At 37.1% G+C, this 138892-nt stretch overlaps 1 long non-coding RNA gene across 1 annotated transcript; it reads right to left on the reverse strand.

Moving 5' to 3' along the window:
• Positions 1-22472: 22472 nt before the first annotated feature.
• LOC148007686 (uncharacterized) lies at positions 22473-72867 on the reverse strand. Its single transcript, XR_015646674.1, has 7 exons — positions 72833-72867; positions 58639-58718; positions 54321-54417; positions 40409-40505; positions 31905-32091; positions 31643-31759; positions 22473-23273 (listed from the first exon to the last, which is right to left on the reverse strand). It is a non-coding gene; the product is annotated as an uncharacterized LOC148007686 (long non-coding RNA).
• Positions 72868-138892: the final 66025 nt, after the last annotated feature.

Genomic DNA, 138892 nt, shown 5'->3' on the forward strand with positions numbered 1-138892 from the left:
AGAGCAATTTGGTACCTGGCACACAAAGGTTTGCTGTGATAGGCCTAACCATGATTTTGTTTGGACGAATGTGGATTTTGGGGTCTTTGTATTTGGAAAGTGGTGGACTGTTCAAATTTGGCTTAATGAGGCATCCTAGTAGGAATGTGGAAGAATTTCTTGCTGAGAGTAATTTCAAATGTGCCAACCTGGCTGAAGAGTTTTGATATGAGAATTTCAGTATCTGGAATAGAAGCTGTTTTGTGGTATTTTGGTGAAGAATAAGGATGCTTTTTGCCTTTGACTGAAGAATCAACCTGAGTAAACATAAAGAGGTTTACATTAATTGCACTGACAGAGGAGGTCTTAAAAAAGTCAAAAAGGGACGTTGTTCTCCAGTTAAGAATCATGAAAGATTTTTTTAAAAAAGTGAAGCCAACTTAGAAAGGAAAAATTCAAAATATGTGGTTTGAGTATTAAAGGGGCATCAGGAAATAAAATGTAACTTGATTGTGTACCCAAGGATAATAAATTAAATTAAGGGAATGGTGACCGTTGGGCAATGTCTTACCCAGAAAATTCAGGTCCAGGCTTGGGAGAATATGCCTTTAATCCCATGAGATAAAGCCAAATACATCAGTAAATTCTAGGCTAGTCTGGGACAAAGCAGATTCTAGCTGAAGAAAAGGGTAAATCCAGGCAAGGTGGTATATGCCTTTCATATCAGCATTACTGGAGACAGAGCCATACAGATCTCTGGGCTTAAGGTAAAAGCACAGAGCAAGGTCCAGGAGAGCCAAGCTTAAGCAGTGAAGTAGATGGAGAAGAGGAAGATAGTGATAATGAAATAGAACACGAGGGCAAAGTCCAGCTCCTGCCAGCAGCAGAACTCAGCAGCTTTGGCCATGAGTCTCTGCTTTATACTCAAGAAGAGAAGGTAACTACCTGGACAATAGAGGCTGGTCAGCTGGAGCTAAGAAAATAGTGTTGATTAAGATGACACATCATCACTGAGGTGAATTCTTCTGGCAACTGTTTTCTGAGAGCAAAAAGAAGCTGTGTTCAAGAAATAACCATGTTTGTACCTCATGCTGCAGCTGTAATAGTTAATGTGTAGGAGTCACCCAGGTAATACTGGTATTGAAGGCAAGAAGGAGTCATGAAGAGCATCTGAGGCTAAGCATTGGCCATGAGAGGACATTAGGGAAAGTGCAGCCTCAGTTGCAATTGATGGCCAAGGACTGAAGGGGTCATGCAAAGGAGTTGAGGCCTGGCACCATGAGGAGACCCTATGAGAAGATATTGGTGAAACATTGTAGCAGTCGAAGACAGCAGTGTTTTGGAGATGATACTACCATAAGATGACCACCACAAACAATAGCAGCAGTGGAGTAGAGGCATCTGGAACCTAAAAGAAAAGGTGTGTACTCTAATGGACAGACCTGAGGAAGTGGACCAAGCCCTTGGTGTAGCCCAGAAGATCTTGAGTGGATCCCAGACACTGAAACAAGAAGCTGTTACATTGAACTTGCCTTGGAAACCCCAATATGTTTAAGATGCCAGAGCCATGGATTATCTGCTAAGCAAAGCAGATAACAGGGAGTGGAATCAGCCCAGGAGAAGGACGTTTGCTGCAGTCAACAAAGATTAAAAGGGAGTTGGAGATTTGAAGAGTACTTTGATATCAGCCATTGAGATGCAGAGTTTGGACTTTGCCCAATTGGTTTTCTGTCTTGCTTTGAGGTTTACAGTTAAGTGATTAGATGAAACTCAGAAGAGATTTTGGAATTTGTACTTTTAACATTGTTGAGTCTGCTATAGGCTGCTGAAAGTTTTAAAGTGAAGCAGGAACTGAGGGAAAGGATATTCAGTAGCTGCCCAACGTAGGGATTCATCCCATATGCAGCCACCAAATCCAGTCACTATTGCTGATGCCAAGAAGTGCTTGCTGATATGAAACTGATATGGTTGTCTATTGAAAGGTTCTGCCAGAGCCTTACTGATACAGATGGGGACTCTTGCAGCTAACCATTTGAATGAGCATGGGGACCCCAACGGAGTAGTTAGAGAAAGAACTGAAGGAGCAGAATGGGTTTGCAACTTTGTAGAAAGAACAATAATATCAAGCAACCAGACCAGCACAGCTCCCAGACACTAAACCACCAGCCAAAGTCTACATATGGAGGCTCCAGCCATATATGTAGCAGAAAATGGCATTTAGTTGTATCAATAGGAGGAGAAACCCTTGGTGCTGTTATGACTGTGTCTCCAGTGTAGGGGAATGCCAAGGTGTTGAGGTAGCAGTGAATGGGTGGGAATGGGAGCATTGAAGCTGGGTAAGACATGCTTATAACCTAAACTACAAAAGATGCAACAAGGAAAGAGAACTTCAGACCAATCTTCCTCATGAACATCAATACAAATATTTAGTAAAATACATGTAAACCGAATCCCAGTACAAATCAAAAGGATCATCCATTATGATCAAGTAGGCTTTAACCCAGCAATGCAGGGATGTTTCAGTACACAGAAATACATCAATGCAATACACTATGTAAATAAACAAACAAACAAACAAACAAACAAAAAGACCGCCTAATCATTTCATTAAATGCTGAGAAAGTATTTGACACGTTCAACACTTTGTCATGATAAAAGTCTTGGATTAATCAGGTGTTTAAGGCCCAAATTTAAATGTTGTAAAAAGCAATATATAGGAAGCCAGTAGACAACATTACTGAAGAGAAAATTGTGGCAATCCCACTACTATTGTGGAGTAGAAATGCTGCCCATTCTCTCTCTACGTATTCAATGTAGTACTTGAAGTCCTATAAAAAATAGAAATCACAGGAATACAAATTGGAAAGAAAGAAGTCAAAGTATCACTATTTGTAGAAGGTATGATCACATTCTTAAGTGAACCCAAAAATTCACCAGAGGAATTTTAATTTTGATAAGCATGTTCATGACAGTGGCTGGATATAAAGTTAGCTCAAACAGATCAGTAGTCTTCCTCTACTCAAAAGATAAAGAGTCTAAGAAGGAAATGAGGGAAACAACACCTTTCAAAATAGTCACAAACTATATAAAATACATAGGTGTGACTCTAACAAATAAGTGAAATGTCTGTATTACACAAACTTGAAGTCTCTGAAGAAAGAAACTGGAAAAGATCCCAGAAGATGGAAAGACCTCCTATGCTCATAAATTGTCAATATTAATACAGTAAAAATGGAAATTTTGCCTTAAACAATGTACAGGTTTGTCGGGCACCAGACTGTGGGACTAGTCATATTCCAGAGAAGGGCTTGACCTTTTCAAAGAAAGAACAGGTCCTGGGAAGACTATTGCCTCCTTGTATAAGGAGAATATCTTGCAGTTTAGAGATTCACCTTATGTCCTTGGGCACTTCCCAGTATTCCCCCCCCCATACTCCCCACCCTAAGCTTCAGTTCCTCTTTCAATTCCTGGTTCAGTGCTTTAAATGCTATACATTCCTCTCAATAAAAAGACCTTGACAAGGACACTGCTTGGTCTTGCTCCTTGTTCTCACCCTTTCTCCCGCAGGTATGTGTCCCCCTCCACCCCCACAAATAAGTGGGTCTCCGCTGGCCAGGGCACAGGTTCAATGCAATCTACAGCGAAATTTCAACTCAATTCCTCATAGAGATAGAAAGAGAAATTTTCAAGGTCATTTGGAAAAACAAAAAAAAAAACTTAGGTTAGTAAAAAATTTTCTCAACAATAAAAGACTTCTGCTGGAATCTCTAACCTTAAGCTATATTACAGAGCAGCAAGACAAAAGCTCTATGGTATTGGTACAGAGACAGGCAGGTACATCAATGAAATAGAATTGAAGACACAGAAATGACCCTTCCCACCACATCTATGATCACTTGATCATTGAAAAATGAGCTAAAACTCTCCAGGGGAAAAAGACAGCATTTTCAACAAATGGGGCTGGTTCATCTGGAGGTCAGCATGAAGAAGAAGGCAAGTTAACCCATTCTTACCCATCTGTACAAAACTCTTGTCCAAGTGGAACAATGGCCTTCACGTAAAACCAGATACATTCAAACTAATAGAAGAAAAAGAGGGGAATAGGCTTGAACCTATGAACACTGGGGGAAAATGTCCTGAAGAGAACATAAATGGCTTATGCTTTAAGATCAAGAACCAGCAAATGGGACCTCTTGAATTTGGATATCTTCTGAAAGGCGAATAATGTTGTCAACTGGACAAAATGGCAACCAACATATTGGGAAAATATCTTTACCAATCCTATATCTGACAGAAAAATTATATTCAACATACAAAAACAACTCAAGAAGCTCAACTCCAGAGACTCCAATAACTGTATTAACATTTGTGGGTCAGAGCTAAACAAAGAATTTTCAACTGAAAAATATCAAATGTCTGTGAAACACCTAAAGAAAAGTTCAACATGCTTAGTCACCAGGGAAATGCTAATAAAAACAACACTGAAATTCCACCTCACATCAGTCAGAATGGCTTAGATAAAATTTAAGGTGAAAAGTGATCCTGGATAGAATGTAGAGAAATAAGATCCCTCCTCCATTGTTGGTGAGAATGCAAGCTCATACATCTACTCTGGAAAGAAATCTCGATGTTCCTCATTAAATTGGATGTGGTATTACTGGACAACACGGATATACTACTTCTGGTCATACATCCAAATAATGCTACACAATATAACAAGAACACAAATTCCACTATGTTCATAGTAGTCTCATTTTTAATAGCCAGAAGCTGGAAAGAAATCAAACGTTCTTCAACAGATGAATGGGGATGGGAGATGGAGGAAAGGGGATAACATTTGAAATATAAATACATACAAATATCCAAGAAAAATAAAAGTTAAATATAGAAAGAGAAGAGATTATTTACTCTAGTCAAGTATGAATGGCAGCAGATGGGAAAAGAGATTTGGTGTTACTTCTTTACATGTTCTAACACTAAAGTAATTACACAAACATGTATAACCATATTGTAAAAAATCATATAGTAGTGTTTAACAATATGATTTCGAGTGAAATCAACTGAAGTGGTATGGAAAGGGTGAAAATACATACCATAGATTTTATATAACTCTTGATGATAATCTTAATTTTTATGTTTCTTTCATTCAGCTAGTGATCTGGTAATACATTCCCAAAGCTTTACCATCTAATTGAAAGTTTGTTAAGTGAGACAGAATTGAGTGTTAAGTTGCTTATAAGTGTACTAAAAGTCCAAGGTATTTTGGTTCTAGATTTTTAACATCCCAAATATCAATAATTGCAAAGTTCTTATAAGTTACCAATTCTTTCAAACATTTAGATAATTTTTTTTTATTTTTCTTTTGTCAAAAGCTTTAGTTAAATGTTTCCACTGTTGACAAAAAGTCACATTTTGTGCTTTGAAAAATTTAATATTGTTATATGTCCCATGACTCCTCTAGGCCAGCTTTCTTAGAAAGTGATAATATGTCAGAATTCAGGGTACATACAGTTGGAAAAGGCATTAGGTAAAAAAATTCAGGATCATATAGATATTAATTAGTCTCCTGACCCAGGTGTGATATCATTCTCTTCTGCTGTACTTGACATTATAACTATATGCAATAAAGAACAGGATTCTGATAAATGAATGAATAACATTAAGACCATAATAGGAATTACAGAAGTAACAATAGCAATTGAGTGAAGCAAATTTCTATTATCCCACAGATTTCTCTGGCTGTGCCATCACGTATCTCATCAAAATTGAATATGTTATTTCTGTTTATATTGTATAAATATTGGAGGTATAGAGAAAGCAAAACCATTCATCACTTTTTAAATGTAGTATTTTTCCTTTGCATAGTTTATTTCATTTCGATATTTAACAAATATTGTTCTTAAGTAAAATAATTTTGTACCTGTTATTTGAAACTAATAATTTTATTGGACCCATTAATTTGTCTTAGTTACCTTCAGTATGGAGATGTTAGAGAATTGTGTTGGGGTCCAGAAGAGAATGCTCTGAGGGAGCAAGTTTGGAACAAGAGTGAAGTCAAGACTTGTACAAACCCTGAAAATCATCAGGAGTAGGACAGCTTTCAATCTTCCCGTGGGACTACATGTATGAGAGCACATAGACCTATGCACCCACCTTCATCATCCTTGCGGTAGTTACTTAGTCTGGTGGCCAAATTACTCATCAGACTTCCCCTCGCACCATGAGGATGTAGAAGCACTCAGAATTCTTCATTCAACTAAAGCTTTCCAAACACTTCAGGCACAGCCACTGAGGTATATTCACCTTAGAAACATCTGTCTCCTCAGTTTATCTAACTCTTCTTACCCCAAATAAACAAGAGTTATTTCACTGAAAATGATCTCTGGATAAGGCCACTTATCCAACACTCATGCAGACCATCTTCCTCTCTAACTACCAGGCCCTGCTAAGCTTCATTCTTTCTATTCCAGCTTGAAAATCAAGGGAACCTGGATTCTCACAGGGCAGAAGGGATAATATCCACTGATAAATGGATATTAGCTGAAAATCTTGGAATACCCGACACAATTCAGAGTCCACATGACATTCAAGAAGAAGAAAGACCAAATTTCCGATGTGCCAGTCCTGCTTGGAGCATGAAATATGGAGAAAAAAATGTTGAGCAGAGACTGAAGCAAAGGCCATGAACAGATTGTCCCACCTGGAATTCCTTCCCATATAGAGCCACCTAAACCAGACGATATTTAATTTTGCAAAAAGCACAGTCTGACAAGGGTCTGATATGGATGTCTCCTGAAAGTCTCTGCTAAAGCCTGAGAAATACAGAGACAGACATTTGCTTACAACCAATGAAGTGAGAATGGAGTCCCAGTGGAAGAATTAGAGGAAAGACTGAAGTAGTTGAAAGTTTTGCCACCCAAAAAGAAGAACTACGATATTAATCAAATAGTACCGCTCCAGACTTCTCAGGTACGAAAGAACCATCCCAAGATTAACCAGGTATAGACCTATGGCTCCAGCAGTATATGTAGCAGAGGACATCCTTGTCAGGCACCAATGGGAAGAGAACCCATTCATCCTGTAAAACCTTGATTTCCCAGTGTCAGGTTATGTCAGGTAAGTGAGGGAGGAAAGAGTGGCTGGTAGGCAGGGGAGAACCCTCTTAGAAACAGGAGGAAATAGTAGGCTTTTGGAAGGGAAACCAGGAAAGGGGATAATATTTGAAATGTAAATGAAAAATGCCAATAAAAGAAATAATAGGCTTTTTTATAGCTAAATCTGGAATATCTCCTGGATTAGTATATATTAATAAAACAGAAGGCTCTAGTTTATTGTCCTTTTTCAACATTATTCTTATTCCTTAAATCCCAGCCTCATACATGTTGTCCAGACCTCTCTTTCAAAAATTAAGAAATACGTTACTTTTATATAGAGAATAATATTCTTCATGAGTGAAACCTGGTAACCTCATATATACATATGTATACATGAGGTTAGAGGAATTACAGTCTTTCATTAGTACATAAACAAGAATTGCTTGTCAGGGAACATCCCTAGGTCCTTCTTCACTGAATTATTTAGGCATTTTCTTCAGGGAACCTCAATGCTGTTTCCAAATACAGAGCAGATTAATTTTCTCAGGGAATATTTTAGATACCCATATAGCAAGGTGAAATGTATAGTCAAGGATTCTATTGTCACATAAACATAGTATTAATATCAGAGATAGATATAATTGGGGTATTGTCCACCATCTGAAGTTATGGAAAGATATCCTAAAATCATCATCAGTTTTATTTGAAAGAATTTTTCAAGGAGATGCTCTTTTCTTTAAAAGTATACCAATTTCAATATTAAATAGATATTTAAAATGACTATTTTATTCGTTCTTACTGTGTATTATTGTTTGAGTATGTCTATGAACACATGACTACAGGGACTCAAGAGTCCATGAGTGTGAATGCCTCAGCTACTCTGTGATTGGCCTCACAGATCATGGTAAAGAAACATATAGGTGATTCTAATTGAACCCTGTGTCTCTGGAATACTATGCAGTACTCTTAAATGTTGAGAAATCCCATAGGGAAAAGAGGGGCTCTCATGAAAATAGAATAAACTAATAATAAATCTCAGTGTTCTTAACATATAAGATAATGTTTTGGAAGTTACTATCTCCTTCAGAGAATATTAGCGTCTAAACAGTTATGTCCACAGGTTAAGGTTTGACTGCAAGAGCCCAAGGATATGCAAACTTTTACTTAGATAAGAGAATGTACCTTATTCATCAGATGTCAATAGATTCTATAACTGTGCTGTACAATATTTGGCTCTGGGAGGGAATTGCTTAAAGGAACAAAAAAGAATGACACATTATTAAGACAAATATTAGAATGAAATACAGAACATTTTACAAAAGGTGTGTTACCGCACGTTTTGAGGACTAGGACATTCCTCTTTTCCCCGGTCTCCAGAATTTCCCTGGCTCTTAAGACCGGCCACAGATTTCAGCCTACCTCCCCACCAAGATCACAAATTCCCATTAAAGGAAATTTTCAAGAAGTCTGACATTTGGATTTGTGATGCTGAGAATCAGAGTACATTCATCATTTTAGGCAAAATTCATATTTGATGGTAGAATTCATAAAAAATACTAGGGTTGTTTATTGGGAAGAAGAGATCTGTTTGAAAAGGGAAGATCTTTCTGGAAAAGAAACTTGAATTATTGGATTGACACACACATAGAGCATTTTTTAAACATGTACAAAGCTTTAGAGCTACATCTATGAATGGGAAAACAATCACAGAATAAACAAGAACAGCAGTAACAACAGAACACTTAAATGCTTTAAAAATACAGTTCTTTCCCAATCAAATTTCTTTCAGGGTGCAGAACCTTCTATTAATGGTATATGTACATTTCACACATAATTCTTTTTTAATTGGAACCATTTATCTATAAGCATGAATCCACCTGTCTGCATATCTGAGTGTTTCTCATCTTTCCTCCTTTCTAGGTGATTTCATACCACTCTGGCGCCATCTTTGACCCATTCTTCCTCAGAGCTCCAGTCAGTCACTGGCTCTACTGCTATAAATGAATAAACAAAATGAGCCTATGTAGCATGTAGTATAAATGTCCTATAATGAATTATCTAATAAATCAATTTCTCTATTAAATTTGCATGCTGTATGTGCTGATGGCAAATATTTCTCTCAATCCATTTTTTCATCTTTATTAAATTAGTTTGTTTTTTTTTTTTTTTTTGGTTCTTTTTTTTCGGAGCTGGGGACCGAACCCAGGGCCTTGCGCTTCCTAGGCAAGCGCTCTACCACTGAGCTAAACCCCCAACCCTAAATTAGGTATTTCTTATTCACAGTTCAAATGTTATTCCATTTTCCGGTTTCCATGCCAACATCCCCCATACCCTCCCCCTTCCAATCTGTATGCGTGTTCCCCTTCCAAAACTCCCCCCGTTATCGCCCTACCTCCAAGAGTCCAATTGACTGGGGGTGTCCAGCCTTGGCAGGACCAAGGGCTTCCACATCCACTGGTGCTCTTAGAAGGCTATTTATTGCTACCTATGCAGTTGGAGCCCAGGGTCAGTTCATGTATAGTCTTTGGTTAGTAGCTTAGACCCTGGAAGCTCTGGTTGGTTGGCATTATTGTTAATATGGGTCTCGAGCCCCTTCAGATCTTTCAGTCCTTTCTCTGATTTCTTCAAGGGGGTCCAGTTCTCAGTTCAGTGGTTTGCTGCTGGCATTCACCTATGTATTTGCCATATTCTGGCTGTATCTCTCAGGAGAGATCTACATCCGGTTCCTGTCAGCCTTAACTTCTTTCCTTCTTCCATCTTATCTAGTTTGGTGGCTGTATATGTATGGGCCACATGTGGGGCAGGCTCAGAATGGGTGTTCCTTTAGGCTCTGTTCTTAACATGTGTTGCTATCCCCTCCCAAGTGTATTCCTGTTCCCCTTTTAAAGAAAGAATGAAGCATCCACATTTGGTCATCCTCTTGAGTTTCATGTGTCTGTGCATCTAGGGTAATTCGAGCATTTCTGCTAATAACCACTTATCAATGAGTGCATAGCATATGTGTTTTTCTGTGATAGGGTTACCTCAATCAGACTGATATTTTTACAGTTCCACTCATTTGCCTATGAATTTCATAAAGTCATTATTTTTTATAGCTGAGTCATATTGGATTGTGTAGTTGTACAACATTTCCTGTATCTATTCCTCTGTTGAGGGGCATCTGGGTTCTTTCCGGCTTCTGGCTATTATAAATAAGGCTGCTATGAACATAGTGGAGCATGTGACTTTGTAATATGTTGTAGCATAGTTTGGGTATGTGCCCAAGAGAGGTATAGATGGGTCATCAGTTAGTACAATGTCCAATTTTTTGAGGAACCCCAGACTGATTTCAGGAATGGTTGTAGCAGTCTGTAATCCCACCAACAGTGGAAGAGTGTTCCTCGTTCTCCACATCCTGATCAGCATCTGCTGTCGCTGGAGTTTTTAATCTTAGCCATTCTGACAGGTGTGAGGTGGAATCTCAGTTTGTTTTGATTTACATTCCCCTACTGACTAAAGGTCTTGAACATTTCTTTAGGTGTTTCTCAACCATAAGGCATTCCTCAGCTGTGAATTCTTTGTTTAGATCTGAACCCCATTATTAATAGGTTTATTTTTCTCCTTCCAGTCTATCTTCATGAGTTCTTTGATTATTTGGAATATAAGACCTCTATCAGTTGTAGGTTTGATAAAAATATTTTCCTAATTTGTTGCTTTTTGTTTTGTCCTAACAACAGTGTCCTTTGCCTTACAGAAGTTTTGTAGTTTTATGAGATCCCATTTGTCAATTCTTGATCTTAGAAATAAGCCATTGGTGTTTTGTTCAGGAAATTTTCTCCAGTGTCCATGTGTTCAAGATTCTTCCCCTCTTTTTCTTCTATTAGTTTGAGTGTATCTGGATCTCATTGTTCTTTAAACTGTGTGTTAATTTGTCTATAATGTGATATGCCAGTGAACAGGGTCCTGTATTATGTTTCCTATGACTCTGAGGGAGAACATTTCTTAGATGGCCCATGTGAAAATTAGGGATAGGAATTAGCTTTGAGATAACTGTTAACATCATTTGAAAACAGCGGTTATTTCATACACGCAATCCCTCTGCATTCTACTACAAACTTTTTGTACGTGTTCCATTAGTCTTCCTGTTTTGCCAAAATCTACATGGCTCTGTCAGCACAGAGGCAATCACTACTTCAAGCAACACTTGGCTTGTGCTTTAAAGGCCTAGAATGAAATGTGTGACTGAGATCTAGGAGGACTAAAGAGTTTCAGTCCTGAGAATACATTTTGTTAAAGGCAATTTACTTTGCTGTAAGTTCTTTGATTTCCCCATCACAATTTTTTTTTAATTTTTCCTATCAAATATCTGCCAAAGAAGCTTGTATTTATGAGGTTGCTGTCCTATCTTAGATGATTAAAGAACAAAATTGAACACACACATACACAGAGACACACACAAACACACACACAAACGCATACACACACACACACATACACACACACACACACAAAAGGGAATTACTCAATATCTTCGTCTGAAGAGTGTATGTCTCAAAAGTTTGGGTCTCTTACTTGCTGTGGTTTACTCTAAATCATAAGCCTTACATTGGATTCTGTACCTCCAATTTCAAAGTCTTACCCATACTTATCATTTTGGAATTCAAATATAAGTTCTTTCATCTAGTGACCCATAATTGGTCACTGACATGCTTGTTTTACTGGTTCCAGGACTAGCTCAGAGTTCTATCTCTTCATCTGTAGCATAATTATTCCTTCCATGAAGCCTGGCATACAAAACCATAACATTTCACCCAGTGGTCCCATCAGAATATTCAAACACGTGTGTCTCTGTGGATGATACCTAAGTATAGCATAATGAAAAATATATTTAGTCCAACTTCAAAAATCCCCTAGTCAATAGCAGTCTCAATAATGTTGAAAGTCTAATTTTAAGATTTCTTCTGCAATTCATCCAATCACGTAAGTGTAATCCCCAAAGCTAGACAGGCAACCAGGTGGACAACATTCAAACTCTGCATATTCATCTGTGATGTCAAAGTGGTCTTCAGACCTTCAAATCAAATTTTACCCTTGTTGTCTGCAGCAAACTTCTTTCTCCTGGGCTGATGCAATAACCTGTTCCTCATGAGATATCCTATGACTCTGGCATCTCAAAATCTTATAGTGTCCAAGGAAGCTTTCATGTTACAGATTTTGTTACAATGTCTGGGATCCACCCAAAATCATCTAGGCTTCTCCTACTGCTGGCCTTCTTTCTGTATATTTGCACACTCTAGTACTCTAAACTCAGATTAATCCACTCCACTGCCACTGTTCTTGGTGAACAGCCCTTGGTACTGGTATCTTCAATATTCAGGGGTCTACTAATGCAACTAGTCTTTACCAACAGTCTCTCATAGGCTCTCTTAATGGTGCTAAGCCTCAAATTCTTTTCATGACGCCTTCATTCCTGGGCTGTCAACTACAATTGAGGCTGTACATTCACCAATGACCTTTCATGAGTTCTTAGAGTACCAAGGTTCAGCTGTTCTCCATGACCTCTTTATGACATCAAAACCAATACAACCCGGGTGACTCTTTCATAATACCAAGTACAGCTGCAGCACTACATACATCCTTGGCTATCTCTGGAATACAGTTTCTTTGTGGCTACAGAAAACACTTCCCAGGAGATTTCACCTCAGCGATGCTGGTCTATTCTTAATCACTGCTAATGTGTTATCCGCAGCTACACAGCATCAATTTTTGCATTAGTTCATTGTATTTTTCACTCTAAAACCAGAGCCACATGGCTGAAGCTGCCATGTCCTGCTGCTTTAGTGGGCTGCAACATGGCCTCCCTTACTCTATTCCCAGCTTTCTGTTTTCACAACTCCTTCTCTGTGTAAGATTGGCTTTCCTGGAACTTACTTTGTAGATGGACCTTGAACTCAAGATTTTCATGGCACTGTCTCATATAATGCTGAAATTACAGGCATATACCACCATGCCTTTATTCAGGCTTTTCTTCAGGTAGAAACTGGTTTGCCCCAGCCTGGCCTTACATTTAGAGATACTTTTGGATTTGGCTTCTGGGATGAAAGTGTGTACCACCATTCTTGGATCTAAACTGAACTATGTATGATCTTGACTCTAGATTCCTTAGTCTGTTATTTCTTAGAATATAGGGTTTAGGTTCATTTCACTTTTTGGTGCCCCCGTAAAACTTGAACCGTCTATTTCATTTTTTTTCTTTCTAAGCTTGCTACATTTGTTCAAAATGCTGTTCATGAGACTTAATTGAAGAGCAATGTGCTGGGCTTTTTGGAGACTTCCTCTCTCAAAGCAATTAATATAAATCCCTTTACCTTAGCCTCAAGTTGACTACTCAGAAATGGGTAAAAACCAGACACATTCTTCACTCATCAAAATGTCACAAAAAATTCATTCAAGGCAACATTGTAAAATTCTACTACACTAAAAACTCTTGGAACACGTTGGTACACTTCAAGTCATATTCAGGAATGAAGGCTCTGTATTTCTACTAGGATATTCCATTAAGTCCAACTTAAAGCATCCCACTGCTTTTTAAAGTCCCTAAATCTAGATTACTCCACAAAAAAGCATATCCAGGCCTATCACATCAATACCCCAGTTCCTGGTACCAACTTTTATCTTAGGCTTTTACTACTATTTCAATCTCCATGATTAATGTAAATCTTTTTTAAATTCCTTATATTTTTAATATTTAAGTCTTTATCCCCTTCCAGTCTGTCCTCTGACTGTTCCTCATCCCATACCTCATTCACCCCACTTTCTTCAGGAGGATGTCTCTGCTCGACCACACTATCAAACCTTCCCTTTCCCTAGGCATCAGGTCACTTGAAAGTTAGTTGCATCTTTTCTCACTGAGTCCAGACCAGGCAGGCCTCTGCAGTATATCTGTTGTAGGCCTCATATCAGCACGGTTTTTGCTTCCTGGTTAGTGGAAGAGTTTCTGAGAAACCTCAGGGTTCCAGGTTAGTTCAGACTTCTAGTCTTCCAATAGTGTCACCAACCTCTTCATCTTCTTCCAGCTTTTCCCTAAACAACCTATGGGTTTTACCAGTTTCTGTCCATTCGTTGGGTATAAATATCTGCATTTCACTCAGCTGCTTGTTGGGCCTTTTGGAGGGCAGTCACGTTAAGCTCATTTTTAAGTATGGTATAGCCTAGCTACAGAAATAGACAGACCTCGGAGTCTACCCTTGAGCTGTATTCAATTTGGGCCTGTCACTAGACCATCTTTGACTCAGGCTCTTTTCCATTTTTGTCCCTGCAATTCTTTCAGTCAGGAACAATGCTGGGTCAGCTTTTTTGACTGTGGGATGGCAACCCCATCTGTCAACATGTACCCACGTTTTCTACTGAATGTGTACTCTAGAAGTACCCTCCCCTGACTATAGGAAATCTCATCTAAGGCTGTTGCCTTTGAGTCCTGTGAGTCTCTCACTTCCGTGGTCTCTGGTATGTTCTAGAATGTTCCCCCACCTCCAATTTCTTGAAGTTGCCTGTTTCCATTCTTCGTTTTGGCAATCAAGACTTCAGTCTGGTCGCCCACATACCTCATCATTTTGCCATCTTTCCTTCCATGTTCCCTTCCACACCCAGGACCTTCCCTCCATCCCCCTATAATTGTTTCCTGCTCTGCCTTAAGTAGGATTGAGTCATCCTAACTTGGACCTTTTGGCTTGTTAACCTTCTTGAGTTTTGTGGGTTGTATCCTGGGTATATGGTACTTTTTTTTTTTGCTAGTATCTACTAAAACCAGGTACACTAAGTGTAATAGAAGAGGAACTGGGAAATAACCTGGAATATACTGGGACAGGGTGAAATTTCCTAAGTAAAACACCAGTGGCTCTGCCTCTAAGATAAATAATTGATAAATGGCATGTCATGAAACTGTAAGTCAAAGATCATAGTAGGGAAAATCAGCAACCAATAGATTGGGAAAATTTTTAAACTAATCCACATCTGATAGAGGGCTAATATCCAAAGTATGTAAAGAACACAAGAAGCTAACCACAAAGAAACAATCAACCCAATAAAAACTGGGTATGTACAGTGAACTAGACAGGTGGGGGGAGGGCGGCAATGGGGGGAGGGTTGGGAGGGGAACACCCATAAGGAAGAGGAGGGGGGAGGGGGATGTTTGCCTGGATACCGGGAAAGGGAATAACACTTGAAATGTATATAAGAAATACTCAAGTTAATAAAATATATATATATATATATATATATATATATAGAAAAAAAAGAAAAAGGAAAAAAAATGGGGTATGTAATACAATACAGAATTCAAAGTAGAGGCTTCTTAAATGGATGAGAAGCACTTAGAACAATCTGAAAAGTCCATATTGATCAAGGAAATGAAAATCAAAACCACCTTGAGATCCTACTTCACATCAATCTGAATGGTCAATGAAAAAACTCAGGTGACAGCACATGTTGGGTTGCATTTGTAGGAAGGGGAATATTATTACATTTCTGGTAGGCTTGCAAGATGCTACAATCTGCAACCAATAAACTAACATATTAAGAACAAGAATTCCATGGAATTTGCAGGCAAAGAGAGGCAACTAGAGAATATCAATATGAGTGAAGTAACTCAGACTGAAAAGGATGTACATGGTATGTACTGAGTAACAAGTGGATATTAGCCAAGGCAAGTTTTATAATGGACAACATTTAATCAGGGCTGGCATATAGGTTCCGATGTTCTGTCCATTATCACAAAGGCAAGAGCGTGGCAGCATCCAGACAGGTATTGTGTAGGCAGAGGTGATAGTTCTCTATCTTCATGTAAAGTCTGCCAGCAGAATTCTGGCTTCCAGGCACCTAGGAAAAGGGTGTTAAAGCCCATATCCACAGTTACACACCTACTTCAAGATCGTGATACATTCTAATGTGAAGGTTCCTGGGTTGAGCATATATAAACCATCACAGAAAGCTTTCTTAAAAGGTAATCGATAATAGGAGACTGAATTCAGGATATGCAAAGTGTTGGTAAAGGTATGAAGGAACACCCATTCATAGCCTGTCCCACATGTGTCCCATACATATACAGCTACCAAATTAGACAAGATGGATGAAGCAAAGGAGTGCAGGCCGACAGGAACCGGATGTAGATCTGTGAGACATAGCCAGAATATAGCATATACATAGGTGAATGACATCATTAAACCACTGAACTGAGAACAGGACCCTCATTGAAGGAATCAGAGAAAGGACTGTAAGAGCTTGAAGGGACTTGAGACCCCATATGAACAACACTGCCAACCATCCAGAGCTTCTAGTTACTAAGCCACTACTCAAAGACTATACATGGACTGACCCTGTGTTCCAACCTCATAGGTAGCAATGAATAGCCTAGTAAGAGCACCAGTTGAAGAGGAAATCCTTGGTCCTGCCAAAACTGAACCCGCAATGAACTTGATCGTTGGGGAGAGGGCAGTAATGGAGGGAGGATGGGGAGGGGAACACCCATATAGAACGGGAGGGGGAGGGGCTAGGGAGATGTTGGCATGGAAACCAGAAAAGGGGAATAACATTTGAAATGTAAATAAGAAATACCCAAGTTAATAAAGATGAAAAAAAAAGAAAAAAAAAGAAATTCCAGGGTCAAATCATATCAATATTAATTACTCTCCTGCCAAGTGTGATTATCACTCTCTTCAGCTGTTTTTGACATTATACTTATATGCAAGTAGATCTAGATTATTATATATGAAGTTTTAACAGTGAAGGCAATAGTATGAATAACAGAAGTAGCAGTAGTAATTTTGAGAAGCAAATCTAACCACAGAGTCTTCAGCTTGTGCCATGCATATATCCTAATCGTTGACTATGTTATTTCTTTTGTATGTACAGTTCTGGACATTTTTTAAGTATTGGGTGTGTAGGTAATAATAATTTATCCTTGTTTTGGATTAACTATTTTTCTTATTCATAGTTTATTTCCATTCTAAATTTACTAAAGATTGATCTTAAGTAACAATATTTTTAAATGGGTATTTGCAACTAATAATTTTATTTGAAACATTATTTTGTCTTTGTCAGTTTCAGTACGCAGATGTTAGAGCATAATTTTGAAGCTAAAAGTAGTTCACTGACAGAGCCTGTCTGTAGCAAGAGTGAGATTATCACCTGTCCAAACAAGGAAAATTTCATTCTGAGATCAACAGGATTAGGACTGTTTTCCATCTTGCTCTGGGCCTGAATGTGCCAGAGCACATAGAAATTACAATCTTATCTACATCACCCTTTAGGTAGTTACTTTGTCTGGTGACTAAATTAGTGCTCAAACTTTCTTTCTCAGTATGAGAATATAGAAGCACCTAGATCTCCTTGTTCAAATAAAGCATTCCTAGAAGTTCACCCACAGCTAATAGGTATACTCACTCTACAAACACCTATCATCTACCCAAGTTGATATAACTCTTCTTAACCCCATTAAAAAAGTTATCTTTCTGAAAACTTCTCTGGTGATGGTTTCTTATCCAATACTCATGAAGACCATGTTGCTCTCTAAAGAACCTGGCTGAGCACAGCTTAATTCTTTGCATTCAAGGTTGTTATACAAGGGTGCCTGGATTGCCCAAGGACAGAAGCACACCGAGCTCAAGATAATTAAATTACAGAAGAGATAAGAATATGTTATAATTTAAATTCCTCTCTTCAGAGGAATGGAGGCTGAATGGCTAATTCCAGTTTCCAGGCAGGATTGTAAGTGGAGGGACAAAGAGACCACCCAATATTGAAAAGTTTCTACACAAATATGTCCTATCTGTAAGAAATGCAGGGACAAAGATGGAGCAGATATCCAGGAAATGGTAAAACAATAATCTAAAACTTAAGATGTATCCCATGGACAAGCACCAATTCCTCACTACAGTAATAATACTCTGCTATGCTTCCAGACAGAAACATAAGATGAGTATCCTCTGAGAGGGTCCCTACAGCAAGACACAGAAAGAGATGCAGGGACCCACGGCCTACCATTAATTGAAGCTTTGAGAATATTTTGGAAGATTTGCAGGGACGATTGGGAGCCAATTTAGGGATAGTGAATTCACAAAAACTTTAGGGGCTTTAGTTAATGGACAAAATTGATGGACTGGGTGTTAAGTTTATCATTTGTTTATAAGTTGAAGAATGGTAATAATTTTACTCAATTTATATTTAAGTGAAAAGGCCTTTTAACTGGACAAAATGGGAGAAATGTGGTTTGCCCTGGAGTTATCTGTATTTTGATGCTAATTCCACTGCCCCAAGGAAAGCTGCCTAGTCACATAGTCAGGAATCATGTGACTTCACCAGAAACTTATCCACATAGAATTTGTGAAATACAGGTGAAGGGCAGGTACAGGATAAAGGGAGGCCTGTCATTGGATGAGAAGGAAGGATGGGCGGATAGAAGTTTGAAGGAAGCAGAGGAGACTGGAACAGAAAGGAGGAAGAGACAGGAGGGAGAGGGAGAGAAGCCATGGCAGGACAATAGGGAAGGTGACATTAAGATTCTGCTCTGTGTATTTACAATTGTTATTAATGTTCTTAAGGTATGGCTAGTATTGGGCTTTGTACGTTTACATGGGCAATCATATCTTATCAATTGGATCAAAGGTTATTGTGTTTGTGTTTTTTTCATGTCTACTGATTTAAGTGTAAGAAAGTGTGAGGTGGCTGGTCTGGTCTGCCACAGAGTTGGGATGTGTGTTTTTGTCATGGAATCCTGCTTTGTGAACGAGCTAGGTAGAGAAATTGCTGTCAGCCTAAGAGAGAGGCCTTTAGCAGTGTGATATGGGATGGGGCTCAGCAGATGAGACGCTTTGCTGACTGAGACTTGCTGATGTCTTGTAGACATCTTGGGGGCACTATACTTTAGACCTAGTGGGTGAAAAAAGACAGCATACTTTTTTTTATTTTTTATATTTTTACAACAATAGTTGCCGATTTGTCTTAATGAATATGTCCTTTGCCTTACATTAGCTTTCCATTTACATGAGGTCCCATTTACTAGTTCTTGATCTTGAAGCATGAGCCATTGGCATTCTGTTTAGGGAATTTACCCCTGAGCCAATGAGTCCCATGCTATTTCACACATTCTCTTCTATTAGATTCAGTATATCTGGTTTTATATTGAGGTCCCTGATCCACTCGGGTTTTAGTTTTGTGCAAATTTACAATTATGGATTTATTTTAATTTTTCTATGCACAGAGAAACAGTTATAAGAGCACTATTTATTGAAGGTGCTTTCTTATTTCCATTGTATATTTTTGGATTCTTTGTCAAAGATCCATTTTCCCTAAGTTTGTGATTTTATATTTGCATCGGCAATTCTATTACATTGATCAATGTACTTGTCTCTGTACCAATACTATGCAGTTATGATCAATATCCCTTTGTAGTTGAGCGTGATGTCAAAGATGGTGATCTCCCTATCCATTCTCTTATTGGTAAGAATTGTTTTGGTATTCTTGGTTTTTTTGTTTGTTCTTTTTTTGTTTTTGGTTTTGGTTTTTTTTTGTTTGTTTGTTTGTTTGTTTTTGTTTTTGTTTTTATTTTTGGTGTTTGGTTTTTTTGTTTTTTTGGGTTTTTTTTTTTTTTGCCTTTCCAGATGAATTTGACAATTACTCTTTCCTTGTTTTTGAAGAACTTTGCTCAGATTTGCGCTAGATTGCTTTGAATCTGTAAATTGCCTTTAGTAGGATGGCCATTTTTACTCTGTTATTTCTGCCAATTCATGAGCATGGGAGATCTGTCCATTTTTTGAGAACTTCTTCAATTTCTTCTGGAAGTCTTGAAGTTATTTGTTTGGTTAGAGTTACCCTAAGATATTTTATATTATTTGTGGCTATTGTGAAGGGAGTTATTTCCCTAATTTCTTCCTCAGCCAATTTATGATTTGTATAAAGGAAGGCTACTGATTTATTTGAGTTAATTTTATATCTGGTCACAGTACTGAAATTGTTTATCTGCTGGAGAAGTTCTCTGGTAGAAATTTTGTAGTCGCTTATGTATAGTATCATATCCTATGCAAATAATGATACCTTTATTTCTCATTTGCCAATTTATATCCCTTTGATCTCTTTATGTTGCCTTTTTGTTCTTGATAGCACTATGAGTACTGTATTGCATATACATCAGCATAGGGAGCATCTTTGTCTTGTGACCCATCACAGTGGGGTTGCTTCAGATGTCGCTCCATTTAAGTTGACATAAGCTGTTTGTTTGCAATAAATTGTTTTTATTATGTTTAGGTATGGCCTTGGATTCCTGATTTCTCCAATACTTTAAACAAGAGTTGTTGTTGTATTTTTTACAAATGCTTTTTGTTCATCTAAGGAGCTGATCCTGTGATTTTTTTTTTCTTTGAGCTTGTGTATATGGATTTTTATGAGTTTCTTAAGTGGATTACTTTAACAGATTTTTATGTACTGAACATTTCAAATGTCATCTCTCTTTCTGGTTTCTTCCACAACCCACCCCCATCTCATTCTCTTCACCCCTGCTTCTATGATAGTGATTTCTTCATGTCCTCAACTCTAGACTCACTTCCCTAGCATTGAACCTTCACAGAAAAAATGCCTCCATGCCCATTAATGTGAGATAAGGCCATCCTCTGGTACATATGCATGTGGAGTCATAGGTTCCTCTATGTAGATTTTTTGGTTTATGCCTTTTCCTTGAGAGCTTGGTGCCTCTGATTTGTTGATATTGTGGTTCTACCAATGGGGTTGCAAAACACAATAGCTTCTTCAGGACTTCCCCTAAGTCTTCAAATCTTGTCCCAGTGTTCAGTATGACGTTTGGCTGCAAGTATCTGCATCTGTATTGATAAGACTCTGGCAGATCCTCTCAGCAGACAGTTATATCAGGCTCTGGTCAGGAAGCACTTCTATGCCTCAGAAATTGTATCTGTGTTTGGTACCTTTAAGGGATGGAACCCTAGGTGAAGCAGTCTCTGGATGTTCTTTCCTTCAGTCTCTGCTGTGCTTTTTGTTCCTGCCTTTTCTTTAGACAGGAGAAATTTCAGGTTAATATTGGTGAGTTTGATGAGTAGTCCTATCCCTCAGTTGCAGACTGTGCCTAACCTCTTCATATGTTTCCCCTTATTCTCTCACCCCATTTTTGGGTATTTCAGCTAAAGTCATCCCTAGTGGGTCCCCACTTTCCTGGCACTTGAGATTTACTGGAGGCTACACCTGTTCACCATCCTACATTGCTACACTCCTCTGTTCAATTTCCTGACCATCTGTACATCTACCCATTCTCCTCCCATACCTGATTGTGCCCCCCCTTTTCTTCTCCTTCTCCTATTTTTCTTCCAATTCCTTCTTTTCCTCTATCTTTTATGATAATTTTGTTCCACATTTTTAGTAAGAGTGAAATATCCATACATTGGTCTTCCACATTGTTGTACTTCATATGGTCTTTCAGTTGTATCGTGGATATTCTGGACTTGTCTAATGTCCACTTGTCTGTGAGTATGTACCATATGTGTTCAGTTCTGACTGGGTCAGTTCACTCAGAATGATATTATCTAGTTCCATCCATTTGCCTAAGAGTTTCATGAAGTCATTTTTTTAAAGCTGGTTAGTACTCTTTTGTGTAAATGTACCACATTTCTGTATCCATTCCTCTGTTTAATGGCATCTGAGTTTTTTCCAGCTTCTCCTTATTATAAAAAAGGGTGCTATGAATGTAAAGGAGCATGTGATGTCGTTATATGTTGGATCATCTTATTGGTATGTGCTCAGAATTGGTATAGCTGGCTATTCAGGTTGTATCTCCAAATTTCTGAGTGATTATCTGAGTATTCTGTATTCTCATCAACATCTTCTGTCTCATGAGTTTTTGATGTAAGCCATTCTGACTGGTGCGAGGTTTCAGAATCTCAATGTCCTTTTGATTTTCATTTCCCTGAAGATTGAGACATCCTTTTGGGCAAAGGGACAATACAAAATAATAATACTTGGCTTCCTTAAACTGCAATACAAAATGTTTGAAAGCTACTACGATCTTCAGAGGATATTAGACACTAAGCAATTGTGTCTACAGTTTGAGGGTTGACTACAAGAGTTCAAAGATATGTAATATTTCTACCTATGTAAAAGAAAGTCCATGATTCCTTAAATGTCTTTAGTTCAAATAACTATGTCCTACAATAGTTGGCTACTAGAGATAATACTGGAAGCAAAAACAATGACATAATGTTTAGACAGAAATGTTTGATTGAATTGCAGGTCATTTTCACACAATTTCTATCACCCCATGTTGTGAGATCTTGGGTATAATTCTTTCCCCTGGCTCCAGAATTCCCCTGGCTCTTAAGACTGGGAACATACCTCCACAGCTATATCAGAAATACCAGGCAGAGGGAATTTACAAGGAATATGACATTCACTTTTATTTTGTTATGATGATGTTGAGAATTAGTGTAAAAATCAATTTAGACAAAGTTCATATTTGATGGTAGAATTCATGAAAACTATTATGGTTCTTTATTGGAAAGGGGAAATGTGTTTAAAAAGGGAAGATTTTATTTAAAAAATATTAACTATTAGAATGCCACTGTAAATACAACTAGAGCTTTTGAAAAACATCTTGAAATTCTATAGACGAATCCCTCTAAGTATAAGGGAGAATATTTTCAGCAGAAACGAGAACAGCGACAGCAACAAAACACTTAAATGTCCTAAAAATGAGAGTGTTAGGTTCCTCACTCAAATTTCATCCAGGATATAGAATCTACTATTTAGCATATATGTATATTTTAATATATAACTCTATTTTAATAAGAAACATTTTTGGACAATGTAATAATCTATCTCCTGTAATATATTTATCCTCAGATAATATCTACAACTGCCTCGGTTTCCTCACTTGATCTGGGCACATCTCATTGGTCTTTCACTATTGGACTGGGTGATAGACCACATCAGTTCTTCCATAAAGACGATTTTGTGACATATTTTGCAAAGTACTAGATAGAGTTGCTTTACCTTTTGTTTTGCAAGAACTATTTTTCTATAAGCAAGAAACCACTTATCTGCATATCTGAGTATGTTTCTCATTCCTCCTGTTTTCAAGATGGCATCTTATCACACTGATCCTTCTTCAGCCAGCCTTCCTCAGTATTTAGTCATTTTCCATCCACTGGCCCTTCATTTGCTCTTTGGCTATAAATTAATTACAAAAGGACTATATTGTATTTTTTTTTGCTTTCATAACGAACTGCTTTACTGACCGTCTAAAATGAGTAATAAATATTAAAAGGAAAAAAGGCAAATAATTGCTTAAAGTCAGTGAAACCCCCCAAATATATTGTAATTAGCATAATTCTTGAGTACAAATTATGTGGCTGTGAAGCAAGTATCTCCTATAAAAAATGTGTTCCGGCTTTCTGTGTTTATATACATATTGGCAGGTACATTAAAGAACTGCAGAATTCAAAACATATCCTAGCCTTACTGTAACTTTGTATGGTAAAGTTAGGTGTTCTCTTAAAATATCCTCTATGATAACGACTCTTTTGTTTGTTTTGTTTTGCTTTGTTTTTGGAAGGAATGGGAGGAAAAATGGATCTCGGGTGATAGGAGAGATACTGGGGAGAGTTTCATAGAGTGGTTGAAGGGAAATGATGTGTAATGAATGAGAGAAAAATAAACATAATAGTAATAGTAATAAATAATAATAATAATTATTATTAATCTTAAATGTAACACGATGAAATTGAACAAGATTAGTAGTGAAGGGTAATAACTAAAAAATTTTGCTCAAGGCTATGTTTATATAAGTATATATGAGAGGAAAAGACACTTTAGAAACAGAATTATGTTTATTCTACTAAACGCTTATCTATCACCTGTTGGTAGAAGCAGAGTTCCATCTCTACTAGAAAGGTAAACAGATCTTTATTAAGTGGTTTGTTACAATGCTATCCCCAAATTGCAGGGACCCCAAAAAGCCCTGTTGGAGCCAATTCTGATATAAATATGTAGGGGTTTTAATTATGACTTCCAGTTTCAGTTATATCAATGTCTCCATTACATCATGTCAGTGTGATACCCCCAGTTTAGGGGTTCAATGTTTTTATTATGGTTACAACAAACATGGGAATTTTCATAAGGGCCAACAAGTTAATATTTTAGATACTGCATTCTTTCTTCTCTGTTGAAATGGAAGACAGTAACAAACCCAACTCATGAACAGGATGGTTAGCTATGCTCTGCAGGATGTCTTAAGATATCTATATGTATCTTGACTCTGTTATTGTAGTCTGACTGACTGTTTGCTAGTGGGATGGGTCTCCATATGATGTTTGTGTAGGTGAACTTTGTGACTTTCTTCCTAGAGTTGGAGTTTAGCCCTTGGTCTCACAAAATGGTGTTTCTTCAGAAACAGATTTGATTGGGATTTACAAAACGTTAAATGTTATCAATTTTGATAAGCAATTATTCTAAGAAGAATGATTGAAGAGTAGTTGATTTGAGGATCAAAATTTTGTTCCATATGCAGAATAAACCTCGGGTGGGATGGGCTTGTCTTCATGCTGACTTCTGAGCGCTACCTGCATTTAGAAGCAAACAGGATCCACCTGTAGGTCAACTGATTTAGATCATTCAGAAAAATACCCACCTTTCCTCCACCCAACCTCTTTACAGAACTTAATGCTCAATCCTAATGAAAAATAGCATATATGCTGGGTCAATCCAGAAGTGCTAATGACCATCACTGAAGAAAGTATATGCAATTAGTGTTGCCAAAATAGTGCCCCCTCCATGGTGGCTGAAGAAAGTAAATGTGCCAACTCTCACAATAATGGGATATTCTAAAGAACAACCAGCTTCAACACCTCAACTAATAAAGCTCTGTTATATAAATTGTAATGAAATTGAAATGAAAAGTATATAGCAGAATATGCACCTATATAGAATGAAGTATAAGTATAATCTAAACAATGGTTAAATAAATCAGTTTCACTTTTAAATCTGCATTTTGTATGTGCTCAGGGCAATTAATTCTGTCCATCTCCTTTTAAACTCAGTAAGCCTCAAGGGATTCACCCTGATCTGTAATTATTCTGTCAATTTGTATGTAATAGGATATGTCACCTAACAATGCCCTGCATTATCCTTATTCTTCCTATGTCTCTGAAGGTGAACATACCTTAAATAGTTCATGTAAAAGTCAGATATAGGATTTGACTTTGAGATGACTGTTTAAATTCTTTGAAAACAGCAATGTTATTTCATATTCGTTATCTCTCTGCATTCTACTAAGATTGTTTTGTAGAGGTTTCCATCTGTTTTTCTGTTTTCAAATAGTGTATGACACAGTGAGCCATATGAGGGAATCACTCGTTTAAGAATACTTTGGCTTGTGGATGTAAGTGCACGAATGAATTCTATGTCATAGATATATGAGAACCAAAAGTAATTTATGCCTAGAGAATTCATTTCTCATGAACATTTCCTTTGCTGTAGGCTCTTTGCTTTTCCTGTCATCATATTTTTCCCCTATCACAAATCTGCCCATGAAGCTAAGTGCTTCCTACTTTATCTTCACCTACATACGGTCTACAAGATTTTAAAATTCATATAAAAGTTGTATTCAGCAATTTGCTGGCCTCTTTTGTACTGATGAAACCACAAATTTGTGAGTATGTGTATATACATACTTGTGTATATACACTCATATATGATACGTTATATATATCCATATATATATGTATATACATATATATATATGAAATTGCTTAATGCCGATATCTGAAATAAGATTCAAAGTTTGGGTGCTGTTTTTTCTATGGTCTCTTCCTGAATTCTATCCTTCCATTGTTTCCTGTAATTTTTATGTCCATAGATTTCCCATAATTATTCCTTTAGTATTCAGATACAAATCTCTTCCTGTAATGACCCATAACTGACCATTCAAATGATAGTTTCACTGAAGGAAAAGGTCAACATTCCTAGCCATCAGGAATGTGCATATTAAAACTACAATGAAATTTTGTCTTTCAATTATTTGTTTGGGCAAGGGAAAAAAAACAAGTGACTACCAAGTCTAGGGAGCATGATGAGTACTAAGAATCCTTATCCACTCTAGTGGAAGGACTGCCCTTCAAAAAGCAGTATGATTTTTACCTTGGGAACCTGGGAATGTTGTAACTCAAGATCCAGGTTACCATTATATGCATGTAGACATGTGAGTCCATATCTTATTGTAGGCACAATTCCTCATTGACGCTGTATTAGTTAAAAATTTAAAGAAAAACAGTGTAGCTCTTCATACGGAAGAAAATTGTTAATGAATATGTGGTACAATATGCAATAGAATATTACTCATGTATTGAAAAACAAATAATGGGACTCCTAATTAAAGGAAAAAGAAAAAAACTCAAGCTGATATACTGAGTACCCCAAAAACAAACTTGGTACATATTAGATTATATTTGGATATTAGCTTATAAGTCATACAAAAGACCTGCAAAATTCTTAAATCCACAGGTGAACAGTATAGAGTTAGTGAAAAGATAAAGGGAAGTATTTAATGAGGAATAGTAATAATATAAACAATTTTAGCATTTCTTTGGGTTCTCATTGGAATGGAGATGTTAAATGTAGATGGGAAGACAAGACGATAGAGGTAAGTACTAATTGGAATAACCAAAACCATTTTGAAAATCTGTAAACATTTTAGTATTTAACAGAAATGAAAGTAATTTGAATGAAATCACCAAGAATAGAGAATGCCCTACTAGGTACAGCTATCTCTTGTCATGCAATTAAATCTCCAATTAAAAATATTGTTTATATCTAATATATATTTTTGGCCAAAGTTTCTTAATTCTCTACCCCCTCCAAAGGACTCAGACCTTTTCCTAAGCTACTGAGTGTTCTGTACTAACTGATGATGGCTCTATTGTGGAAGGAATCACTTACATTTCTATTGAGCATAGAGAGGACAAGCAGGTGCCTAACCAAAGCTGTCACCTACAGAATAGTGTTGGTGCTACTTAAACTTATTCTGCATGGTTCCTGTGGGAAAATTTAAACACCAACCCAAGTTTGTACTATTTGATCACAGTCAGCTGCCTACAGGATACACTGCTAAAGTAGTGGCAGCTGTAAGGGGTTAAGCAACCACTGTCTGACTGGATTTGAGGGTTACTCAGTGAGACAGATTACATTTCTGACATTGTTATCATGGCAAAGTACTTAAGTATAGGGATGATAGCAGGTATCGTTATTTGTTTAAATATTTATCAATAAAAAAATTTGCAAGAACATTGTTATACCCGTAGATTTATTGTATTATTTTACCATCATAAAAAAGTTCACATAGGCAGTAGATGGACTAAGACACAGAGATTTCTATATGGACAGTGTGCAGAGTGAAAGACTTTGGATCTTCCTGTCATAAATCACATATTGCCATCTAAATTCCTCCTTCATGGCTCAGAAAACTTTGTAGAAGACATTCTACAAAGATACTAAGGCCAGTACATTGTTCTGGGAGAAATGGAAGCAAAGCAATATTACCTCCAGACTAAATAGGATTGATGTACATGTGAGCACAGAGAGATAATGACACACGCACATGGTCTGTGCAATACACAGTTATTCGTGGTCCATGTACTGAGAGCAGGAATGATACCTAGTTTCCCACACATCACCAAGAAGCTATCTCCATTTGATCAATTATCCAAATGGAAAAAATAGTTTACCGCCATAGTACTTTACTGGGTACAGAATCCACACTGAAGATTAGGCCTCTTTCCACGCAGTATACAGAAAACAAATGTGAATCAAAAATAATTTTGAGTTCTTAGTTTTGAGTCATAAGGTACTATTTTTAACCATACTGGTGATTTTTCATATATTATGGCAGGGGACAGCAAATTTTGTATTTTAATTGGTGCATTTGTGGGGACCTATGTCTCTGTATCTATGTGCTTCTTGTGAGGTATTATTTATTTATTTTCTGATTACTTTTGCTCTTTGTTTTGTTTTACTTTATTTATGTTTTCTGTGTATGTGTGTATGTTTTCTAAGTGGAGAGAGAACAAGGAGATTTATGTGATATGGAGGTGGCAAGAACCAGGAAGGAGAAATGGGGTGCGACACAATTAGAATATAGTGTCTGAAACAAATCCATAATAGCAAGTAACCATTCCTAAGAGAGAAACAAAACGCATGAAGATACAGAAAACATAATTTGGTAGATATAAGATGTAAGTTAAGGAATATAGAAAAAAGTACAAACTAAGAAAAATTGGGAAGATACTTTGCTTGAGGAAGTAGCAAGAGCAAGTGAATGAAATTATTAAAATCATGGAAATCTAATTCTAATGATTAAACTGTTTGCATATAATGACTTTACCTTAATTATTGGCTGTCTTTGCCACAGAGAAATGAATAATAATTTAAAAGAAATTTAAATCTATTTTGATATCCAAAAATAAAACAAATGTAGCAATTTTCTCCCCATTATACTGGAAATTTAAATACAGGCAAATTGCAAAAGGTAAGATGATAAGTTCTTGCAGTATCATACTAAAAATTTAGGTCTAATCAATTACAAATGTTTAGAAATTTAGAAGTATCTGGGTACATATTTATTGATGTATACAGAAATTTAACTGGAACGGAAAAGGAAAGATTATTTTCTCATAGCCAAATGTGGATGTCTGCATCTGGTAAGAGAGATTTAGGATTATTTCAATACAAGTTCCAACTCTGAAGTATTTATAGAAACTTGTATAGCTACATTGTAAACAAAGGTCAAATACTGGTATATTTTACAAGTATTTTTATGAGGAAAAATCAACTGAAGATGTATGGAAAGTGAGAAAATATCTAACACAGTTTTTATATAAGACTTGACAATAGATCTATCTTAGCTTTCATGTGTCTGTTCTTTAGCTAGTTATCTGATAGTAAATTTCTAATATTTTACCACATAGTTGATTGGACGTTAATTGAAATGGTTTGGTGGTAAGTTGTTATGTGGGTACTAAAAGCCCAAAATTTTTGGTTCTTGTTTTCAGCTTTCCAAATATCAACAATTGCCATGTTCTCATGAATCCTCCAAATTTCTCAGAAATCTAGCAGATGTCTTTTTTCTATGGGTTTAGTTGAAAGGTTGCCCTGTTTTCTAAAATTTACAATTTTACCTAAAATTTGCACAATTTGTCTAAAATCTAAAATTTTCCTTCTCCTCCCCAAAAGACTTTTATTATTATTATTATTATTATTATTATTATTATTATTATTATTACTATTATTATTATACATATTTCTTTACTTGCATTTCAAATGTTATTCCTTTTCCTGTTTGTCCATAAGCCCCCCATTTTCTCCCCCTCCTCATTTGGGTATTTCCCCCGATCCATTTCCCCTTACTGCCCTCTCCTCCATATTTCCCTGCACTGGAGGTCCAAACTTGGCAGGTCCAAGGGCTTCCATTGCCACTGGTGCTCCAACAAGTCTATTCTTTGCTACATATGCTGTTGTAGCACTAAGTCAGTCCATGTATACTCTTTTGGTAGTGGTTTAGTTCCTGGAAGCTCTGGTTTCTTGGCATTGCTGTTCTTATGGTGTTGAAAGCCAAAAGTCTTTTTTCTTCCTTAAGCTCAGTTTAAATACTGTTCATGATATTAACAAACTTCTCTTTTATGACTTACTTTCTGTCAAAGGTCTACTGACTGGCTCACATTGATGTGATAGGATCCTAGTTTCCATGGAGGGTACTGAAAGTGAAAGAACATATTTAGCTTTAAACTGAGTTAATATCAGTATTACCTAGAAAGCATCTTTCATGATTTGCTCTACTTTTAAATCCACTCCTCAAAGTAGTCTAGTAATGAGATTAAAAAAAAAATTGTAACAAGAAAATCTGAAGCACCCTTTCCATTAGTTCATCCAGAAGGAATTAAATCACTGATGTTTGCATCACTCAGTCTTGAAAGGAATCATTCCTACTTTTTTTGTAACATGCTATGCCATGTTTAATTGATATGTTTCAGGGAAACTTGCTTTTTTTGAGAGTTACATTGGAGAAGTGGATTTGGATCATAGGAAAGATATGGGAGAGGACTGCATTGGGTATTTAATGAATGAGAGAAAAATTTTAAAATAAATAATAGAAAATCTTAAATGTAAAACAACAGAAATTGAATAATGCTAACACTCAAGATCAAGATTTCCAAATTTTGGTTTAAGCCAATATATTTTCTAAGTATATATGCCATGAAAAAGACACTTTAGAAACAGAGTTATTTTTATCCTAGAAAGCATAATTATCTTACCAGCTACTGGGAGGAAAAGAGTAGAGGAAGGGGAAAGAAGGGACAGGATCAGGTGTAGGAGGGGACAAAATGATATGCAGACTGTCAGGAAATTGAACAGATGTGTAGAGCAATGAGGGATAGGGGACAGTCGTTAGCTTCCAGAAAGTCCCAGATGCCAGAAAAGCCAGAGGCTGCCAGGTAGCAAAGGGGATGAGTTTAGCTGAACTGTCCAACAAAGGGAGGAAGAAATTGTAGAGACAATATCCAGAGGTTAGGTAAGGCTCCCAGTTGGGGAATGGGATCTCCAAATTTTAACTCATCTCCAAATTTTAACCCAGAATTTCTCCAATCTAATGGCAATACAGGGACAAAGTGCAGAGCACAGCCTAATGGAAAGCCCATCTAGAGATTTCCCCACATGGTGATCCATCCCATGTACAGACATCCAACCCAGACAGTATTGCTGATTTCAAGAAGTGCATGCTGACAGGAGACTGAGAGAGCTGCCTCTTGAGAGGCTATGCAAGAGACTGACAAATACAGAGGCAGATGCTTGCAGCCAATTATTGAACTGATTGATACAGTACAATTGGACGCAAATTGAGGAGTTAGGGAAAGGACTCAAGGAGGTGAATAGTTTTGCAACCTGCTAGGAAGTACAACAATCTCAACCAACCATACCCCCCAGCACTCCCAGGGTCTATACCACCAACCAAAGGTAGACATTGAAGGATTCATGGCTCCAGCCACATATTTATCAGAGTGTGGCTTTATCTGGCATCAATGGGAGAAGAAACACTTTGTCTTGTAACAGTTAGATGCCCCAGTGTAAGAGAATGCCAGGACAGTGAGGTAGAAGTGGGTGGGTCAATGGGGAACACCCTCATAGAAGCAGGGGTAGGGGGAATGGGATATTGTTTTGCATAGGGTAAACCTGGAAATGATATAACATTTGAAATCCAAATAAATAAAATATCCAATTAAAATGAATAATTAAAAATATGAAATTAAAGTGTTCTTTAAGGAGGAAAAGCTTTGTCCTACATGCAAAACCAAACTAATTTTCAGAGGAATGGGAGGTCTTCATGTTGAATTCTCAGCACTTAATGCATTCAGTAGCAAAGATTACAACTGTCTTCTTTTCAGAAAGCCTCTAAGCACAATGGTACAGAGGAAATTGGTGAGCTGTAATGAAAGCTAGTATGTGTTTTGGGACAATCTAAAAGTGTTAATGTTTATTACTAAAGGAGTTACCTTCAATTACTGTTGCCAGAAATACTGCCCCAATCCTTGCTGGCTGTGTGTTGCCACTTTCACAGCTTCAAGACTTCAACTAATAAAGTCATATTAGTTATATAAATTGGAGTGCAACTGAAATGAAAAATATTTGCAAGAGTACACCAATACAAAATGAAGAATAAATGTATCACACATAATAATTGTCAATTAAATTAATCAATTAAATTAAACATTTAAATTTCTACTATGTATGTACTCCTGGCAAAATATTTCTCACCATCCATTATTTCAGTCAGGCAGCCTCAGAGGATTCTCATTGATCTTTAACAATTGTGATGACTTGTGTATATCCTGATGTGGCAGAAAACAGGGTACTGCATCATTCTTTCAACGACTCTGAAGAAGAGCATACATTAGATGTCCCAACTAGTATAGGTTTTATCTTGGAGATGACTCTGTAAATCCTGTTGAAAAAATAAAAAAAAAAGTTAAATTGTATTCTTCGATCCCTCTGTGTTCTGACAGGCCCAAAGTTGGATCCAGCTCAAGGGAGTCCCCAAGACATGACATAAATACTGAGGCTATGGGGCATTCACGAAAATAGACCAATCCTGACTGTCCTTCAATAGGATCAAAAAGCAGCTGAAAGAGTCATCTGCTGATATGTGCACCCAACCAATGAACATGACCTCTCTGATTGAATTATGGAAAATCTGGAGGAAGGTGAGGAGGAGGGGAATACTGTCAGAGGACCACCGGTCTTAGATAACCTGGACTCCTGTGATCTCTCAAACACTGGATCACCCCTCGGCTGCATGTATCAGCTGAGATGAGGCCTTCAACACATATAAAGAAACGATCTCCTGGGTCTGGGTTCAGTCAGAGAAGATGCACCTAATCATCAAGAGACTGGAGTCCCCAGGAAGTTTAGAGTTCGGTTGGGTTGGGTGGGGTTGGGGCATCCTCTATGACATTGGAAGCAGGGTCGGGAGGAAGTATGGGACGTGGAACTGTCAGGGGGTTGTGTGCACCAGGAGGGGAGTATAACCTGTGGTGAACTTTTTGTAGAGTTTTCCATCAATCTTCTTGTTTTGTTGAAAGGTATTTGTGTGAGCACAGAGGTAAACAAACTTTCAGGCATAACTTCGCTTGAGTCTTTAAGGAAAAGAATGAATAATTTGTCTATTATCTATGAGTACCAAAGGTACTTTCTTCCATGAGAATAAATTTTTAATGACAATTTCATTTGTAGTAGGCTGATCTACCTACTATCGTATTTTTATTTTATTTTTCCTATTAAATATCTACCATGAAGCGTAGAGCTTCATATCTTCATATCCCTATTCAGGAACTACATGTTTCATAAATTTATTAACAAATTTGTATTCATATTCTGGATGGTTTCTTTTATACTGATGAAACAGCAAAATTGTGTGTGTGTGTGTGTGTGTGTGTGTGTGTGTGTGTGTGTGTGTTTGTGTGAGTGTGTTGAAATTGCTTAATATCCCCAACTAAAGTGTGTTTCAATGATTTAGGTACTTTATTCGCTATGGTTTGCCTCTGAATACTAATCTTTCCATTGCCTTCTGTACCCCAATTTCCACGTCTGTTACTTATGTATCTTTTTGGTATTCAAAGACAAATTTCTTTCTCTAATTACCCATAAGTGACCATGAAATGATGGTTTCATTCACTGAAAAGTTCACCATCCTTAGTAATCACAAATATGCACATTATAACCATATCACAACTTTATTTTTCACTAATCAGTATGGTAAAGTTCATACATGCTAATTAGGATGATAAGTAATAATAAAACTCATCCACTGCTGGTGAAAAAAAAACCACTAGTACTGCCCCTTTGGAAATCAGTTTGATTTCTGGGAATGGTTGACCTAAAGTTACAGGTGTACCATTGTTGGACATACATCCATGGGAATCCATATCATATTATAGAGATGCTTACTAGTTCCTCTTCATTGCTACAATATTCACATTACTTATAATTAGGAAATACCCTTCTTTTCCATAGTGGAGAAATTGATAATGAAATATGCTTTATTACAAAAAATACTGCTAAGCTCATAAAAATGGAAATATGGGACTCATAGTTAAATGGATGGAACAAACAAACAACGAAACAACAACAATAAAAACAATAACAAAACCTCATTATGCATTATCGAGATCCTCAAAGACAAAAAGAGTCTGTATCAACTTATATATGGATGTTTTAAGACATGAAAAGGGCATATAAGAATTAGGATGGAGGGAAGGATTTTGTGAGGATTGAGAGATAATATAAATAATTATGGGGATATTTGGGAGTGACATTGGGATAAGGCAATTAAATGGAGATGGGGAATGAAGAGGATAGAGTGGAATATTAAGGAGGACAGCTAAAACTGTGTGTCATATCAGTTCTTAATATGTAACATAGATAAAATAATTAAATAAATTTTAAAAAGTAATGGGAGGGAATGACCAAACTAGACATCTCTCCCCACAAAATGAAATCTTGAACCCAATGTATTGGCTACATCTATTATATTTTTTTGGACAATGAGTCCTCGTTGTAATGCTCCAAACACTTCAAACTATTGCCTCAGCTATTGATTGCTCCAAACAACTGATGATAGCTTTATTGTTGAAGACAATACCTAAATTTCTTTTGAACATAGAGAAGACAAGCAGGTGCCTACCTAAAACCTTTATCTTTTGAATACTATTGCTGGTACTTAAATGTATTCTGCATAGTTACTGAGGGAAAACTTAAACACCAACCAATCTCTGTACTATCTGATCTAACACACTCAGGATATACTGCTTCAATAGTGGCACCTTCAAGAGAGTAAGCAAACACTATCTGACTTGATTTGAGACAATGAGACAGAACACATTTCAACCATTTTTCTCATGACAAAATGCTGGAGTTTAAGGCTTAAAGCAGGTATTATTGTCTGCTATAGAAATGAGCTACAAAATGATTCCTAATAACATTCTATTATTGCCACCTATTAATATACTGCTCTACTGTCATCACAAAAACTAGCATATACAATAGATGGGGCTAGATACTGAGATCTATATATGCCAATATACAGAGCGGAAGACCTTGGATCACCCTCTGTAAATGAGTCATTGCCATCCAATCTCTTCCTCATGCCTCAGGAAAGATTTGTAGAAGAAATAGTAGAAATATTGTAAGGCACAATGATATGGGGAGGACTCCAAGCAAGTCAGCAATAATGTCGAGATATAGCAGGACTGATACACATATGGACTCATATAAATCAGGAAACCATGAATAGTTTTTGCACAGGTTTTTCAGGTAAAAATTATGTGTGGTCTAACCACTAATAGCTGGAACTGAATGTGATCTTCCTCACTAAGAATCTCTCTCCACTTGACAAAATTTTCTAATATCAAAAATGAGTTTGGTCCTGTACAGTTTCATGGGAGTAGAATACACACTCTGGCAGAGGTTTCATTCTACCTTAATGAATCAATGGTAATTTTGAATTTTTTTGATTCATAATATATTATATTTTTAACGATTCTGGTAATTTCTCATACATTATGAATCCAAATTTAATATTTTCATGGGCTTTTCTCTAAAAGCATGTATCTCTGTATGTCTATGTGCTTCTTGTGTTTTACTTTTTCTGATTCCTTTGGTTGTTTGTTTTGTTTCAGTCTAGTTAGTTTTTTCTTTTCATGTTTTCCAAGGGGTGGTGTGAGAACATGAGGAATTAGGTCATTGTGGTGTTAGAAAGAGTCAGGGAGGACAGAAAGTTGGCATTAGAATATATTGTCTGAAAAAAATAAATTTTCAAAAATTACTAATTCAAGAGCTAATACATATTCCATATTCATTCATTCTAAGGTATTAAATTTTAAATAAAGTGTGTGTGTGTGTTTGTGTGTGTGTGTGTGTGTGTGTGTGTGTGTGTGTGTGTGTGTGTGTGTGTGTTGTGCCATGACAACATGTAATGGTCACAGGAAAAATTTGGGGATAATGTTCATTACATGCACATGTACATGTATTCTAGAGAGTAAACTCGAATTGCCAGGCTTAAACAGCAATCACCTTTCTCTGAATTGTCCGGGTGACAGGATGCCTAGGTAGCCCAAATATGTTCAGAAGAGGAGAGGGAGGATAGGGCAAGGGTTGTGGGAGGGGTGGTGATTTCAGAGAGTGACAGCAAGCCGAATGTAAAGGGAAGGAGTAAAATATAAAATTAATATTTAAAAAGTTAAAAATAATTTTCACATATGTATTTTCTATTTGGGATAAATATATAGTTCAGAAAACTAATAATATCATGGGTCTCTACTTCACTGGAGTGGAGATTTAAAAAAAAACTGGTATATAGATGAAGGGAAACTAGTGACAGACTAAGTGTCTTAGAAAGGCTTTTATTTCTGTGAACAGAAACCAGGAGCAATGTAACTCTTATAAGGATCACATTGAATTGTGGCTGACTTATAGGTTCAGAGGTTCAGTCTATTATCTTCAAGGTAGAGGCATAGCAGTTTTGAGGCTACTCCAAGAAAACTACATCTCAAAATAGTGCCACTAGCTAGGCCAAGCATATACAAACCACTGAATTAAATAGTGATGCTTGTTGAAGCTGAGATTTGCAGAGTGAATATGAGGAAGGATAAATATCCCTAAAGTCATTTTGAATAAGGCATATGGAAACAAAGTTCTGTAAAAGAGACTTCACTACACAAATATACATATAAACATTTTCAAATAGGGTTAACTAGTAATAAGACAATGATTTTCCACTGGATAGTATAGCCTAACAAATACGTCATCCAGAGCCAGTATCAGTATTGGGTTGTCTACTTTGAATTTACATTCCAGAGACTTCCAATTCAGTCCATTACAAACCTTCTTGCTTACCATACAGAACTTGAAATTAAGACCCTATGGCTGAAGTCAACACGTGCTTAAGTCAAAGATCAGAGAAAAATTTATCTAGCAATGTCCAATAAGCTTGATTCTACTGTTTATATTAGTGGAAAGCTTTCATAGTACCAGAATATATGAAGCAGGCTACTGCAGGAAAGACGTAATCACCACTTTGTCAAGCTTGGAAATACTTCCTGCCAATTAATTTCAACTGATACAATGGCGAATTGCCTATCATGAGAATAACCAAAATTTTTAATTGGAATTGTGTCACAAAATGAAATCTATAATTGGCACTCTTTTCTTTAGTAGGATCATGCACTTAAACAGGGCCTTCATACTACTTGCACATCTACCACTATTACTGTGCTAAGTCATACTGATTTAAATCAACCCATAATAAGTCATAATCATACCAATAAATTAGTGTACCCATGAAAAATATTCAGAGAATAGAAAATCATGCATAGACTTGTATACTTGTATAAAATGAGTAGGCATATTTTATTGTTTAAATGGGAAGGCAGTGTTTCTTTATATTATGTAAGTTAATGTATGTAATTTTCAGTTTAGCACATATAGTATTTTCTGTGTAAAACTATGTGGCATAATAATAATGATATACATGGGGAGAATGGGGAGGGGAAGACCTATAAAGAAGAGGAGAGGCAGGGATTAGGGGGATGTTGCCCATAAACCAGGAAAGGGAATAACACTCAAAATGTAAATAAGAAATACTCAAGTTAATAAAAAAAAGAAATACTTAAGTTAAAAAATAAAAAAAAATAATGATAATAGGGCTGGAGAGATGGCTCAGTGGTTAAGAGCTCCGACTGCTCTTCCAGAGGTCCTGAGTTCAAATCCCAGCAACCATATGGTGGCTTACAACCATCTGTAATGGGATCTGATGCCCTCTTCTGTTGTGTGTGAAGACAGCTACAGTATACTTATATATAATAAATAAAATAGATCTTTAAAATAATAATAAAAAAGATAATATATGTTGTATGAAATTCTTAAAGAACTAAGAAAAGTAAAATAAAATGTCTGCAAAAAAATAATAATGATATACACAAAATAGTTGATAGATTCCATAAACCTATGTGGATGGTTCATTCCATAGATTCATGGTCATTAAATAATTAAAACAGTGCATGTAGAAGAAAGTATGATCATGATATACATTAAAGATTTTTGAGCTTAAATGGGGGATGGATAACAGGAAAGGAAATGTGAGTGATGCATCATGATACCAAATTGCTAGCATCAATATACTATGTAAATTTTATGATTTTTTCCCTTAACCATTTGTGGATATTCCTTGAAAAAATAGAGCTCAAATTGTTGAAATCCATAACATAGTATACAAAAGTAATAATAGAATTAATCATATGTAAGCAATTATTAGTGGACAATATTTATTTCCTTAAATACCCTCTCTGATTTTGCAACCAAAATATTTCAGAAGTGTTACAAAACAGTATATATATATATATATATATATGTGTGTGTGTGTGTGTGTGTGTGTGTGTGTGTGTGTGTGTGTGTGTGTGTAAGAGAGGAAATGTATACTTTAGATACAGCAGGCTTTTTAATCTAGGAAAAAAACTATAACCTATCAAAGTTTAATAGAAAATTGCAGACAAAAATTCTTTAACATGGAAAGGCATGTTGGACAGATCATTTTTTAATAGAGATGGAGGTTGAAGCCTTTTTAGTGTAATCATCCTGTAGGGAGGCTTCAGTGGTTGCTTTAACAAGGAACTGATTTGTCCTGTACCCCTGTGAGGAATAAAAAAAACAGGGGAGAATAAACTATCCTATCAGGGAATTCTGAGACATACATGCATTCAGAGGCAAACAGCATTCACCTTTTGGGCTGAATGTTCTCATATCACACAATGCATCTCCACATAGTACACAGCCAGTTTTCTGGCCTTACTGAAAACGAGTACAATTCTTGGCAGTGATCTGAGAGTATTAATGGACATAACTGTGGGAAGATTCTGCATCTAGAGCTGACAAGAGCACTGCAACCTCCTTGGATTCTGAGGAAAATAACATGGTCATTCTCACATTGAATGATTACTTTTTAAGTAACTTGTCACAATTTTTAATTAATCATTTTATTCATTGACATTTCAAATGATAACCCCTTAACCTGTTATCCCTTCACAACACCCCATCCCATCCCGCTCTCCCCATCCACTTTGCCTCTATGAGTTTGCTTCTCCACCGATTCATCCACTCCTGCCTCACCACTATAGCGTTATCCTATGGTGGGGCATAAAGTACCAACTGGCATCCCCCTGTGGATGTCAGATAAGGCCATACTCTGCTACACATGTATCTAGAGCCCTGTTGAACTCGAGGTATACTTTTTGGTTGGTGGTTTAGTCTCTGGTAGCTCTGTGTAGTCTACTTAATTCATACTGTTCTTCCTATGGGGATACAATCCCCTACAGCTCCTTCAGTACTTGCCCTAGCTCTTCCATTGTGGTCTTCAAGCCTCAGCCTGATGATTGCCTGTATCTGCAACTATTTTGCTTAGGTGCTGATAGACTCACTCACGGAACAGCCATATTATGCTCATGTTTACAAGTGCTTCTTGACATCGACAGTAGTGTTAGGGTTTGGTATCTGCAGACTGAACGGATCCCTAGATATGGCGGTCTCTGGATGGCCTTTCCTTCAGGTTCTGTTCCATTTTTTGTCCCTGTCTTTCCTCTTGGCAGGAACATTTCTGGATTAAAATTTTTGAGATGGGTGGGTGGCCCCATTCCTCAACTAGGGGTTCTGCTTATTTACTGCAGGTGTTCTCTTCAGGTTCTATCTCTCCTTTGTGGGTTATTTATGCTAAAGTCATCCCTGTTTGGTCCTGGGAGCCTCTTGTTTTGCTGGCATCTGAGAATTCTTAGTAGCTACACTCAGTTCCACATTCCCCACTGCTAATTATTTCTATCCAGTTTCCTGACTTTCTGTACTTCTCTTCTATCCCTTCCAATACCTGATCTTGTCCCTCTTTTTCCCTCTCCCCCCTCACTTCCTTCCAGGTCCCTCCCTTCCTCTATCTCCTGGAAATGTTTTGTTCTCTCTTCCATTTATGATCGATGCATCGACATTTTGGGTTCTGAATTCTTAGCCTAGATATCCCTCAACACTGTGTCCATAAACAACTGAATGAATATTGAAAATATGGTACATTTACACAATGAAATATAACTCACTTCTTGAAATAATGAAATCGTGGAACTCTTACTTAAGCAGATAGAACTAGAGAAAAGTCATTGTGACTGAGAAAAATCATCCTGAGTGAGGTACTCAGAACCCCAAAGAAAAATTTAGATGTTATCACTTACAACTGCTTCTTAACTTTTAATTCTTACAAATGCCTGTAAGAATCCTTAAATTCTCAGTGGTAAGATATGGAGTAAGGAACTGTAAAGGATGGAAGTTTTTCCTGAATAACTAAAAAGTATAATTAAATCTGGAGATATTTGATGTAATATGATATTGGAATAGTAATATTAAATACAGAAATGGATGAAAGTAGGGTAGGGGAAGACAGAATCTGTGGACCATCTGAAGAATGTTATAGAAAAGCACTACAGTAGAGGCTCCTCAATATGTAATATGTAAATGGATATTCTTAAAATGCATCACCAAAAAATGGGGAGAGTACAGCCTTACTGCCTTCTCTTACAACCAAAACCCCTCCAGTACCATATATGGGGTACATGTAATTGAGTTTTGATGACTGAGATCTCAGAGAAACTCTCAACCAACATATGTTACTACCCACATTATTGGTTGCTTTACAAAAACTGATAGCAAAGCCATATTGATGGAACCACACTTACCTATCTCATTGAACATGAAGATGTTTCAGTTGGTGACTAACTGGAATATTCACCCTTGTAGATAGTGTTCATGGATTGGAAAATTTATTCATACTTCCTAAGGAGAAAAGCAAAGAGGAACATAGCTGAAATTCTTCAATGACAATGGTGAGCTCTCTACAGTGTACATGGGTGTAATAGTGGTACAAATATGGTGAGCGTAAGTAACAATCATTTGATTGGATTCAATACCCAGAAAATGAGACTCATTCCTCACATTGCTCATATGGTCAAGGAAAGGGAAATACGTAGATTGTGGACCAAGGGACATTCCAAACACCGCTTTTTTTTTTCAGCAAAAGAAATGTGGCAATTTAAAGAATCCTAGTGACATTCTGTTATTCCGTTTAATAAGTATATTGCTCAACCATGATCTCAGAAGTTACTACCGGTTATAGTTGGGAACAAAGGCAGAGCCACATACCTGAACATTGTGCAGAGAGTAAAAGAGATTTGATAACTCAATCATAAATGAAAATTCTCTATCAATACTCTTCCTTCACCTCTCATGAATCTTTGTGTTGGGAGAAATCTAAGAGCCAGTGGGGACGGAAACAATGTCTTCCAGATGTAACAGACCTAACTAACTCACACATGATCACATGTAGATCATTACAACATGCATGTGATTTGCATAAAGTTGATAAGCCCTCACTACTGAGAGAAAAAACTAAACATGATCTCCCATCTCTAACCATGAAGCTATTTCCAATATACAAATGTTTGTAAAGGAGAAATCAATTTAATATGGTAGATTATAGAAATCACATTCATGGAAGGTGTTATTCAAAGTAGTAGACAGCCAAATCATATGAACTCAATGGTAGCTTGACAGTAAATTTTTGAATCCTAATGCTTTGTCTCTCAACATAAAAACATATACATTAGAACAAAGAAGAAAGCCTGCCCAAGTAGATTTCATGATAAGATCATGATGTATACACACAATAAACTTTGTTTGCTGGACATAGAGAATTCAACTTTGAGCCATCCAGGAAAGTTTCTCTGGTGGTTTTCTTTCATAATGCCAGTAAACACAATTCAGGCTCCTTCTAGAAAAAACTAATGGTTTCCTTATCAATTAATAATCTTTATATGCTACAATAATTACTGGCCTGGTAAAATGCACTAAAATTTCAATTGTTCAAAGTGTATTTTGTGTTTAACCAACTATATTATTAATTAGAATTGAGGCCACTTCTACAGGAGAAAATTTAGAAATGATATTACAAAATGGTCAATAAACTTGGCCAGGGAACTTAAAGGTCCTAGCAGAGAACACATTAATGTTGCTTTTGTAAATCTCCATTTTGTCAAATTCCCTTTTAAATATTTCTATTATGTCCTTCAGTATGTGTTGATAATTAATTCAGTTCATAACAAAATTATTACCAATGTTTTTGTATGCACATTGATAAATAATTACATAAAGGACTGTGAATAAGCAACAGTCTGTACTCAGACACAATTGGGAATTCTAAACTTCCCATACTGGGTAAAAGCTAGAGGTCAGGAATGAATGCTATGGGATGTCTCTATAAAAGACTTAACTGTTGTAAACATGGCTTCCTCTGGTTAGGGTTACAAGTGTACCCCTCACAAGATTGAGCACAAATTCAAGAAAGGAAGAAGGAGGACTTCTCAATATTCCAACTGTATCTGCACACATTCTTACTAACATAGATAATGTTACCCATACTAATGGGGTAGCAAGTGTCCTGTTTCCTTAGAAATGTGGTCACTGGTAAGGATAAACAGAACATATTTCTGAAAAATAAAACAACATACAAGAAAATCAGAGGGAGCATCATGTCAAATGGAGAGAAACTCAAAACATTTTCATTAAAATCAGGAACAAGATGAGGAAGTTCATTCTTCCTGTCCTATTCAGCACAATATTAGGAGATTCCTTTGAATAAGATATGATTTTATGCATGAAAGTTCCTAAATGCTTCAGCAGAAACCTGACAATACTGATAGTTACTTTTAGCAATGTAGCAATATAAATAAATTAATGAAAATCCATGTCCTGAAATAACAAATATTTTGAGGAACAAACCGTAGAAGCAATATCATTTATAAAATATGACATACAATACTCATATAAAATATATAACAACATGTTATGTAAAATACTACATATGTATATATTTGATGAACAATAATATCCTTCACACAAATTAAAAAATAGTGCTATAAAATTTTATGGAAACAAAAAGGATTCCCTATAGAATAAAACTGAATAATAACCAAAGTTCAGGAGATATTGGCATGCCAGATTTCAAAATGTACTATGTAATGCCTACAGTAATAAAAACTGTATTGAATGGTGGTACTCTATTTTTTCTGTATTAATTAACCTCTTTAGAAGCAACAGCCTTAGAAAACCATCAGACTGCTGTTGTCTTGGATCAAAAAAAGCTTGCATTTTAGAAATATTTTTAAATTCTGAAACCCAGATAACATTTTGAAATAAAAACAGTTTATAATGAGTAAAAAAATAGGACATGCCACTGAGGAAATCTGTGATTCAAAGCCTATTATTAGTCTGCATTGTTTCATCTGTACATATCTTAGACCATTCAGTTTAGTGTTTTTATGGCATACATGAGTGTGCTAACAATTGGGTCTCTAGTCATTGTGCCTGTTCCTTTTCCTTTTTTGGATTGCCTTGTCCACCATCAATATAATGCTCTTTGTTTATCTTATTATATTTTATTTTGTTAACGTTTGGTTGTTATCCCTTGGGTGTTCTTTTCCTCATGAGAGACAGAAAGGTAACAAATCTGGAAGGGACAGGAGGTGGGGAGAATGTAGGAAGGGTTAAAAAAATAAGTAAAACTGTGATCATGATATTAAAAAAAAGATAAGAATGGAAATGAGAAACTGGGACAAAAATCAATTTTCAGCAAAAAAAATACATCATTTAATAATGAAAAACATAATACAATTCCAAAAAGACTAAAAAGCATACAAACAAACAGAAATAAAAGCAAAGACATAACCTTGTGGATTTATCTAATGGAACATGGCCAATGTCTCCCAAACCAAAACTCCCAAACAACCCCAAAACAAATCTGCATTCTATTTTGCATATTTTATAAATTTCATCCAAATCACCGGATCAAAGCAAAGTACAGATTACATATCCAAAGAAAGTTCTTTCTAATCCACCAGTTTATTGTTGAATCTGGGAAAGATATAAAAATAAAAATGTATTAACAAATAGCACATACGTAAATACACTAAAGTGTTGTCATACCATTCAAACTGGATCACCTTATGAGATCACAGAAGAAAAAGGTTCATTATCCTGTAACAGTCTATACACTATATGTGAGTATGTGTGTGTTTTGTGCATAGATAGATAGATAGATAGATAGATAGATAGATAGATAGATAGAAAGATAGATAGATAGATAGATAGATAGATAGATAGATAGACAGACAGATAGAGGTTTGTGTGTTTGTATATATATATGGAAGATGCAGCACATTTCCACATGGTTGCAGTTCACACACCTGAATTCACTCTGCCCACTATTCTTTCTTATAGCCATTTTGGAAACCTCTTTACTTCATTATAACTGTCATAACATGAAAACTCATTCTTACCTGATGACCCTAACTATTCAGAAATTTGGAGGTGAAAACCACATGATCTATTGGGTTTTTTCCCTCTGATGATTATCTGTATGTTAACTCTCGAATGTTTTTGTCCCTTCATAATTTTCAGTTTATGGCAGATACCAAGATAGCACTGTAACTTCCTTAATGGGTATAATTATTATGCAAACTCCATATGTGAACTTAAATGTTGTTCTTATTTTCCTGATCGCCATTACTCCCACACACAAACAATCCACAATTCTGTAAGCTCTTTGAAATGCTAATATTCACCCTGTAAAAGATCTGAGCTGAAGTGACAGGGCAGATTGACAGCTCAAGGGGAGGTGCACTGCAGAAAACACAACACAGGACAGGACAAAGGAAACCAGGTCCTGATCTGATAGGTTTCTGATCTGACTGTTCAGAGTCAAAGACTTGAGATTTATAGAATAATCTATCCCAACAAATTTGCAATATATAGTGTGAAAAAAATCATCTCTACCTATTAAACAAATTTATGGCCTTGAGGGAGCTGACCTTGTTTGCTGCATTGCCTTGCAGACCATTCTTAGGGTCGTTAAAACAGGCATCCTTGGCTGCCTCTTCTCTGAATAGGACCTGGTGCACTGAATTAAGTAATCACACTGTCCCCTGCCCCTGGTCTGTGCTAGTGAGCTAGCATAACCCTCCAATCACACATGTGTGCATGGTTGCCAGGCTGCAGAGATTCAAATTCTTTTCTAAAGCTAATGACACAAGGTAGGCAGCCATGAGCTTTAAGTTGTCCTATTGTTAGTATGAAAGTGGGGGCACTTCCTAAACCCCTGTATAAATTGGTCAGGGATAAATTCAAGGCACTTTCTGGGCAATGATGACTACAGGGTATTGAATTATATTCACATTTAGTTCTGTATACAAAGGGAAAAAAAGAGTGCTTAGGAAAACGTAACAAAACTAGGGAATGTACAAAAGAACTAGATACTTGTAATATCAGGAGACATTATTTAAGAAAAGAAGATGCTTCTTTAACAACATTCTGCATTACTCAGGTTTTACGTCATTAGGTGGATCTTTAAAGTTTCCTATGTGTTTATGTAAATGAAGCACTTATCATTAACATAAAGTTTGCTATTTACTAAAAGCTTGGTTTGTCATTCAATGATGATTTTTTCTTCTGTTTTAAATATTGTTCCAATGAGATACTTACTTACTTGTTTGTATTTTAAATAGGGTCTTACTCACTAGATTTTGCTGGACTAGAAACTCACTTGTAGACATGGCTGGCTTTTCACTCAGAGATTTATCAACTTTTCACTTGTAATTGCTACAAGTAAACTCATATGGCACCACAGTTAGCTAGATTTTATTAATGTCAACTAGGTGTGTGTGTGTGTGTGTGTGTGTATATATATATATATATATATATATATATATATATATATATTCTCTCTCTCCCTTTCTCTCTCTGTTTGTGTGTGTGTGTGTATGTGTGTGTGTGTTTCTGAGAAATAATTTTGCAGAACAGTATTAGTTTTTATAAGCAGAATTATCCCTCAGCATCACTATTCTATTTTAAAACTTGGTGATTCTGATGCCCAATGAATATGCAAAGAAAGTACAAATAAAATGTAGAAAAGCACCTGAATGTTATATGATTGTACATTCAATTATTTTTCAATAACTGTAAATATATTGACTTAGTAATCTCCTTTACTGCAAGACAAAGTATACCTGGAAAAAGGAAATGAAAGAGGAACTACTAAATGTGCTTTGAATTTGGCCAATCAGCACTGTGTACTATAATCAAGGGAGGAAAACATTTGCAAAAATGAAAACGTGATTTTAAAGGAATATGGGAATACTCAGCTTCCTATTCCATAGCAAAGGATTCTATCAGAAGGTATCCCTGTGTGCCTAAATTTGCTTCAATATAGGACTGAGCAGATAAATATGGCAATATATTAATTCATAACATATTGAGAGAAAGCAATGACCACTCTTAAACAGGCTGGGCTACTGCAGATCAATCCCTCTGAAGCTTCTCTCAATGATGGAAATGTTTAAAAGTTGCTGAAAAGGGCTGGGGATTTAGCTCAGTGGTAGAGCGCTTACCTAGGAAGCTCAAGGCCCTGGGTTCGGTCCCCAGCTCCGAAAAAAAGAACCAAAAAAAAAAGTTGCTGAAAATACACTGAAAGAAATTCCCGAGTTTTATATTATTATTGTGTGTTTGCTTGTGTATTTATTTATTTTTATTGGATTTTTAAAATTTATATTTCAAATGCTATTCCCTTTCCCAATTTCACAGACATAAGCCTGCTCTTCCATCCCACTCCCCTTCTTCTATAAGGTTGTTCTCCCCATCCACCTGCTCCTGCCTTCACCCCAACATTCCCTTACAATGGGGGTCCAACCTTGGCAAGACCAAGGATTTCTCCTTCCATTGGTGCCCAACAAAGCCTTCCTTTGCTACTTACACAGTTGGAGCCATGGGTCACTTCATGTACAGTCTTTGGGTTGAGGTTTAGTCACTGGGAGCTCTGATTTTTTGGCATTGCTGTTCTTATGGTGTTACAAGCCCATAATTTCTTTCGATCCTTTCTCTATTTCCTCTAATGAGGGTCCTTCAGTTGCTGCTCCAAACTCTGTGTCCATATCCTCTTCTATGATTATTTTTCCCCCTTTTATGAAGGAGTGAAGAAAAAACTCACATTTTATGAGCTTTTCGTTGTCTCTGATTAGTTGAGTCCTCCCTTTTCTCCTCTCTCTCCTCCTCCTTCTTTTCTTCTTTACTTAATTTCTGTTTATGTTCATATCCCTTTTATTTTTTAGAACTTGTGAGACAGTTTCTCATTCTGTAGAATACGCTGGGTTGAATTTTGAAGTAAACATTTTTATTCTAATTTTTGAATGATATGATTAATATGTAAGCCAGTGTAACTCGAATGCATTTAATTTGATTACAAAATGTGAATTTTGCTCTGATCATTAATTATTTTAGTTACTATTAGATTTTTTTTGCAAAATGGAGTAGTCATGTTGGCACATGCCCTTATATCTAACAAGTGAGAGGCATAGGCCGAGAGTCTACTCTGAGTTTTCTTACAGCCAGAATTACATGTTAGAAATTGTTTGTAACAAGAAAAATATATTAATAAAATTCAAATTTTAGTACCAAAATATTATTTCTTCTCTTTTTATATCTCTAGTGGTAAGCAACAGGTTGCTGAATTATATCTCAAACCACAGAGAGGAATTAGAGAGACTTCATGAGTTTTTTCAAAGAGAGAAAGGCATCCCTACGGTTATGTTTTTTGAACAATGCCGCATCTGATAACCTTCCAGAGCCATGATCTAGGAGTCAAATGTTTAAAATTTAGGTAACAATAGTAGACATCTCATTCAAACTAGTGCATTCTACTCCTTGTCACCACATTCTCAAAGCAATTTATAATAAAAATATATAGTATACAAATGTAAAAGGCCACATTATTTTTCATAGAATGAAAACTCCTTAAAAGCTTAAAGAGTCTTTTGAGCCTCAAGTCAATACTTTCAATGTTACCCCTGTAATATCTAAATATAGTTACATATTTTTAGCATACATTGATGTAAAACATATATTAAGTTTTATCTAAAAGGAACTTAGACTGTACTAAGAAATCCTTAAGTGGACTTTGAGTTTCATAGTTTTCTGACCCTACCTACTGGTTGCTGTTGTTCCTTGTGTGTATATTATATCTGCATTTGTGATGAAGGTCAAATTCAAATCTGTTTATGTTAGGCAAGTATAATAACAAAGGTTGAATATCAAACATATATGTCCTTGGATCTAAAAGTCCCACAGCATTTCCACTTCCAAATATTTTACAATCCAAATTCTCTATCAAACTCTTAAGTCTCATTTTGATAATGGGGCTCCTTTAAAAATGTACTTTCTTATCTCAAGAGGGATGAAGCAAGCAACGATGTGAACAGTGAAAAATCAAACCACAATGGTGTTAATAACTCAACATCTTAATAATGGTGATCCGCTTACTATTTTCTAGTATTTTGAAAGGGTCTGGGTAACATCTCTGAGTCTGCCCTTTGTTGCATATGTGCAGTTGTTCTAAGCTATGACTGACTTGACACCATGGATGCTACTGATCTTGCTGGTCATCCTATGTTACTTGCATCTCCCCACAATGTGGGGTATCTTGCAGCAACTGGGCTGAACTTTATCCAGTAATCTTATCTATCATGTTTTCAAGAGACCCATCTCTTCCACACAGTAACAAACCTCAGCTGTTGTCTACGATGTCTCATTGCTTTCATAACCAGTGCCACTTGGGTGAATCTAGTTCCTAGAGTGTATCAGAGTTAAGACCTCATCATTTTTGGAACACAGTTTCTGCATGCTGACCCTGAGCCATGATTTTCTAGAGACTTCACATCTATGATGCTGGTCCCTTCTTTATAACAAATGATTGATTGTTTAGAGTAAGATGGCCAGCATTTATTACCCAGCCAAGCTATGATTTCCTTCACTTAAGTGGCTCTGTTATTGAAATTTCTGAATTGAAATTTCTTCCAGTACATTCAAGAAACTGGGGAATTGTGGAACATCCTGCTAAAAGATTGAATGTAAAAAAAATGTGTGCTCTTCTAGAGAAAGAGAGAGAGAGAGAGAGAGAGAGAGAGAGAGAGAGAGAGAGGTTCAAACTGATTCAAAACTGATGGTGAGGATGGATTCAAAGTATTCTGGAAACAAAGACACAACAAAACTGTTTTCTGATCAAGAATCCTAGATGGAAATTGAGATTCAATGTTATAGTCCTAAAGCAGGAGCTATTACCTTCATGGATGCACAGAAATTTAAGGCTGTGTAAGTTATTGAATAAAGGCCATGGCTGAGAAGTGTTTCCCTGTGCTTAGGCAGGTTTAATGATCAGGATACAGGTAAATGTGTTCGTGAAAAATTCAGTGTGAAGGATTGTAGGGGCTGACATTGGGACAGAGGACAGAATGAAAAGAAGAATGTGCATCTGAGAACTTAGTAAAAAGTTATTTTTGATAGAGCTCTTGGCCAGGTGATAAAGAAATGGAAAATGCTACAGAAGTGCTACACAGAGCAGTTTAAGGAGATTCTAAGCCTATTCTTCTAATACCATGAAGGTGCTTGGTGCTTCAAAGACAAGAGAGGCTGCTTTTAGATGACTATTTCACTATCAGTGAAGAGCACTATGTCAGGAGCATGAACGCTATCCTACACCTATTCTATTCTCAGCTTGTACTTCGATGAAGTGAAGGCCAAGTCAATGCCCTTAGAGGAAAAGATCAACATTTCAATTAAGTCATAAAATATCAATGTTGGACCTTTCTAGCTCAGCTGGATTGCAATACCTTTAAGTAATGTCAAAAATGTGATTCCCAATTACAAAGTAAAGAAGAGGGTACTTTCTTCACCATCTGAAGAAACATCAACTAATAACCTAAATCTGTCCAGTCTTATGTCAAAAATGAAGAGAAATTACAATCAATAAAGAGGCATGTATAAAATCTGATAGTGAAAGTTAGATTTTTAAAGTAGCTCAAAACTCAGCTACAGGATCTGACTCAGGAAGACAGATTGTTAAAAATGCAGGAGAACTGGTTAGAGAAACTGACCCTCCAGCTTATCACCAGACTGAGTAAATGAGTAATGGGTTTTGTTCTGCCCCTTTGATGTTTGTTCAATGCTCCTTTGGCCCTCCAGCCATTGTGTCCTGCAGAGAGTATTCTAGGAAACCGGCTGGCCAAGCCTAACTAGATGTGTATCAGATGCAGATGCTTCATCAACTCTGACAAACATTTACCCAAAAGGACAATCAGGATCTGTTCTCAGGAGAATGAGAGCTTGACCTTTCCCCTCATTTAAACCCTAGAGTCTTAAGAGCAATCCTGAGACTTTGAGAGTTTCCCCTTGCAACATTTTTGGTATTTCCTTTTGACATCACCCCATCTCCTGGAGCTTGTGACTTCGTCCTTTAAAGAGCCCTTCTCCCAGCCACTCAGGTTCGACACCTCTGTCTCCTGCGTGGGATATGTGTCTGCCCGGAGATCTCCTTAATAGGTTTCCATAATAAACCTTGCCTTTGCTTATAACATCTAAAATGGTCTCTCTGTGTCTGGGGTCCGCAACTTCCTGAGACTTGAGAAAGGGTCTCTCTTCGGGGATCTTTCAATGGCAATATAAATTTTGCTTTTATTAACTATTTTATTAGCATGTTGAATAAAAATATTATTCAAAAATAATCTTAGAATTTCCATACCGCTCCTTGCCAGGTATACAGTATGCTCATGAAAAAACAAAACAAAACAAAACAAACAACAATTAATACTTTGTGCTGTTTTTCTAGAAAAAGGATGGTGGTCAAATGCATTGAATCATGCTTGCCCTGAAATCATAGTACATCAAAGTCAGTGCATTACTAATGGACCATCTAGGCCATCTATTGAATCGTCTCCTCAGTCAACCAGTAGAATACTTCTGTAGAAAAATTTCAACCTACCTCATGAAATCCAGAATATTCACTGAATAAGTATATATTAATGAAACATCAAACTACAGTTTATTATGCTTTTCAAAAGTATTTTATGGCCTTAAAACCCAGCATCATAGGACACTGTCATTAGGACAAAACGGTACCCGACAGATTTGGAAAAGATCTTTATCAATCCTACAACCGATAGAGGGCTAATATCCCAAATATATAAAGAACTCAAGAGGGCTGGGGATTTAGCTCAGTGGTAGAGCGCTTACCTAGGAAGCGCAAGGCCCTGGGTTTGGTCCCCAGCTCCGAAAAAAAGAACCAAAAAAAAAAAAAAAGAACTCAAGAAGTTAGACTCCAGAGAGCCAAGTATCCTTGTTAAAAATGGGATACAGAGCTAAACCAAAAATTCTCAAGTGAGGAATATCGAATGGCTGTGAAGCACCTAAATAACTGTTCAACATCCTTAGTCACCAGGGAAATGCAAATCAAAAAAAAAAAAACAAAAACAAAAAAAAAAGAAACAAAAAACAAAAAAACAAAAAAACCCACTGAAATCCCACCTCACACCAGTCAGACTGCTTAAGATCAAAACTAAGGTGACAACATGTGCTGTCAAAATGTGAAGAAAGAGGAACACTAATCCATTTTTGGTGGGATTACAAACTGGTGCAACATTGGGAAATAAGTCTGAAGGTTCCTCAGAAAATTGCAATACCTGAGGACCCAGCTGTACCGCTCCTGGGCATATGTGGACATGGTGCTCCAATGTACAACAAAGACACATGCTCCACTGTGTTTGTAGCACCCCTATTTATAATAGCCAGAAGCTGGAAAAAACCCAGTTGACCTTCAACAAATGAATGGATACAGAAAATATGGTACTTCTACACAATGGAAGGCTACTCAGCTATCAAAAAATATGACTTCATGTAATTCACAGGCAAATAGATGGAATTAGATAATATCATCCCCAGTGAGGTACCTCAATCATAAAAAAATAAAATAAAACAAAACAAGCAAACAAACAAAACTAGACAGTATATGCACTCACTGACAAGTGAATATTAGGTCTAAATCTCAGATTACCAAAGATAAAATCCACATACCACATTACATTCAAGAAATAGATGAGTAAAGTTTGGATGTTTCAGGCCTTCTTAAATAGGGGGAATAAAAATATTCATAGGAGTTGACATGGAGATAAAGTTTGCAGCAGAGATGGATGTAGTGGCCATTCAGAGCCTGCCCCACCTGGGTATCCAGCCCATATACATTTATCTACCAAACCCACACAATGTTGCTGATGCCAAGAAATGCATGCTGACAGGAAATTGATGTAGCTGTCTCCTGAAATGCTCTGTCAGAGGATGACAAATTCTTAGGCAAATGCTGACAGGCAACCAATGAACAGAGAATGGGGTACCCATTGGAGGAGTTGAAGACAGGATTGAAGGAGCTGATGTGGTTTGCACCCCATAAGAACAACAATACAAAACAAGCAGACCTCCCAGTGACAAAACCACCATACAGAGTACACAGGGATACACCCATTCCTCCAGCTTCAAATGTAGTAGAGGGTAGTCTTTTTGGGCACAGGTGGGTTGAGAAGTCCTTGGTCCTTCTATGGCTGTACCCCTCAGCGTAGAGGAATATCAGGGCCAGGAAGTTAGAATGGGTGGGTGCTTTGATAGGCGAATGCCCTCATCTAAGAAGGGGGAGGGTATGAGTTAGGGGGATATGAATAGGAAACCGGGGTAGGGGATAAAATTTGAAATGCAAATATCAAATAATAATATCCAATTAAAAAGCTTTAAGAGGAAAATTATGCAAATTTCAAAGACAATTATTTTGGAAAAGTATTTTATTGTTTGCTACTGTATATAATTGTTTGAAAATTTTTTATGGAGCACAGGTCTGAAGAGGATAGGAGAGTGAGCCCTCAGCTCCCCTCTGATTTGCATAACAGATCATGGGAAGCAAACATATAGGTGATATTAATTGAACATAGTTTTTCTGAAGGAGTATTAGTAATTTTAACTATTGAGAAATTCTTTGGGGGAAAGGAAGTTATTGTAATAATGCTCTGTCACATTCCTCCTCTCCCCAAACGCTTTGTTTTTATGAGCGTGCCTCTCCACATATTCATCCACTTCTGCCTCACCAATCTATCCTTATCCTATGGTGGAACATCAAGACTCCAAGGGCCTCTGTTGATGTCAGATAAGGCCATCCTCTGCTACACATGTATCTAGAGCCCTGTGGAACTCCAGGTAGACTCTTTGGTTGGTAGTTTAGTCTCTGGTAGCTCTGGGTGGTCACTTTAATTCACATTCTTCTTTCTATGGGGTTGCAATCGCCTTCAGCTCCTTCAGTCCTTCCCCTAGCTATTCCATTGTGGTCACCAAGGCTCAGTCTGATGATTGGCTGTATTTGCAACTATTTTGGTTAGGTGCTGATAGAACCACCCAAGGAACAGCTATATCAGGCTTCTGTCAGCAAGTGCTTCTTGAAATCAGCAGTAGGGTTCGGGTTTGGTATCTGCAGACGGAATGGATCGCTAGATAGGGCAGTCTCTGGATGGCCTTTCCTTTAGGTTCTTTTCCATTTTTTCCCTATCTTTCCTTTTGTCAGGAACATTACTGGATTAAATTTTTTTAGAATGGTGGGTAGCCCAATCCCTCAACTAGGGGTAATGCCTATCTACTGGTGGTGGTCTCTAAGGTTCTATCTGCCCTTTGTAGGGTGTTTCTGATAAAAAAAATCCATGTTTGGTCCTGGAAGCCTCTTGTTTCCCTGGTGTCTGGGGATTTTTAGTAGCTATCCCGAGTTCTGCAGTCCCCACTGCTAATATTTCTATTCGGTTTCCTAACCATCTGCATTTGTCTTCTATCCCTTCCAATAACTGATATTGTTCCATCTTTTCCCTCTCCCTCCACTCTTCCTTCCAGGTCTCTTCCTTCCTCTATCTCCTGTGACAATTTTCTTCTCTCTTCTATGTAGCATTGAAGCATCCACATTTTGGTCTCCTCCTTTTTTACCCAGATATCCTCAACACTGTGTCCATAAACCATTGAATGAATAATGAAAATATGGTACATTTACACAATGAAATGTAACTTACTTCATGAACCGATAAAGTCATTGAACTCTTACTTAAGTGGATAGAACTAGAAAAAATCATACTGAGTGAGAAAAATCATCCTGAGTGAGGTACGCAGCACCCAAAAGAAAAATTTATATGTGATCACTTAAAACTGCTTGTTACGTTTTAATCCTTACAAATGTATGTAAGAATCCTTAAATCCTCAGAGGTAAGATGTAGAGTGAGGAACTAGAAATGATGGAAGATTTTCCTGAGTAAGTGAAAACATATTAAATCTGGAGAAATGTGGTATAATGTGATAGTTGAATGGGAATATTAAATGCAGAAGTGGAGGAAAGTGGGGTAAGGGACATAAGAATCTGTGGACTTTCTGAAGAACGTTATAGAATAGTACTACAGTAGAGGCTCCTTAATATATACTATGTTAATGGAATATTCTTAAAATACATCACAAAATAATTGGGAGAGTAGAACTTGACTGCCATCTCTCACTACTGAAGCCACTCCAGTGCCATGTATGGGTCACATCTATTTGAGTTTTAATGACTGAGGTCACACAAAAATTCTGAAACAACTTACATTCCTACCAACATCATTGGTTGCTTTTCAGAAACTGATGGCAAAGCAATATTGGTGAGACAACACTTACCTATCTCATTGAACATGAAGAATTAAAGTTGATGACTAACTGGAGCATTCACTCCTTCTCGACAGTGTTCATGGATTGGAAAATTTATTCATACTTCCTGAGGAGAAAAGGAAAGATGAACATAGCTGAAATTCTTCAGTTTACAAGGGGGACAGTCTACAGTGTACATGGGTACAATAGTTGTACAAACGTGGTGAGAGTAATTTAAATTATTTGACTGGATTCAATGCCCAGTCCATGAGACACATTCCTGATGAAGTTTATATGCCAAAGAAAAGGGATGTAAGTAGATTGTGGATCAAGGCACATACCAAACACCATTTTTTCTACAAAAGTAATGTAACAATGTAAGGAATCCTAATAATATTCTGTTATTCCCTTTAGTATATTGCTCAGCCATGATCACAGAAGCTACTATCTGTTATTGATGGGAACAAAAGCAGACACATAACTGAAAAATGTGTATAGAGTAAGAGAAATTTGGTAACTCAGTCATAAATGCAAATTCTCTATCAAAACTCTTCCTTCATCTCTCATGGATCTTTGTGTTGGATGAAAGCTAAGAGAAACTGGGAATGGAAAGAATGTAACAAAGGAACCAATGTCTTTCAGATGTAACAAGGGGGGCAGTCTACAGGGTACATTACTGAGAGAAAGAACAAATGTTCATAAATAAGAAATTATTTTAATAAGGTGGAGTCTGGCTGATTATAGAAATCACATTCATGGAAGATTTTATTCAAAGCAATAAACAGCCAAATCATATGAACTCAATGGTCTTTTGACAATAACTTTTTGATTCCTAATGCTGTGTCTGTCAACAAAAAAACAGATAAAATTGAACAAAAGAGAAAGTAGGAAAGAGCCTCAGTTTATCCCAGGAGATTTCAATATAAGATCATGATATATACACACAATAAGCTGTCTTTGCTGGACATAGAGAGTTCAGTCTTGTGCTATCCAGCACAGTTTCCCTGGTGGTTATCTTTCATAATGCTAGAAAACACTATTCAGTCTCCATTAAGAAAAAAAATAATGGTTCTCTTATCCATTCATAATCCTTACATGCTACAATAATGACTGGCTTAGTAAAATGCATTAACATTTCAATTGTGCAAAGGGAATTTTGTGCTTTACTGACCACATTATTAATAAGAAGGGAAGCCAATTTTACAGGAGAGAATTCAGGAATGATACTACAAACACGGTCAGTAAACTTTGCTAGGGAATTTAAATATCCTACCAGAGAACACACTAACATTGTATTACTAAATCTCCATTGTGTCAAATTCCCTTTTAAATATTTCTGTTATGTTCTTTGGCAAGTGTTGTTGATTATTTCCATAAATAACAATTTTATTACTAATGTTTTTGTTGGCACAAAATTATGCTGTACTTGACATTATAATTGTATGCAATATAGAACAGGATTCTGATACATGAATGAATAACACTAAAGACTGTAGTAAGAATTACAGAAGTAACAATAGCAATTGAGTGAAGCAAATGTTCTATTAACCCACAGATTTCTCTGCCTGTGCCATCAAGTATCTTATCAAAATTGAATGTTGTTTCTGTTGTATTTACATTTCTTCATATTTTATAAATATTGGAAGTATAGAGAAACAAAATCATTCATCCCATTATTTTCTTTCTTTCTTTTTTTTTTTTTTTTTTTTTTTTTTTTTGGAGCTGGGTACCGAACTCAGGGCTTTGCGCTTGCTAGGCAAGCTCTCTACCACCGAGCTAAATCCCCAACACCCATTCTTCCACTTTTTAAATGTAGTATTTTTCCTTTGCATAGTTTATTTCACTTCGATATTTAACAAATATTGTTCTTAAGCAAAATAATTTTGTACCTGTTATTTGAAACTAATAATTTTATTGGACCCATTATTTTGTCTTAATTACCTTTAGTATGGAGATCTTAGAGAATTGTGTTGGGGTCCAGAAGAGAATGCTCTGAGGGAGCAAGTTTGGAACAAGAGTGAAGTCAAGACTTGTACAAACCCTGAAAATTATCAGGAGTAGGACAGTTTTCAATCTTCCTGTGGGCCTACATGTATGAGAGCACATAGACCTATGCACCCACCTCCATCATCCTGCGGTAGTTACTTAGTCTGGTGGCCAAATTACTCCTCAGACTTCCTCTCTCACCATGAGGATGTAGAAGCACTCAGAATTCAAGTAAAGCTTTCCAAACAGTTCATGCACAGCCAATGCGGTATATTCACCTTACTCTTCTTACCCCAAATAAACAAGAGTTATTTCAGTTTTTTCATCTCTGGATAAGGCCACTTATCCAACACTCATGCAGATCATGTTACTCTCTAAACTACCAGGCCCTGCTAGGCTTCATTCTTTCTATTCCAGCTTTAAAAGCAAGGGAACCTGGATTCTCCCAGGGCAGAAGGGATAATATCCACTGATAAAAGGATATTACCTGAAAAGCTTGGAAAACCCAAGACATAATTCAGAGTCCACATGACATTCAAGAAGAAGAAAGACCAAATTTCTGATGTGCCAGTCCTGCTTGAAGCATGAAATATGGAGAAAAAATGTTGAGCAGAGACTGAAGCAAAGACCATGAACAGATTGTCCCACCTGGAATTCCTTCCCATATAAAGCCACCTAAACCAGACTATATTTTATTTTGCAAGAAGTACAATCAGACAAGAGTCTGATATGGATGTCTCCTGAGTTTCTCTGCCAAAACCTGACAAATACAGAGGCAGATGTTTGCAGGCAACCACTGAAGTGAGAATGGAGTCCCAATTGAAGAATTAGAGAAAGGACTGAAGTAGTTGAAGGGTTCACCACCCAATAAGAAGAACTATGATATTAACCAAACTGTACCGCTCCAGACTTTTCAGGGACTAAAGAACCATCCCAAGATTACACAGGGATGGACCTATGGCTCTAGCAGCATATATAGCAGAACACATCCTTGTCAGGCATCAATGGGAGGAGATTCTGTTGGTCTTGTAAAAGCTTGATTCTCTAGTGTTAGTTTATGTCAGGTAAGTGAGGGAGGAAAGAGTGGCTGGTATGTAGGGGAGAACACTCTTAGAAGCAGGAGGAAATAGTAGGTTTTTGGAAGGGAAACCAGGAAAGGGGATAATATTTGAAATGTAAATGAAAAATGCCTATAAAAGAAATAAAATAGGATTTTTTATAGCTCACCTAGAATAGCCCATGATTGAGTATATGTTAATAAAACAGAAGGTTCTAGTTTATTATCCTTTTTCGACATTATTTTTCTTCCTTAAATCCCAGCCACATACATGTCATCCGGGCCTCTCTTTAAAAGAATTAAGAAATACCTTTCTTTTATATAGAGCAGAATATTCTTCATGAGTGAAACCTGGTAACCTCATATATACATATGTATATATGAGGTTAGTGGAATTACAGTCTTTCATTAGGATATAAACAAGAATTGCTTGTCAGGGAACATCCCTAGGTCCTTCGTCACTGAATTATTTAGGCATTTTCTTCAGGGAACCTCAATGCTGTTTCCAAATACAGAGCAGATTAATTTTCTCAGGGAATAATTTAGAGACCCATATAGCAAGGGGACATGTATAGTCATGGATTCTTTTGTCACATAAACATAATATTAATATCATAGATATATAGAATTGGGGTATTTCCCACCATCTGAAGTTATGGAATGATATCCCAAAATCATCATCAGTTTTACTTGAAAGAATTTTTCAAGGAGATTCTATTTTCTTTAAAATTATACCAATTTAAATTTAAAAGATCTATTTTATTCATTCTTACTGTGTATTATTATTTGAGTATGTCTATGAGCACATGTCTACAGGTCCTCTAGATGCATTAGGGTGAATGCCTCAGTTACCCTGTGAGTGTCCTCACAGATCATGGTAAAGAAACATATAGGTGATGCTAATTGAACTCTGTGTCTCTGGAATACTATTCAGTACTCTTAAATGTTGAGAAATCCCATAGAGAAAAGAGAGGTTGTCATGACAATGGAATAAACTAATAATAAATCTCAGTGTTCTTAACATATAAGATAATGTTTTGAAAGTTACTATCTCCTTCGGAGGATATTAGAGTCTAGACAGTTATGTCCACAGGTTAAGGATTGACTGCAAGAGCCCAAAGATATGCAAAATTTTACTTAGATAAGAGAAGGTAACTTATTCATCAGATGTCAATAGTTTTTATAACTCTGCTGTACAAAATTTGGCTCTAGGAGGGAATTGCTTAAAGGGAAAAAAAGAATAACACATTATTGAGGCAGAAATATTAGGATGAAATACTGAACATTATACAAAATTTTTGTTACCCCATGTTTTGAGGAGTAGGACATTCCTCTATTCGCCAGTCTACAGAATTGCCCTGACCGGGCCTCAGAACTCAGTCTCCCTACCAAACAAGATCACAAATTCCCGTTAAAGGACATTTTCAAGAAGTCTGACAATTGGTTTTGTGATGCTGAGAATCAGAGTAAATTCATTAGTTTAGGCAAACTTCATATTTGATGATATAATTCATAAAAATTACTAGCGGTGTTTATTGGGAAGAGGAGATATATTTGAAAAGGGAAGATCTTTTTTCTGAAAAATACTTGAATTATTGGATTGACACACACACAGACCATTTTTTAAACATGTACCAAGCTTTAGAACTACATCCATGAAACAGAAAACAATCACAGAATAAACAAGAACAGCACTAACAACAGAACACTTAAATGTTTTAAAAATACAGTTCTTTCTCAATCAAATTTCTTTCAGGATGCAGAACCTTCTATTAATGGTATATGTATATTTCGTACATAACTCTATTTTTATTGGAACCATTTATCTATAAGCATGAATCAACCTGTCTGCATATCTGAGAGTTTCTCATTTTTCCTCCTTTCAAGGTGATTGCATACCACTCTGCTCTTTTTTGAGCCATTCTTCCTTAGAGCTCCAGTCAGTCACTGGCTCTACCACTATAAATGAATAAACAAAATGAGCCTATGTAGCATGTAGTATAAATATCTTATAAGGAATCGTCTAATAAATCAATTTTTCTTTTAAATTTGCATGCTGTATATGCTCATGGCAAATATTTCTCTCAATCCATTTTTATCATCTTTATTAAATTGGGTATTTCTTATTCTCATTTCAAATATTCCCTTTTCCAGTTTCCATGCCAACATCCCCCAAACACTCCTCCTTCCATATTATATGGGTGTTCCCATCCCAAAGCTCCTCCCATTATCGCCTTCCCGCCAAGACTCCCATTCACTGGTTGGTCCAGCCTTGGCAGGACCAAGGCCTTCCACATCCTCTGGTACCCTTAGTAGGCTATTTATTGCTACCTATGCAGTTGGAGCCCAGGGTCAGTCCATGTATAGTCTTCGTGTAGTAGCTTAGACCCTGGAAGCTCTGGTTGGTGGGCATTGTTGTTCAATTGGGTCACAAGCCCCTTCAGCTCTTTTCAGTCATTTCTCTGCTTCCTTCAACAGGGGTCCTGTTCTTAGTTCAGTGGTTTGCTGCTGGCATTCGCCTATTAATTTACCATATTCTGGCTGTGTCTCTCTGGAGAGATCTATATCCGGTTCCTGTCAGCCTGCACTTCTTTGCTTCATCCATCTTATCTAGTTTGGTGGCTGTATATGTATGGGCCACATGTAGGGCGGGCTCTAAATGGGTGTCCTTCAGCCTTTGTTCTTACCTTTGCCTCCCTATCCCCTTCCAAGGGTATTCCTGTTCCACTTTTAAAGAAGGAGTGAAGCATCCACATTTTGGTCATCCTCTTGAGTTTCATGTGTTCTGTGCATCTAGGGTAATTTGAGCATTTGGGCTAATAACCACTTATCAATGAGTGCATACTATATGTGTTTTTCTGTGATTGGGTTACCTCACTCACGATGATACTTTGACAGTTCCATTCATTTGCCTATGAATTTCATAAAGTCATTGTTTTTGATAGCTGAGTCATATTCAATTGTGCAGAAGCACCACATTTTCTGTATCTATTCCTCTGTTGAAGGGCATCCGTGTCCTTTCCAGTCTCTGGCTATCATAAATAAGGCTGCTATGAACATAGTAGAACATGTGACTTTGTAATATGTTGGAGCATATTTTGGGTATGTGCCCAAGAGAGGTATAGCTGGGTCATCAGTTAGTTCAATGTCCAATTTTCTGAGGAACCTCCAGACTGATTTCAGGAATGGTTGTACCAGTCTACACTCCCACCAACAATGGAAGAGTGTTCCTCTTTCTGCACATCCTGGTCAGCATCTGCTGTCACCAGAGTTTTTGATGTTGGCCATTCTGACTGTTGTGAGGTAGAATCTCAGTTCGTTTTGATTTACATTTCCCTTCTGACTAAAGATCTTGTACATTTCTTTAGGTGCTTCTCAGCTATATGGCATTCCTCAGCTATGAATTCTTTGTTTAGATTTGATCCCCATTGTAAATAGGTTTATTTTTCTCCCTGCAGTCTAACTTCATGAGTCTTTGTATATTTTAGATATAAGGCCTCTATCAGTTGTAGGTTTGATAAAAATATTTTCCCAATTTGTTCGTTTCTGTTTTCTCCTAACAACAGTGTCCTTTGCCTTACAAAAGCTTTGCAGTTTTATGAGCTCTCATTTTTTTGATTCCTGATCTTAGAGCATGAGCCATTGGTGTTTTGTTCAGGTGATTTTCTCCAGTGCCCATGTGTTCGAGATTCTTCCCTACTTCTCCTACTGCTGGCCTTCTTTCTGTATATTTGCACACTGTAGTACTCTAAACTCAGATTAATCCACTCCACTGCCACTGTTCTTGGTGAACAGCCCTTGGTACTGGTATCTCCAATATTCAAGTGTCTTCTAATGCAACTAGTCTTCACCAACAGCCTCTCATAGGCTCTCTTAATGGTGCTACACCTCAAATTCTTTTTATGATTCCTTCATTCCTGGGCTGTCAACTACAATTGAGGCTGTACATTCACCCATGACCTTTCATGACCTCTTAGAGTGCCAAGGTTCAGCTGTTCTCCATGACCCATTAATGACATCAAAACCAATACAACCCGGGTGACTCTTTCATATTACCAAGTACAGCTTCAGCACTACATACATCCTTGGCTATCTCTGGAATACAGTTTCTTTGTGCCCTCAGAAAACACTTCCCAGGAGATTTCACCTCAGCGATGCTGGTCTATTCTTAATCACTGCTAATGTGTTATCCCCAGCTAAACGGCATCAATTGTTCCATTAGTTCCTCATATTTTTCACTCTAAAGCCAGAGCCACATGACTGAAGCTGCCATGTCCTGCCTCTTTGGTGGGCTGGAAAATGGCCTCGCTTACTCTATTCCCAGCTTTCTGTTTTCCCATCTCCTTCTCTGTGTAAGCTTGGCTTTCCTTGAACTTGCTTTGCAGATTGACCTTTAACTCAAGATTTTCATGGCACTGTCTAATATAATGCTGAGATTAAAGGCATATACCACAATGCCTGTATTCAGGCATTTCTTTAGGTAGAACCTGATTATCCCAGCCTTGCCTTGCATTTAGAGATACTTTTGGCTTTGGCTTCAGCGATGAAATGTGTGTACCACCATCCTTGGATCTAAGCTGAACTAGGTATGATCTTGACTCTAGATCCCTTACTCTGTTATTTCCTAGAACATAGCATTTAGGTCCATTTCACTTTCTGGTGCCCCTGTAAACTTGAATCATCTATTTCATATTTGTTTCTTTCTAAGCTTGCTACATTTCTTCAAAATGCTGTTCATAAGACTTAATTAAAGAGCAATGTGCTGGGCTTTTTGAGACATCCTTTGTGAATGCAATTAATATAAATCTGTTTACCTTAGCCTCAAGTAGACTACTCAGAAATGGGCAAAAATCAGCCACATTCTTCACCAGAATGTCACAAAAAATTCATTCAAGGCAACATTCTAAAATTTTACTACACTAAGTCTCTTGGAACAAGTTGCTACACTTCAAATCATATTCAGGAATGAAGTCTATGTAAAGTCCCCAAATCTAGATTATTCCACAAAAAACCATGTCCAGTTCTATCACATCAATACCCCAGTTCCTGGTACCAACTTCTATCTTAAGCTTTTACTGCTGGGTACAAACTCAGTGACCAATGAAAATATTTTTTTTAATTCTTTATATATTTAATATTTAAGTCTTTATCCCCTTTCCAGTAGGGCCTCTGATTGTTCGTCATCCCATACCTCATTCACCCCACTTTCTTCAGGAGGATGTCCCTGCACTACCACACTATCAAACCTTCCCTCTCCCTAGGCATCAGGTCACTTGAAAGTTAGTTGCATATTTTCTCACTGAGTCCAGACCAGGCAGTCCTCTGTGGTATATCTGTTGTGGGCCTCATATCAGCATGGTTTTTGCTTCCTGGTTAGTGGCACAGTGTCTGAGATATCTCAGGGTTCCAGGTTAGTTCAGACTTTTGGTCTTCCAATAGGGTCGCCAACCTCCTTATCATCTTCCAACTTTTCCCTGAACAAGCTATGGGGTTCACCAGTTTCTGTCCATTCCTTGGGTATAAATATCTCCATTTCACTCAGCTGCTTTTTAGGCCTTTTGGAGGGCAGTCATTTTAAGTTCATTTTTATGTATGGTATACCCTAGCTACAGAAATCGAGTCAGACCTTGGAGTCTACCCTTGAGCTGTATGCAATTTGGGCCAGTCACTAGACCATCTTTTCCTCAGGCTCATCTCCATTTTTGTCCCTGCAATTCTTTCAGACAGGGACAATTCTGGGACATCTTTTCTGACAGTGGGATGGCAACCCCAACGGTCAACTAGTTGCCCTGTGTTTTACTGAATGTGGACTCTAGAAGTACCCTCCCCTGACTATAGGAAATCTCATCTAAGGCTGCTTCCTTTGAATCCTGAGAGTCTCTCACTTCCCTGGTCTCTGGTATGTTCTAGAATGTCCCCCCACCTCCTACTTCTTGACATTTCCTGTTTCCAAACTTGGTTCTGGCCATTAAGACTTCAATCTGGTCCCGCACATACCTGATTGTGTTGCCATTTTTCTTTCCGTTTCCTTTCACACTCAGGACCTTCCCTCTGTCCCTTATAATTGTTTCCTTCTCCCTCTTAAGTAGGATTGAGTCATCCTAACTTGGACCCTTTGTCTTGTTAACCTTCTTGATTTTTGTGGATTGTATCCTGGGTATATGGTACTTTTTTTTGCTAATATACACTAAAACCAGTTACACTGAGTGTAATAGAAGAGGAAGTGGGAAACAACCTGGAACTTACTGGCACAGGGTGAAATTTCCTAAACAAAACACCAGGGGCTCTGTTCTAAGATAAATAATTGATAAATGGCATGTCATGAAAATGTAAGGCAAAGGACATAGTCAAGAGGGAAAATCAGCAACCAATAGATTGGGAAAAAATTTAAACTAATCCACATCTGATGGAGGGCTAATATCCAAAGTAAATAAAGAACACAAGAAGCTAACCACTAAGAAACAATCAACCCAATCAAAAAATGGGGTTTGTAACAGAGAATTTACAGCAGAGGCGTCTTGAATGGCTGAGAAGCACTTAGAGTAATCTGAAAAGTCTTTAATGATCAGGGAAATGAAAATCAAAACCACCTTAAGATGCTACCTTACATCAATCTGAATGTGTCATGGACCAAACAGGCTCCATCTGCCAATTAATAGCCTCAAGTTTCTGCCTCGTATCTATTACTCTTCCGTTTCCTGGATTTGAGTCTCTCGTCATCTAAACCACCAAAACCTAAGGGTTTCAAATATATACTTAAGTAAAATTATTTTTCCCCAAACACACTTAACTTTAATTTCTACCTCATATGTGAGTGTGTGTGTGTGTGTGTGTGTGTGTGTGTGTGTGTATGTGCATGTGTGTGATTGTGTACGTATGTGTGGGCATGCATGTGGGCATGTGTTTCAGCATTTTGCCAAATACGGGGATTTACTCAAACTCTGTATTCAGGACAGCTCCAGGAGTGCAACCCATAGAAGCTCCAGCCTATTCTCATAGAAACAAGCACTCTTCTGGGTCTTCACCTTCCTAATTGCAGATGGTACAACAGACCCTGGACAGCAATAAAACTCCAAATCTCCTAAGACTTGACCAACATCCCTATCACCATTTTCTTAGGTTTCCTAGAGACACATCACTCCAACGTCAGCCAGAATCAGCTAAAGGTCACATTGAATCTTTTGCTGATTCATCACGGCATCTTTCTAGTTTCCCCTATTTTTATTAAACAAAAATGGGGGAATTTAAGCATCTTAACATTGTTTCTTTTAGGCTCCACCAAACAGATATTAGCCTGGCTCACAATAAATTGGACTTTTTGTCCTCTCTTGTATGACCTCCTCTACCTCTTCCCAATCTCCACGAGTTCAAGGCTGGCCTCATCTCTCTGTAACTCTGTCTTTCTGTCTGTCTCTTTCTGTCTCTCTGTCTGTCTCTTTCTGTCTCTGTGTCTCTGTGTCTGTCTCTGTCTGTCTCTGTCTGTCTCTGTCTGTCTCTGTCTGTCTCTGTCTCTGTCTCTGTCTCTGTCTCTCTCTCTCTCTCTCTGATTCTATGTCTTCCCACCTCCCCTTCCTATGCCCCCAAATAAACTCTATCCTACAGTAGAACTGTCCTATGTCTGTTCTCTCTGAAGAAGGGATGAATCTGTATGGGTTTGCTGAGGCAACTCTTCCCATTGCACAATACCACAAACCACAAAATATATCCCTGTCTTTACAAACACACAAAACTGTGATTTATATCTGAACAGTCTGTACTTTGCATTATAAAATTATGGAAGGAAAAAATCTTCAAAAGTAAAAAGTTGTCTCTGAATATATATGGAAATGCCTTGCTTCCTACCTCATGACAAAACTTTCCAAAGCTACATACCTGAGTGGCTAAATTTTCGGTAATACAAGAATGAGCAGATAAACATGGTAATATATCAGTTCATGTCATGCTCAGAGGAGTATGACCACCCATGAACAGGCTGTGCTACTGAGGTCACTCACTCTGAAGGTTCTGCCAAACCTGGAGTACTTTAAAGATTCTTGAAAACATATATCTGTCGTCCATAATCCTGTACTTTTAAGATACCTTTCTAAGACTGAGTAGTAATAGGAAAAATTCAGTGAGACTACAAGGCATTAATGTTGTATTTAGTCAAAGTTGTCAGAGGATGGCTGGCAAGAAGTACTTAATAAGGCAGAACTAATCTGATATTTTAAAGACAATGTATATATCAATAACACTTTCTGGACATGGAGTTGTTGTATATAATACACTGGATTTGAATGGAATCATCCCATCTTCATCTGCCTCTGAGCACATTAAGGTTAAGGTTATTCTTTCATGGATTAGTTTACCTTACAGATTTTATAAAATAGTGATGAAAGTTAACAATTATATAGGGTTAGATAAAAAGAAAATGAATGGAGTAGGTTTTTTTTCAGCTATGAAGATACAGTGTCAAGGTGGCATTAGTATTTGAAAATTCATAAAGAAATACAATTACATTTTCTATTATATAAGTAATGAGTAATTGTGAATATTATATAAAAGCATCATTCTCTGAACTTTGGGTTTTAGAGTTATTGCTTGGGACACAGAAAGCCAACTTGTTAGTGAAAAGACCAGTGCCCAGGATCCACAACTTTATGCTGCCCACATGACAGGTTCTCCACCTAAATAAAGTTAAGATAATCCTGCTCAGTAATGATGGAAGCTTGTCCTTCTGGGGATTCTCTGACTCATCAAGTTTAAAAACGAAAATAATCATCTCAAAAGTATCTAAGAATAAAAACCTGTATAAGATGTATGCATTCATCTATACTATGATATTCTGTGGATAGAAATCATGTCTTTGTAATTTCTCCATTTGATTCCAATTAGAGAATTGAAAATAATATTTTTGAAAAATAAAATATTTCTATATACTGCTTACCATATCTGGCTAATGAATAGGCCTTATAAGAGACAAATTCAATGCTTACTTATCATGGGCATTTAGAAGAGAAGTAGGAGTATGGAATTCATAGATCTTACAACTAACCCAAAGGATACAGGTATACTATTTGGGTTTAAAAGAATTGAGTACTTACTCTTTTTTTAATGTTTGTTTGTTTGTTTGTTTGTTTGTTTTTGGGAGAACTCTAATTATGGTCAGTTTTTGCAAGCCCCCTCCTTTTCACAGCAGTGAATTCTAGTTTACATGTGATAATCATTTAACTCATGTTTCTTGAGCTCTTCATTGTATCTGAATATTAGAGTCCTCTCTTCTTCCTCCTCTCCTTTATGTATTTTTTTCTTTTGATCATCCTTTATTTATTTCTGGAACTTTTAGAAAGTCTCATGTTGTAGCTTAGGCTGTCCTCAAAATTGTAGTGATCATTGGTAATATCTCCTGAAGGATATGATTACAGATGTGAACAAATAAACCATGAAAGGTTTTTTCTTAAAATCTTTTCTACATTTACACATTACGCATTTTCTTTGGCTTTTTTATTGAATAGTTTGTGTATATACATTTCAAATGTTATTCATTTTTCTGGTTCCCCCCTCTTCCATCCTCCCTCCCACTGCTTCTATAGGGATGCTAACCCTCCCATCAACCCACTCACACTTCAAAACCCTGGAATTCTCCTACACTAGGGAAAATTGCCCTTAGAGGACCAAGGACTTCTTGCTATCATTGCCAGATAATTCCATCCTTTGATACATGGGCAGCTAAAACCATGGGTCCCCAAATGAGTACTATTTGGTTGGTGGTTTAGTCTGTGGAAACTTTGGGTTATCTCGTTGGTTGATAGTGCTGTTCTTCCTATATGGTTTTGAACACTATCAGCTCCTTTAGTCCTTTCTCTAATACCTTCAGTGGGGTCCCTGTGCTCAATCTGATTGTTAGCTGTAAGCATCTTAATTTGTATGGGTAATGCTCTGGCAGAACCTCTCAGGAGACATTCATATCAGGTTCCTGTCCATAAGCACTTCTTGGCAACAGCAATAGTGACTGGGTTTCGTGGCTGCATATGGGATGGATCCACAGGTTGGGCAGTATCTGCATGGCCTCTCTTTCATTCTCTGTTCCCTTCATTGCTGTGGTATTCCTTCCCTTAAGTATTGTGTCCCCCCCTTCTCAGAGGAGTGATGCATCCACATTTTGGTTTTCCTTCTTCTTGAGCTTCTTATGGTTTGTAAATTTTATGTTGGGTATTCTGAAATTTGGACATATATCCACTTACCAGTGAATGCATACCGTGTATGATTTTTGTGACTAGGTTATAACACTCCAGATAATATTTTCTAGTTCTGTCCATTTGCCTATGAACAAGAAGTCAATGTTTTTAATATCTGTGTAGTACTCCATTGTGTAAATGTGTGACATTTATTTTATCCATTCCTCAGTTGAGCAACATGTGGGTTCTTTCCAGCTTCTCGCTATTATGAATAGGGTTGCTAGGAGCATAGTAGTGCATGTGTCCTTGTTATGTATTGGAGTAACTTATGGGTATAAGCTCTGGAGTGTTATAGCTGGGACCTCATTTTGAACTGTGTACAATTTTATGAGTAATTGCCAGATTGATCTCCAAAGTGGTTGTACCAGCTTGCAGTATCACCAGCAATGGAGGAGTTTTTTTTTTCTCTTTCTCCATACCCTTTCTTGAATTTGCTGTCATCAGAGTTATTTATATCAGTTATTTCAGGGTCATTTTTATTAGCATTTCCCCGATGACTAAGGATGTTGAACATTTCTGTAGGAGCTTCTAAGTCATTTGAGATTCCCTAGTAAGTACTCTTTGTTTAGCTCTCTACCCAGTTTTTAAATAGGATTATTTGGTTCTATTCAATCTAACTTCTTGGGTTTATATATACTTTGAATATTAACCCTGCATTAGATGTCCAGTTGGTGAAGATCTTTTCCCAATCTATGATTTGCCATTTTGCCCAGTTGACAATGTGCTTTGCTTGAGAGAAGCTTTTTAATTTTATGAGGTCCTATTTGTAAATTGTTGATCATAGATCATGAGCTATTGTTGTCCTTTCTTTAAAGTAATTCTTTACTTCAAGAGAGAAGAATCAAGCAAAAATGTGAAGAAAACAAAATCAAACCTCATCTTTGTTTATGATTCAATATCTTAATATTTGTGATGAACTTACTATTTTCTGATATCTTTTAAGGTAATTGGTAAAGTTTTCTAGGTCTGCCCTCTACAGAACCTGTACAGCTAGTATTTTAATATAGATAGTTATGGCTATCTCCTCACCATGGACACTGCTGATAGTTCTGGTTATCCTATTATACTTGCATCCCCCAAGTACTGGGGTACCTTGCAGCAACTGGTTTTTAACATTCAACAATAACCTCTTCTTGCATGTGTTCAGGAAATCTGTCCGTGCCACCACTGCCAACCCAGTGAAAAACCTCAGTGGTTGTCCATGAAGTCTTCAAGACTTTATAAAACGTTACTAGGCATAATACTTATTACCTCATCATTTTTGGAGCAAAGTTTCATGCTGACCACCAAGGCATCACTTCACAAAGACTTAACCTCTTTGATATTGGTCTCTTCTGTATTACAACTGATTGATTATTTAGAGAAAAATGACCAGCATTCACTTCCAACAAAGCAAGGGTTTCAATTTAGTGTCTTCAGTATTGAAATTTGTGAATTGAAAATTTCTCTATAATGTCCAGGAAGCAAAGTTTAGCTCATGAGGAAAGGGATTTTGGAGGATTCAGCCTAAGGGTCTGAGTAAGAAATACAGTGCATTCCTCTATATTCAATGCAGTGAAAAATAAATGAGAGATATAGATAGACAGAGAGAAAGGAGAGAGAGACAGGGAGAAAGAGGCTAGACAAGGTAAGCCAGAAGAATCAGTAGACTTTGAAGATGTTAGCTACTAGAGTTATTAGATCAGCTGAGAAGGTATTACTAACAAATCACCCCAACAATCACTGGGTATCAAAACTTGAGGTTACCATATTTCTCTTTGGGTTTCCAGGTGCCCCTCTGATATAAAGCAGAAAACTACTCTGAAGAAGCAAGGCTGATTAATATAGATTGTGACAGTCCGCAGAGGTGATCAAGAGCTAGAAGGTCAGTGGAACTTATTGTTTCAAATCTGCTGATGAATATGTAATGAGAAAGGTATTCTGATAACAATAGAAAAGCAAAAATTTTTTGTCCAAGCCAGATTCAAATGTTATTTCTCTTATGCCACAAAGGTGCTTGGTGCTTCAAAGGGATGGCAGGGTGCTTTGAAATAACTATTTCACTTCCACTGAGCAGCACTGCATCAGGAGCCTGAACTATATCCTTAACCTATTCTGTCTTCAGCCTGTACTATTATGCAATAAGGGACAAGTTGATGGTCTTAGAGGGTAAGATCAACATTCCTATTAAGTCACATGATTCAGTGTTGGACATTTCTAGCTTAACTTGTGTGTATATTAGACCTAAGCAATAACAACAATGTGAGTATCATTTGCAATGTAGTGAGTGGGGAGCTTTCTTCACCAAGTGCAAGCACACCAGTAGATGATCTCCATTCTCCATCACTGCTGCCAAACTGAAGAGAAAGTAGAATAAAGAAGGAGACATCTCACAATCCTGATTGCAGCACATTTTTAACCACATATATTGTTGGTATATTGTTTAATCAAAAAGTCATGTGGTTCAAAAACAAAAATCTTGAAATTTCCACCACAGTTCTTACCAGTGCACACTTTGCATAGATACAGTTGTAAATTGTTAGTGATATCCTACTGGACTGAGGATGGTGGTCAAATGCCTTCCCTCAGGCTGGCCTTGAAATCACAGAACATCAAATCTAGCTGATTTTCTTCCAGTAGTTCATCCTTGATTTCTTTCCTTAGCCAACCAATAAAGCTTTCTTTTGGAGAATTGGCTATCAACAGTATGAAATCCAGAATATCTGTTCAATGCAGGTTCTGGTTTATTATCCTTCTCGTAAGTGTATTATTTCCCTAAAGTTCAGCCTTATAATTGTACCCCAAGGTCTGTCTGCAGAAATTGGGAAACACTAGAAGTTCATACAGATCATAATATAATTCCCATTAGTAAAAACTGTATACTCATGTGTATGAGTTTACATTGAATTGAGTTATATATTAGTATATAAGCAAAGATGGTTTGTCACGAAATATCACTAAGACCATCTTCCCTGCATTAATAAACATCTTACTCAGGAAATACCAATGCAAAAAAGGATTAATTTCCTACAGCAATGTTAGAGAGACCCATGTGGCATGGAGATCATTTATAGTCAGGATTCTTCTCTGTCATAGGCATTCTACTAAAATCAGGGATAGTTTTGATTATTTAGAAAGTCAGAATATTTTAAAAATGACAGTAAATCTCAAAATTCAATACAGTTCTAAAAATGCATGAGTTTTGCTGATATGGACTCAACTTTCTGAAAAAAGGTACAGTTGTATAAAGTGAGTTTTTAAAAATACCATGTTATTGGTTATTGTTTTGTATTAGTGTTTGAGTACATGTCTATGGAGCATATGCCATTTGGTCTGAAAAAGGCCAGAAGAGTGCCTCAGTTCACTTGTGACTGTCGAACTGATCATGATTAGCAGAAAAGTAGGCAATGGAAAGTCAACACTTTCTCTGGGAGAGTAGTCAGTACTCTTAACTGTTGAGAAATCCTTTAGGGCAAAGGCAGGTTTTTTAATGACACTTAACTAGTACTAACACTCCTCAAAACTGGAACATCAACCACCTTCAAGGAATGTTGCAGATTAAATGGTTTTGTTTGGAAGTTGTGGATTGACTGCAAAAGCATAGACATAATATTTCTAACAGAAAAGAGGAAGTACTTTCCTTGTCTCATGACAGTGATAATAATTATGAAAAGTGTTAATATGAATCATATTCTAGCATTATTGGCTCTAGGAGGAAATTATTGACATACAGACATAAATATGAGAATGAATTACTGACCATTTCTTCAGAATTTGTGTCACTTTATGTTATGAGGAGTGTTGTATGGTCTTTTCCTTATATCCATAATTCTCCTGGCTCTTACAATTAAGACAGGTCTCAGCATTCCTCCTCACTTGTACCAGAAATTACAGTGAAAGGGAAATTTCAAGGAACTTAACTTTTAATTTTAATTTTCCTATGCTGATATTGAGAACCAGGGAAAAACATCAAATTTTGTAAAGCTCACATTTGATGTTAAAATTTATGAGAAATGTTTTGTGTGTTCACTAGATGAGAGATATTTAAAAAGGAAGATTTTACTTGAAAGAAAAAAACTTGAATTATTGAAAAGACACTGCTAAACTCCAGAAGAGCATTTGGCAAAGAAGTAAAAAACTCTAGCTATTGAGAGTTCTGAAAGTACAAAGGAAAACAATTTTTTTGTTTGAACTTCTTTTTTTTTATTAACTTGAGTATTTCTTATATACATTTCGAGTGTTATTCCCTTTCCTGGTTTCCGGGCAAACATCCCCTTCCCCCCTCCCCTTCTTTATAGGTGTTCCCCTCCCCATAGTAACGATAAGATTTTATTCCCTCTTTGGGATTGAAGAATTCATAGTTTGGCCTTTCATTCTTGTTAATCTTGTTCCAGGAGTTTTCTCATTGGAGTCATGAGCTTTTGGGCTTATATTCACTGACCAATGAGTGAAAAAGAGTATATATATATATATATATATATATATATATATATATATATATATATATATATATATATATTCTTTTTCATCTGGGTTACCTCACTCAGGAAAATATTTTCTAGTTCCACCCACAGGCCTGCAAAATTCATAAAGTGATTGTTTTTAATTGGTGAGTAGTATTCTCTTGTGTAAATGTATATTTCCTGTACCCAATCTTGTGTTGAGGGACATCTAGATTGCTGATGCTGAGCAGGGCCTGTCGATAGGAGACTAGTATAGCTCTGCTCTGAGATGCTTTACCTACATCTGACTAAGACAGATGCAGATGCAGCCAACTATTGGACTGAGCCCAGGAACCAAAATGGAAGAGCCAGAGGAAGGACTGGAGGAGCTGAAGGGGATTGCAATTCCATAGGAAGAACAACATCAACTACATCAACTAACCCGGACCTTCAGAGCTCCCATGGTCTAATCTACCAAAGAAACAGTATACCTGCGTTTGTCTATGGCTCCTGCTATATATGTAGCAGAAGAGTCCCTTATCTGGCATGAGTGGGATCTGAGGCTTTTGGTCTGTCCGGCAGAGGTTTTTTTGTTTACCCCACTGTATTAGTCAAGGTTTTCTAGAATCACATAATTTAAGGGTGGTCTCTATATAGTAAGGGGATTTGCTGATGACTTACAGTCTGTAGTCCAACTCCCCAACAATGGCCAGCAGCAGCTGTGAATGGAAGTCCAAGGATCTAGCAGTGTCTCAGTCCCACATCTCAGACAGGTGAGGATAGTATCTTCCATCTTCCAATGTCCTTATGTAGGTCTCTAGCAGAAGGTTTGTCCTAGATTAAAGGTGTGTACTACCATACCTTGATCTGAGACTTGCTTTGTCCCAGATGACGTTGAACAGCGAGATCTCCTTGTCTTACTATGCTTCCAGATCTTCATGCCAAGAACTAGGCCAGAAACTTGGATCTTTCATCTTCAAGATCAGTATCACAGGTGAGCCTTCCAATTCTGGATTGTAGATAATTACAGATATAGTAATGATGACAATCAGGAATAGCCACTACTCCCCTTATAGGGGAATGCAAGAGTGGTGAGGCAGGAGTGAGTGGGTGGGTGTGGAATCACCTTAGAGGCAAAGGGTTTTGGGGTGTGGTGGGAAAATCAGAAAGGGGACAACATTTAATGTGTAAAAACTATAGTAATTTATAATAATAATAAGCAAAGAAATAATAAAACACAACAACAAAATACTTAAATATTCTAAAAAGGTCTTTATCTCTCTCCACAATTAAATCTCATTCAGGATGTATTCAGGATATATGTATATATTCACCTAAAATTCTATCTTAATTAGAACCACTTTTCAATGAGCAGGTATACACCACCATGCTCATATAAATATGTTTCTCATCACTGCCCTTTTCAAGATGATGTCTTATTATTATGAACCTTCTTGTGCCTGTCTTCCTCAGTATTCAATAAATTTGTATTCAGTGGTCGTTCGCTTGCTCTTTGGCTATAAACCAATTCCCAACATTTATTGCTGTTCTCTAAAATGTCCCAGAAAGACGACTATGTTGAACTCTCTTAGGTTACCACAACTAACAGCTTTACTGACAGTCTAAAATTAGTAATGAATATTAAAAAACAAAATAATTGATAACAAACATTCAAACACAAGATAAATGTCATAATACCTGAAGATGAATTATGTGGCACTAAAGTAAATACATACTATTGAAATTTGTCTCTCATATTTTATTCTAGAGTCATTTTGGCAGAAATATTAAAGCAATGCAGGAATCAAATGTCCTATATTAAACATCCACATTGTATTTGACGAATCAGATAACAATTAACATTTTAGAAAAGTCTACAAAGCAATTAAAAATTCCATGCAAAAATTTCATTTTAAACTTGTGCCAACTGACTCATGATTTCTTAATCTCTGTAATAACCCTGAATTCTTTTTGTCACTATTTATAAAAGCAAAACTTTCTTTAGTATGTATTTGTAAATCTTTATCCGAAGAAAACAATGTTAAGATAAAATGATAGGACTTATATATCAATATAATTGCAAACTCCTGGTTCTAACGATGAAATCCAACACTTGCAAAATTAAAAGGCAAAGCACTCCATTATGCTCTAGCAACCACAGTAACTTAAAGAATGTGGGCATGCCTTTTATGTTTGTCAGCAGGCAATGTTTAACTCAAAAGGAACTTTGATTCTTGTAATTTCATTATATTTTCACTCACTAGAGATATGTATACTGTACAGAGCTTTTACGACTTACTTTCTGTCAAAGGTCTACTGACTGGCTCACATCGATGCAATAGGATCTTAGTTTCCGTGGAGAGTACTGAAAGTGAAAGAACATATTTAGCATTAAACTGAGTTAATACCAGTATTGCCTTGAAAACATCTTTCATGATTTGCTCTATTTTTAAATCCACTCATCAAAGTAGTCTAGTAATGAGATTTAAAAAAAAATTGTAACAAAAAATCAGAAGCACCTTTTCCATTAGTTCATCCAGAAAGAATTAAATCACTGATGTTTGCATCACTCAATCTTGAAAGGATTTATTCCTAGTTTTATTGTAAAATGCTATGTCATGTTTAATTGATATGTGTCAGGGAAACTTGCCTTTTTTGAACGTAACATTTGAGAAGTGAATTTGGATCATTGGGAAGATATGGGAGAAGACTGCATGGAGAGGAGAGAGGGGACATTCTATAGGGTATTTAATGAATGAGAGAAGAATTTTAAAATAAATAATAGAAAATCTTATTTGTAAAACAATAGAAATTGAATAATGCTAACACTCAAGATCAAGATTTCAAAATTTTGGTTTAAGCCCATGTATTTTCTAAGTATATATGCGATGAAAAAGACACTTTAGAAACTGAGTTATGTTTATTCTAGAAAACATAATTATCTTACCAGCTACTGGGAGGAAAAGAGTAGAGGGAGGGGAAAGAGGGGACAGGATCAGGTTGAGGAGGAGACCAAAATAATAGGCAGACTGTCAGGAAATTGAACAGATGTGTAGAGCAATGAGGGATAGGGTACAGTAGGTAACCTCCAGAAAGTCCCAGATGCCAGAAAAGCCAGAGGCTTCCAGGAAGCAAAGGGGATGAGATTAGCTGAACTGTCCAACATATGGAGGAAGAAACTGTAGAGACAATATCCAGAGGTTAGGCAAGGCCCCCAACTGGGGGATGGGATCTCCAAATTTTAAGTAATCTCCAAATTTTAACCCAGAATTGCTCCTGTCTAATGGCAATAGAGGGAAAAAGTGCAGAGCAGAGCCTGAAGGAAAGGCCATCTAGAGATTTCCCCAACTGGCTATCCATCCCTTGTACAGACAACCAACCCAGACAGTATTGCTGATTTCAAGAAGTGCATGCTGACAGGAGCCTGAGAGAGCTATCTCTTGAGATGCTCTGTAAGAGCCTGACAAATACAGAGGCAGATGCTTGCAGCCAATTACTGAACTGATTGATACAGTACAATTGGTCTCAAATTGAGGAGTTAGGGAAAGGACTCAAGGAGGTGAGTAGTTTTGCAACCTGCTAGGAAGTACAACAATCTCAACCAACCATACCCGCCAGAGATCCCAGGGACTATACCACCAACCAAAGGTAGACATTGAAGGATTCATGGCTCCAGCCGCATATTTATCAGAGGGTGGCTTTATCTGGCATCAATGGGAGAAGAAACACTTGGTCCTGTAACGGTTAGATGCCCCAGTGTAAGAGAATGCCAGGACAGTGAGTGGGAAGTGGGTGGGTCAATGGGGAACACCCTCATAGAAGCAGGGGTAGTGGGAATGGGATATGGTTTTGCAAAGGTAAACCTGGAAATGAGTGAATATTTGAAATCCAAAAAATAAAATATCCAATTAAAATGAATAAGTAAAAATAAGAAATTAAAGTGTTGTTTATTTAAGGAGGAAAAAGTTTGTCCTACAGGCAAAACAAAAAAAAATTGAGAGGAATGGGATGTTGAATTCATGTTTACTTCTCCACACTTAATGCATTCACTAAGAAAGATCACAAATGTCTTCTTTTCAGAAAGATCCAAAGCACAATGATACAGAGGTAATTGGTGAGCTGTATTGAAACTAGCATGTGTTCTCGCACAATCTAAAAGTGTTACTGGTTATCACTACAGGAGTTACCTTCGATTACTGTTGCCAGAAATACTGTCCCATCCTTGCTGGCTGTGTGTTGCCATTTTCACAGCTTCAAACTTCAATCAATAAAGTCCTATTAGTTATATAAATTCAAATGCAACTGAATTGAAAAATATTTGCAAGAGTACACCAATACAAAATGAAGAATAAATATTGCACAGATAGTAATGGTCAATTAAATTAATCAATTAAATTTCTACTCTGTGTGTACTCATGGCAAAATATTTCTCACCATCCATTATGTGTCTCAGGCAGCCTGAGAGGATTCACATTGCTCTTTAACAATTGTGATGACTCGTGTGTAATATGATGTGGCAGAAAACAGGGTACTGCATCATTCTTTCAACGACTCTGAAGAAGAGCATACTTTAGATGTCCCAAGTAGTATAGGTTTTGTCTTTGGGATGACTCTCTAAGTCCTTTTGAAAAAAATAACAAGAGTCAAATTGTATTCTTGGGTCCCTCTGTGTTCTGACAGGCCCAAAGTAGGATCCAGCTCAAGGGGAGGCCCCAAGACATGAAATAAATACTGAGGCTATGGGACATTCACAAAAATAGACCTGACTGTCCTTCAATAGAATCAAAAAGCAGCTGAAAGAGTCATCTGTTGATATGTGCACCCAAACAATGAACATGACCTCTCTGATTGAATTAAGGAAAAGCTGGATGAAGCTGAGGAGGAGGTGAATCCTGTAAGAGGACCAGTGGTCATAGATAACCTGTAACCTTGTGATCTCTGAAACAGTGGATCACCCCTCGGCTACATATACCAGCTGAGATGGGGCCTCCAACACATATAGAGAAATGGTCTCCTGGGTCTGGGTTCAGTCAGAGAATGTGCACCTAATCATCAAGAGACTGTAGTCCCCAGAAAGTTATGTTGGGTTTTGTGGGGTTGCAGCTTCCTCTATGACATTGGAGGCAGGGTGGGGAGGAAGTATGGGACGTGGAACTGTCAGGGGGTTGTGTGGACCAGGAGTGGAATATAACCTCGGGTGAACTTTTTGTACAGTTTCCCATCAATCTTCTTGTTTTGTTGAAAGCTAGATAGTTCTGTGAGCACAAAGTTAACCACACTTTCAAGCTTACTTTGGCCTGACGTTTTTTTTTTTTTCTTTTTTCTTTTTTTTTATTAAGTTGAGTGTTTCTTATTTACATTTCGAGTGTTATTCCCTTTCCCGGTTTCCGGGCCAACATCCCCCTAACCCCTCCCACTCCCCTTCCTTATGGGTGTTCCCCTCCCCATCCTCCCCCCATTGTAGTCCTCCCCCCAACAATCACGTTCACTGGGGGTTCAGTCTTAGCAGGACCCAGGGCTTCCCCATACACTGGTGATCTTACTAGGATATTCAATGCTACCTATGAGGTCAGAGTCCATGGTCAGTCCATGTATAGTCTTTAGGTAGTGGCTTAGTCCCTGGAAGCTCTGGTTGCTTGGCATTGTTGTACATATGGGGTCTCGAGCCCCTTCAAGCTCTTCCAGTTCTTTCTCTGATTCCTTCAACGGGGGTCCTATTCTCAGTTCAGTGGTTTGCTGCTGGCATTCGCCTCTGTATTTGCTGTAATCTGGCTGTGTCTCTCAGGAGAGATCTACATCCGGCTCCTGTCGGTCTGCACTTCTTTGCTTCATCCATCTTGTCTAATTGGGTGGCTGTATATGTATGGGCCACATGTGGGGCAGGCTCTGAGATCTACATCCTGCTCCTGTCTGCCTGCACTTCTTTGCTTCATCCATCTTGTCTAATTGAGTGGCTGTATATGTATGGGCCACATGTGGGGCAGGCTCTGAATGGGTGTTCCTTCAGTCTCTGTTTTAATCTTTGCCTCTCTATTCCCTGCCAAGGGTATTCTTGTTCCCCTTTTAAAGAAGGAGTGAAGCATTCACATTTTGATCGTCTGTCTTGAGTTTCATGTGTTCTAGGCATCTAGGGTAATTCAAGCATTTGGGCTAATAGCCACTTATCAATGAGTGCATACCATGTGTGTTTTCCTGTGATTGGGTTACCTCACTCAGGATGATATTTTCCAGTTCCAACCATTTGCCTACGAATGTCATAATGTCATTGTTTGTGATAGCTGAGTAACATTCCATTCTGTAGATGCACCACATTTTCTGTATCCATTCTTCTGTTGAAGGGCATCTGGGTTCTTTCCAGCTTCTGGCTATTATAAATAAGGCTGCTATGAACATAGTGGAGCACGTGTCTTTTTTATATGTTGGGGCATCTATTGGCTATATGCACAAGAGAGGTATAGCTGGATCCACAGGCAGTTCAATGTCCAGTTTTTTGAGGAACCTCCAGACTGATTTCCAGAATGGTTGTACCAGTGTGCAATCCCACCAACAATGGAGGAGAGTTCCTCTTTCTCCACATCTTCACCAGCATTTGCTGTCACCTGAGTTTTTGATCTTTTGGCTTGAGGTTTTAAGGGCAAGAATGAATAATTTGTCCATTATCTATGAATACCAAAGGTACTTCTTCCATGAAAATAAATTTTTAATGACATTTTCATTTGTAGTAGGCTGATTTACCTACTATTATTTTTATTTTAATTTTCCTATTAAATATCTACCATGAAGCATAGAGCTTCATATTTTCATATCCCTATTCATGAACTACATGTTTCATAAATTTATTAACAAATATGTATTCATAATCTGGGTGGGTTATTTTATACTGTTGAAATGGCAAAATTTTGTGTGTGTGTATGTGTGAATATGTGTGTGTATGTATGCATGTTGAAATTGCTTAATATTCTCATCTAAAGTATGTTTCTATGGTTTAGATACTTTATTTGCTATGGTTTGCCTCTGAATACTAATCTTTCCATTGTCTTCTGTAAACCAAATTTCATGTCCTTTACTTACATATCTTTTTGGTATTTAAAGACAAATTTCTTCCTATAATTACCCATAATTGACCATGATATGCTGGTTTCATTTAAGGAAAAGTTCACCATCCTTAGTAATAAAAAATATGAACATTATAACCATATCAAGATTTTATTTTTCACTAATCATTTTGGCAAAGTTCACACATGCCAATTAGGATGATGAGTAATAAGAAATCTCATCCACTGCTGGTAAAAAGTACATTAATACTGCCCCTTTGGAAATCAGTTTGGTTTTCTGGGAATGATTTACTTAACGTTATAGGTGTTCCATTGTTGGACATACATACATGGGAATCCATATCATATTATAGAGATACTACTAGTTCCTCTTCATTGCTACAATATTCACATTAGTTATAATTAGGAAATAGTCTACCTTTCCATAGTGGAGAAATTGATAATAAAATATGTTATATTACAAAAAAATATTGTTAAGCTCTTGAAAATGAAATAATGGGACTCATAGTTAAATGGGTGGGACAAACAAACAAACAAACAACAACAACAACAAAACCTCATTATGGTTATCCAGAACCTCAAAGACAAATACAGTCTGTATCAACTTATATTTGGATGATTTAAGATGAGTAAAGAACATATAAGAATTAGGGTGGAGGGAAGGATTTTGTGAGGATTGAGAAATAATATAAATAATTATGGGAATATTTTGGAGAGACATTGGGTTGAAGCAATTAAATGGAGATGGGTTAATGAAGAGGATAGAGTGGAATATTACAGAGGATAGCAAAACTATGTGTCATATCAGTTCTTAATATGTAATATAAATAAAAATAATTAAAGAAATTTTAAAAAGTAATGGGAGGGAATGACCAAACTGGACATCTCATCCCACCAAATGAAAACTCCAACCCAACTTATTGGCGATATCTATTATATTTTTCGGCCAATGAGTCCTCATTGTAATGTTCCAATAACTTTAAACTATTGCCAACATTATTTGGGGTGCAACCAATAATAGCTGGAACTGAATGTGATCTTCCTCATTAAGAAGCTCTCTCCACTTGACAAAATTTTCTATCAAAACGAGTTTGGTCCAGTATACTTTCAAGGGAGTACAATACACACTCATTCAGGAGTTTCGTTCCACCATAATTAACCAATGGTAATTTTGAATTTTTTTGATTCATAATATATTATATTTTTAACCAGGATGGTAATTTCTCATACATTATGATTCCAAATTTAATATTTTCATGGGCTTTTCTCTATAAGCATGTATCTCCATGTGTCTACGTGCTTCTTGTGTTTTATCCTTTCTGATTCCTTTGGTTGTTTGTTCTGTTTCAGTCTGGTTTGTTTTTTCCTTTTTATGTTTTCTAAGGGGTGGTGTGAGGACATGAGGAATTAGGTCATTCTGGAGTTAGAAAGAATCTGGGAGGATAAAATAAGGTGGCATTAGAATATATTGTCTGAAAAAATCAATTTTCAAGAATTACTAATTCAAAAGTTAATACAGATTCCATATTAATTCATTTTCAGTTATTAAAATTTAACTAAGTGTGTGTGTTTGTGTGTGTGTGTGACTGTGTGTGTGACTGTGTGTGTGTGTGTGTGTGTGTGTGTGTGTGTGTGTGTGTGTGTGCCATGACGACATGTAACAGTCACAGGAATAATTTGGGGAGTCAGTTCACTACATATGCATGTATATGTATTCTAGAGAGCAAACTCAAATTGCCAGGCTTAAACAGCTATCACCTTTGTCTGAATTGTCAAGATGACAGGATGCCTAGGTAGCCCACATCTGTTCAGAAGAGGAGAGGGAGAATAGGTGAAGGGTGATGGGAGGGCTGGTGATTTGGGAGGGCAACAGAGAGCAGAAGGTAAAGGGAAGAAGTAAAATATGAAATTAAAATTTAAAAAGTTAAAAATAATTTTCACAGATATATGTTCTAGTTGGAATAAATACATAACTCAGAAAACTAATAATATCATTGTTCTCTATTTTATTGGAGGGGAGTTTAAAAAAAAACAATGGTATAAATATGAAGGGAAACTAGTGACAGATTAAGTGTCTTAGTAAGGTTTTTATTTCTGTGAACAGAAACCATGAGCAATACAACTATTATGAGGATCATATTGAATTGTGGTTGACTGGTAGGTTCAGAGGTTCAGTCTATTACCTTCAAGGTAGAAGCATAGCAGTTTTGAGGCAGACATGGGGCTGTAAGATTTGAGAGTTACAGTTACATTATGAAGGCAGCAAGCAGAAGATTGGATCCCAGATAGCTAAGATGTGGTTATTAAAGACCACACACACAGGGCCACAGCTACTCAAACAAAACTACGTCTCCAAATAGTGCCACTAGCTGGGCCAAGGATATACAAACCACTGAATTAAATGGTGATGCTAGTAGAAGCTGAGATTTGCAGAGTGAATATGATGAAGGATAAATATCCCTAAAGTCATTTTGAAAAAGGCTTATGGAAGGAAACTTCTGTAAAAGAGACTTCACTATACAAATATATGTATAAACATTTTTCAAATAGGGTTAACTAGTAATAAGACAATGATTTTCCATTGGACATTATAACCTAACAAATACATAGTCCAGAGCCAGTATCAGTATTGGGTTTTCTACTTTGAATGTACATTCCAGAGAATTCCCATACAGTCTAGCCCATTACACACCTTCTTGGTTACCATACAGAACTTGAAATTAAGACCATATTACTGAGTAAATAAAAATGCTGGTGTGAAATGGCAAAAAAAAGAGACCATATTACTGAAGTCAACACATGCTTAAGTCAAAGAACAGAGATAAATTTATTTAGCCTTGACTAATAAGCTTGATTCTACTGTTTATCTTAGTGGAAAGCTTTCATAGTACCAGAATATATGAAGCAGGTTCCTGTAGGAAAGACCTAATCACCACTTTGTCAAGCTTGGAAATACTTACTGCCAATTAATTCCAAATGATACAGTGATGAACTGCCTATCATGAGAATAACCAAAATTTTTAATTATAATTGTGTCCCAAAATGAAATCTATAATTGGCCCAGTTTTCTGAAGTAGGATCCTGCATCAAAACCGAGCCTTCATACTACTTGCATACCGAACATAATTACTGTGCTAAGTCTTACTGATTTAAATCAATTCACAACTCATAATCATAGCAATAAATTAATGTACTCATGAAAAATATTCAGAGCATAGAAAATCATGCATACACTTGCATACCTGTGTAAAATCAGTAGGCATATTTTATTGTTTAAGTGGGAAGGCAGTGATTCTTCTTTATATTATGTAAATTAATATATGTAATTTTCAGGTTAGCACATATAGTATTTTTTGTGTAAAACTATGTGGCATAGTAATAATGATATAAACGAAATAGTTGATAGATTCCATAAACCTATGTGGATGGTTCTTTCGATGGATTCATGATCATTAAATAATTAAAACAGTGCATGTAGAAGAAAGTATGATCATGACATGCATTTTTTTAGCTTAAATGAGGGAAGGATAACAGGAAAGGAAATGTGAGTGATGGATCATGATTCCAAATTACTAGCACCAATATACTATGTATATTTTATGATTTGTCCCTTGACCATTTGTGTATATTCCTTGAAAAAATAGAGCTCATATTGTTGAAATCCATAACATAGTATAGAAAAGTAATATTAGAATTAATCATATGTAAGCAATTTTTAGTGGACAATATTTATTTCCTTAAATACCCTCTCTGATTTTGCAACCAAATATTTAAAAAAACTATAACCTATCAAAGTTTAATAGATAATTGTAGACAAAAAATCTTTAATATCAAAAGGCAAGTTGGACAGATCATTTTTTAATAGAGAGTTAGAGGTTGAAGCCTTTTTAGTGTAATCATCCTGTAGGGAGTCTTCAGTGGCTGCTTTCAGAAGGACCTGATTTGTCCAGTACCCCTGTGAGGAAAAAAAAACTTGGGAGAACAAACTATCCTCATAGGGAATTCTGAGGCAGACTTGCTTTCAGAGGCAAACAGCATTCACCTTTTGGGCTGAATATTCTCATATCACACCATGCATCTCCACATAGTACAGAGCCAGTTCTCTGGCCTTACTGAAAACAAGTATATTTCTTGGCAGTGATCTGAGAGCACTAATGGACATATCTGTGGAAAGATTCTGCATCTAGAACTGTCAGAGCACTGCTACCTCCTTAGATTCTGAGGAAAATAACATCGTCATTCTCACATTGAAAGATTACTTTTTAAGTAACTTGTCCTGATTTTTAATTAATCATTTTATTCATTGACATTTCAAATGATACCCCCTTAACCTGTTATCCCTTCACAACGCCCCATCCCATCCCGCTCTCCCCATCCACTTTCCCTCTATGAGTTTGCTTCTCCACCCATTCATTCACTCCTGCCTCACCATTCTAGCATTATCCTATGGTGGGGCATAGAGTACCAACTGGCATTCCCCCTGTGGATGTCAGATAAGGCCATACTCTGCTACACATCTATCTAGAGCCCTGTTGAACTCGAGGTATACTTTTTGGTTGGTGGTTTAGTCTCTGGTAGCTCTGTGTGGTCTACTTAATTCACAGTGTTCTTCCTATGGGGTTACAATACACTACAGCTCCTTCATTCCTCCCCTAGCTCTTCCGTTGTGGCCTTCAAGGCTCAGTCTGATAATTGGCTGTATCTGCAACTATATAGCTTAGGTGCTGATAGACTCACTCAGGGAACAGCCATATTATGCTCATGTCTCCAATTGATTCTTGACATCAACAGTAGTGTTGGGTTTTGGTATCTGCAGACGGAACGGATCCCTTGATATGGCGGTCTATGGATGGCCTTTCCTTCAGGTTCTGTTCCATTTTTATTCCCTGTCTTTCCTTTTGTCAGGAAAATTTCTGGGTTAAAATTTTTGAGATGAGTGGGTGACACCATACCTCAACTAGGGATTTTGCTTATTTACTGCAGGTGTTCTCTTCAGGGTCTATCTCTCCTTTGTGGGTAATTTCTGCTAAAGACCTCCCTGTTTGGTCCTGGGAGCCTCTTTTTTTTGCGGGCATCTGGGAAGTCTTAGTACCTACACTCAATTCCACAGTCCCCAAGCTAATTATTTCTATACAGTTTCCTGACTTTCTGTACTTCTCTTCTATCCCTTCCAATACCTGATCTTGTCTCTTCTTTTTTCCTCTCCCTCCTCACTTCCTTCCAGGTCCTTTCCTTTCTCTATCTCCGGTAATTATTTTGTTCTCTCTTCCATGTAGGATTGATGCATCCACATTTTGGGCTTCTGAACTCTTACCCTAGATATCCCTCAACACTGTGTTCATAAACAACTGAATGAATATTGAAAATATGGTACATTTACACAATGAAATATAACTCACTTCTTGAAATAATGAAATCGTGGAACTCTTACTTAAGCAGATAGAACTAGAAAAAAGTCATTGTGACTGAGAAAAATCATCCTGAGTGAGGTACTCAGAACCCCAAAGAAAAAATTTAGATGTGATCACTTAAAACTGCTTCTTAGATTTTAATCTTTACAAATGCCTGTAAGAATCCTTAAATTCTCAGTGGTAAGATATGGAGTAAGGACCTAGGAAGGATGGAAGGTTTTCCTGAATAACTAAAAGATATAATTAAATCTGGAGATATTTCAAGTAATATGATATTGGAATAGTAATATTAAATACAGAAATGGATGAAAGTAGGGTAGGGGAAGACAGAATCTGTGGACCATCTGAAGAATGTTATAGAAAAGTACTATAGTAGAGGCACCTCAATATATGATATGTAAATGGAATATTCTTAATACAACAGCAAAACATGCGGAGAGTAAAACCTTACTGCCTTCTCTTACAACCAAAACCCCTCCAGTACCATATATGGGGTACATGTAATTGAGTTTTGATGACTGAGATCTCAGAGAAACTCTCAAACAATGTATGTTACTACCCACATTATTGGTTGCTTTACAAAAACTGAAAGCAAAGCCATTTTGATGGAACCACACTTACCTACCTCATTGCACTTGAAGACGTTTCAGTTGGTGACTAACTGTGAATATTCACCCTTCTAAATAGTGTTCATGGATTGGAAAATTTATTCATACTTCCTAAGGAGAAAAGCAAAGAGGAACATAGCTGAAATCCTTCAGTTTTCAATGGTGAGCTCTCAACAGTGTACATGGGTGCAGTAGTGGTACAAATATGGTGAGAGTAAGTAACAATTATTTAATTGGATTCAATGCCCAGACCATGAGACCTGTACCCGACATTGCTCATATGGTCAAGGAAAGAGAAATATGTAGATTGTAGACCAAGGGACAAACCAAACACCATTTTTTTTCAGCAAAAGAAATATGCAATTTAAAGAATCCTAGTGACATTCTGTTATTCCCTTTAATAAGTATATTGCTTAGCCATGATCTCAGAAGCTACTGTCTGTTATATTTGGGAACAAAGGCAGAGCCACATACCTGAACATTGTGTAGAGGTAAAAGAGATTTGACAACTCAGTCATAAATGAAAATTCTCAATCAATACTCTCCCTTCACCTCTCATGAATATTTGTGTTGGGAGAAATCTAAGAGCCAGTGGGGATGGAAACAATTTCTTCCAGGTGTACCAGACCTAACTAACTCACACATGATCACATATAGATCATGACAACATGCAAGTGATTTGCATAAAGTTGATAAGTCCCCACTACTGAGAGAAAAAACTAAACATGATCTTCCATCTCTAATCATGAAACTATTTCCGATATACAAATATTTGTAAAGGAGAAATTAATATAATATGGTGGAGTCTCACTGATTATAGAAATCACATACATGGAAGGTGTTATTCAAAGTAGTAGACAGCCAAATCATATGAACTCAATGGTAGCTTGGCAGTAAATTTTGATTCCTAATATTGTGTCTCTCAACATATAACCATATATAATTGAACAAAGGAGAAAGTCTGCCCCAGCAGATTTCATGATAAGATCATGATGTATACAAACAATAAACTTTGTTTGCTGGACATAAAGAATTCAACTTTGAGCTGTGCAGGAAATTTTCTCTGGTGGTTTTCATTCATAATGCTAGTAAACACTACTCAGGCTCCTTTTAGAAAAAAAATAATGGTTTCCTTATCCATTAATAATCTTTATATGCTACAGTAATTACTAGCCTGGTAAAATACACTAAAATTCCAATTGTGCAAAGTGTATTTTGTCCTTATCCTACCCTATTATTAATTAGAAATGAGGTTATTTCTACAGAAGAGAATTTAGGAATGATACTACAAAATGATCAATAAACTTGGACAGGGAACTTAGAGATCCTAGCAGAGAACACATTAATCTTGTTTTTCTAAATCTCCAATTTGTCAAATTCCCTTTTAAATATTTCTATTATGTCCTTTGGTGTGTGTTGCTAATTATTTCAGTAGATAACAATTTTATTACTATTGTTTTGGTTTGCACATTGATAAATAACTACATAAAGGACTGTGAATAAGCAACAGTCTGTACTCAGACACAGTTGGGAATTCTAAAACTTCCCATACTGGGTAAAAGCTAGAGGACAGGAATGAATGATATGGGATGTCTCTATAAAATACCTGACTGTTGTAAACACGGCTTCCCACAGTTAGGGTTACAAGTGTACCCCTCACAAGATTGAGCACAAATTCAAGAAAGGAAGAGGAGGGCTTCTCAATATTCCAACTCTATCTGCACACAGTCTAACTAACATAGATTGCAAATGGTGTAGTAAGTGTCTGGTTTCCTTAGAAATGTAGTCACTGGTAAGGAAAACATAACATATTTCAGAAAAATAAAACAACATACAACAAAATCAGACGGAGCATCATGCCAAATGGAGAGAAACTCAAAACATTTTCGTTAAAATCAAGCACACGACAAGGAAGTTTATTCTTGCTGTCCTATTCAGCGCAATATTAGGAGATTCTTTTGAATATGGTATGATTTTATGCATAAAAGTTCCTAAGTGTTGCAGCAGAAACTGATAATGCTGACAATTACTTTCAGCAAAGTAGCAGTATAAACAAATTAATGAAAAATCATGTCCTGAAATCACAAATACTTTGAAGAACAAACCGTAGAAACAATATGATTTCAAAAACATTATATACTACTCATATAATATATATATATATATATAACACGATGTTATGTAAAATATTACATATGTATATATTTGATGAACAATAATATCCTTCACACAAATTAAAAATTAGTGCTATAAAATTTTATGGAGACAAAAAGTTTCCATATAGAATAAACCTGAATAATAACCAAAGTTCAGGAGTTATTGGCATGCCAGATTTCAAACTGTACTATGTAATATCTACAGTAATAAAAACTGTATTGTATGGTGCTACTCTGTTATTTCTGTATTAATTAACCTCTTTAGAAGCAACAACCTTAGAAAACACTCAGACTGTTGTTGGCTTGGATCAACAATCGCTTGCATTTTAGAAATATTTTTAAATTATTAAACCCAAACAACATTTGGAAAAAAAAAAAACAGATTACAATGAGTAAAAAGATAGGACATGCCACTGAGGAAATCTGTGACCCAAAGCCTATTATTACTCTGCATTGAATCATCTGTACATATCTTAGACAATTCAGTTTAGTGTTTTTATGGCATACATGAGTGGGCTAACAATTGGATCTCTGATCCTTGTGTCTGTTCCTTTTCCTTCATTTGGATTGCCTTGTCCACCATCAATATGATGTTCTTTGTTTATCTTATTATATTTTATTTTGTTAATGTTTGGCTCTTATCCCTTGGGTGTTTTTTTTCTCATGAGAGGCAGAAAGGGAAGAAATCTGGAAGGGACAGGCGGTGGGGAGAATGTGGGAAGACTTAAAAAAATAAGGAAAACAGTGATCATGATATTAAAAAAAAGATTAGGAAAATGAAAATGAAAAACTGGGACAAAAATCAATTTTCAGGAAAAAAATGCAACATCATTTTATAATGAAAAACAAAATACAATTCCTAAAAGACCAAAAAGCATACAAATAAACAGAAATAAAAGAAAAGATATAACCTTGTGTATTTATCTGATGGAACATGACCAGTGTCTCCCAAACCAAACCTCCCAAACAACTCAAAAACAAATCTGCATTCTATTTTGCATATCTTATAAATTTCATCCAAATCACCAGATCAAAGCAAAGAACAGATTACATATCAAAATAAAGTTCTTTCTAATCCACCAGTTTATTGTTGAATCTCAGAAAGATTTAAAAATAAAAACGTATTAACAAATAGCACATACCTAAATACACTAAAGTATTGTCATAACATTCAAACAAGATCACCTTATGAGATCACAGAAGAAAAAGGTTTATTATTCTGTACCAGTCTATACACTGTATGTATGTGTGTGTTTTTGTGCATAGACAGACAGACAGACAGACAGACAGATAGATAGATGTTTGTGTGTGTGTGTGTGTGTGTGTGTGTGTATATATATATGGAAGGTGCAGCATGTTTCCACATGATTGCAATTCACACACCTGAATTCACTCTGCCAACTATTCTTTCTTATAGCCATTTTGGAAACCTCTTTTCTCTATTATAACTATCATAACATCAAAATTCATTCTAACTTGATGACCCTAACTATTCAGAAATTTGGAGGTGCAAACCACGTGTTCTATTGTGTGTTTTCCCTCTGATGATAATCTGTATGTAAACTCTCAAATGTTTTTCCCCTCCATAATTTTCAGTTTATGGCAGATACCAAGATAGCACTGTACCTTCCTTTATGGGTGTAATTATTATGCAAAAATCTGTACACAAACTTAAATGTTCTTTTTATTTTCAGACCACGGTTACTCCCACACAACAATGATCCACAACTCTGTCAGCTCTTTGAAATGCTAATAATCACCCTGTAAGAGAACGGAGCTGAAGTGACAGGGCAGATTGTCAGCTCCAGGGGAGTGGCACTGCAGCAAACACAACACAGGACAGGACAAAGGAAGTCAGGTTCTGATCTGATAGGTTTCTGATCTTACTGTACAGAGTCAAAGACTTGAAATTTATAGAATAATCTTCTATCCCAACAAATTTGCAATATTTAGTGTGAATAAAACCATCTCTACCTATAAAACAAATTATGGGGCTTTGACGGAGCTGACCTTGTTTGCTGCATTGCCTTGCTGACTGATCTTAGGGTGGTTACAACAGGCATCCTTGGCTGCCTCTTCTCTTAATAGGACCTGCTGCATTTATTTAAGTAATCACCCTGTCCCAAGTCCCTGGTCTGTGCTAGTTAATTAAGCTAGCATAATCCTCCAATCACGCATGTGGGCATGGTTGCCAGGCTGCAGAGATTCAAATTCTTTTCTAAAGCAAATGACACAAGGTAGGCAGCCATTAGCTTTAAGCTGTCCTAGTGCTAGTATGAAAGTCAGGGCACTTCCTAAACCCCTGTATAAATAGATCAGGGACAAATTCAAGGCACTTTCTGGGCAATGATGACTACAGGGTATTGAATTATATTCCCATTTACAACTGTATACAAAGGAGAAAAAAGTGCTTAGGAAAACGTAACAAAATTAGGTAATGTACAAAAGCACTAGATACTTGTAATATCAGGAGAAATCATTTAATAAAAGAAGATGCTACTTTAACAACATTCTGCATTACTCAGGTTTTACTTCATTAGGTGGATTTTTAAAGTTTCCTATGTGTTCATGTAAATGAAGCACTTACCATTAACATAATGTTTGCTATTTACTAAAAGCTTGGTTTGTCATTCAATGATGATTTTTCCTTCTGTTTTAAAAATTGTTGCTATGAGATACTTACTGATTTGTTTGTATTTTAAATAGGGTCTTACTCACTAGATTTTGCTGGACTGGAAACTCACTTGTAGAGCCGGCTGGCTTTTCACTCAGAGATTTACGAACTTTTGACTTGTAAGTGCTACAAGTAAACTCATGGTACTACAGTTAGCTAGAACTTATTAATGTCAACTATGTGTGTGTGTGTGTGTGTGTGTGTGTGTGTGTGTGTGTGTATGTGTGTGTGGTGTGTGTGTGTTTCTGTGTAATAATTTTGCAGAACTGTATTAGTTTTTATAAGCAGAATTATCCCTCTGCATCACTATTTAACTTTAAAACTTGGTGATTAGGATGCCCAATGACTATGCAAAGAAAGTACAAACAAAGATGTAGATGTAGCTCCTGAATGTTAATGATTGTACATTCAATTAGTTTTCAATAAATGTAAATATGATATTGACTTAGTAATATCCTTTTCTGCAAGACAAAGGGTACCTGGGAAAAGGAAATGCATAAGGAATTACTAAATGTGCTTTGAATTTGGCCAATCAGCACTGTGTACTATAATCAAGGGAGGAAAACATTTGCAAAAATGAAAAGGTCATTTTAAAGGAATATGGGAATACTCAGCATCCTATTCCATAGCAAGGAATCTATCAGAAGCTATCCCTGTGTGACTAACTTTGGTTCAGTATAGGACTGAGCAGATAAATATGGCAATATATTAATTCATATCATATTGAGAGAAAGCGATGACCTCTCTTAAACAGGCTGGGCTACTGCAGATTAGTCCCTCTGAATCTTCTCTCAATGCTGGAGATGTTTAAAAGTTGCTGAAAAAACACTTCTGCAATCATGATTTTAAAGATAGCTTTCAAATATCGATTCTGATTAGTAAAAATGCCTGTGAAATTACAATGCTGTTGTCTTGTGTTTATCAAAATTGTCAGAGGATACTTGGTAGCAAGTGTGCCATAAGTTATAGTAATTTATTATTTATAAAGGCAAAGTTTGCATCAATCACTTGTTTTCTGGCAAGGAAGACGCTATGCAGAATAGACTGTAATTAAATATACAGTGTTCCATATTTATCTGCCATCTGCCAGGTTAAAAAAACAGTTTTTATATAAAGGAAGTTCTGTCTTCCAGATTGTATACAATAAACACAAATGGCAAGAGTAATAGAGGGTTTTCTAAACAAGAAAATGAATCCAAATTTTTTTGCATCTATATTTATACTGTGTGTCAAATTGTGATTAGGACACTGAAAACACTGAAAGAAATTCCCAAGTTTTATATTATTATTGTGTGTTTGCTTGTGTATTTATTTATTTTTATTGGATTTTTTTTAAATTTATATTTCAAATGTTATTCCCTTTCAGAATTTCACAGACATATGCCTGCTATTCCATCCCACTCCCCCTCTTCTATAAGGGTGTTCTCCCCATCCACCACCTTCTGCCTTCACCCCAACATTCCCCTACAATGGGGGTCCAACCTTGGCAAGAGCAAAGGTTTCTCCTTCCATTGGTGCCCAACAAAGCCTTCCTTTGCTACTTGCGCAGTTGGAGCCATGGGTCACTTCATGTACAGTCTTTGGGTAGTGGTTTAGTCCCTGGGAGCTCTGATTTTTTGGCATTGCTGTTCTTATGGTGTTACAAGCCCATAAGTTCTTTCAATCCTTTCTCTATTTCCTCCAACGGGGGTCCTTCAGTTGTTGCTCCAAACTCTGTGTCCATATCCCCACCTATGGTTATTTTTCCCCCTTTCATGAAGGAGTGAAGAAAAAACTCACATTTTATGAGCTTTTCATTGTCTCTGATTGGTTGAGTCCTCCCTTTTCTCCTCTATGTCCTCCTCATTTTCTCCTTTATTTAATTTCTGTTTTATGTTCATACCCCTTTTATTTTTTGGAACTTGATAGCCAGTATCTAATTCGGTAGAATAGATTGGACTCAATTTTGAAGTAAATATTTTTATTCTATCTTTTGAATGATTTGATTGATATGTAAGCCAATGTATCTTGAATGCTTTTAATTTGATTTAAAAATGTGAATTTTGCTCTGATCATTAATTACTTTTATTTACTATTAGATTTTTTTTTGTGAAAAAGAGCAGTCATGTTGGCACATGCCCTTATATCTAACAACTGAGAGGCATAGGCAGAGAGTCTACTCTGAGTTTACTTACAGTCAGAGTTACATGTTAGAATTTGTTTGTAACAACAACAAAATATATTAATAATATTCAAATTGTAGTAGTAAAATATTATCTCTTCTCTTTTTATATTTTTAGTGGTAAGCAGCAGGTTGCTGAATTATATCTCCAACCACAGAGGGGAAACAGACAGACTTCATGAGTTTTTTTCACAGACATAAATGCATTCCTAAGGTTATGTTTTATTGAATAATGCCGCATCTGATAACCTTCCAAAGACATCAACTAGGAGTCAAATGTTTAAAATTTAGGAAACAATAGTGGACATCTCATTCAAAATAATACAATCTACTCCTTGTCACCACAATCTCAAACCAATTTATAATAAAATATATAGTATACAAATGTAAAAGGCCCTATTATTTTCATAGAAGGAAAACTCCTTAAAAGCTTAAAGAGTCTTTTGAGCCTCAAGTCAATACCTTCAATGTTGCCCCTTAAATATACTAAATATAGTTACATATTTTTAGCATACAATGATGTAAAACATATATTAATTTTTATCTAAAATGAACTTAGACTGTCCTAAGAAATTCTTTAGATGACCTTGAGTTTCATATTTTTCTGAACGTACCTCATGGTTGCTGTTGTTCCTTGTGTGTATAGTATATCTGCATTTGTGATGAAGGTCAAATTCAAAACTGTTTATGTTAGGTAAGTATAATAGCAAAGGTTGAATATCAAATATATATGTCCTTGGATCTAAAAGTCCCACAGCATTTCCATTTCCAAATATTTTACAATCCAAATTCCCTATAAAACTCTAAAGTCTCATTTTGAAAAGGGGGCTCCTTTAAAATTGTACTTTCTTATCTCAAGAGGGACAAAGCAAGCAACGATGTGAACAGCGAAAAATCAAACAACAATGGTGTTAGTAACTAAACATCTTAATAATGGTGATCCACTTACTATTTTCTGGAGTTTTGAAAGGGTCTGAGTAACATCTCTGAGTCTGTCCTTTACTGCATATGTGCAGTTGTTCTAGGCTATGACTGACTTGACACCATGGATGATACTGATCTCACTGGTTATCCTATGATAGTTGCATCTCCCCACAATGTGGGGTACCTTGCAGAAATTGGGCTACACTTGATCCAGTAAACTTATCTATCATGTTTTCAAGAGACCCATCTCTTCTACATAATGACAAGCCTCAGCTGTTGTCCATGATGTCTCATTGCTTTTATAACCAGTGCCACTTGGGTAAATCTAGTTCCTACAGTGTATCAGACTTATGACTTCATCATTTTTGGAACACAGTTTCAGCATGCTGACCCTGAGGCATGATTTTCTAGAGACTTCACATCTATTATGCTGTTCTCTTCTTATAACAACTGATTGATTGTTTAGAGTAAGATGGCCAGCATTTATTACCCAGCCAAGCTATGGTTCCTTCACTTTAGTGGCTCTGTTATTGAAATTCTGAATTGAAATTTCTTCCAGAATATTCAAGAAACATGGGAATGGTGGAAGATCATGGCTAAAAGATTGAATGTAAAATATTGTGTGCTCTTCATAACATCCTTTTATATTTAGTGTGATGAAATAGAAATAAGAAGAAAGAGAGAGAGAGAGAGAGAGAGAGAGAGAGAGAGAGAGAGAGACTCAAACTGATTCAAAACTGATGGTGAGGATGGATTCAAAGTATTCTGGAAACAAAGAAAGAGCAAAACTGTTTTGTGACCAAGAACCCTAGATGGAAAATGAGATTCAAAGTTATAGTCTCAAAGCAGGAGCTATTACCTTCACGGATGCACAGAAATTTAAGGCTGTGCAAGTTTTTAATAAACGCAATGGCTTGGAATTGTTAACCTGTGCTTAAGCAGGTTTAATGATCAGGATATCAGGTAAATATGACCGTGAAATATTCAGTATGAAGTATTGTAGGGGCTGAGATTGGGACAGAGGACAGAAATGAAAAGAAGAATGTGTATCTGAGAACTTAGTAAAAAGTTATTTTTGATAGAGCTCTTTGCCAGATGATAAAGAACTGGAAAATGCTACAGAGCAGTTTAAGGAGATTTTAAGGCTATTCTTCTAATACCAAGAAGATGCTTGGTGCTTCAAAGAGAGGGGAGGCTGCTTTTAGATGACTATTTCACTATCAGTGAAGAGCACTATGTCAGGAGCATGAACTCTATCCTGCACCTATCCTATTCTCAGCTTGTACTTTGATGAAGTGAGGGCCAAGTCAATGCCCTTAGAGGAAAAGATCAACATTCCAATTAAGGCATAAAAATCAGTGTTGTGCCTTTCTGGCTCAGCTGGATTGCAATATCCCTAAGCAATGTCAAAAATGTGATTCCCAATTACAATGTACAGAAAAGGGTACTTTCTTCACCATCTGAAGAAACATCAATTAATAACCTAAATCTGTCCAGCCTTATGTCAAAGATGAAGAGAAAGTACAATCAATAAAGAGGCATATTTGAAATCTGATGGCAATATAAATTTTGCTTTATTAACTATTTTTTGTTAGCATGTTGAATAAAAATATTATTCAAAAAATCTTGGAACTTCCTCACCAGGTATACAGTATGCTTATGGAAAAACAAAAGAAAACAAAACAAAACAATTAATCATTTGTGCTATTTTTCTAGAAAGAGGTCAAATGCATTGAATCATGCTTGCCTTGAAATCATAGTACATCAAAGTCAGTGCATTACTAATGGACCATCTCACCGTCTATTAAATCCTCTCCTCAGCCAACCAATAGAATACTTCTGTAGAAAAATTTCAATCTCCATCTTGAAATCCAGAATATCCACTGAATGAATATATATTAATGAAACATCAGACATCAGTATATTATGCTTTTCAAAAGTATTTTATTTCCTTAAAACCCAGCATCATATCTTTTCCCAAGATATCTCTTTTTATGAATTAGGAAATACCAGACATTTTATACAGTATAATAAAACTCCTCATGAGTGAAACTTATATACCTTGTATATGTGAGGTTACAAAGAATTGATTATTTTACTAGTATATAAGCAAGGACTGTTTGTCAAGGAATATCCCTCGGACTTTCTTCACTCTATTACTTACAGTATGCTTCAGTGAAAACCATTGCTGTTTCCAAAGATCAAACAAAATTAATTTCCTGAGGCAAAAATTGCAGGGGGTCATGTGTAGTCAGACATTCTTCTGTCACATAAATGTATTATTATAATCATATAGAGATAGTTTTTTATATTGTTCAAAGTTAAAAATTGTGGTATGACAAGACAACCTATCAGTTTGGCTGACAGGAATTTTTCAATAGATGGTATTTCCATTAAAAGTGTGCCAACTGAACTTAACCAGTCCCACAGATCCCTGTACTCAAATTCCTGAGGGGGTGAGAGCTGGACTCTCAGAAGTGTGGAAAATTCTGAGAGTTCTGAGGTGACTATCACTCATGCTCACATTCCTGGCCCAAGAATAGCCCTCTTAGTGCCCTACATGCTCTCGGGGCATATGGACACAGGAACAATAAGAGGCAGGAGACTTCCAATTTCTATGTGCACCAAGAACCAAAAACCAGTCATCAGGAACAATTATACATCTGAGAGCAGAGGTAAGACCAATTAATTCTTCTACTCCAAGTGACTGGCCTGGTGAACTTATGACACAGAAAGGCAGAAGTCTGTAACAGGACACTTCCGGTTTCTGGCTATGCCCATAACTGAACCAGTACCACAGCTCTCTGCAACCAATCACAGTGGGTGGAGACAGCTGGGCTCTCAGAAGTGCAGGCAATCCTCAGATCTCCAGGGAGACTGCCACTTCTGTTGGCATTCCTAGCCTAAGGAACCAGATTAGTACACTCTGAATACAGGAATATAGTGGCAATCAGTAGTAGCATTCTTCTGATTTTTGCCTGTTCCTAGAACTGAAATGACACGGTCCCACAGCTCTCTTCACCCAAATCCCACGGGGGAGAGAGCTGGACACTGAGAAGTGCAGACAATCCTGAGAGTTCTGAGAAGACAACTATTTCTTCACACATTCCTTACCCAAAAGGAATGCTTAATGCCATCTCTGGACTCTGGTCACGGGGACCTAGGAGCAGTGAGAGAAGGAACCTTCTGAAGTCTGCCTGTGCCAAGAGTTGAAAGCCAGTCTCCAGACTACCTACACACCTGAGAGCAGAGGTAAAACCAATATTTCTGCTCCAGTGATCTGCCTGGAAGGTTCAGGTCAAACAAACACAGAAGCAGCTTTCTGTTTCCAGATCTAGCTGAAAGAAAACAGGTATATATCCGTGCTTACACATGGACATACAGAGGTTCAAGCCACTGTTAGACACAGCAAGACAAGCTAACACCAGAGACAATCTGAAGGTGAGAGGCAAGCACAGGAATCTAAGCAATAGAAACCAAGCAATCATCAGAGCACAGTTCTCCCACCAAGGCAAGTAATGGATATCCAAACACACCAGAAAATCAAGATTTGCCTTTAAAAATCACATCTCATGAGGATGATCGAAGTCTTTAAGAAGGACATAAATAACTCCCTTAAAGACGTAAAGGACAACACAGGTAACAAAAGTAGAAGCCCTAAAAGAAGAAACACAAAAATCCCTTAAGAATTACAGGGTAACACAACCAAACTTGTGAAGGAATTGAACAAAACAATCCAATATTTAAAAATGGAAAGAAAAACAATAACGAAATCACAAAGGGAGACACAAGCCTGGGGATAGAGAAACAAGGAAAGAAATCAGGAGTCAAGATGCAAGAATCCCCAACAGAATACAAGATATAGAAAAGAGAATCTCATGGGCAGGAAATATGATAGAAAACATTGACAAAAGCATCACAGATAATGAAAAACACAAAAAAGGTCCTGACCCAAAACAACCAAGAATTGCATGAAACAATGGAAGACCAAACCTAAGGATTATAGGTTTAGAAGAGATTGAAGAATCCCAAATTAATGGGCAAGTAAATATCTTCAACAAAATTATAGAAGAAAACTTAAAGAAAGTGATGTCCAGAAACATAAAACAAGCCTACAGAACTCCAAATATATTGGAACAGAAAAGAACTTTCTCACGTCACATAATAGTCAAAGCATAAAATGCACAAAAAAATGAAATAATATTAAAGCAGTAAGGGGAAAAGATCAAGAAACATATGGAGGGAAACCTATCAGAATTACACCAGACTTATCAACAGAGACTATGAAAGCCAGAAGATTCTGTGTGAATATCATAGAGTGCCTGAAAGAACACTCTATGCCAGCCCAGGCTACAATATCCAGCAAAACTCTCAGTTAACATAGATGGAAAAACCAAGATATTCCATGACAAAAACCAAATATATGCAATATATTTCTACAGATCCAGCACTACAAAGGATAATAGATAGAAAACTCTAACAGGATGAGGGATACTCCACCCTAGAAAAAGCAACAAAGTACTCTCCTTGCAGTAAAACCAAAAGACACACATATATAATTCCGCCTCTAACAGGAAAATTAAGAGGAAAGAATCACCATTCCTTAATATCTTTTTTTTTTATTAACTTGAGTATTTCTTATATACATTTCAAGTGTTATTCCCTTTCCCGGTTTCCGGGCAAACATCCCCCTAATCCCTCCCCCTCCCCTTCATTATGTGTGTTCCCCTCCCCATCCTCCCCCCATTGCCACCCTCCCTCCAACAATCTAGTTCACTGGGGGATCAGTCTTAGCAGGACCGAGGGCTTCCCCTTCCACTGGTGCTCTTACTAGGATATTCATTGCTACCTATGAGGTCAGACTCCAGGGTCAGTCCATGTATAGTCTTTAGGTAGTGGCTTAGTCCTTGGAAGCTCTGGTTGCTTGGCATTGTTGTACATATGGGGTCTCGAGCCCCTTCAAGCTCTTAACATCAGTGGACTCACTTCCTTAATAAAAAGATATAGCCTAACCGACTGGATACATAAGTCATAAATACCTATGCTCCAAATGCAAGGGCACCTACATTGATAATAGAAACCTTACTAAGCTCTAAGCACAGATTGAAATTCATACAAAATAGGAGTTTTCAACACCCTACTCTCATCAATGTATGGATCATGGAAACAGAAACTAAAGAGAGACATGGAGAAACTAACAGAAGTTATGAACTAAAAGGATTTTGTACATATTTGTAGAACATTCCATCCTAAGAAAAAGAATACAAATTTTCCTCAACACCTCATGGTGCCTTCTCCAAAATTGACCATATAATTGATCACAAAACAGGCGTCAACAAATACAAGAAAATTGCAATGATCCCATGCATCCTATCAGATCACCATGGATTAAGACTGTTCTTCAATAAAAACAAAAATGACAAAAAGCCCACGTAGACATGGTAGTTGAACAACATTGAAGACTCTTTTAGAATTTAATGAAAATGAAAGCAAATCATACCCAAACTTATGAGACACAATGAAAGTTGTGTTAATAGGAAGACTCATAGCCCTGAGTGCCTGCAACAAGAAACATAAGACAGCATACATAAGCAGCATGGCAGCACACCTAAAAACTCTAGAACAAAAAAAAGCAAATACAACAAAGAGTAGTAGAAGGCAGGAAATAAACTCAGGGATGAAATAAACCAAGTAGAAACCAAAAAATATATACAAAGAATCAACAAAATCTGGAGCTGGTTCTTCTAAAAAATCAACGAGATAGATAAACCATTAGCCAAACTAGCCAGAGGGCAAAGAGAGTATATTCAAATTAACAAAATCAGAAATGGAAAGGGAGACACAACATCAGAATCTGAGGAAATTAAAAAAAATCATCAGATTCTACTATGGAAGCCTATAATCAGCAAAACTGGAAAATCTAGTAGGAAATGGGCAATTTTCTAGACAGGTACTAGGTACCGAAGTTAAATCAGGATCACTTAACTATTGAAACAATCCCATAGCTCCAAAAGAAATAGAAGCAGTTTTTAAATGTCTCCCCACCAAAAAGAGCCCACGACCAGACAGATTTAGTGAAGAATTCTATCAGAACTTTTTAGAGGATATCATACCAATACTGTCCAAACTACACCACAAAATAGAAACAGAAGGATCACTACCCAATTACTTCTCTGAAGCCAGAATTACGATTATACCTAAACCACACTTAGACCCAAAAAAGAAAGAAATTCAGACCAATTTCACTTATGAGTATTGAAGCAAACATACTCAATAAAATTCTTGCAAATCAAATTCAAGAACACATCAAAACAATCATCCATCATGATCAAATAGGATTCATCCCAGAGATGCAGGGATGATTTAATAAATGGCAATCTATGAACATAATTCACTATGTAAATAAACTATTACACACACACACACACACACACACACACACACACACACACACACTCACACATGATCATTTCATCAGTTGACGAAAAAGCCCTTGACAAAACTAACACAACTTTCATATTAAAAATCTCGGAAAGGTCAGGAATTTAAGACCCATACCTAAACCTAGTGAAAGTAATATACAGCAAACCGGTAGCCAACATTAAGATAAATGGACAGAAAGTTGAAGCAGTCCCACTAAAATCAGGGACTAGACAAGCCTGCCCACTCTTACCCTACTTATTCAATATAATACTCGAAGTAATAGACAGAGCAATCAAAAAACAAAATGAGTTCAAAAGGATAAAAATCGGAAAGGAAGAAGTGAAAATATCACTATTTGAAGTGAAAGGATAGTATATATAAGGGACACCTAAGGTTCCAACAGAGAACTAATAAGCCTGAAAACAACTTCAGCCAAGAGGCTAGATAGAAAATTAATTCAAACTAATCAATAGCCTTCTTCTACTCAAAGGATAAACATGCTGGGAAGAAATTAGGGAAATGACACCCTTCACAATTGTTCAAATAACATAAAATAACTCAGTGTGACTCTAGTGAAGCTAGTGAAAGATCTGTAAGACAAGAACTTCCAGTTTATGAAGAAAGAAATTGATGATCTCAGAAGATGGAAAGATCTCCCATGCTTTTGAAATAGCAGGATTAATAGTGCAAAAATGTACATCTTACCAACAGTAATCTTCGAGTTGAATGCAATCCCAATCAAAATTCAAAATAAGTTCCCTGAAGATTTAGAAATAGCAATTTGCAAATTCATTTGGAACAAAAATCCCAGGATAGCAAAAACTATCTTCAACAATAAAAGAATCACCATCCCTGACGTCAAAGTAATTTACATACCAACAGTGATTAAAAACTGTATCATATTATAACAGAGACAGGCAGGCAGATAAATGGAATAGAATTGATGACCCAGTTCAACTGATCTTTGACAACAGAGCTAAAACCCTCCAGTGGAAAAAAAAGATAGCATTTTCAACAAATGGTGCTGGCTCAACTGGATATCAGGCTATAGAAGGATACATATAAACCTATTCTTATCACTCTGTACAAAGCTGAAGTCCAAGGGCATCAAGGACCTCCACATCAAACCTGATACACTCAAACTAATGGAAGAAAAAGTAGGGAAGATTCTTGAACACATGGGGACTGGGGAGAATTTTGGAAACAAAACACCAATGGCTTATGCTCTATGATCAAGAATCCACAAATGGCACCTCATAAAACTACAAAATTTATGTAAGGCAAAGGACACTGTTATTAGGACAAAACAGTATCCAACAGATTGGGAAAAGATCTTTATCAATCCTAAAACTGATAGAGGACTAATATCCAAAATATATAAAAACTCAAGAAGTTAGACTCCAGAGAGCCAAATATCCCTGTTAAAAACGGGATGCAGAGATAAACTAAAAATTCTAAGTGAGGAATATCAAATGGCTGAGACATCCTTAGTCATAGGGAAATGGAAATCAAAAAACAAAAAAACAAAAAAAAACCCACTGAAATCCCTCCTCACACCAGGTAGACTGGTTAAGATCAAAACACAAGTGACAACATATGCTAGCAAAGATGTGGAGAAAGAGGAACACTAATCCATTTTTGGTGGGATTGCAAACTGGTGCAAACTTGGGAAATCATTCTGAAGGTTCCACAGAAAATTGCAATACCTGAGGACCCAGCTATACCGATCCTGGGCATATGGTAGAAATGGTGTTCCAATGTACAACAAAGACACATGCTCCACTGTGTTCGTTGCAGCCCTATTTATAATAGTCAGAAGTTGGAAAGAACCCAGTTGCCCTTCAACAAATGAATGGATACAGAAAATATGGTACTTCTACACAATGGAATGCTACTCAGCTATCAAAAAATATGACTACATGTAATTCACAGGCAAATAGATGGAATTAGATAATATCATCCCCAGTGAGGTAACTCAATCATAAAAAAAAAACAAATAAAAAACCAAAAAACAAACAAACCCAGACAGTATATGCACTCACTGACAAGTGTATATTAGCTCTAAATCTCACATTACCAAAGATAAAATCCGCATACCACAATACATTCAGGAAAATAGATGAGTAAAGTTTGGATGCTTCAGGCCTTCTTAAATAGGGGGAATAAAAATATCCATAGGAGTTGACATGGAGATAAAGTTTGCAGCAGAGACTGAAGTATTGGCCATTCAGAGCCTGCCCCACCTGGGGATACATATACATTTATCTACCAAACCCACACAATATTGCTGATGCCAAGAAATGCATGCTGACAGGAACTTGATGTAGATGTCTCCTGAAATGATCTGCCAGAACATGACAAATTCAGAGGCAAATGCTGACAGGCATCCAATGAACTGATAGGAGGGTCCCCATTGGAGGAGTAGAAGACAGGATTGAAGGAGCTGAAGTGGTTTGCACCCCATAAGAACAACAATAAAAACAACCATACTTGTCACAACAGTGACAAAACCACCATAGAGAATAAACATGGATACACCCATACCTCCAGCTGCATATGTAGCAGAGGATAGCTTTTTTGGGCACCGGTGGGTTGAGAACTCCTTGGTCCTTCTATGGTTGTACCCCTCATTGTAGAGGAATATCAGGACCAGGAAGTTAGATTTGGTGGGTGCTTTGATAGGCGAATGCCCTCATCTAAGAAGGGGGAATGGTATGTGTTAGGGGGGGTTATGAATGGGAAACCGGGAAAGGGGATAAAATTTGAAATGCAAATATCAAATAAAAATATCCAATAAAAAAGCTTTAAGGGTAAATTTATGCAAATTTCAAAGACAATTATTTTGGAAGAGTATTTCTTGTTTGCTACTGTATATAAGTGTTTGAAAATTTTTTATGGAACACATGTCTGAAGAGGACAAGAGAGTGAGTCCTCAGCTCCCCTCTGACTTGCATCACAGATCATGGGAAGCAGATATATAGGTGATGTTAATTGAACATAGTTTCTCTGAAGGAGTAATTAGTAATTTTATCTGTTGAGAAATTCTTTGGGAGAAAGGAAGTTATTCTAATAATGCCCTGTCACATTCCTCCGCTCCCCAACCACTTTGTTTTTATGAGCATGCCTCTCCACACATTCATCCATTTCTGCCTCACCAATCTATCCTTAACCTATGGTGGGATATCAAGACTCCACAGTACCAAGGGCCTCTCCTCCTGTTGATGTCAGATAAGACCATCCTCTGCTACACATGTATATAGAGCTCTGTGGAACTCCAGGTAGACTCTTTGGTTGGTAGTTTATTCTCTGGTAGTTCTGGGTGGTCTCGTTAATTCACATTGTTCTTTCTATGGGGTTATAATCGCCTTCAGTTCTTTCAGTCCTTCCCCTACCTATTCCATTGGGGTCTCCAAGGCTCAGTCTGACGATTGGCTGTATTTGCATCTATTTTGCTGAGGTGCTAATAGAACCACTCAGAGAACAGCTATATCAGGCTTCTGTCAGCAAGTGCTTCTTGAAATCAGCAGTAGTATTCGGGTTTGGTATCTGCAGACGGAATGGATCGCTAGATAGGGCAGTCTCTGGATGGCCTTTCCTTTAGGTTCTTTTCCATTTTTTCCCTCTCTTTCCTTTTGTCAGGAACATTTCTGGATTAAAATTTTTGAGATGGGTGGGTGGCCCAATCCCTCAACTAGGGGTAGTGCCTATCTACTGGAGGTGGTCTCTACAGGTTCTATCTGCCCTGTGTAGGGTGTTTCTGACAAAGAAATCCCAGTTTGGTCCTGGGAGCCTCTTGTTTCCCTGGTGTCTGGGGATTTTTAGTAGCTATCCCGAGTTCTGCAGTCCCCACTGCTAATATTTCTATTCAGTTTCCTAACCATCTGCATTTCTCTTCCATCCCTTCCAATAACTGATTTTGTTCCATCTTTTCCCTCTCCCTCCTCTCTTCCTTCCAGGTCCCTTCCTTCCTCTATCTCCTGTGACAATTTTCTTCTCTCTCCTATGTAGGATTGAAGCATCCACATTTTGGTCTTACTTCTTTTTTACATAGATATCCTCAACACTGTGTCCATTAACCATTGAATGAATAATGAAAATATGGTACATTTACACAATGAAATAAAACTTACTTCATGAACTGATAAAGTCAGTGAACTCTTACTTAAGTGGATAGAACTAGAAAAAAGTCATCCTGAGTGAGAAAAATCATCCAGAGTGAGCTACTCAGAACCAAAAGAAAAATGTAGATGTGATCACTTAAAACTGCTTGTTATATTTTAATCCTTACAAATGTATGTAAGAATCCTTAATTCCTCAGTGGTAAGTTATAGGGTGAGGAACTAGAAATGATGGAAGATTTTCCTGAATAAGTGAAAACAATTAAATCTGGTGACATGTAGTGTAATGTGATAGTTGAAAGGGAATATTAAATGCAGAAGTGGAGGAAAGTGGGGTGAGGCACATAAGAATCTGAAAAACAGTATAGAATTGTACTACAGTAGAAGCTCCTTAATTTATACTATGTTAATGGAATATTCTTAAAATACATCACAAAATAATGGGGAGAGTAGAACTTGACTGCCATCTCTCACTACCAAAGCCACTCCAGTGGCATGTAAGGGTTACATCTATTTGAGTTTTGATGACTGAGATCACATAGAAACTCTGAAACAACTTACATTCCTACCTACATCATTGGTTGCTTTACAGAAAGTGGTGGCAAAGCCATATTGATGAAAGAACACTTACCTATGTCACTGAACATGAAGAAGATAAATTAGTGACTAACTGGAATTTTCACTACTTCTAGAGAGTGTTCATGGATTGGAAAATTTATTCATACTTCCTGAGGGGAAAAGGAAAGATGAACATAGCTGAAATCCTTCAATTTACAAGGGGGACAGTCTACAGTGTACATGGGTACAATAGTTGTACAAATGTGGTGAGAGTAAGTAACAATTATTTGACTGGATTCAATGCCCAGTCCATGAGACACATTCCTGATGAAGTTTATATGCCCAAGAAAAGGGATATAAGCAGATTGTGGGTCAAGGCACATACCAAACACCATTTTATTCTGGAAAAGCAATGTAGCAATTTAAGGAATCCTAATAATATTCTGTTATTCCCTTTACTTAGTATATTGCTCAGCCATGAACACAGAAGCTACTCTCTGTTATTGATGGGAACAAAGGTAGACACATAACTGAAAAATGGGTATAGACTAAGAGAAATTTGGTAACTGAGTCATAAATGCAAATTCTCTATCGAATCTCTTCCTTCATCTCTCATGGATCTTTGTGTTGGATGAAAACTAAGAGCAACTGGGAATGGAAAGAATGTAACAAAGGAACCAATGTCTTTCAGATGTAGCAGACCTAACTCACATGTGATCTCATGTAGATAATGACAGCATGCATACGTTTTCCATAGAGTAAAGTGAATTTGATCCCATTACTGAGAGAAAGAACTAAACACAATCTGCCATCTCTAACCATGAAGCTATTTCCCAAATACAAATGTTCGTAAGGGAGAAAATATTTTAATATTGTGGAGTCTTGTTGATTATAGAAATCACATTCATGGAAGATTTTATTCAAAGCAATAAACAGCCAAATCATATGAACTCAATGGTCTTTTGACAATAATTTTTTGAATCCTAATGCTGTGTCTTTCAAAATAAAAACAGATAAAATTGAACAAAAGAGAACGTAGGAAAGAGCCTCAGTTTTTCCCAGGAGATTTCAATATAAGATCATGATATATACACACAATAAACTGTCTTTGCTGGACATCGAGAGTTCAGTCTTGTGCTATCCAGCACAGTTGCCCTGGTGGTTATCTTTCATAATGCTGGAAAACACTATTCAGTCTCCATTAAGAAAAAAATAATGGTTTTCTTATTCACTAATAATCCTTATATGCTACAATAATGACTGGCCTAGTAAAATGCTTTAACATTTCAACTGTGCAAAGGGAATTTTGTTCTTAACTGACCACATTATTAATTAGAAGGGAATCCACTTTAACAGGAGAGAATTCAGGAATGATACTACAAACATGGTCAATAAACTTGGCTAGGGAATTTAAATATCCTACCAGAGAACACACTAACATTTTATTACTAAATCTCCATTTTGTCAAATTCTCTTTTAAATATTTCTATTATGTTCTTTGGCAAGTGTTGCTGATTATTTCCATAGATAACAATTTTATTACTACTGTTTTTGTTGGCATAATGATACCAATCTACACAAAAGACTGTTAATAAGCAGCAGTCAGTTCTCAGACAACAGTTGGGAGTTCTAAAACTCCCCAGACCAGGTAAAAGCTAGCAGACAGGAACACATGCTATGGAATGTCCCTTTAAATGGCCTGGACTTGTAAACATGGCCCCTACAGCTAGAGTTACAAGTGTGCTCCTCACAAGATTGAGCACAAATTCAATGTCTTCTCAATATTCCAACCCTGCATGCACACATTCATCCTGACATATATGGCTACTAGGGTAGCAAGTGTCCTGTCTCCTTAGAAATGTGGTCACTGGGAAGGATAAACAGAACAGATTTCAGAGAAATAAAACAGCATACAACAATATCAGAGGGAGCATTCTGCTAAATGGTGAGAAATTCAAAACATTTTCATTAAAATCAGGAACAGGACAAGGAAGTTTATTCTTCTTGTCTTATTCAGAAAAATATTAGGAGATTCCTTTGAATAAGATATGATTTTATGCATAAAAATTGCTAAATGTGGCAGCAGAAACATGATAATGCTGAAAATCACTTTCAGCAAAGTAGCAGTGTGAACAAATTAATGAAAGATCATGTCCTGGAATAATAAATATTTTGAGGAACAAGATATATAAACAATATCATTTATAAAACCTTAAATATAATAATGGTATATAATATATATTATATAAAACATGTTACATAAAATTTTACATATGTATTACCTATGTATATATTTGTTGATGACCAAAAATATCCTCCACAGAAATTAAAAAAATAATGCTGGAAAATTATATGGGACAAAAAAGATTCCCTGTAAAATAAACCTGGATAATACACAAAGTTGAGGAGATATCAACATGCCAGATTTCAAATTGTACCATGTAATAGCTGAAGTAATAAAAATTGTATTGGATGGTGCTACTCTGTTTTATCTGTATTAATTAACACCACTTTAGAAGCAACAAGCTTAGCAAAACCTCAGAATGATGTAGGATTGGATCAACACAGGCTTGCATATATATATATATATATATATATATATATATATATATATATATATATATATATTAAATCTTAGAACCAAACAACATTTTGATATACAAAACAAAATACAATGAGTAGAAGTATAGGGCGTGCCTCTGAGTAACTCTATGTCTCAAAGTCTATTATTAGTCTTCATTGTTTCCTCTGTACACATCTTAAAGATTTCAATTTAGTGTTTTTACGGAATACTTGAGTGTGTTAAAAATTGGGTTCCTGATTTTTGTGTCTGCTCATTTTCCTTCTGTTGGATTGCCTTTCCCACCCTCAATATGTTCTTTCAATATCTCATTCTATTTCAATTTGTTAATGTTTGGATGTTGTCCCTTGGGTGTAATTTTCCTCATGAGACCGAGAAAGGAAACAGATCTGAAGGGAGGGGAGTTGGGGAGAAAATGGAAAGAGTTTAAAAAAATGGAAAAATGTAACCATGATATAAATAATAAAAATGAAGATGGAAATGAAAAAGAGGGACAAAAATCAATTTTCAATAAAAATACAACACCATTTTATAATGAAAAACAAAATACAGTTCCAAAAGCCCAGAAAGAAAAAAAAAGAAACAAAAGAAAAAACACATGCTTGTGGATTTATCTGATGGAGGATGGCCAAACCGCCCCAAAGCAAACCCCCGAAAAACAAAAAAACAATTCTGCATTCTATTTTGCATATAATATAAAATTCATCTAAATCAGTGGATCAGAGCAAAGTATAGATTACATATACAAAGAAAATTCTTTCCAGTCTACTAGTTCATTGTTGAATCTGGGCAAGATTTAAAACTAAAAACATATTAACAAACAACACGTACCTAAAGAAACTAAGGTATTGTCATAACATTCAAATTGGATCACAAAAGAAAACAGTTTATTTTTCTGTACTACTCTATGCAGTGTATGTGATATGAGTTTGTGTGTAAGTATTTTTTGTGTATATATATGTACATATATGTGTGTGTATATATATATATACATATATATATGTACATATATATATTTGTGTGGGTGTGGGTGTATATGTATATATGTGGAAGATGCAGCACGTTTCGACATGCTTGGAGTTAACTCACCCGAATACACAGTGCCCACTACTCTTTCTTACAGCCATTTTTGGAAACCCCTTTACTTTATTATAATTATCATAACATCAAAACTCATTCTTACCTGATAACCCTAATTATTCAGAAACTGGGAAGTACAAACCATGTGATCTATTGTGTGCTTTCCATCTGATGATAATCCATATGCTAACTCTCAAATGTTTTTATCCCTTCATATCTTTCAGTATATGGCAGATATCCAGATACCACTGTAACTTCCTTTATGGATGTAATTTTTATGCAGAATCCATATACAAGTATAAATGTGCTTTTTATTTTCCTTACTGCCACTACTCCCACACACCAATTATCCACAATACTGTCAGCTCTTTGAAATGCTAATATTCACCCTGTAAGAGAACTGAGCTGAAGTGACAGGGCAGATTGACAGCTCAAGGGGAGGGGCACTGCAGCAAACACAACACAGGACAGAACAAAGGAAGCCACGTCCTGATCTGATAGGTTTCTAATCTGACTGTTCAGAGTCAAAAACTCAAGATCTATAGAATAATCTTTTATCCCAACAAATTTGCAATATTTAGTGTGAAAAAAATCATATCTACCTATGAAACAAATTATGGGTTTTGAGGTGCATTGCCTTGCTGACCAGTCCTAGGGTGGTTGTGACAGGACTCTTTGGCTGCCTCTTCTCTGAGCAGTCCCTGCTGCACGACTTATGTAATCACACTGACCCTGCCCCCAGTCTGTGCTAGTGAGCTAGTATAACCCTCCAATCACATAATGCGTACATGGTTGCCAGGCCGCAGAGACTCTAAAACTGATGACACAAGGCAGGCAGATGTGAGCTTTAAGCTGTACTATCACTAGTATGAAAGCGGGGGTCTTCATAAACCCCTGTATAAATTGGTCAGGGATAAATTCAAGGTGCTTTCTAGGCAATGATGACTATAGGATAATGAATTATATTCACATTTAGATCTGTATACAAAGGAAAAAAAGAGTGCTTAGGAAAAATGTAAGAAAATTAGAGAATGTACGAAACCACTAGATACTTGTAATATCAGGAGAAATCACTAAAGCATAAAAGATGCTAATTTAACAACATTCTACATTAGTGGACACTGGCTAAAAGACTGAATATAAAATAAAATGTGGTCTTCTTAATATCTCTTTTCATATTTAGTGTGATGTAATAGAAATAAGAGAAAGAGAGAGAGGCAGAGAAAGAGAGAGAGAGAGAGAGAGAGGGGGGGGGAGAAGAGAAATTAAACCAGATAAATCTGAAGGATCAGTACATTTTCGAAATGTTAGCCAATCGAAAAAATAGTTACTCGAGAAGAAATTACTCACAAGGAATACAAAATAAAGTCTGGGGAAACTACTGCACAGTTCACAGTTTTTCCTTCCAGGTTATCAATTGCCACACTCCCAGAAAGCAGCAGACTTCTCTAAGGATTCAAGACTTATTAACAGAAAATTTGAAAAATACAAAATGATGATAAAAGATCTCAAGATTCCAAACAAAGAGAATACTGCAGAGGGCAGTGAACCTTACTGACTCAAAACTGATGGTGAGGATGGACTCAAAAAGTATTCTGGAAACAAAGAAACAGCAAAAATATTTTGTGTTCTAGAACCCTGGAAGGAAAACGAGATCAAAGTAATTGTCCTGAAGCCAGAGCTATTATATTTATGGATGCAGGGAAAGGTAAGGCTACATAAGTGTTTGAGCCAAGGCACTGGCTGAGAAGTGTTCCCATGGACTTAGGTAGGTTTAATGATAAGGGTATCAAGTAAATAATATGAACATGGCAAATTCAGTATGAAGGATTGTAGGGGCTGGGATTGGGACAGAGGACAGAAAGGAAAAGAAGAATGTGCATCTGAGAACTAAATAGAAAGTTATATTTGATAGAGCTCTTTTCTAGGGTGGAAAGGAATGGAAAATGCCCCAGAAGTGCTACACAGAGCAGTTTATGTCAGATTCGAAGCCTCTTCTAATTCCATCAAGGTGCTTGGTGCTTGAAAGACAGGAGGCAATGCTTGGAGATGACTATTTCACTATCAGAGGAGCACAAACACTATCCTGCAACTATTCTATTCTCAGTTTGTACTTTGATGAAGTTAGGGCCAAGTTGGTGGTCTTAGAAGATAAGATCAACATTCCAGGTAAAGGATATAATTTCAGAGTTGGACTTGTCTAGCTTGGCTGGATTGCAGTAGCCATGTCAAAATGTGACTTCCATTTACAATGTACAGAAAGGACAGGTGCTTTCTTCACCACCTGAAGAACCATCAACCAATGTAAACAATTCCAGCCCTGACGTCAAAGATGAGGAGAAAGTAGAATAAAAAAGAAATATCTATGAAATATTATGGCAATATAGTTTTTGCTATTATTAACTAATTTTTGTTTACATTTTGTATAAAAAATATTCAAGCAAATCTCAGCATGCCCACACAGCTCCTCAAGATGTATACAGTATCTTCATGAAAAAACAAAACAAAACAAAACAAAACAAAGCTCTAAACCCTTCATGCTGTTGTTCTGAGAGCACATGTTTCTTCCTCTCACATAAGAAGATGGTCAATTGAATCATCTTTGGCTTGAAATCGCAATATATCATATTCCGTGCATTATTACAGGGCCATGGATTGAATCCTCTCCTCGGCCAACCAATAAAATTCCTCTGTAAAAAAAATTCAACCTGCATCACGAAATCTAGAATATCCACGGATTGTGTATGTATTAATGGAGCATCAGTCTGTAATTTATTATCCATTTCAATAGCATTTTAGTTGCTTAAAGCCCAGCATCATACCTTTTCCCTAGATGTCTCTTTTCAAGAATTAGGAAACACCAGACATTTTATACAGCATAATAAAACTCCCCATGTACTGAAACCTATATACCTCATATATGAGAAATTACATGGCATTGATTCTATAACTGGTATGTAAGCTAGGATTGTGTGTCAGGGACTATCCCTAGGATGTTCTATATTGTATTACTTAGAGTCTTCTTCAGTGAACATCATTGCTGTAACCTAAGACTAAACAAGATTAATTTCCTGAGGAAAAATTGGAGAGACCCAGATAGGAGGGGGTCATATATCTGTCAGACATTCATCTGTCACATAAACATACTATTAATATCATATACAGACATTTTTGATATTGCTCAAATTCCAAAGTTATGGAATGAAAAGGCATCCCAAAATCGTCATCAATTTGGCTGGCTGGAATTTTTCAAGTAGACATATTTCCGTTAAAAGTATGCCTACTGAAGTGAACTGCTCCCACAATTCTCTGGTGAGAGCTGAACTCTTAGAATTGCAGAAAATACTGAGAGTTCAGAGATTACAACTTATGCTCACATTCCTTGCCCAAGAGGAACCCTCCTAGTGGCCTTTGTGCCATCTGGGCATAGGGCCTTAGGAGCAAAAGAGGAATGAGCCTACTGATTTTTGCCTGTGTGAGAACTAAATATCAGTGTTCAGAAACACATGTACAGCTGAGAAGAGAAATAAGACCAATTCTTCTGCTCCAAACGCCTGTCCTGGTAGAATTAGGACACACAAAGGCAAGAAGTTATCTGGGGCAGAACACTTCCTGCTTCTGACTGTGCCCAGAGCTGAACCAATCAAAGAGCTCTCTGCACCCAAATCTTGTCGAGGGAGAGAGATTAGACACTCAGAAGTGTGGACAATCCTGAGAGCTCAGAGAAGAAAGCTAATTCTTTCAACATTTCTGACCCAAGAGGAATGCCTAGTGCCCTCTGTGCATGTAGGACACAGGGAACTATGAGCAGCCAGGGGAAGGACCCTTCCGATGTTTGCCTATGCCAAGAGATGAAAGCCAGTTTCCAGATAACTTACACACCTGGTAGCAGAGTTCAAACCAACTCTTCTGCTCCAAGCGACCCACCTGTAGGCTTCATGTCACTCAAATACAGGAGCACCTATTTGTTGCCAGATATGTCTGAAAGAAAACAGTTCTCCAGGAGTGTTTACACACAGGCACAGGGAGGGTTAAGTCACTGTAAAAGACAGCAAAACAAGCAAACACCAGAGACAACTTGATGGTGAGAGGCAAGTGCAGGACCTAAGCAATAGAAGCCAAGACTGCTTGGTATCATCAGAGCCCAGTTTACTCACCAAAGCAAATGCTGGATATCCAAACACACCAGCAAATCAAGATTTGCCTTTAAAATCACATATCATGATGATGTGGACTAAGGCTGGACTTGTATAACAACAAAAAGGACAGAAAGCCTACATGTACATGGTAGGTGAAGAGCAATCTATTCATTGATAACTTGGGAAAGAAAGAAAGAAAGAAAGAAAGAAAGAAAGAAAGAAAGAAAGAAAGAAAGAAAGAAAGAAAGAAATTGAAGACTTTTTAGAATTTAATGAAGATGAAGGCACAACACACATACTTATGGGATAAAATGAAAGCAGTGCTAGGAGGAATTCTCATAGCTCTGAGTGCCTCCAAAACAAAACATAAGAGAGCATACATTAGCTGCATGACAGCACACCTAAAACTCTAGAACAAAAAGAAGCAAATACATCCTAGAGGAGTAAAAGGCAGGGAATAATCAAATGCAGGGCTGAAATCAACAGAGTAGAAACAAAAAGGACTATACAAAGAGTCAACAAAATAGGAGCTGGTTCTTTGAGGAAATAAACAAGATAGATAAACCCTCAGTCATACTAACCAGAGGACATAGAGACTATATCCAAATTAACAAAGCCAGAAATGAAAAGTGAATCACAACAACAGAATCTGAAGAAATCCAAAAAACATCAGATCCTACTACAAATTCTATATTCAAAAAAAACTGGAAATCTGGAAGAAATGGACAATTTTCTAGACAGAAACCAGGTACCACAGTTAAAGTAGGATCAGAAAAATCATTGAAACATTCACATAACTCATAAAGAAATAGAAGCAGTTATGAAATGTCTCCCAAACAAAAGGAGCCCAGAACCAGATGGATTTAGTGAAGAATTATATCAGAACTTCATGTAAATCATACCAGTTCTGTCTAAACCATTCCACAAAATAGAAACAGAAGGAACACTATCTAATTCCTTCTATGAAGCCACAATTATGCTTATACCTAAACCAGACATAGACCCAACAAAGAAAGAGAACTTCAGACCAATTTCTCTTATGAACATTGACACAAAAATACTCAATAAAATATCGGCAAACCGAATTCAAGAACACATCGAAACAATCATTCATCATGATCAAATAGGGTTCTTCCCAGGTATGCAGGGATGGTTCAATACATGGAAATCCATGAACATAATTCACTATGTAAATAAACTAAAGAATAAAAGCATGATCATTTCATTAGGTCCTGAGAAACCCCTTGACAAAATGCAACACTCCTTCATATCAAAAGTCTTGGAAAGATCAGGAATTTAAGGACAAAACATAAACAGTAAAAGCAATATACAGCAAACAGGTAGCCAACATTAAGCTAAATGGACAGAAACTTGAAGCAGTCCCACTAAAATCAGGGACTAGACAAGCCTGCCCACTCTCCCCCTACTTATTCAATATAGTACTTGAAGTACTACCCAGAGTAATCAGACAACAAAATGAGGTCAAAGGCATACACATTGGAAAGCAGGAAGTCAAAATATCACTATTTGCAGATGATAGGACAGTATACATAAGTGACCCCAAAAGTTCCACCAGAGAACTCTTAACCTGATAAACAACTTCAGCCATGTGACTAGATATAAAATTAATTCAAACAAATGACTAGCCTTCGTCTACTCAAATGACAAACAGGCTGGGAAGAAATTAGGGAAATGACACTCTGCAAAATTGTCCCAATTATCATAACAAAGCAAGTGAAAGATTTTTATGGCAAGAACTTCAATTCTCTAAAGCAAAAAATTGAAGATCTCAGAAGATGGATTGAACTCCCACACTCATGGATTAATTAGCAGGATTGATATAGTAAAAATGGCCATTTTGCCAAAAGCAATCTACAGATTGAATCCAATCTCCATAAAAATTCTAAATCAATTCTTCAAAGAGTTAGAAAGAAAAATTTTAAAATTCATTTGGAATTACAAAAAACCCACGATATAAAAACTATCAACAATTAAAGATCTTCTGGGGACTTCACCATCCATGACCTCAGGCAGTATTACAGAGCAATAGTGATTAAAACTGTATGGTATTGGTACAGAGACAGGCAGGTAAATCAACGGAGTAGAATTGAAGCCCCATGTCACTTGATCTTTGACAAAGGAGCTAAAACCATGCAGAGGAAAAAAGATAGCATTTTCTACAAAAAGATCTCGTTCACTTGGAGATCAGCATGCTGAAGAATGCAAATCAACCCATTCTTATAGCCCTGTACAAACCTGAAGTCCAAGTGAATCAAGGACCTCCACATCAAACTCAATAACCTCAACTAATAGAAGAAAAAGTCATGAAGATCCTTGAACACATGGAACTGGGGAAAATTTACTGAACAAAGCACCAATGGCTTATGCTGTAAGATCATTAATCAAGAATTGGACCTCATAAAACTGAAAAACTTCTGTAAGTCAAAGAAAACTCTCATTAGGACCAAACAGATTGTGAAAAGATCTCTATCAATTTCACATGCAATAGAGGGCTAATATCCAAAATATACAAAGAACTTATGTAAGTACACTACAGATCATGAAATACCCCTGTTAAAAATGTTGTACAGAGCTAAACAAAGAATTCTCAACTGAGGACTATCGAATAGCTGAGAAGAAACTAAAGAAACGTTCAACATTCTTAGTCATCAGGGAAATGCTAAATAAGAGATCCCTGAGATCCACCTCACACCAGTCAGAATGTCTAAGATCAAGAACTCAGGTGAATACACATGCTGGCAAAGATATGGAGAAAGAGGAACACTCCTCCATTGTTGGTGTGATTGCAAACTGGAAGAACCACTCGGGAAATCAGTCTGGAGGTTCCTCAGAAACCTGGACATTGCAGTATCTGAGGACCCTGCTCTAACACTCCTGCACGTATACCCAAATTGTGCTCCAACATATTACAAGGGCACATGCTGCACTATGTTCATAGCAGCCTAATATATAATATCCAGAAGCTGGAAAGAACCCAGGTGTCCTTTAAAGGAATGGATACAGAAATTGTAGTACATCTACGGAATGGAATACTACTCAGCTATCAAAAACAATGACTATGTAATTAATATTACTGGGTGGAATTAGAAAATATCATCCTGAGTGAGGTAACCCAATCACAACAACAACAACAACAACAACAACAACAACAACAGCAACAACAACAACAACGACAACAAAAAAAAAACAGACATGGCATGCACTCACCGATAAGTGGATATTATTTCTAAATTTTAAATTACCCTAGATACAATCCACTTACCACATGAAACTCAAGAAGAAGGATGACTAAAATTGGAATGCTGCAGTCCTCCTTAAATTGGGGAATAAAAATATTCATAGGAGGGGTTATGGAGATATCGTTTGGAGAAGAGACTGAAAGAATGACCATTCAGAGCAGCGCTGAAGTGGTTTGCTCCCTAAAAGAACAACAATACCAACCAGGGACTAGACCACCACAAAAAGAATACAAATGGTCACACCCATCGCTCCAGCTACATATGTAGCAAAGGATGGCCTTTTTTGGTACCAGTGGATGGAGAAGTCCTTGCCTCTGCTATGACTGTAACCCTTAATGTAAGGCAATAACTGGGCTTGGAAGTTATAATGGGTGGATGGTGTGGTGGGGGAACACCCTCATAGAAGAGGGATGGGGTATGTGTTAGGGGCTTATGGATGGAAACAGGGAAAGGGGATAACATTCGAAATATAAATAAAAAATATCCAATAAAAAAGCTGCAATTTCATAGGCAGTTATTTTAGAAGAATATTTTATTGTTTTCTACTTATATAAGTATTTGAATAATTTGCTATGGAACACATGTCTGAATAGGACAGGAGACTGAGTCCTCAGGTCCTCACTGACTTGCATCACATATCCTGGGAGCAGACATATAGCTGACGTTAATTGAACACAGTTTCTCTGAATCCGTAGTTAGTAATTTTAACTTTTGAGAAATCCTTTGGGAGAAAGGGAGATATTTTAATAAAGAATGGAAAATATTAATATTTAAATGACCTTTTTAAAATGTAACTTAAATGTTTGGAAACCTCCTATCACATTCAGAGTATACTGAAGAATAAACAATTGTGTGCACAGGTTGAGTATTGATTGCAACAGCCTAGAGATATAAAATATTTCTACACAGATGAGAGAAAGTACTTTATTTATTACATAACAACCGTTTTTATAACTATGTCCTAAATTTTTGGCTCTAAGTGTAAATTATGGACAGCAAGAAGAATGGCATACTACGTTAGAATGAATTACAGAATATTTTCTCACAATTTTTAACATACCATGTTATGAGGACTTGGACATAATCCTTTCCCACGGGTCCAGAATCCACCTGAGTCTTCAGACTGCTTATAGATCTCAGCATCCCTCCCCACCTGTATCACTAATTCCAGTAAAAGGAAATTTTCAAGGAATTTTACATTTAAGTTTATTTACTATGAAGAGTGTAGGCAAAACTAGTGTTTGATGAAAGAATTCATGAGAAATAGTAGGGCTGTTTAGGAAAGGGGAGATATGTTTGAAAAGCGAAGATTTTCTTTAAATAAAAAAAAACCTTCAATTATTGGATCGACACTGTAATACACAATTACACCATTTTACAAATATATACAATGCTCTAAAACTACAAGCCTGAAAGTATAATGGAAAGGAGTCACAGCAGAAACAAGAACATGCAGCATCAACAACAATAAGAAAATGCTTATATGTCCTAAAAATGACATTGTTTTCTTCCTCAATCATATTTAATCCAGGATACAGAACTTCTATTTAGTATACATGTATATTTTCACATATAATTCTATTTCAATAAGAATGATCTTTCTATGAGCAAGAATCCACCTGTCTGTATATCTGTGTGTGTTTTTCATCCTTCATTTTTTTCAAGATGATGTCTTATCACTCTGATCTTCTTGACCCAGTCTTCATCAGTAATTATCATTTTCCCTCCACTGGTCTTTCACCGGTTCTTCAGTTAAAAATGAATTGTCAATATTCTATGATATACTCTGATATAACCAAAATGTCTTCAAAAGGAGACTGTGTTGATTTTTTTTTAAATCATAAAAACTGCTTTAATATCAGCCTAAAAAGAGTAATGAATATTAAATGACATAAAGCAAAATGTTGCTTAAAGTAACAGAGACCACACACCATACACTGTAATTGACATAATACTTGATGAAACATTATGTGACACAGAGGTAATTTTCTCCTATATAACGTTCTTTTGTACTTCTGTGCATATATATATATAGGCAGACATATATAAAGAACTTCAGAACTTAAAGCATGTTCTGAAAAAGAATTTCATCTAAATTTACGCATAATAATTTTTAAAATGCCAATGAATTTGCTGAAAATTCCATGAAAATTTTTCATTTTAAAACTATGCTTATTGAATCGTGACTTCTGTAATCCCTGAATTAATGCTGAATTGTTCACTTCACTCCTTAAGCCTCATTTCCAGGTTAACTGGGAAAATAATAGCTGAGACTTGTTCTATCAGTAATAATTGAAAAGACAAGATTCAATCAATGTAAACTTGAATGTAACAAAAGGAAAAAAATCACCATCCAGTGTTCCTACAATCACAGGAATTTAATGAAGTGGGTGTCACTTCTAGTCTTGGCTCCAAGGGACGTTGAAAAGAGAAAGGAAGTCTGGTCCTTGTAGTTCTACCATATTTTCTCTTGCCAGAGGCCAGCGCCTGAAGAGGAGGAGCAACACTGTGCACAGCGCTTTTATGACTCATTTCCTGTAGACCCTCTACTTACTGGATCAGTTCGCGTCTATAGGATACATGTTGTTGCTGAGGGTACTGAAAGGAAAAGGACTATCTCATCTCTAATGTGGTTTTATACCAGTCAGTATTGTCTAGTCAGCATCTCTTACGAATTGCTGTGGTTCTAAATCCACTCATCAGAATAATTTAGGAATGAGATTTGAAAATAAATTTTAACAAAGAAACATACCATCCATCCTAATGCATACATTCAATTACTTCATCGAGAAGAAATTAAATCGCTGATTGTTTCTTCGCCCAGTTTTGAAAAGCAATTTTGTCTTACCTTAACTTTTTATGCTAAATATGGTGTTTGATTGACACATCTTTGGGTAACCTCTCTCTTTCCTGCTCCCTGTCCCCTTTCCCTATCTCCTCTTCCTCACCTCTCTCCCCCTTTCCCTCTTCCTCTTACCCCCCCGTTTTTAACATAATGGGAGGATTGGATATGGGAGAGAGGAGAGACATTGGGGACAGCCGCGTGAATTTGTGGATGGAAATGAAATGTAAAACATGACAGAAGAATAAACAGAAGAATAATGATAGAAAAATCTTAAATGTAAGACAAAAAATGAATATAACTAATACTGAAGACGAAGAATTAAAATTTTGGCATAAGGCATATATATATATATATATATATATATATATATATATATATATATATATATGAAAAAGGGAAAAAGACACATTAGATATAGAGTTATGGGCCCTGGAGAAATGGCTCAGTGGTTAAGAGGACTGATTGCTCTTCCAGAGGTCCTGAGTTGAGTTCAAATCCCAGTAACCACCTGGTGGCTCACAACAATTTGCAATGGGATCCAACACCCTCTATGGTGTGTATGAAGACAACTGCAGTGTATTAATGTATAATAAATAAATACTTAAATAAATGATTTTTTTAAATGAATAGAAATGTTTATTCTAGTAAAGACTGACCTAAACTGTTGGTATAAATTACAAAGAAGAGTTTAACATCAACAAAAGAGGTAAATAGACTCATTTAAGTGATAGCTAACTGTGTTACACCCACGTTGCAGAACCTCAAAAGACATTTTGTAAATACATAAGGGTCTTAATTATGAGTTCTAGATCCATGTCACCGATGGTCCCTGTCACAGCATGTCATATCAAAAGCCCTCTGACTAGGAATTCAGGGTTTTCATTGTGGCTATAGCAAATTTTGGGAATTTACATAAGGGTGAGCATGTTAATCTTTTAACAACATCATTTCTGGGATACTCTGCAGGAACTGCATACAGGGAAAAAAACTATCCAACGAACAGGATTGCTAAGGAATCTATTCTCTGCAGGATGTCTTTTTTTTTTTTCTGGATATGAAAATTTATTATTCTGTTTCCATTGTCAAAATTTTATGATCTTGGTCTTTCCTTCTTGCCAAACATCCCCCTCCCCCCTCCCCTTCCTTATGGGTGTTCCCCTCCCAACCCTCCCCCCATTGCCGCCCTCCCCCCATAGACTAGTTCACTGGGGGTTCAGTCTTAGCAGGAACCAGGGCTTCCCCTTCCACTGGTGCTCTTACTAGGATATTCATTGCTACCTATGGGGTCAGAGTCCAGGGTCAGTCCATGTATAGTCTTTAGGTAGTGGCTTAGTCCCTGGAAGCTCTGGTTGCTTGGCATTGTTGTACTTTTGGGGTCTCGAGCCCCTTCAAGCTCTTCCAGTTCTTTCTCTGATTCCTTCAATAGGGGACCTATTCTCAGTTCAGTGGTTTGCTGCTGGCATTCGCCTCTGTATTTGCTGTATTCTGGCTGTGTCTCTCAGGAGCGATCTACATCCGGCTCCTGTCAGTCTGCACTTCTTTGCTTCATCCATCTAGTCCAATTGGGTGGCTGTATATGTATGGGCCAAATGTGGGACAGGCTCTGAATGGGTGTTCCTTCAGTCTCTGTTTTAATCTTTGCCTCTCCCTTCCCTGCCAAGGGTATTCTTTTTCCTCATTTAAAGAAGGAGTGAAGCATTCACATTTTGATCATCCGTCTTGAGTTTCGTTTGTTCTAGGGATCTAGGGTAATTCAAGCATTTGGGCTAATAGCCACTTATCAATGAGTGCATACCATGTATGTCTTTCTGTGATTGGGTTAGTTCACTCAGGATGATATTTTCCAGTTCCAACCATTTGCCTACGAATTTCATAACTGCAGGACTGCAGGATGTCTTAAGATATATATATTTTATATATATATATATATATGTATATATATGTATGTATATATATATATATATATATATATATATATATATATATATATATATATCCTGGCTCTGCTATTTTACACTGAGGGGCTGACTGTTGCTAACGGGGATGAATTTCCTAGGATGTTTGTTCAGCTGTAATTTGTGATTTTATTCCTAGAGTTGGAGTTTAGCCACTTATCTCTCATAAAATGGGGTTTCTTCAAAAATAGATTTGATTGGGCTTTGCAAAGGGTTGATGATTTTGATTAGAATCATTCTAAGAGTGATAAAAAGAGTAGTTCATTCGAGGAGGAAGAGTTGTATTCAACATGCCAAACAAACGAAGCATGAAATGGGACAATCCTCGTGCTGGCTTCTGAGTATCACCTACATGCAGAAGCAAATAGGAACGACCTGCTGACTCAACTGATTCTGATCATTCAGAACAAACTCCCTAACCACCCCCAACCCTGTTCCAGAAATATTTGCTCAGCTCTATTGAAAAAATAGGACATTTCCTGGATCAATCCATAAATGGTAATTACCATCCCTGAAGGAGGTATCTGCCATTACTGGTGCCAAAAATACAGCCCCTTCCATGATGGCTGGAAAAAGAAAGTGTGGCAATATAATGGTCTAATAAATTAGTTTCACTTTTTTATAATTTCTCTTTTAAATCTGTCTTTTGTATGCGTTCATGGCAAACATTTCTCTGCATCCATTTTTAACGTCAGTCAGCATCACAGGATTTTCTTTGACTTTGAATTCTTATTTACCTAATTTGTTAATTTACAGATACTGTGGTATACTACCTAACAGTGTCCTGCATTATTATTCTTGTGTCTCTGAGGGAGAACATACTTCAGATGGCTCCTGTACAAATCAGGTTTAAGATTTGCCTTTGAGATGACTGTTAAATCCCTTAAAAACAGCACTGTCATTTCATGTTCTCAGGTACCTCTGCATTGTACTAAGAACTTTTGTAACTGTTTCCATTAATCTTTCTGTTCTGTCAAAAGCTATGTGGCACTGTGAGCACAGAGGTAATCACTACTTTCAAGCATCACTTAACTTGTGGCTTTAAGGGTAAGAATGAAATCTGTGTCTGAGATCTAGGAGGAATATAGAGAGTTTTCCACTGAAAATATATATTTAATGGAAAATTAATTTGCTGTATGCTCATTGATTTACCTATAACATTTTAATTTCCCCTGTGAAGAATCTGTACATCCTGCCAAGGCTGGACTCTCCAGTGTTGGGATATGTCAGAGGCAGGAGATGGGACATATGTGTTTGGGGAGGAGAATACCCTTATAGAAGAAGGGAGAGGGATGTGACAGGGGCTTATGGATGGAAAACCAAAAAAGGGAATCACATTTGTAATATAAATAAAAATGTCCAATTAAAAAAATCTTCCCATGAATCTTAGAGCTTTATAATTTATCCCTGACTTATGAACTAGATTTTTTTTTTAAATTCATTGGCCAAGTTCTATTCATTATGCGCTGGCCTCTTTTGTGATGATTAAAGGAAAAAAAACGTTTGTATTTACACACACACACACACACACACACACACACACACACACACATACACACCTACACAGAGAGATATTGCTTAATGTCTTCCTCTGAAATATGTCTCAAAGGTTTTAGGTGCCTTATTTCCTCTGGTTTCTTTCTGTAAACTAATCATTTACATTGCTCTATGTATCTCTTATTTTCATGCCTTTACCCCAATATCTGTGTTTTATTCAAAAAAAATCTCTTCCTCTTATGACCCATAATTGTCCATTCAAATGAGTGTTTTATTGAAAGAAAAATTAAACATTTTTAGTAATCAGCAATATGCATTTTCAAACCATATGAAGATTTTATCTTCCACTAATCATTATGCCCAAGATCAATGAAATAAATGAACACACATGCTAAATAGGTGAAGAGTAATAAGAATCCTTATCCACTGCTAGTGGAAATACACAGTTGTATTTCTTTTGGAAATCAGTGCAAGTTTGCCTTTGGAACCTTGGGAATATTGTACTTCACATACAAAAAAAGAGAAGAGTCTATATCCTAGTATAGAGGCACTTGCTTTCTATTCAATGCTGCCCTAATCATATCAGTAAGAAAGAGCATACAGCCTAGCTGTCCACAAGTGGTGAAATGGTTAATGAAAATGTGATAAAATACACAATGGAATATTACTCAGCTGTTAAAAAACAATAGAACTCATAGTAAAGGAGGGATAAAAAATTATCCTGAGTTATCCAGTTCCTCAAAACACATCTCAGACACTGCTTAGTCTCTTGATTGTTTACACACACTGATGATGTCTCTATTACAGAAGAGGACCCTACATTTCTGCTGAATATTAAAAAAGACAAGCAGGTCCCTAACTCAAGCCTTTATGTACTGGATACTGTCCGTGGTACTGAAAAGTATTCGGCATGGTACCTGAAGGAAAATTTAAACACCAAATCAACTCTACACTATTTGATCTACCACAGTCAGCTGCTACATTATACTCTGCTGTAATAGTGGCACCTTCTTGAGAAGAAGCTACTACTATATAATGATCTAAGATTTACTCACTGAAACACAACTCATATTTGACATTGTTCCCATGGCAAAATACCTGAGATTGGAGCTAAAAGAATGTACCATTGGCTGCTTACAAAATGTATCAATAAAAGTATTTCCAGGTTCTACTGGGAATCCCACACCCGCGGATCCCAGCCCGCAGCAGCTCTCTGCTCCCAGACCCCGTGGGAGAGAGACCTCACCGCCTGGTGAGGTGGGCACTCCTGAGGCTGCAGAGCAGAAGAGACCACCAACACTGCCCACCCCTGCCCACTTCCCTGGCCCAAGAAAAAACTGTATAAGGCCTCTAGGTTCCCGTGGGGGAGGGCCCAGGAGCGGCAGGACCTCTGCGCCTGAGACACCATCGGAACCTGAAGGAACAGACCGGATAAACAGTTCTCTGCACCCAAATCACATGGGAGGGAGAGCTAAACCTTCAGAGAGGCAGACACGCCTGGGAAACCAGAAGAGACTGCACGCTGCACACATTACTGATTCCAGAGGAAAACACCAAACACCATCTGGAACCCTGGTGCACAGAGGCTCCTGGAAACGGCAGCACAGATCTTCCTGGTTGCTGCCACCACAGAGAGCTCGTGGGAAGCACCCCGTGAGCTAACTTGAGCCTCAGGACCACAGGTAAGACCAACTTTTCTGCTGCAAGTGACCTACCTGGTGAACTCAACACACAGGCCCACAGGAACAGCTGAAGACCTGTAGACAGGAAAGACTACACGCCTGAAAGCAGATCACTCTGTCCCCATAAATGGCTGAAAGAAAACAGGAAAACAAGTCTACAGCACTCCTGACACACAGGCTTATAGGACAGTCTAGCCACTGTCAGAAATAGCAGAAAAAAGTAACACTAGAGATAATCTGATGGCGAGTGGCAGGCGCAGGAACCCAAGCAAAAGAAACCAAGACTACATGGCAACATCAGAGCCCAATTCTCCCACCAAAACAAACATGGAATGTCCAAACACACCAGAAAAGCAAGATCTAGTTTCAAAATCATATTTGATCATGATGCTGGAGGACTTCAAGAAAGATGGGAAGAACTCTCTTAGAGAAACACAGGAAAACATTAGTAAACAAGTAGAAGCCTACAGAGAGGAATCGCAAAAATCCCTGAAAGATTTCCAGGAAAACACAATCAAACAGTTGAAGGAATTAAAAATGGAAATAGAAGCAATCAAGAAAGAACATATGGAAACAACCCTGGATATAGAAAAACAAAAGAAGAGACAAGAAGCTGTAGATACAAGCTTCACCAACAGAATACAAGAGATGGAAGAGAGAATCTCAGGAGCAGAAGATTCCATAGAAATCATTGACTCAACTGTCAAAGATAATGTAAAGCAGAAAAAGCTACTGGTCCAAAACATACAGGAAATCCAGGACTCAATGAGAAGATCAAACCTAAGGATAATAGGTATAGAAGAGAGTGAAGACTCCCAGCTCAAAGGACCAGTAAATATCTTCAACAAAATCATAGAAGAAAACTTCCCTAACCTAAAAAAAGAGATACCCATACAGGAAGCCTACAGAACTCCAAATAGATTGGACCAGAAAAGAAACACCTCCCATCACATAATAGTCAAAACACCAAACGCACAAAATAAAGAAAGAATATTAAAAGCAGTAAGGGAAAAAGGTCAAGTAACATATAAAGGGAGACCTATCAGAATCACACCAGACTTTTCGCCAGAAACTATGAAGGCCAGAAGATCCTGGACTGATGTCATACAGACCCTAAGAGAACATAAATGCCAGCCCAGGTTACTGTATCCTGCAAAACTCTCAATTAACATAGAAGGTGAAAGCAAGATATTCCATTACAAAACCAAATTTACACAATATCTTTCTACAAATCCAGCACTACAAAGGATAATACATGGTAAAGCCCAACATAAGGAGGCAAGCTATACCCTAGAAGAAGCAAGAAACTAATCGTCATGGCAACAAAACAAAGAGAAGAAAAGCACACAAACATAACCTCACATCCAAATATGAATATAACAGGAAGCAATAATCACTATTCCTTAATATCTCTCAACATCAATGGTCTCAACTCCCCAATAAAAAGACATTAACAAACTGGATACGCAACGAGGACCCTGCATTCTGCTGCCTACAGGAAACACACCTCAGAGACAAAGACAGACACTACCTCAGAGTGAAAGGCTGGAAAACAAATTTCCAAGCAAATGGTCGGAAGAAGCAAGCTGGAGTAGCCATTCTAATATCAAATAAAATCAATTATCAACTAAAAGTCATCAAAAAAGATAAGGAAGGACACTTCATATTCATCAAAGGAAAAATCCACCAAGAAGAACTCTCAATCCTAAATATCTATGCCCCAAATACAAGGGCACCTACATACGTAAAAGAAACCTTACTAAAGCTCAAAACACACATTACACCTCACACAATAATAGTAAGAGATTTCAACACCCCACTCCCATTAATGGACAGATCATGGAAACAGAAATTAAACAGAGACGTAGACAGACTAAGAGAAGTCATGAGCCAAATGGACTTAACAGATATTTATAGAACATTCTATCCTAAAGCAAAAGGATATACCGTCTTCTCAGCTCCTCATGGTACTTTTGCCAAAATTGACCATATAATTGGTCAAAAAACGGGCCTCAACAGGTACGGAAAGATAGAAATAATCCCATGCGTGCTATCGGACCACCACGGCCTAAAACTGGTCTTCAATAACAATAAGGGAAGAATGCCCACATATTCGTGGAAATTGAACAATGCTCTACTCAATGATAACCTGGTCAAGGAAGAAATAAAGAAAGAGATTAAAAACTTTTTAGAATTTAATGAAAATGAAGGTACAACATACCCAAACTTATGGGACCCAATGAAAGCTGTGCTAAGAGGAAAACTCATAGTGCTGAGTGCCTGCAGAAAGAAACAGGAAAGAGCATATGTCAGTAGCTTGACAGCACACCTAAAAGCTCTAGAACAAAAAGAAGCAAATACACCCAGGAGGAGTAGAAGGCAGGAAATAATCAAACTCAGAACTGAAATCAACCAAGTAGAAACAAAAAGGACCATAGAAAGGATCAACAGAACCAAAAGTTGGTTCTTTGAGAAAATAAACAAGACAGATAAGCCCTTAGCCAGACTAACGAGAGGACACAGAGAGTGTGTCCAAAGTAACAAAATCAGAAATGAAAAGGGAGGCATAACTACAGATTCAGAGGAAATTCAAAAAATCATCAGATCGTACTATAAAAGCGTATATTCAACAAAACTTGAAAATCTACAGGAAATGGCCAATTTCCTAGACAAATACCAGGTACCGAAGTTAAATCAGGAACAGATAAACCAGTTAAACAACCCCATCACTCCTAAGGAAATAGAAGCAGTCATTAAAGGTGTCCCAACCAAAAAGAGCCCAAGTCCAGACGGGTTTAGTGCAGAATTCTATCAGACGATCATAGAAGACCTCATACCTATATTATCCAAACTATTCCACAAAATTGAAACAGATGGAGCACTACCGAATTCCTTCTCTGAAGTCACAATTACTCTTATACCTAAACCACACAAAGACCCAACAAAGAAAGAGAATTTCAGACCAATTTCCCTTATGAATATCAACGCAAAAACACTCAATAAAATTCTGGCAAACCCACTACCTAAAGACTATACATGGACTGACCCTGGACTCTGACCCCATAGGTAGCAATGAATATCCTAGTAAGAGCACCAGTGGAAGGGGAAGCCCTGGGTCCTGCTAAGACTGAACCCCCAGTGAACTAGTCTATGGGGGGAGGGCGGCAATGGGGGGAGGGTTGGGAGGGGAACACCCATAAGGAAGGGGAGGGGGGAGGGGGATGTTTGCCCGGAAACCGGGAAAGGGAAAAACACTCGAAATGTATATAAGAAATACTCAAGTTAATAAAAAAAAAATTCTGGCAAACCGAATCCAAGAGCACATCAAAAGCATCATCCACCATGATCAAGTAGGCTTCATCCCAGGCATGCAGGGATGGTTTAATATACGGAAAACCATCAACGTGATCCATTATATAAACAAACTGAAAGAACAGAACCACATGATCATTTCATTAGATGCTGAGAAAGCATTTGACAAAATTCAACACCCCTTCATGATAAAAGTCCTGGAAAAAATAGGAATTCAAGGCCCATACCTAAACATAGAAAAAGCCATATACAGCAAACCAGTTGCTAACATTACACTAAATGGAGAGAAACTTGAAGCAATCCCACTAACATCAGGGACTAGACAAGGCTCCACTCTCCCCCTACTTATTCAATATAGTTCTTGAAGTTCTAGCCAGAGCAATCAGACAACAAAAGGAGGTCAAGGGGTTACAGATCGGAAAAGAAGTCAAATATCACTATTTGCAGATGATATGATAGTATATTTAAGTGATCCCAAAAGTTCCACCAGAGAACTACTAAAGCTGATAAACAACTTCAGCAAAGTGGCTGGGTATAAAATTAACTCAAATAAATCAGTAGCCTTCCTCTACACAAAAGAGAAACAAGCCGAGAAAGAAATTAGAGAAACGACACCCTTCATAATAGACCCAAATAATATAAAGTACCTCGGTGTGATTTTAACCAAGCAAGTAAAAGATGTGTACAATAAGAACTTTAAGACACTGAAGAAAGAAATTGAAGAAGACCTCAGAAGATGGAAAGATCTCCCATGCTCATGGATTGGCAGGATTAATATAGTAAAAATGGCCATTTAACCAAAAGCGATCTACAGATTCAGTGCAATCCCCATCAAAATACCAATCCAATTCTTCAAAGAGTTAGACAGAACAATTTGCAAATTCATCTGGAATAACAAAAAAACACAGGATAGCTAAAACTATCCTCAACAATAAAAGGACTTCAGGGGGAATCACTATCCCTGAACTCAAGCAGTATTACAGAGCAGTAATGATAAAAACTGCATGGTATTGGTACAGAGACAGACAGATAGACCAATGGAATAGAATTGAAGTCCCAGAAATGAACCCACACACCTATGGTCACTTGATTTTTGACAAAGGAGCCAAAACCATCCAATGGAAAAAAGATAGCATTTTCAGGAATGGTGCTGGTTCAACTAGAGGTCAACATGTAGAAGAATGCAGATCGATCCATGCAAGAATCAGGGGAATATATTTTGGGACACAATTAGAATGTTTAGTGTGAAAAATTCTATTTTCAAACATTGTAATTTAAAGAAAATATAGATGTCATGTTCATTCATCTTAAGACATTAAAATTAAACTAAACTACTTATGACAGGTGGCATTTCATTGGTCAGAGGAGAACATGTGTAAGTCATTCTCTACTGCTGTATTATGCTTCCTGTATGATACTGTGATGATTTCTATATGTTTGGCACAAGGAGTATCACTACTAAAATGTGTGCCCCTATTGGAGTAGGTATGGCCTTGGAATAAGTATGTCACTGTAGTCACAGGCTTTAAAATCTTCATCATAGTTGCCCAGAAACCAGTATTCTTCTAGAAGCCTTCATATAAAAAAGTAGAACTCTCACCTCCTTATGCACCATGTCTTCCTGGACATTGCCATGACACTGTCTTGATGATAATGTACTAAACCTCTGAACCTGTGAGCCAGCTCCAATTAAATGTTGTCCTTATATGAGTTGCCTTGCTAATGGTGTCTGTTTCACAGCAGTAAAACCTGAGCCAAGATAGAATTTGGTACCTGGCACACAAAGGTTTGCTGTTATAGGCCCAACCATGATTTTGTTTGGAAGAATGGGGATTTGGGGGTCTTTGTATTTGGAAAGTGGTGAAATGTTCAAATGGGGCATAATGAGATATTCTTGTAGGAATGTGAAAGTATTTCTTGCTTAGAGTAATTTCAAATGTGCCAAACTGGCTCAAGAGGTTTGAAATGAGGATTTCAGTATATGGAATAGAAGTGTTTTGTCATATTTTGGTGAAGAATGAGGATGCTTTTTGCCCTTATCTTAAGAATCTACCTTGGTAAACGTAAAGAGGTTCATATTAATTGCATTGACAGAGGAAGTCTTAAAAAAGTAAAACAGTGATATTGTTCTTCAGTTAAGAATCATGAAGAGTGTTTTGAAAAAGTGAATCAAATTTAGAAAGGAAAAATTCAAAATATGTGGTTTGAGTATTAAAGGGGCATCAGGAAATAAAATAGAGCTTGATTGTGTACCCACAGATATTAAATTAAATTAAGGGTGTGGTGACCATGGGGCAATGTCTTACCCAGCAAATTCAGCTCCATGCTTGGGAGAATATGCCTTTAATCCCATGACATAAAGCCAAACAGATAAGTAAATTCTAGGCCAGTCTAGGACAAAGCATTCTCCCAGGGCAGAAGTGATAATATCCACTAGCTGAAAAGCTTGGAATACCCAAGACATAATTCAGAGTCCACATAAAATTCAAGAAGAAGAAAGAACAAATTTCAGATGTGCCAGTCCTTCTTGGAGCATGAAATATGGAGACAAAATGTTGAGCAGAGACTGAAGGGAAGGAGATGAACAGATTGCCCCACCTGGAATTCCTTCCCATATAGAGCCACCTAAACCAGACCATATTTTATTTTGCGAGAAGTGCCATGTGACAAGAGTCTGATATGGATGTCTCCTGAGAGTCTCTTCCAAAGCCTGGCAAATACAGAGGCAGATGTTTGCTGACACCAGTGAAGTTAGAATGGAGTCCCAATGGAAGAATTAGAGAAAGGACTGAAGTAGTTGAAGGGGTTTGCCACCTAATAAGAAGAACTACGATATTAACCAAACAGGACTGCTCCAGACTTTTCAGGGACTGAAGAACCAAGATTACACAAGGATGGACCTATGGCTCCAGCAGCATATATAGCAGAGGAAGTCCTTCTCAGGCATCAATGGGAGGAGATTTCGTTGGTTTTGTAAAAGCTTGATTCTCCAGTGACAGGTTATTTCAGGTAAATGAGGAGGAAAGAGTGGCTAGTAGGTAGGGGGGGACACTCTTCGAAGCAGGAGGAAATAGTAAGTTTTTGGAAAGGAACCAGGAAAGGGGATAATATTTGAAATGTAAATGAAAAATGCCAATAAAAGAAATAAAATATGCTTTTTTAGCTAAATCTAGAATATCCCCTGAATGAGTATATATTAATAAATCAGGAGGCTCTAGTTTATTATCCTTTTTCAACATTATTTTTATTCCTTAAATCCCAGACTCATACATGTCATCCAGGCCTCTCTTTAAAAAAATATGAAATACCTTAATTTTATATATAAAGCATAATATTCTTCATGAATGAAACCTGGTAACCACACACACACACACACACACACACACACACACAAACACACACACACACACACACACAAACACACACACACACACACACACACACACACACATATATATATATATATATATATATATATATATATATATATATATATATATATGAGGAATTACAGTCTTTCATTAGGATATAAACCAGAATTTCTAGTCAGGGAACATCCCTAGCTCCTTCTTCACTGAATTATTTAGGCATTTTCTTTAGGGAACCTCAATGCTGTTTCCAAATACAGAGCAGATTAATTTTCTCAGGGAATATTTTAGAGACCCATATAGCAAGTGGACATGTATAGTTATGGATTATTCTGTCACATAAACTAAATATTAATATCATAGATAGATATAATTGGGGTATTGCCCACCATCTGAAGTTATGGAAAGATATCCTAAAATCATCATCAGTTTTATTTGAAATAATTTTTCAAGAACATGCTATTTTCTTTAATAGTATTCCAATTTCAATATTTAAATAGATATTTAAAAGGAATATTTTATTTGTTCTTACTGTGTATTATTGTTTGAGTATGTCTATGAGCACATGTCTGCAGGGCCTCAAGAGTCCATTAGGGTGAATGCTTCAGCTACCCTGTGATTGGCCTCACAGATCATGGTAAAGAAACATATAGGTGATGCAAATTGAACCCTGTGTCTCTGGAATACTATTCAGTACTCTTAAATGTTGAGAAATCCCATAGGGAAAAGAGAGGTTGTCATAAAAATAGAATAAACTAATAATAAATCTCAGTGTTCTTAACATATAAGATAATGTTTTGAAAGTTACTATCTCCTTCGGAGGATATTAGTGTCTAGACAGTTATGTCCACAGGTTAAGGATTGACTGCAAGAGCCCAAGGATATGCAAACTTTTACTTAGATAAGAGAATGTACCTCATTCATCAGATGTCAAAAGTTTCTGTTACTCTGCTGTAAAATATTTGGCTCTAGGAGGGACTTGCTTAAAGAAAAAAAAAGAATAACACATTATTAAGACAGAAATATTAGAATGAAATACCGAACATTTTACAAAATGATACCCCACATTTTGAGGACTAGGACATTCCTCTTTTCTCCAGTCTCCAGAATTGCCTTTGCTCTTAAAACCAGCCACAGATCTCAGCCTGCCTCCCCAGCAAGATCACAAATTCCCATTAAAGAAAATTCTCAAGAAGGGTGACATTTGGTTTTGTGATGCTGAAAATCAGAGTAAATTCATCAGTTTAGTCAAACTTCATATTTGATGGTAGAATTCATAAAAAATACTAGGGTTGTTTATTGGGAAGAGGAGATATGTTTGAAATGGGAAGATCTTTGTAAAAAAAAAACTTGAGGAGCCCCTGGGCAGCACCCCACGAGCGAACCTAAGCCTCGGGACCACAGGTAAGACCAAATTTTCTGCTGCAAGAAAGCTGCCTGGTGAGCTTGGGACACACGGAAGCAGAATTTCTCTAGGACCAGGCACGTTCTGTGTTTACCGGAAGTCCCACACCCGCGGATCCCGGCCCGCAGCAGCTCTCTGCTCCCAGACCCGGTGAGAGAGAGACCCAACCGCCTGGTCAGGTGGGCACTCCTGAGGCTGCAGAGCGGAAGAGACCACCAACACTGCTCACCCCTGCCCACATCCCTGGCCCAAGAGGAAACTGTATAAGGCCTCTGGGCTCCCGTGGGGGAGGGCCCAGGAGCGGCAGGACCCCTGCCAGAGACACCGCCGGACCCTGAAGGAAACAGACCGGATAAACAGTTCTCTGCACCCAAATCCTGTGGGAGGGAGAGCTAAACCTTCAGAGAGGCAGACAAGCCTGGGAAACCAGAAGAGACTGCTCCCTGCACACACATCTCGGACGCCAGAGGAAAAAGCCAAAGACCATCTGGAACCCTGGTGCACTGAAGCTCCCAGAAGGGGCGACACAGGTCTTCCTGGTTGCTGCCGCTGCAGAGAGCCCCTGGGCAGCACCCCACGAGCAAACCTGAGCCTCGGGACCACAGGTAAGACCAAATTTTCTGCTGCAAGAAAGCTGCCTGGTGAACTCAAGACACAGGCCCACAGGAACAGCTGAAGACCTGTAGAGAGGAAAAACTACATGCCCGAAAGTAGAACAGTCTGTCCCCATAACTGACTGAAAGAGAGGAAAACAGGTCTACAGCACTCCTGACACACAGGCTTATAGGACAGTCTAGCCACTGTTAGAAATAGCAGAACAAAGTAACACTAGAGATAATCTGATGGCGAGAGGCAAGCGCAGGAACCCAAGCAACAGAAACCAAGACTACATGCCATCATCGGAGCCCAATTCTCCCACCAAAACAAACATGGAATATCCAAAAGCACCAGAAAAGCAAGATCTAGTTTCAAAATCATATTTGATCATGATGCTGGAGGACTTCAAGAAAGACATGAACACACTTAGGGAAGCACAGGAAAACATTAATAAACAAGTAAAAGCCTACAGAGAGGAATCGCAAAAATCCCTGAAAGAACTCCAGGAAAACACAATCAAACAGTTGAAGGAATTAAAAATGGAAATAGAAGCAATCAAGAAAGAACACATGGAAACAACCCTGGATATAGAAAACCAAAAGAAGAGACAAGGAGCTGTAGATACAAGCTTCACCAACAGAATACAAGAGATGGAAGAGAGAATCTCAGGAGCAGAAGATTCCATAGAAATCATTGACTCAACTGTCAAAGATAATGTAAAGCAGAAAAAGCTACTGGTCCAAAACATACAGGAAATCCAGGACTCAATGAGAAGATCAAACCTAAGGATAATAGGTATAGAAGAGAGTGAAGACTCCCAGCTCAAAGGACCAGTAAATATCTTCAACAAAATCATAGAAGAAAACTTCCATAACCTAAAAAAAGAGATACCCATAGACATACAAGAAGCCTACAGAACTCCAAATAGATTGGACCAGAAAAGAAACACCTCCTGTCACATAAATGTCAAAACACCAAACGCACAAAATAAAGAAAGAATATTAAAAGCAGTAAGGGAAAAAGGTCAAGTAACATATAAAGGCAGACCTATCAGAATCACACCAGACTTCTCGCCAGAAACTATGAAGGCCAGAAGATCCTGGACTGATGTCATACAGACCCTAAGAGAACACAAATGCCAGCCCAGGTTACTGTATCCAGCAAAACTCTCACTTAACATTGATGGAGAAACCAAGATATTCCATGACAAAACCAAATTTACACAATATCTTTCTACAAATCCAGCACTACAAAGGATAATAAATGGTAAAGCCCAACATAAGGAGGCAAGCTATACCCTAGAAGAAGCAAGAAACTAATCGTCTTGGCAACAAAACAAAGAGAATGAAAGCACACAAACATAACCTCACATCCAAATATGAATATAACGGGAAGCAATAATCACTATTCCTTAATATCTCTCAATATCAATGGCCTCAACTCCCCAATAAAAAGACATAGATTAATAAACTGGATACGCAACGAGGACCCTGCATTCTGCTGCCTACAGGAAACACACCTCAGAGACAAAGACAGACACTACCTCAGAGTGAAAGGCTGGAAAACAACTTTCCAAGCAAATGGTCAGAAGAAGCAAGCTGGAGTAGCCATTCTAATATCAAATAAAATCAATTTCCAACTAAACGTCATCAAAAAAGATAAGGAAGGACACTTCATATTCATCAAAGGAAAAATCAACCAAGATGAACTCTCAATCCTAAATATCTATGCCCCAAATACAAGGGCACCTACATACGTAAAAGAAACCTTACTAAAGCTCAAAACACACATTGCACCTCACACAATAATAGTGGGAGATTTCAACACCCCACTCTCATCAATGGACAGATCATGGAAACAGAAATTAAACAGTGATGTCGACAGACTTAGAGAAGTCATGAGCCAAATGGACTTAACGGATATTTATAGAACATTCTATCCTAAAGCAAAAGGATATACCTTCTTCTCAGCTCCTCATGGTACTTTCTCCAAAATTGACCATATAATTGGTCCAAAAACGGGCCTCAACAGGTACAGAAAGATAGAAATAATCCCATGCGTGCTATCGGACCACCACGGCCTAAAACTGGTCTTCAATAACAATAAGGGAAGAATGCCCACATATACGTGGAAATTGAACAATGCTCTACTCAATGATAACCTGGTCAAGGAGGAAATAAAGAAAGAAATTAAAAACTTTTTAGAATTTAATGAAAATGAAGATACAACATACTCAAACTTATGGGACACAATGAAAGCTGTGCTAAGAGGAAAACTCATAGCGCTGAGTGCCTGCAGAAAGAAACAGGAAAGAGCATATGTCAGCAGCTTGACAGCACACCTAAAAGCTCTAGAACAAAAAGAAGCAAATACACCCAGGAGGAGTAGAAGGCAGGAAATAATCAAACTCAGAGCTGAAATCAACCAAGTAGAAACAAAAAGGACCATAGAAAGAATCAACAGAACCAAAAGTTGGTTCTTTGAGAAAATCAACAAGATAGATAAACCCTTAGCCAGACTAACGAGAGGACACAGAGAGTGTGTCCAAATTAACAAAATCAGAAATGAAAAGGGAGACATAACTACAGATTCGGAGGATTTTCAAAAAATCATCAGATCTTACTATAAAAACCTATATTCAACAAAATTTGAAAATCTTCAGGAAATGGACAATTTCCTAGACAGATACGAGGTATCGAAGTTAAATCAGGAACAGATAAACCAGTTAAACAACCCCATAACTCCTAAGAAAATAGAAGCAGTCATTAAAGGTCTCCCAACCAAAAAGAGCCCAGGTCCAGACGGGTTTAGTGCAGAATTCTATCAAACCTTCATAGAAGACCTCATACCAATATTATCCAAACTATTCCACAAAATTGAAACAGATGGAGCCCTACCGAATTCCTTCTACGAAGCCACAATTACTCTTATACCTAAACCACACAAAGACACAACAAAGAAAGAGAACTTCAGATCAATTTCCCTTATGAATATCGACGCAAAAATACTCAATAAAATTCTGGCAAACCGAATTCAAGAGCACATCAAAACAATCATCCACCATGATCAAGTAGGCTTCATCCCAGGCATGCAGGGATGGTTTAATATACGGAAAACCATCAACGTGATCCATTATATAAACAAACTGAAAGAACAGAACCACATGATCATTTCATTAGATGCTGAGAAAGCATTTGACATAATTCAACACCCCTTCATGATAAAAGTCCTGGAAAGAATAGGAATTCAAGGCCCATACCTAAACATAGTAAAAGCCATATACAGCAAACCAGTTGCTAACATTACACTAAATGGAGAGAAACTTGAAGCAATCCCACTAAAATCAGGGACTAGACAAGGCTGCCCACTCTCTCCCTACTTATTCAATATAGTTCTTGAAGTTCTAGCCAGAGCAATCAGACAACAAAAGGAGATCAAAGGGATACAGATTGGAAAAGAAGAGGTCAAAATATCACTATTTGCAGATGACATGATAGTATATTTAAGTGATCCCAAAAGTTCCACCAGAGAACTACTAAAGCTGATAAACAACTCCAGCAAAGTGGCTGGGTATAAAATTAACTCAAATAAATCAGTTGCCTTCCTCTATACAAAAGAGAAACAAGCCGAGAAAGAAATTAGGGAAATGACACCCTTCATAATAGACCCAAATAATATAAAGTACCTCGGTGTGACTTTAACCAAGCAAGTAAAAGATCTGTACAATAAGAACTTCAAGACACTGAGGAAAGAAATTGAAGAAGACCTCAGAAGATGGAAAGATCTCCCATGCTCATGGATTGGCAGGATTAATATAGTAAAAATGGCCATTTTACCAAAAGCAATCTACAGATTCAATGCAATCCCCATCAAAATACCAATCCAATTCTTCAAAGAGTTAGACAGAACAATTTGCAAATTCATCTGGAATAACAAAAAACCCAGGATAGCTAAAGCTATCCTCAACAATAAAAGGACTTCAGGGGGAATCACTATCCCTGAACTCAAGCAGTATTACAGAGCAATAGTGATAAAAACTGCATGGTATTGGTACAGAGACAGACAGATAGACCAATGGAATAGAATTGAAGACCCAGAAATGAACCCACACACCTATGGTCACTTGATTTTTGACAAAGGAGCCAAAACCATCCAATGGAAAAAAGATAGCATTTTCAGCAAATGGTGCTGGTTCAACTGGAGGGCAACATGTAGAAGAATGCAGATCGATCCATGCTTATCACCCTGTACAAAGCTTAAGTCCAAGTGGATCCAGGACCTCCACATCAAACCAGACACACTCAAACTAATAGAAGAAAAACTAGGGAAGCATCTGGAACACATGGGCACTGGAAAAAATTTCCTGAACAAAACACCAATGGCTTATGCTCTAAGATCAAGAATCGACAAATGGGATCTCATAAAACTGCAAAGCTTCTGTAAGGCAAAGGACAATGTGGTTAGGACAAAACGGCAACCAACAGATTGGGAAAAGATCTTTACCAATCCTACAAGAGATAGAGGCCTTATATCCAAAATATACAAAGAACTCAAGAAGTTAGACCGCAGGGAAACAAATAACCCTATTAAAAAATGGGGTTCAGAGCTAAACAAAGAATTCACAGCTGAGGAATGCCGAATGGCTGAGAAACACCTAAAGAAATGTTCAACATCTTTAGTCATAAGGGAAATGCAAATCAAAACAACCCTGAGATTCCACCTCACACCAGTGCGATTGGCTAAGATCAAAAACTCAGGTGACAGCAGATGCTGGCGAGGATGTGGAGAAAGAGGAACACTCCTCCATTGTTGGTGGGGTTGCAGACTGGTAAAACCATTCTGGAAATCAGTCTGGAGGTTCCTCAGAAAATTGGACATTGAACTGCCTGAGGATCCAGCTATACCTCTCTTGGGCATATACCCAAAAGATGCCCCAACATATAAAAGAGACACGTGCTCCACTATGTTCATCTCAGCCTTATTTATAATAGCCAGAAGCTGGAAAGAACCCAGATGCCCTTCAACAGAGGAATGGATACAGAAAATGTGGTACATCTACACAATGGAATATTACTCAGCTATCAAAAACAACGACTTTATGAAATTCGTAGGCAAATGGTTGGAACTGGAAAATATCATCCTGAGTGAGCTAACCCAATCACAGAAAGACATACATGTATTAGCCCAAATGCTTGAATTACCCTAGATCCCTAGAACAAACGAAACTCAAGACGGATGATCAAAATGTGAATGCTTCACTCCTTCTTTAAATGAGGAAAAAGAATACCCTTGGCAGGGAAGGGAGAGGCAAAGATTAAAACAGAGACTTAAGGAACACCCATTCAGAGACTGCCCCACATGTGGCCCATACATATACAGCCACCCAATTAGACAAGATGGATGAAGCAAAGAAGTGCAGACCGACAGGAGCTGGATGTAGATCGCTCCTGAGAGACACAGCCAGAAACAGCAAATATAGAGGCGAATGCCAGAAGCAAACCACTGAACTGAGAATAGGTCCCCTATTGAAGGAATCAGAGAAAGAACTGGAAGAGCTTGAAGGGGCTCGAGACCCCAAAAGTACAGCAATGCCAAGCAACCAGAGCTTCCAAGACTAAGCCACTACCTAAAGATTATACACGGACTGACCCTGGACTCTGACCCCATAGGTAGCAATGAATATCCTAGTAAGAGCACCAGTGGAAGGGGAAGCCCTGGGTCCTGCTAAGACTGAACCCCCAGTGAACTAGTCTATGGGGGGAGGGCGGCAATGGGGGGAGGGTTGGGAGGGGAACACCCATAAGGAAGGGGGGGGAGGGGGATGTTTGCCCGGAAACCGGGAAAGGGAATAACACTCGAAATGTATATAAGAAATACTCAAGTTAATAAAAAAAAAAAAGAAAAAAGAAAAAAGAAAAAAAAGAAATACCCAATTTAATAAAGATGGAAAAAAGTGAAAAAAATGAAAAAAAAAAAACTTGAATTATTGGATTGACACTCACATAGAGCATTTTTTAAACATGTACAAAGCTTTAGAGCTACATCCACGAAAGGGAAAACAATCACAGAGTAAACAAGAACAGCAGTAACAACAGAACACTTAAATGTTTTAAAAATACAGTTCTTTCTCAATCAAATTTCTTTCAGTATACAGAACCTTCTATTTATGATATATTTACTTTTCACACATAATTCTAATTTAATTGGAACCATTTATCTATAAGCATGAATCCACCTGTCTGCATATCTGAGTGTTTCTCATATTTCCTCCTTTCAAGGTGATTTTATACCACTCTAGTTCCTTCTTGAGCCATTCTTCCTCAGAGCTCCAGTCAGTCACTGGCTCTACAGCTATAAATGAATAAAGAAAATGAGCCTATGTAGCATGTAGCATAAATGTCTTGTAAGGAATGGTCTAATAAATCAATTTCTCTTTTAAACTTGCATGCTCTATGTGCTCATGGCAAATATTTCTCTCAATCCATTTTTTTATCTTTATTAAATTGGGTATTTCTTATTTACTTTTCAAAAGTTGTTCCCTTTTCCGGTTTCCATGCCAACATCCCCCAACCCCTCCCTCTCTGATACTATATGGGTGTCCCCCACCCAAACCTCCCCCCTTTATCGCCCTCCCTCCAAGAGTCCCGTTCACTGGGGGGTCCAGCCTTGGCAGAACCAAGGGCTTCCACTTCTTCTGTTGCCCTTAGTAGGCTATTTATTGCTACCTATGCTGTTGGAGTCTAGGGTCCATCCATGTGTAATGTTTGGGTAGTGGCTTAGACCCTGGAAGCTCTGGTTGGTTGGCTTTGTTGTTCATAAGGTGTTCAAGCCACTTCAGCTCTTTCAGTCCTTTCTCTGATTCCTTCAACAGGGGTCCCGTTCTTAGTTCAGTAATTTGTTGCTGGCATTTGCCTATTCATTTGCAATTTTCTGGCTGTGTCTCTCAGGATAGACCTACATCCGGTTCCTGTCAGCCTACACTTCTTTCATTCATCCATTTTATCTAGTTTGGTGGTTGTATATGTATGGGCCACATGTGGGACAGGCTCTGAATGGGTGTTCCTTCAGCCTCTGTTCTTAACTTTGCCTTCCTATCCCCTCCCAAGGGTATT

Source organism: Rattus norvegicus, chromosome 1 (genome assembly GCF_021556685.1).
Source record: "Rattus norvegicus strain SHRSP/BbbUtx chromosome 1, alternate assembly SHRSP_T2T, whole genome shotgun sequence".
Lineage (NCBI taxonomy): Eukaryota > Metazoa > Chordata > Mammalia > Rodentia > Muridae > Rattus > Rattus norvegicus.